A 125985-nucleotide genomic window follows, 5' to 3' on the forward strand; every position below is an offset into this window, starting at 1 on the left:
TCCAACTCCCACCATAGAAGCTGAAAAGACAAGATGCTCCTCTCCTAGCCCCCCTTGCAGCTAGGGCATAAGACCTGAGCTTGATTAATCGGATGCCTCTACCCTGGACTTTGAGTAAGAACCTGGTGATACAAATAAGCAGGGACAGGGGAGAATCTATTCTGGAAGTGGGAGCAACAATGGCAGCAGAAGCTTCCAGTTTCTAAAGACATCAGAGTCAGGGACAGCATCCTCTGTACATTGCCAGTGGCAGTGCAAGTTACAGCATCCAACATTCCACAGTGGGGACAGCAGTGTCCTCACAGACTGGTTCTTAGCATGATTTTGGCCTTGGTTGTGGCTGCTGCCCATTATCTTTTGCTTCTATCTTTATATTCTGAGGCTGGATCTCCAACCTTCCCAGGGATTCTGTGAGCAAATCAATATTACTTTCCTCAATTTCTTTCCTTTTTAATAAGTCAACCAGAGGCAGTTTCTTTTGCTTGCAACCAAGAACCCTGATACATCAAGGAACAAAATAAAAATGTAATAAAAATACTGGGGATTGGGCGGGGGTAGAATTTCTTAAAGAAATTATATTCAAATGCACTTGAAAAATTTCATTCAACTGACTCAAGTAAAAAGGAGTCAATATATCTGCCTTTTATCATGTTTTCACAATTTGTAAAACAGGATCAAGATTTAGACTGATTTCCTACTCATACCCAGGTCTCCCTCTAGATCATCTCTATTTCTGTCAAGGATATCATCAATTTCCTCAGCACTCAAGCTTAAACCCCCACAATTATCTTTAACTCTTTCTTCTTCTCCCTTATATCCGTTAACCAAATACTTTCTATTTCCCTTAATAATGACCTCTCAGATCTCTTCCTGCCTTCATACTCCCAGCGGCCAAACTTAACACAGGAAATCGTCACCTCCTACATGAATTACTGCTGTAATCTTTTAACTGGCCCATCTGTCTCCAATGTGTCCTTTGCCAAATTAATTTTCCCAAGACACTGTGCCTCATTGCTTTCCAGATCAAAATCCTTGACGGCTGACCATTGCCTGCAGGACAAAATTAAAACTGTTCAGCGTGACATAGGAGACACGTCATGATCTGATGCCTTCTTACCTTTTCAACTTGATCTCCACATGTTTCTACATATTCACTATAAGAGGATTGGACCAAGGAACATATTTTTAAACATAATATAGTGATTTTTTCAATGAAATCAAGAGATATAATGCATGCTTGCATTATATGTATAAATAATACAATTAAAAATCACCAAAATGTTGCAAGAAGATGTTTACAGCTACATTGTTATAATAAAATAACTGTGTTACATAGAAATAACTGTCGTGTATAAAGTGCTTATTACGTGCCAGACAATGTTCTCAATGTCCTATTAGTATTGTCTATATAAATATTACAGCAACTTTATAAGGTCAGTGTTATAGTTCCATTTACATGTGGGAAAACCGAAGTGATGAGGGGCTGAGAAATGTATTCAAAATCATTCAGCCACCAAATACAGAGTGAAAATTCAAATGTCAAGAAGTCAATTCTTAAGTGAGAAGCATATTTTCTTAAAGGCAGATTATCACAGGAGTAGAGCAACTACATAAATGTATAAGTTATTTTGCGATATATGCCTTAAATCAAGTGTAAAAAGAGCCGTAGTCGCTAGTATCAATTTCCCAATGGAAACTTACTAACAGCTTAGAGACTATCAGTGTTCTATGCACAGTAACTCAGAAAGTTTATTAAAAACCCAGATTCTCAGACCCCACTCTCCAGGAATTCTATCCCAGTGGGCCTGGCATGGAACTCAGTACTGTTCATTTTTATTAAGCACCTGGTATTGCTGATGTCACTGATGCAACTGGTCCATGACTCTAGCTTTGAGAAATCCTGACACAGGTAATCACTGTGGGATACTGGTCATGAGACCTAGGTTCTGTTTCTTCTGACTCTGCCACTCACTTGTTGCGTGTCTCTAAATAATTATCTTACTGACCCTCAGTCACATCACCTTTAAGTGAAGGAGTATGGAGTAGATGATCTAATTTTTCACTACGTATCCCACTCACCAATGTGCTAGTCCAGGAAGACCAGAAAAGCGTATCTGACATGCTCAAATTGTTCAATTGGTAGTACCTGTCTGAAGCTCTGTGTTGGGAAGGATTCTGAGGTGCTATTTCAGATCAGTAGGAAAAATAAGATGATCATTCAAAGATGTGTGTCATGCACATGTGAACGTGACTGGAAACATGTTCCCTGGGTATTTGATAGCCTCAACATAGCCACACAGGTCTATTTTCCCTTGCTCCAACAGACCATTCCTTTACTCATACTGCCCCCCTAACTTTACTGAAATTATCTGTCTAGTTCCACTTCAGAGGCTTCACAAGTACTTTCTTGTTACCCTATTCCACATCCCAATTTTTATACCTTAACAAGTAATTGCTTCATTCTGCCTTGTAATACGGTTAGTAGTTTATCTGCTTCTCTCTTCCTCCAAAAGAAAATAAGGTCACTGAATTGTTATGAGGCTGTAGTGAAACAACAAATCTAAAACATCTAGAACACGGTAGAAATACAATTATTGTTTATTTTAATCTATTCAGCTTAAAATTCTAGACTTCTAGGGTAAAAGTGCATCCATTAGTGATGGATGCAATAGACAAATGCTCGAGAGGAGGTTGGAACTCAGCACCACGGACAGCTCAGAAGGCTTTACAGCATTCCTGCTGTAGTTCTGACACAACTCAAAATATTTTCCAGCCCCACCTCTTTGTAAGGATAATCTAAGGGCTCGTTGTCTTACAAGTATGGGATCCGCAGTCTCCAGAAGAGGGACATCCTTGTTTATTAGGGGCCTTTAATGTATATGATTATCTAACTAGCTCTCTCACTGCAGAATAACAACGAAGTAAGACTCCAGGTTCTGGGTCAGACTCCTTGATTTTGAATCCTGGCTCCCCCACTTACTAGCTGTGTGACATTAGACAAGTTGTGTGTTATCTTAGTGTCTCAGTAACATCCTCTGTTATATGGAAATAATTATAGTGTCTACTTCATAGAATTTTAGTAAAGACAAAAAGATATAATCTACATACAGTGCTTGAGACAGCCTAGCACATAGCAAGTCCTCAGTAAATGTTAGCTGTTAGCTGCCACCATGAGGCCACAGAACTAGTTATCTCATGGCCCTGCTAGGCTCATGTGACCTCAAGAAAGGCCTTTTACTTCCTCAACTGTGAATCAAGAGAGTTGGACCAGAGCAGATATTTCTAAAGTGGACTCCATGAAACCTGAAATCTTCTTTCTTACGTCCCAATAAAATTTGTTCTATTTAACATCTGCTTCTTTGTTCATTCATCCTTGGATGTGGACAAGAATCAGACTTGGAAGAGTCTGGGGATCCTGGATACCACAACACCAGCCCTTCAGTTCAGGCCCCCTAACTTTAGTGTCCTAAATTTTGGATAACTCATTAAAAAAAAAAAAAAAGGCATGAGTTTCTCAGCATCCCTCTGGCCCAGGCTTTCTGAGCCTTCCTCAGGCCTACCTGCAACCCCAACACAAAGTGTTGAAGAAAACGCCCTCAGAAAAGGAGAGGATGTATGAGGCACCAGTGTTTCCAGGCCATTGCCTTGTCCTCTTCAATCCATCAAGATCTTCCTTGGTCCCTATAGCCATTCGTTTCAATAACCACAGATTGTTGCTTAAAGAGGTTGGATGGCTTGCATATTTCAGTTTTCTACTGCAGCTTGCTTACTGAGAGTTCTTGAAACAAAGCCATGCAGCTCTGAGTCCCTGTGTACAGACCTGCTTATGAGTTTTCCCTTTAAACCCCAGCATCTTTGCCCAAGTGCCTTTAGAAGCATTATAAGCCCAAACAGCTTCCTGGCCCACTGCAGCTTCTAACATGAAATCATAGCTTTAAATCTCAAAATCACAGTATACCTGGTTATTAATAGCAGGGGATTTCAGTTCAACATAATGCTCTGGTAGATCACCAGCAATCCAAGTTTAACATCCTCCAGGGTATGAAATTAAAAGGAAAAAAAATTCTAAAAGCCTGAGAGTTTCTGTTCATTAGAACTAGAGTTTTAACTCTTTCTCTATACCTTCTATTAGCTGTAAGATGATTACACTTACAATTCAGGATCAAATTTTTGAGTGCTCCTAGGGCAAATGACAACGCCTTATTCATCTTTGTAGGCTTAGTGACTAGTATATAACAAGTACTTGTAGGGGACTGGATTATTGTTCAATAATATTCACTTCCTCCTCTTCGCTCCCATAGGAGAAACATGTTTCACTGATGTTAGGCTTGCCCATGTGTCTTGCTTTTGGCCAATAGGATGCGAATAAATGTAATGCAGCTAAGGCTAAAAATGTGCTCATGCAATTAGACCTGCTCTCTTGGACCTATGCCATAACCACGAGAAGAAAATTTCTGGGCTAGCTCACTGGTCCCAGAAAGAATATGAAAAATATCGTAAGGTGAACTCAGTGTCTCCTGCTGAGTCCAGCCCATATCAGCTAACCCCAGCCAGACCAAGTCATGAGCTAAATAAATGCATATTTTTGTATGCCATTGAGATTTTAAAGTCACTTGTTACATAACACATCATACAATAGAAAAATCAATAAAGGTCTCAGTCAATGAGTAAACAAATGAACAAGCGTTAGGACTGCAGGACTGTCATACACCAATTGTTTATCACCTAGAGAGTAACAAGAAAGAAACCAGGTCATTCATCACTAGAAAATTATTCCAATACTTGTTTCTCCTCCAACTAGGGATGGTGGCATAACAGTTCCATGGCCACATTTGAAAAGTTAGTAAACATGACCCATAACTTGTCTTTACTTAACACCAGGTTAAATAAAGGGACAAAGTGTTCCAATTTTGTTATATACTCTCTTTCCTTCACTGACCTTGTCTCCATCCCACAAATAAGAAAACTACCCCTTTTGAGGAGGGTGGAACTGTCCTGAAGTCACGCTGTGCTGGGGAAAAAATCTAATCTCTGCTGTAATAAAACTCTTCAGAATTTATAAGAATCAAGAATTCCCAATAAGCATATAATTGAACTTGTTTTTACTACTCTGGTAAAACTGGACTTAAAATTAAAAATTCATTACCCAGTGCAGTTTACAAAAGCTATGCTTCAGCTCCTTGGAAAAGGTTCCCAATCCACTCAGTGTAGCAAACATAAGAACACAAAAATTACCAAACCAGGTCAGATCCCTAGTACACCTCAGCAAAGAGTTCTCTGATGGATGAAAAAACAAAGTCGTCCTTGATGAAAAGTTAGGTTGCAAACAAAAGACCACTGGTTGTTCTTAATAAATCATCCGGGATCTGTCGTTCAAGTAAGCTTCTGATAGAAGTTTCTGGTACCAGACTTTCCGTATGCCACAAAAAATCATAAAAATAGACAAATCGTGGAAGCCACTGTTTTCAGGCATTGGACAGTAAGGCAGTGCAAGAACTGTGACCCCTAAGAGACAGGAAACTCATGGCCTGAGCCACAAAATTGACTAGGGATGATCTCCAAACTAAGGTGCAGTGAGCTGAATTCCAAGCAGAACGTGGTGGTCCTGCTGAGCTGAAGTGGCAATGATCAAAGTTTGGGACAGGGCACTTGGGGCAGAGAACTATAACAGAGGGGCATCCCAGAAGTTCATGCTGGATTTCCCCCAAAGTCCTAGTTCAATGGCTAAGCTCACAGGCACAGGGTAAGAGAGTGCTTACCAGAGACTGGCTGCTATGAGTTTGAGAATAAAAAAGATATACAACTACAACAGAGCTGTAGTTGCCAAAGTTTAGGGATGGGGGAGGATTTGACTACAAAGGGGCAGCACAAGGGAATTTTCCGCGTGATGGAATCTTTCTACACCCTGATTGTGAGGGTGGTTACACTAATCTATATATGTGTTAAAACTCATAGAACTGTAGTCCAAAAAAGAAAATTTTACTATATAATTTTTAAAATAAAGCTTAAAGTCTGAAAGGACAAGGGATATAAAGGGAATATTATAAACATCTTTAATAAATTCAATAATAAAAAATTATCTATACGAACTGATCAAAAAAATGGACAAAGGATATAAATAGACAATTCACAGAAAAGGAAACACAAATCGCTCTTTTTTTTTTTATATAAATTTTTTGTTTATTGCAGTAACATTGGTTTATAACATTGTAAAAATTTCAGGTGTACATCATTGTACTTCAATTTCTGCATGGACTACATCATGTTCACCACCAAAATACCAATTACAACCCATCACCACACATGTACTGAATTATCCCTTTCACCCTCCTCCCTCCCCCCTTCCCCTCTGGTAACCACCAATCCAATCTCTGTCCCTATGTGTTTCTTTATTGTTGTTATTATCTACTACTTAATGAAGGAAATCATACGGTATTTGACCTTCTCCCTCCGACTTATTTCACTTTGCATTATACCCTCAATGTCCATCCATGTTGTCACAAATGGCTGGATTTCATCGTTTCTTATGGCTGAGTAGTATTCCATTGTGTATCTATACCACAGCTTCTTTATCCATTCGTCCCTTGATGGGCACTTAGGTTGCTTCCAAGTCTTGGCTATTGTGAATAACGCTGCAATGAACACAGGGGTGCATGTACCTTTGCAAATTGGTGTTTTCAAGTTCTTTGGATAAATACCCAACAGTGGAATAGCTGGATCATATGGTAGTTCTATCCTTGATTTTTTGAGGAATCTCCATACTGTTTTCCATAGTGGCTGCACCAGTTTGCACTCCCACCAGCAGTGTATGAGAGTTCCCTTCTCTCCACATCCTCTCCAACACATGTTGTTTCCTGTCTTGTTAATGATAGCCATTCTGACAGGCGTGAAGTGATATCTCATTGTAGTTTTGATTTGCATTTCCCTGATAGTTAGTGATTTTGAACATCTTTTCATGTGTCTGTTGGCCATCTGTATATCTTCTTTGGAGAAATGTCTGTTCAGGTCTTTTGCCCATTTTTTAATTGGGTTGGTAGTTTTTTTGTTGTTGAGATGCATGAGTTCTTTATATATTTTGGAGATTAACCCCTTATCAGATGTATGGTTTGCAAATATCTTCTCCCAATTGTTAGGTTGTCTTTTCATTTTGTTGATGGTTTCCTTTGCTGTGCAGAAGCTTTTTAGTTTGATGTAGTCCCATTTGTTTATTTTTTCTATTGTTTCTCTTGCCTGGTCACACGTGGTATTTGAAAAGATGTTGCTAAGACCGATGTCGAAGAGCGTACTGCCTATGTTTTCTTCTAGAAGTTTCATAGTTTCAGGTCTTACATTCAAGTCTTTAATCCATTTGGAGTTAATTTTTGTGCATGGTGTAAGGTAAGGGTCTACTTTCATTTTTTTGCATGTGGCTGTCCAGTTTTCCCAACACCATTTGTTGAAGAGACTTTCTTTTCCCCATTGTATGTTCTTGGCTCCTTTGTCAAAGATTAGCTGTCCATAGATGTGTGGCTTTATTTCTGGGCTTTCGATTCTATTCCATTGATCTGTGTGTCTGTTTTTGTGCCAGTACCATGCTGTTTTGGTTACTATAGCTCTGTAGTATATTTTGAAATCAGGGAGTGTGATACCTCCAGCTTTGTTCTTTTTTCTCAGGATTCCTTTAGCTATTCGGGGTCTTTTGTTGTTCCATATAAATTTTAGGATTCTTTGTTCTATTTCTGTGAAAAATGTTGTTGGAACTTTGATAGGGATTGCATCGAATCTATAGATGGCTTTAGGAAGTATGGACATCTTAACTATGTTAATTCTTCCAATCCAAGAGCACGGAATATCTTTCCATTTCTTTGTGTCTTCTTCAATTTCTTTCAGCAATGTTTTATAGTTTTCGGTGTACAGATCTTTCACCTCTTTGGTTAAGTTTATTCCTAGGTATTTTATTCTTTTTGTTGCAATTGTAAATGGGATGGTATTCTTAATTTCTCTTTCTGCTACTTCGTTGTTAGTGTACAGAAATGCAACTGCTTTTTGTATGTTGATTTTGTATCCTGCAACTTTACCATATTCGTTTATTACTTCTAAAAGTTTTCTGGTGGATTCTTTAGGGTTTTCTATATATAAAATCATGTCATCTGCAAATAGTGACAGTTTCACTTCTTCCTTTCCAATTTGGATCCCTTTTATTTCTTTCTCTTGCCTGATTGCTCTGGCTAGGACTTCCAATACTATGTTAAATAGGAGTGGTGAGAGTGGGCATCCTTGTCTGGTTCCTGTTCTTAGAGGGATAGCTTTCAGTTTTTCACCATTGAGGATGATATTAGCTGTGGGTTTCTCATATATGGTCTTTATTATGTTGAGGTACTTTCCTTCTATACCCATTTTATTCAGAGTTTTTATCATAAATGGATGCTGTATCTTGTCAAATGCTTTCTCTGCATCTATTGAGATGATCATGTGATTTTTGTTCTTCATTTTATTAATGTGGTGTATTACGTTGATTGATTTGCGAATGTTAAACCATCCCTGCATACCTGGAATGAATCCCACTTGATCATGGTGTATAATCTTTTTAACGTATTGTTGTATGCGATTTGCTAGTATTTTGTTGAGGATTTTCGCATCGATGTTCATCAGTGATATTGGCCTGTAATTTTCTTTCTTTGTGTTGTCCTTGTCTGGTTTTGGTATCAGGGTAATGTCGGCTTCGTAGAATGAGTTAGGGAGCTTCCCCCCCTCCTCAATTTTTTGGAAGAGTTTGAGAAGGATAGGTATTAAGTCTTCTTTGAATGTTTGGTAGAATTCCCCAGGGAAGCCGTCTGGTCCTGGACTTTTATTTTTGGGGAGGTTTTTGATTACTGTTTCGATCTCCTTATCTCCTTATCTATACGAACTGATCAAAAAAATGGACAAAGGATATAAATAGACAATTCACAGAAAAGGAAACACAAATCGCTCTTGAACATATAAAGATGCGTTTACATCTCAGCTTCACTTTTTCACTCATCGGATTGACAAAGATCAAAGAGGCTGAGAATGTACTGTGTTGGTGAGGATTTGAGGTCAACAGGGACTCTAACATATTGCTGATGGAAGGTAAATTGGTATAACCTTGATAGAAGGAAAATTGGCAAGATCTATCAAAATGTTTTAAAAATGCATATGCCATTTCACCCAGCAATTCCACTTCTAGAAATTTATCCTACAGATATACATGCACATGTGTCAAATGACCTATGAACCAAATTATTTATTGAAGCCTTGTTTTTATTAGCAAAAGTGAGAAAAGACCTAAATATTCATCAACACCAGATTGGTTAAAGACAGTATACTGTATACATACAATGGAATACAATGCAGCCATTAAAATGAAAGAGAAAGCTCTCAAGTTCTAAAGTGAAATATTGTTAAGTGAATTTTGTTCAGTGGAAAATGCAAGATGAAAAACACTCTGAGGTAAGCCACTATATAAAAAAAATAGAAAAGGGATCCATAAATGGCATAAAATGTCTTTTGAAAGAAACTGGTTAAATGTGTCGCCTCTGGAGAGGGGACCTTAATGGCTAGAGAACGGGGGGGCAAGAGTAAAATGTTTTACTATACATTCTTCTGTTTCTTTTAAATTTTGGTCCATGTGTTTGAATGACCTATTCCTAAATAAATGAAATTTTTAATCCATCAGAACCTTTTGGGAAGCTATGTGTTTTGGCCTAGATTATTTGAAATCAATCCTTTACTGACTAGAAGTGTTAATTGTGCTACAGTGATCTCCCCCACAGGACAGGGACCACGATCAGCCTAATCCTACCAAGCACACCTCTGCTTGTAGGGTTGGCTAGACTGCAGTGCCTCAAAGCCAAGTAAGAACATAACCAAGTACAAAAGAATCTCTTCATATCAAGGACACACATGCATTGCCCCATTTTTTTTTTTTTTTTAAGGAAGAATAGCCCTGAGCTGACATCTGTTGCCAATCTTCCTCTTTTTTGCTGAGGAAGAATGGCCCTGGGCCAACATCCATGCCCATCTTTCTCTACTTGATATGGGATGCCACCACAGTGTGGCTTGATAAGCAGTGCGTAGGTCCACGCCCGGAATCCAAACCTGTGAACCCTGGGCCGCAAGAGCAGAACACACTTACTTAACCGCTACACCACTGCATTGCACATTATTTTATTCACAAAGTTTGGCATTTCGCAAGGCTCATTTTCCCATTTTTTTAATTAACCTGTGGAATGTTAATCACACTTTTTGGCAGAGGTAAGGGCCCCTTTCAGGGTCTAATCTGATAGATTTTGTATGAAATTTTAAGTTTTGCCCCAAAACATCTACCTCTGGCATATGCTGATACCTGAAATTCTTAGAATCATAATAATAGCAATAATAATGATAATAATGGCTAAAATTTATTGAGCACTTATTGTGTGCTTAGTACATGTGCCAGGCACTTTGCTATGCCCTTTACATGAATCATTTCAATTTCAGCCTCAGGTATAATTCTTTGAGGTTGTGCAGCATTGAGAGTGGGTTACAGATTAGAAGGAAGGAATAAAAACACACATAAACACACAAACACATACACACACACAACCCTTTTTAATAGGAGGAAACTGAGACTTAAGCAAGTCGATTTGCATGAGATAATCTCATTAGTGGTAGGTCCAAGATCTCCAGACTCAGACATGGGCAGCCTGACTCCAAAGCTCACACTCTACCTTTTACCCAATACCACCTGTAACTGCAGAGTCTTTGCACAGGAGAAAATCTACTAGTTAAATCTAGTTAAGTGGAATGTTAAATCTCACAATCACTACAGGACCCACTCTACAACACGCTTGACAAGAAGCTACCCAGCCTCTGCTGAGTGAGAGGGAGCTCATGATCTCCTGAGACATCCCATTCTATCACGAGACATCTCTAATGCTTAAAAAAGCTCTTCTCTCCACAGAGCTCAAACCATTTGCTTCCCTGACATTCCATTTTTATCTCCTCTGGAGTGACACACATTGGGTGTCTAATTCCTCTATCATAGGACAGACCTTCCAGTCTGAGGAGTCGGCTCTCCTGCCTTCTCTCATATCTCTCCTCTTCTGGCTGGGTCTTTAGACTCCTCCTATGCGAAGGTTCCAAGATTCCTCAACATCCAAACGGCCCTCATTTCAATACCTCTTTGGCTTTTTATTTTATACATCAACCCCATGAGGTATCAGTTACAATAGAAAGCACAGAATTATTACAATTTGATGGGTTTTGACAAAGTGTACATACTTATAAAACTCACACCCCTATTAAAGTATAGACTATCTCCATCACCTCAGACAGTTCTCTTGTGTCGTCTCCTAGGAAATCCTCCTCCCACTCTCACCCTAGGGAACCACTGATCTGAATCCTATCACCATAGATTAGCTTTACCTACAATCACACAGTGAGTACTCTTTTACATCTGGCTTCTTTAACTCAGCCTATTCATCATGTTGTAAATTATAGTAATGCATTCCACTTTTATTGTTGGGTAGTATTCCATAGTGGGAACATACCATAATTTGTTTATCCATTCTCCTATTGATGGACATTTGATTATTTCTGGTTTGGGACCATTTTGAATGAATAAAGTTGCTATGAACATTCCTATACAAGTTTTTGTTTGGATGTATGTTTTCATTTCTCTTGGGTAAATACCCAGGAGTAGAATAACTGGGTTCAAGGGGTAGATGTATATTTAATTTTGGGAGAAATGCAATTAAAACCACAGAGAGATACCATTTCACACCCAGTAAAATAGGTATAATTAAAAAGACTGATGACCCTGAGTATTGGCAAGGATGTGAAACAACACACCTTTTAAAGGGAGACTCTACAAATTTCATATACAATTCACAGCATTGGTTGACCAGTTCCAGGTACAATTATCTTCTCTGTTCTGGGTGCTTAGCATCCATTCATTAACCCAGCTGGAATTTGTCCTGGCTCGTACAGACCTGACCATCAGCTGACATTCCAAAGACCTTTCCGCATTTACTATTGTTAAACTTATTCCCTTAAAACTCTTTTGTGTAAATGATTTTTATAATCCGGATGCTGAATGTAATTTTCCAACTTTAATGAACTTTATAACAAATTACACTTGGTCCTTATTATTAAGAGGAAATCTCTGTTTCCATCAAAGCAATGAAAGAAAGCACATAAGAAAAACTTAAATTATGTTTATAAAATATCTGTAAAACAATGTCTATAAAACAATGTTGATAAAACAAAACCAAAAAACTACAAAATAAGAAAAAGAGGAATGCAAATGATAGAGAATAAAGACTAAATTAACTATATTTCAGTCTAGAAAACATTTCCTAGACATGACCTCATTTAATATCATAACTACTCTGTCAGGTAGGTGTTTGTACCGCTCTTATTTTGTAAATGAGAAGGCAAGTTCAAAGAGGATGAGTGCTCAAGATCACACAACTCATAAGATATCAAATCATGACCTACAACCAAGTTCATGACCACAAATTGTGTGATCTTTCTGCTACATTGTGACATCTCACTCTGATTACTTTAAATATCCCATGAGTAACCCAAATCCATTGACCAATTTGCAGTAGACTTACTGAGGATGGCCTTTGGCCCCATTTTAAGACCCTTGATAGTTAGAGTTAAAATACATGTTGGTGGCTCAATGGTTAAGCTCTGCACGCTCCACTTCAGTGGCCCAGCATTCACAGGTTCGGATCCTGGGCATGGACCTACACAGTGCTCATCAAGCCATGCTGTGGCAGCGTCCCACATACAAAATAGAGGAAGATGGGCACAGGTGTTAGCTCAGGGCCAATCTTCCTCACCAAAACAAATATGTGTATATATGAGATATTTCTTTTGAAGAACTTTGATTAGCATCTCCTTTATTCTTTTGTCTGAGTTCTGGTAGCAGCCTGCCACAGAGCAAAGAACACTCACTGAAGAGTCAAGCAACTCACCTTCTGATCCTGACCTTATGTAAAGATAACATGGTAAGGGAAAAGAATGTGGGCTTTGGAGCAAAAAAAACACCTGGGTTCAAGCCAGCTACTAACTATGTGACCTTGATGGAATTATTTCACTTCTCTGAGCTTTAGTTCCCCATCTGTAAACTGAGATAATAATACCTATCTTGTAAAGTTATTGTGAAGATTAAATGAGGTGACATGTGTGAAGGGTCCACAATAGCAGACATTCAAAGAGTGGCATATACATCATAATTATCATCATCATGACTCATGACTGTCTCAATCTAGGACTAGATGAGCCTTAAGCTCATGACCAGCTTGTCTGATATTTTTTGAGCCTATTTATGACCACATCTTCATATGTATAACAGAAAACTAGTTGTTGGGAACTTCCTTTGACCCAGGTTCCAAATAATTGAATGGCTACTATCTCGCTCTCCGGAATGTTCATGTAAAAGCATTTTCTTGACTCAGCCATGCACTCATCCATTATTGCCAACCTATTATGTGCCGAGCACCACGTTAGGCAGGAAACGCGCATCCAATGAACCTGACAGTTACCCTGTTTACAGAAGTACGCGTATTTTCCCTGCAGGGGGCACTAAGGAAGCAGTGCAGATCCTTTATAAAAGTAGTATTGCTCTTTTAATGTCTGTGAATGTTTATCCACTCCTGACAATCATCATTCAGCTACAAGGATTCATCAGAGAAGCTCCTTATTGTCCCACAGATTGCATGTTTTGTGAAAAGGAATTTTTAAAAATAGGAATTAATTTGACAGAGCTGCATATTTGTTCAAATTAGAAGCAGCTCATAATAGGACCCATAAATGCAGAACTAGTGAAATGGAAGTCAGATGCTGAGGTCAATACCAGTTCTAAATACAAAACAACACAGAATTCAGAAGCACTTTACTTCTTTTCCAGGGGACTGCAGGTGTACCTTGCTCTGCTCAAAGAGAGCATCCTGAAAAATTGTATGCCAATGGATTACTTCTTAAATGCAAGTCGACTTCAAATATACCTAAAGAAGCTATTCTTTAAAAGAAAAGTATAGCATATACTTTTGCAAAGCTAAAAATCATCTTGAAAAGTAAATAATTATTCTTGAAATATATTTTATAAATCTAGACTTCTACTAATGTATCTAGGTTCTAGGTTCATGTATCAAGGTTGCTCAACAAAACAAGGTATATGATGTGCATTTTCTGTGAAAATTCCATTTAAACCTTCGATACACATTATTTATCATTGCAGTCTGCAGCCATGATAACGAAGTCTAACAATAATTCATTTCTTTATTTCATTTCATTGAACAGGCACATTATGACTATGAGGCAATAAATGGCAATTTTCATAACATTTAGCTCTTTCACACAATGAATTAGCAGGAACTGAGAGTATCTAAAGGTTTAAGTCAATGAACAACTCTTTTCCTAATTATGAAGGATTTGCAAGAAGGGAGCAGCATGAGTAGGACATGGTGACAGGACTGAGGAGAAAGGCTTGACTTCCAGAACAGGAAATCTATTTGACTATCAATCTGCAAACTGTATTTTATTAAAAATGTAATTACCCACAGGACTCTTATTTGCAGAAGCCATTGAAGGTGTATTGACATTTGGAGCTGTGTTAAGGTCTCTGAAGTCATCACAGAGCATGGAACCTTCCTTACCTGGTTTAGTGTTTGTGGAGAATAAGTTTTCTTCTTTTCAAAGGGCACGAAAAACTAGGAGGAAACTGCTTTACAAAAACAGCTCCTCAGGGGCCGGCCCGTGGCTTAGCCGTTAAGTCCGCGTGCTCTGCTGCTGGCGGCCCGGGGTTCCAATCCCGGGCGTGCGCACCGACGCACCGCTTCTCCGGCCGTGCTGAGGCCACGTCCCACGTACAGCAACTGGAAGGATGTGCAACTATGACATGCAGCTATCTGCTGGGGCTTTGGGGAAGAAAAAAAGGAGGAGGATTGGAAATAGATGTTAGCTCAGAGTCGGTCTTCCTCAGCAAAAAGAGGAGGATTGGCACGGATGTTAGCTCAGGACTGATCTTCCTCACCAAAAAAAAAAAAAAAAAAAGACCAGCTCCTCAGGTCAGTTACCAGGAAAGAAACAAGAAAAAAAGGGTGCAGGGTCTTGGGATCCCTCCTTTGCCTTTTTCTCAGCCCGTCTGCATTTTACCCTAAGTCCTAGCTCCGGCTTCGTGGGTGGGTATGCTGTGCACAGAGCCCGGTGCTCAGAAGGGCCCTGTGTTGGCTTTAATGTTTTTCTGCTGTCTTTAAATTCTTAATAATTTTTGGACAAGGAGCCCTGCATTTTCATTTTTCACTGGACCCCACATATTGTGTAGCTAGTCCCGCCAAGCCTCCCCACCGACACATGCGCACACCACAGACATCTTCTCCAGGACTTCCTGGTAACCACTTGCTCTAATCCCTATTAGGTCAAGATGGTGGAACACTGGTTTGGAGCTTGAGTTCAGAGTGGGCTGCCTGGGTTCAAATCCTCCTTCTTCTTACAAGCTTTGTGATCTTGATTTCCTTGTCTGCATAATGGGGATAACATTCATCCCACCTCACAGAGTTGTTAGGAGAATTAAAGGAGATAATGTGAGTAAAGCCCTGAGATGAGAGAACCCTCCTTACAGATGAGCCTTCTCTCCGTGGTAGATATTATATTATGAATGGGGAGAGAAGAGGGAGAAGGACTACTGCCCGCCCTACCCAGGTGGAGTTCACCAGCCTCCCCTCTATTTAATGAACCACATTCCGTGTAGCATTACTATCCTTCTACCCAAAATGCAGCATTTCCTAAACTTCAGACATTCATGTATCACTTTTAGGATTTCCACTCTATCTTCTGTACTTACTTAATAGATTTGTTTAGATCAACATACTTTTTAAGCAAAATAGTCTCACCTTACAAATAAACTTTATATCACTACTATAAGTGGAAAACCAGCATCCCGTATCAAAAAGCAAAGGTAATGCACAACAGTCAACATTTTTAAATGTTTGTTCACATACCACCTGAAATCCTCTTAAATACCACCAGTAGCGCCCTTCTTAACCTTCTTTCCTCTTCCACTGGGCTCTGAGCTCCCTAAATGTAGCGATCATTTCTTATTTCTGTATCACCAGCTAGAGTGCAGCGCACTGTGAACAGCAGGTTCCAGAACTGTTTGCTGAATGAATACTTGTTAACAAACCAATTAGAGTGATAGCTCCTTGCAAAGATGCTTATACTTTGGCTGGAGGCTATCCTAAGGCCCTAAACCTTCACATCCTAAAAGCAACGGTTTTCTCCAGTGCAGCATTTCTCAAAATGTGGTCTGAGAACCACCTGCATCCGAATCACCCAGCGAGCTTGCTAAAAAGGCAAATTCCCTAGCCTCAACCTGAACCTGCTGAATCAAAACATGTGCACATAAAGTATAGCCAAACGGCAGAATTGTAGGCATTCACAGAAGTAGTAGCAGTTGTGATAGCAGTTCTGAAAACAAGTAACACTATTGTGCTCTCCAGATGTACCAGGAATTATATAAGCATCTTACATACATTATCTCACTTAATCCACTTAACAAGTCTATGAAGGAGGAACTTGCCAAAGTCATGGAACTATTAAGCGGCAAGGACAGGGTTTAACCCAGTCAGCCTGACTCCAGACCAAACTCTTAACCACCATACTGTACTCTTGGGTAGAGCAGAAGCTTCTGGAGAGGATGTTACCCATGGATCCGTCCATGGATCCTTTGGGTCTCATCATGTGTTTTTCAGTTTATAAGCTAAGACCTGTCTGCAGTACAGTCATTATCCAAGAAGAAAGCAACACCAAAAAAATTCTGTTTTAGCTCATCGTGTGCATTCATACTGCATACTTATCAAAGTTGTGTGAATACAGTTGGAACAAGAAAGGGTCCTTTATTATCAAGGGCTTGGAGACCTTCATTACTTGGGAGGACAGAGCTGCCCCTTTCAGATTCAGAAGATCACTGACCTCCAAGGACCGGTAGAAGGTTCTCATAAGTGAGCTGTCCCAATCTGGGGTAGCAAGTTCCCTGGCAGTGGAGATGAACAAGAAAAGGCTATAATAATCACTGTCCAGATATTCTAGAGGAGACTTCTGACCCAGCTGGGGAATTAAAGCTGATCAACTCCTGAGATCTCTTCCAAATCCAACTGCCTAGAATTCTATGATTTTGCAACTAGCAAAAAGAGAATCAATTGAAAGCATTGTTTGAAATAGAAGCATTTGTTTTCTTCTTAAAAAAAAAAAAAAGAAGAAAAAGAAAAAAGAAAAGAAAAACCACTGGCTGATGTTAGGAATCATTCAAGTCTCATAAACACAAGAGAAGTGCAGACCAGGTGCACGCATTGCTGAGCAGGCACATTATTAATCACGAGTCAAAAGGAAAACAAAAAACCCACTGAGTCGGGCAAAATATTCAGTGCAGCATGGCTCCCGCTGAAGCCCCTATGTGGGAATTGACAGTTCAGTGCCCACTGGAAACATTGACCTTAGCAAATGCTGAACACAAGGCACGTCTCTTGTTCCACACAATTATCACTCTTTATGGTGGCAAGAAAGATTTTTAAATAAATAAATAAAAATGTATCACTGCATTTTCTTGAGTCTTCAGATTTAATTCTGCCAAAGGGGTGGGAGCCATCGTCATCTAAACTAGATTAGTAAATCAGCGATGAGCAGTTGTTGCAGGTGCTGAGCAGAAGAGAAAAGAGTCAATTCTGAAATAATCACGGAGGGGAGAAAGTCCTAGAATGAGTCCCTTTAGTGTTTTCTGTCACTGTGAACTTTGCATGCTTTGTTTGGAATCTCAGATGAAAAGCCACATATAAGCCTTGTTCCCAGGGCTGCTGCTAGGCTGGATGTTTCAATAGTATTAAAAGTCACTTTATGAACAAATTGTCATGAATACACAATACTTCCCTCCGTGCTATGAGGCTTTTATGTGGCTCAAATAGCTTCCTGTCTATAGGTGACAATAATGGACTTGGCCATTTTTTTCTCCTTGTTAGTATTTTGGTTCACTTAGCTCATTCTTTAGCTAGTTGCTGTGCTGCTATCATTTTTTTTCCCCCTTTTGCAATTTTCTCATTGGTTAGTTTGTTTCTGATTTAACTATTTGTGGTATGAAACATACAAAGTTACTTTGCATAAATGGAGTTATTGGGGAGGTATATTTTCTGAGAGTTTTGCATTTCCTCTGGGTCCCTTGGTCAAAGAATATTGTCTTCTATGGATATAAAATTCTTGGGTCACAGCTGAATTCTCTCAGAACTGTGCAGGTCTTATCCATTCTTAGTATGTTAGTTGTTTAAAGTAAAAAAACAAAAAAAAAACCTGGAACCAACTTGATTTATGTCCTTTAAAATAACCTCTTTTCTTTTGTTTGCTCTGATTTTCCTTTTGGAAGCTTATAGAACTCTCTATTCGTCCCTGAAATTTAAATTCCTTACCAGGACTTGTCTTAGCATATATTCTATTTAAGGTTTGCCTGAAAAACCTGGGAAACACTCACTTTCCATCCAAGGGTTTTTTAGTTTTGGGAAACTTTCTTCTATTGGTCCTTCAGTCCCTGCAGGTAATCTGTTTGCTCTACATCTGTCTCTAGAACTTCCGATTATTGTAGGTTACGCCTGTCGTCTCTCCCCTCTTTCCATCCTCCTCACCCTTCTCTGCATTCTGGAGAATGTTCTAAAATTCATCCCCTGATCCTGATGAAATTTTCTACGGTGTAGACTCTACTTTCTATGCTTCCAACCAACAACCCCGGCTGTGATTTTCATGCCTTTGTCCTTTCTTCTCATCCCAGACATTTTAAGAAATGACATCCTCCCTGTTTATCTTATTCAGGATAAATTATCTCCTAAATTTTGCTCTGCTCATGGGGAGGTTTATTTCAAGAGGAGAACTTTCCTCTGAGTCTCTCCACCTCCCTCTCCTTCCCTCGTGCTGCACGTTTCTCCCCGTGAGTTCTTCACTTGGGGGGTGGTTTCATGGGTGTTTATGCAACCTCCATGACTTGATCTTTCTCAGGTTCTGGTTAGGGCCTGTAGGGATATATATATAATATCATATATATTTAATTTAAGAGATTTAAGAGAGCAGGAGTGTGTGCTCACAGAGCACATGAAAATCTTAGTGTGATGAAGCAGTTAAGCTCCTTGAAAAATGGCAGAAAAATTACCACTGTGGCATCAGGATTATTTTGAACTAAAGGCACTTTAAAAAGCAAGCAAGAGGGCATTCTAATCTTCTCTTTTCTTCCTGAAAACAGGAGATAAAAACTCCCATGTGAAAGATACCCTCTCTGTACCAGGAGAAAAGAAACATTCTTCCACGGGGAATCATAGCCAAGAGAATTCTGCACCGACAAACCTTGTTAAAATAATTCTTATCTTCCTTTAGCCTCCCCACATAGTTTACTTTTCCTCAATTGCCTCTCTTCGTTCAACGTAGTATAAAACCATCTAGGTTTTGCCACTTCTTCAGGTCTTCATTTCCTTACGAGGGTTCCCTTGTCACACAAAACTTCTATTACACACATTCGTATGCTTTTCTCCCGTTAATCTGTCTTATGTCAATTTAATTCTCAGGTTCAGCCAAAAAATGTAAGAGAGTGGAAGTAAAATTTGCCCCCCCTACAAGCTAGAGATTCCAAATTCAAACGCTCCCAAGGCCAGGCAGGGAGTTGAGAGCCAAGGAAGCAGAGGGAGATGTGTTCTGACCAAAGGGGCCAGCCACCACTCAGTTCTAGTCAGAAATCTGCATGTTTCAGCAATAAATTCAGATGTTTACACATTAATAACTTACGTGGAAATGTTTAAAAACATAGTGCAAGCCACACATACATATATGCAGGCTATATTCAGCCTGAGGACTGCTCGCTAACATCCTCTGTGTTAACAAACCCTGCTAACCCGGATTTTTCTTAAGCAGATCCATACAGGCTCTCCCTTCACACCTCAGGAGCAAACATCCTCACTTAGTAGGAATTCTGAGAAGGGGCTTTGAGCAGCAAATGTGGGAGATGGGGGTTGGACTGCAAAATATTTGTGGTCCCTTCCAACCTTAGATCTAAGTTTCCTTGACGCTCTCACTTGACTTGACAATCTCCCACTCACATCTCGAGCACTTACTCAAGTCCACCCCAGTTAGCCTCAGGGGCAATATTAGTTAATCCTATTTTGTGTCTTTCCTTCTACAAAGCACTTCTCTACCACTTTTCTTTGGACTCTCTTATTGTTTTCCACCCTGGATGTTATCATATCAACACGTAATCAATATAAAATTTATTAATGAGATATTTTACATTCTTTTCTTTATATCAAGCCTTCAAAATTATCTCCTTGTGGATTTTCTCTGTTTTTCCTGGCCAGGTCTGGAATTGGCTTTTGATAAATATTTATTAAAGTGAAAAGTATTTTTCCGCTATTTTAGACAATAAGAATGAACTTTCCAATTATCCATTTTCCATACTTAAAGGATGAAGTACATTTCCACATGCAGTTTCCCATCAAATCAGCATCTGAGCCCCAAATGCTGATCTGCAGCCAGTGGCCTCAGCTGCAGCAGCCTTGGACACTTAGCACTTTCCCCGGTTACCAACTGTCTCTGGCGCCACCTGCTGGCCGCTCCCTGCATCCATCAGACAATGAAAACAAAGACGAATGTCCCTAAGGTGAGCCAGAATCCATTTGCCTTGAAGAACAGAAGTATCCTTAAGACTAACATTCAGAAGCTCAGATGGACATGACAGGAAGTTCTTCCCAAGAAAAATCTCTCTTTTTTTTAAAAAAAAAAATAAATGTAGCCACTGTGTTGTGTATGGTAAAACAACCGCAACCATGACACCGCCTTCACCGTCTAGCGAGAGCTTACTGCTTGCCCTGCACTTCGCGACCTCACGATATTCCCGAAATGGAAGGAGCTGTACTGGGAGGACAGACACCTGTGTCCAGTTCCTCACCAGACCACCCCCGACCACCTGGGCTTGATAAAGGAACTTCTTCCCTCAGCTCTTTCAGTGGGTGCTGGCTTACTCAACGCTAAACGCCTCTCCGCCTCTGAAATCTCAGGAAGCTGCGAATCTTAGTGTCGAGCCTTCCAGTTACCATCCAATACGGAAAACACCAGCCATGTATGACTACTCAGAACTTGAAATATAGCCAGCCCAATCTGAGACGTGCTGTAAAGACAACATGCACACTGAATTTTGAAGACTTAGTATGAAAAAGGAATATAAAATACCACATTAATAATTTTTATAATAATTTTTATATTGACTACATATTGATTGATATAATATTTTGAATACATTGGGTTAAATAAAATGTCATTATAATTCATTTCACCAGTTTTGTTTTATTTTTTTATCGTGGCACTAGAAAATCTTAAATTGCATATGTGCCCAATGTCATATTTCCATTGGACAGCGCCGATCTAAACAGTCGAACGTTTAAAGTGCAGTTATCTTATATATCAGCAGAAGGAAGGGTATCTCTGTCTCTAGAATCTTTTTAGTTTATTTATTTTGTCCTTTTTTTGTGTGAGTCTCTGTGATAAATAAAAAATGCCTAGATCCTGCTGGTAGGATGGTCACTTTTGTCTGTCAGCACCTTCGAATCTTGAAGATGGCTTCCCTGGAACTAGAGTCAGCCTGCCCAGGAAATCTCATGAAATCTCTAGAAGACATCCTAAAGACATGTGAGGTATACTGGAAGGAGCTCTGGCCCAGAGACATAAATACAGGAAATCAGGAGCAATTCAAAAAGAACTATAAATGACACTTACATTTATGAAAAATGTTCTCTCATGCCAGTAATCAAAGAAATGGAAATTAAAACATGAGATCTCATTTTTCACCTATCAGGACACAGATTACTTTTTTAATTATAGTCAGAATTGGCAAGGGTGTGTGGAAATCAGTACATTTATTCCCTGCTTGGGGGAGTTGAAGTTTACACAGCCTTTCTAAGAGGGTAACTTAGCGAGATGGAAAAATGGCCTTAAAACTGTGCCTGCCCTCTGAGCCAGCAATTACACCTCTAGGGATTTCATCAAAGGCAATCATCATTGCAGTGCACAATAACTTTTCTGTTATTTGAGATTTATACAAAAATAACACCAAACCAAGGAATTTTTTAAATTAAGGCACATTGAGAAAATAGAATACTATGTTGCTATTAAAAATTGTGTTACAGAATATTTAATGATGAACTCCTCCTCCTCTCTCCCCGATCCATACTCCTCAATTCAGCCTATGTGATATTTTTATAGTAAAGATCATGTCACTGCCCTGTTTAAAACCCTTCACTGTCTTCACTTGGTATTTCAATGAAGCCTCCACTCCATCTATGGCCCTGGGGATCTGGGCCTGCCTCCTCTCCAGCTCCACCCTCTGCCAGGCTCCTCCCACTTGCTCGCTTCCCAGTGGCCACAGGGGCCTTATCTCAGCGCCACAGCCCTGGAAAGCTCTTGCTACCTCTGAGCCTTCACTCATATCACTCTGATTGGATTCTGCCATGCTCCCTGCCACCACTCTTTTTCTGACAAAGGCCACCTCATCCTGGAGAACTAGGTGTTAAATACAACTTCCCTGGAAAACCATTCGCTAAACCCTCAGTCTAAATTAGGTCTCCTTGTTTCCTGCCTCCCAGCGTCTTCTCTTTTCCTCCCGGTGACATCACAGTCTCTGACTCTGCATTTATTCCTGTGATTATTTGTTGAATGTCAGACTCCCCACCTGACTACAGGACTTAGCTTACACCTGGCATGTAGGAGATGCTCCATAAATGCATGCTGAATAAATGAATAATATTGTAACCGGTAAAAGTAAGGGTATAGTGAAATAAGTCAGACAAAGAAAGGCAAATACCATATGATCTCACTTATATGTGGAATCTGGAAAAAAAAGAAACCAAACTCATAGATACGGAGAACAAAATAGTGTTTGTCAGAGGTAGGGGTTGGGGGATGGGCAAAATGAGTGAAGGTGGTCAAAATAAAATAAATAAGTTCTGGGGATGTAATGTACAGCATGGTGACTATAGTTATGAACACTGTCTCATGTATTTGAAAGTTGCTAAAAGACTAGATCTTTTTTTTTTTTAACATCTATTGCCAATCCTCCTCCTTTTTTTCCCTTTTTCTCCCCAAAGCCCCAGTAGATAGTTGTATGTCATAGTTGCATATCCTTCTAGTTGCTGTATGTGGGACGCTGCCTCAGCATGGCCGGACAAGCGTTGCGTCAGTGTGCGCCCGGGATGCAAACCCTGGCCGCCGGGCCACCAGTAGCAGAGCGCGCACACTTAACCGCTAAGCCACGGGGCCGGCCCCCTAAAAGACTAGATCTTAAAAGATCTCATCACAAGGAAAAAAAAATTGTAACTATGTATGGTGATGAGTGTTAACTAGACTTATTGTGGTGATCATTTCACATTGTATTCATATATTGAATCATTACATTGTACACCTGAAACTAATATAATGTCATAGGTCAATTATATCTCAATTTTTAAAAAGGCAGGTTATAAAATGGTGTGTGTGATAGAATTCCAATATCCATAAAAATGTGGATATGTATATAATTGTAACATATCTGAGGATAAAAATAAAAAAGACCAGAAAATCCAAGCTGTTAACAGCAACTATCTCTGTGTCCTGATTTTACTTTTCTTCTTTCATCCAGATTTTCTCTACAAAACACATCTAACTTTCAAGATCAGAAGAAAATTTATTTTAAAAATAGTAATAAAAACTAAAGCCCTGGGTTTGATTCTTTGCTCTGAATAATAGTTTGACCTCAGGAAACCTCAGCTCTTCACGGCCTCTTCATTATAAATGGGGGTGAGGATACCTCCCCTGATTATCTCATAGAAGAATTAATGGAATAATGTACTTGTAAAGTTTTGCACATATTTCAGTCATCATTCTGGGTGTTTTGGGGCATGAGATGCAAACACTGTGTAGGGTGATGGGTATTTGTCCAGTGGTTGTGCAATTGGCAAGTACCACAAGGAGCTGAAAATTTTGACTGGAATATTAACTGTCGTCACCACCCAGTGAGTTGGGGGCTTTTGAAGGGCAAGAAGAAAGTTCATCATGGGGAGAGAAGTGGGAAGAATTTCACAGGAACAGGGACATCTCCTCTCCTCTCCTCAAGACCAAATGTTGGGAAACAGGTGGCTTCCAGAACCGCAGTGCAAGTTCCCAGCAAGAGTGAGAAAGGCGCAAGATGAAATATGCAGTGATTGGGAGAGATTTTTCGCGCTGAATAACTCAACTTGGTGGACTCTTTCTGCATTCTCCTGGCAAAAATCCAGTGACTATGGGCATCCTCTTTGGGTTCTTTCTCTTTAAACTTTCACTTGTTGAATGGAGCTTCCAGAGGAGAGCTGCTCTGACTCCAATGGCAGTCGACAGCTTATTCAGCTTATTCCAAAAACAGTTGTTGAGCATTTATAATGTGTTAGGCACTGTGCTACGAACACAGGCTAAAACGGATGAACAAGGCACCGTCCCTGCTCTCCAGTAGCACATGATCTAGTCATTGTGATGTTCTGGTCATAAGTTCCCTCAACCCCACTCCCTCCCCCAGAACTCCCAACTTCACGACTCCTTGCTTTGTGTCCCTACTATGCCCATTTTAGCACTTATCCCACTGAACTGCATCCACTCACCTTGGAGCCCATCTCGATTAGCCTGTAGCCTCCATGAGGACACAGACTCTACTGTGAATCTGAGTCTGTAGCACAAGTCTGTTATATATGGTGCTCAATGAATGAGCAAGGGAACAAATGATTTAACTGCCTGAATAATTTCATAAGCAAATGCCAGTAAAACAGCAAGGATTCTCTAGAAAGTCAATGTTCAGTGAGGCTTCATGCTTTGCAAACTGAAGAGAGATGTGTGCTATCTTTGCATGTCTGTCCTTTCTGTAGTAAATAGACTGGAGCTGAAAGAGGACAGGCACAGGAAAGAGAGCAGTGTTTCTTCAAGGCTCTCTCTGATACAGATGCTTCAGTGCCCCCAGAGAAATTCACAGCTCACAGAGTTCCAACAGACTAAGAGTCCTCTTGAGAGAAGTAATTGCATTTATCAAAGGCTACCATCAAAGACATAGGTCATCCTTACCCCCAATTATCTTACCACAAGGTGTAAAACTGGACAAAACTGATATACACAGTAGTCAACAAGAGGTACCCAGAATGATGAGGGCCATATTCTGAGGAACAGGGGAGCAATCGGAAATGGTTAACTCAGAAGAGACCAAATTCAGGGGAGGTGTAATAGCTGACTTCATATATCAGAATGACCAAGGGACAGAAAAGAGGTGATACTTCTTCCCTATGACTCTGAAGGCCAAAGCGAGGCCCCACGGGTGGGTGTTAGAGGGAGGAAGGTTCTTGGCTCAAAAGAAGAGGCACAAGTCAGGAAATTACCATAAACGATGCGAGTTTGTAACTCAAGGTCAAAAGCAGTAACACAGAACAGAACTGCCTTTGAAATGCTGCCTTCAAAGTTTACAAAAAGAGTACTGGATACGCATGCTGAGGATACACCACTGAATCACTTAGTTTCCTGTCTACCAGGAAAGAATGCTAAATCTAACATCCTATGAAAGTGCTCTTCTCAAATTGATGAACTCGTGTCCCTCCAAATGGACCTCAGCTTTTCAGCAACTTGCTGTGCTCATAACGGCTCTACTTACCTTGAATGTGCTTTTGACCTATTCGACTCCACAGGGCCCAGCTAACATCTCTATAATGAAGCATCCATGGATCCTTCAGGATCAATGGACCTGATCCATTGATTAGGCAGGCCACAATTATCCCTCCATTCTTCATAGCTCTCATCATAGGGTCCCTCTACTTTGACCTCTTTGGACTTGTCATTTCAGCTGTTCAACTACTTATGTTTTGCCCTCCAGTTAGATTCTAGTCTCCTTAAAGGAAGGCGCCCTATGCTTTTAATCCACAGGGACTAGCACAGTCTCTTGCATTTAACAGGCCCTCGGTAAACATCCACAGATCTGGTGCTGCTGGATTCAAGCCAGAGAACGGAGGGAACCCATCCTGTCAAGGTCTTGGAAAACATCTGTGTTTTTTCAACACAGCATTTGCCATCCATCACAGAGGAGATTGAAACAGAAAGAAGTCAAGTCAAGTACAAGGTCATTTGCAGGAGCCCCAGCAACTCCATTCTCCAAGGTTGGAATGTTCTCTCCCTCTCTCCAAACAGCAGACCAGATGGTCTCCTAAATCTTGGCTTTCGTGGTTTAACTCTAATTACAATGTTAGTTAGCAATGAGTTCGGTGATTCAAAATCACTAGTAGATTCTTTCCAGGCAGTCAAGCTTTTTTCCTGCTCTCACTACAAACAGGATGGCTTTGTCATCAGCCTTGCTCTCGCTTCCTGTATTATAATTGCTTAGCTGTTTAGAAAATGAAATGAGCCCAAGACAACCAAACCTAGCTGAGAGCAACGAGCGCTCCAGGAGACAGGAGGTAGCAGCAGCCAGATGGCTAAGTAGCCTCCGATGGTATTGCAGTCAAACTGGGAGACACAAATCAGAAAATGCTCCTCAATTGTACAAATACCACACGCCAGGTGTTGAACTCATAGGTGCACATGTGTTTGCCTAGGTGTTCTGTGAAAGTGGTTGAGAAGAAACCCTTAAAAGTAAGTCCTTGGAATAGTAAATGTTGGAAAGAACTTTTCAAGGTCATGTGATCCAGACCCTTCCAAACGCGCAGATGCCCCATCAAAAGAGCTCACTCGAGTTCTGTTCAAACACTTCCCATAAAGGAAAGTCATGACCTCAAGATGCAGTCCATTTGGGGACAGTTATTATTAGAGTTTGTTTTTCCTAATATGCTCAGCACCTCACTTCAACTCCCACTTAGTGGTTCTTGTTATATTCTCTGGAACTAAGCAGAAAAACAGGGCCTCCTCATCCATGGGATAACTCTTTTCAAACAATTAAAGAAGCTCTCAAGACCCCCCTAAATCTTTATTTCTTTAAATATCCCCCAAGTATTTAACTGATCATTACTTGATTTAATCTAAAACTTCTGCACTTAACCTACCATGTCTTTCCCTCGGGGGAATCTGTTTCCTGCCAGAGCCCTGCTGAGTCACCTTGATCAGGTTCCATATCACTTGACCCCACCCCCTGGTCACATTTGATTGGTCCAGGGGTGGACACCTAGCACAAGCACGGCCATTCAGAGGCATCCTGTAACATCAATCTGGTGAGAAAAGATGAGCTGGGCCAATCAGGTTGCTCTCTTGAAAAGTGGGAACTGGGTAGCTGGGAGACTGTTGTTCTTTACCTGTGGGCTGTGAGCTGGAGGATTATGCAGACTGAGGGCACGAGTGGCCATTTTGGGCAGGGGTGAGATGAGTAAGCAAAGGAAGGAAGCATTTTAGGCAAGATAGGATAATGGAACAGAGAGAGAGAGAGAGAGAGAAGCAGAGGCCCCGTGAGGAAGAGAGATTGAGATGAGGGGCCATTCTTGCCTTTCCCAAGACTCGAGTTGTAGCTTTTCTGGGATCCCAGGGATCTTCAACCTTTCAAGAAAGGATGAGGAAAAACTGAGAGAATCTCTATTCCTTGCAACCCTAAGATGCTGGGCGAGAAGCTCTCCCTTTTCCAGTGCCTCTCCTCTTGGAGGGCTGTCATACATTTTCATGCTACTCTAAATGTAGACTTTTTCAATTGTGTTTAATATATATATACATATATATATAGTGTATATCTCATGTATATTATAAAGACTAAGTGAAACAACTTAAAAATGATAATGAGTGACAACAATAATGCAAGCATTTATCCTCTGCTCACTGGATACAAAGCTATGGTAGCAACCTTCAAGGAGTTTGGAGTCTAGCAGGGTAGGTAACCACAGTCACTTAAACACAGCCAACTGTTATATGCTCAAGTTAAATATATTGGGGGTGAAGAGGCTTCTACTTTTTCTTTGCTCCTTTCTGTACTATGAGACTTTTTCAACAAAATATATGCATGACATTTTTATGTCAAGAAATATTATCTGGGCAAGGAAACTATGGGCCATTTTTTTGTTTTATTCCTTATACTTTTGAATATTTTAAAAAGGTCTGGATTTTTTTTTTAATAAACAAAGAAGAACTTAATGAGAAATTGAAGATAAAATACAGACATAAACCAAATCGGGAAGCACGGGGAGAGATTACCCCTGACCGAGGAGATCTAGGAAGATGATGTTGAGATGGAGCCATTTCAGTAGAGCTGTAAAGGATGAAAAAATAAAATAGTTGGATGTGTGAGAAGGGGATCCACCAGGGAAATGCAAAAGAAGTAGCTGAGGCAGAAAGGCATGAAACTAGGTAGTGTGTTCAGAGTGAGCAATCCAGCATGGCTGAACATGACTGCAGGGCAGGGAACACCAGCATGGCTGTGTGGCCCAATTTGTGGAAGGTCTTGAATGCCCAGCAAAGGAGAGACACACCCAGAGTTTTGCCTAAGGTGGCAGCAAAGAGAGTGGAAATAAAGAGAAACAGCTTAGGGCCAGGGTCAGTGGTTGAGAAGTCATTGCAATACTAGGTCTTTTAAAAGTCGCTTCCCAAAAAGTGACAGTTTCATTCGTGCTATGCTGGCAACGTGAAAGTTGAACTGTATAATAAGCTTGTTTGGTATCACCTCAAAATGTGTTCCAAGGTACCTGTGACTACATATCTTTTCTATCCATTTCATTTATTTTAAGCTAACTGTGGCATCCAGAATGCTTGATGGCGAAATTGGATTTAAGTACTTCTGGTTTCTTCTTGGGTAGAGGGTGGGGGGAAATGGTGGGGGGGAGAAGTGGGGGGGGTTGCACGCAGGGCAGGCTTGTATGACAAGCTAGTAATGAAATAAGTCAGTGAAGCTGAAGGTGGAGGTGGGGTCAAAATTCAAACAGCATCACAAACTTCAGCTGTGGCTTGACCAGGCAGAAGGTGATGGTGGCCATGTGTTGGAACTTAAGGAGGTTCTGCAGCTTAAACTTGTTCCATATGGTTGGGCTCTGAATACTACACCTTCCCCGAACCAGGAGTTTTGCAATATCACTACTTAGCTTTGGTCAACTGAAAAGATGTACTCCCCCAATGTGACAGAGCCCACAGGAACTTGCAGGAAAATCCAGGGATCAGAGTTCAGCCACATCCAGCCTAGAATCCAGACCTTGCACCAACAGACCCCAGTTTATTCTAATCCTTGGCCAACTTTCTATCTACCTGGATGGCAGTTTGAGGAATTCGGTGAGGTTGAAACAGACTGTCAGAGATTCTTCACTTTCAGATTCAAAGATTGCTTACCGAAAGGTGAGCCACAGTCGTGGAAAATGATTAACCTTATTTCACAAAAATCACATTGTTTTATCAGCCAATAAACTGCCCATTTGTAGGAACAAATATTTGAGAACCTTACTGTCCACAGAAGAGATCACGAGACAGAGCTAATGTGGAGGCAGGAAAATGGTGTGTATAGGGCTGGGGAGCGAAGGCATTTCAGGCGTAGGAACTGCAATGTTGAATGACTTTGTATAGAGATGAGAAAGAGAGAGAGAACACAGATAGTACATTCACTCAATCAAAATTATATACCGTGTGTCCACTCTGTGCTCAACATTGTACTGAGTGTGGAGATGACAACTGTGAAGAAGGCCTCCTGTCACTCACTCTCTAGTAGACATTACAGATAAGTGAGTAGGAAATCACAACAAAATGGGGGAAACAGACGACGCTGTGGAAACAGCTAGATGGATAATTCTAACGTAGTCAGAAGACATCAGAAAAGATTTCCAAGAGGAATCAATGGTAAAGTTGAGACCTAGTAGAGGTACTGTATAAAAGTTAGCCATGCGAATGGGAGAAGACAAGGGGAGGTGATTCAAGGCATGTGCCCTGAGTCAGACTTTGCAGATTCAAATCCTAGCTCAGCCATTTGCGAGTTGTGTGACCTTGTGCAAGTCACTCATTCACTTTGTGTCTCATTGTCCTTATACATTACGTGAGGATAATAATTCCTTCCTCATAGGGCTACAGTAAGGACCAAATTAAATAAACAAAGAGCTCTTGGCGCAGTGACCAGCACTTGGTAAATGCTAAGTGAATGGTAGCACTTTATTATTCAGAAGGAAGAGCATGTGCAAAGGGGAAAAGGTAAGAAAGAACATGGCAAGTTCAAGGGAGGTAGTTCAGTGTTGCTGCAGTGAACCATGTGTGGGGGAATGGCAATGGTGAGCCTGGAGAGGGAAGCAAAGGTAAGATCAGGGATGTCTTTGAATACGCCTTAGATGGTAACAGGGTGCACAGAGATGTTGTTAGACAAGACATGGACCTGGAGAGAAATCTAGAGCATTCTTCTAGAGACTAAAGTGACAGCAATTACTTGGCAACCATCTTATGACCACTCTCCTGAGGAGCTTGCATTTCCCAGAAGGAAAAACAATGGAGATGAGATTCATCTAAGAGCTACAAATGCTAGGTCAATGAATGAGAAGCAGCCAGGGGCTCAGGAGTGGTAGGAGACAAGAAGATAGCCAAGAGCTTGGACCAAAGCTCTTAGAGCGGGAGTGGGGCCCATGTGAATAATGTGGTGGAGGAAAGGGTACCTTATCAAGACTCCATTTCTGATGCTACCACTTACTCACATGTGACAAAATCACTCCCTTTCTCCGTGTCTTAGTAAAAAGGCCTAGATTGGTCCTTCTCAACCTAGGAACCACAGACACCGAGGAATCTATTAAGATGCTAACAGAGGTTCACAATCTGTTCTCAATATGCTTTTTTAAAACTTCAAGGCAATACTAGTTCTTTCAAGCTGATCCAAAGTTCAGTGGGCATTGCACATCTTTAATTGATTCATAATAACTAAGAGAATAAATTCATGATAACTTATTAAACATAGTTTGTTCTTTTAAAAAAATAAAAATATATAATAAAAGAGGCGCTGACAATGATGAAGTTTGATAACACTGAACCAAATGGTTTCAAAAGGCCATTCCAAGGGTCAGCCCAGTGGCGTAGTGGTTAAGTTCTGCGCACTCTGCTTTGGTGGCCCAGATTCACGGGTTCAAATCCCAAGCACAGACCTATACCACTCATCAAACCATGCTGTGGTGGCAACCCACATACAAAATAGGGGAATATTGGCGCAGATGTTAGCTCAGGGACAATCATCCTCAAGTGAGAAGAGGAAGATTGGCAATAGGTGCTAGCTCACGGCCGATCTTTCTCACCAAAAAAAGCCATTCCAGCTCTAACATTCCAGAATCCTGCTTTAACCTACTGTCAAATATCTGATCAATAAAGGTCTATGTCCTCAAACTTAAAAACATGGGATTCAGAGTCAGACAGGCCTGGGTTCATATCCCAGCTCTGGCACTTGCTAGTTGAATGACCATGACCAAATTACTTAACCTCCATAAATCTCAATTTTGTAATAATGAAATTGAGATTAAAATAGCATTTTCCTGACAGAGTTGTTGCAAGGAGTGAGATAATGCAAACTTTAGTCATTGCTATATTCCTTCCTGATCTTTGCCATAGCTGCATAAAACCTGAAGTATTAGTTAGGTAATATTTTTATTTAATCAATCTATATTTTCACTTAAATTAATGTACTTTAACAAGAAACTTTATATTACTACCATAAATAGAAAACCAATATCCCTGTAAATTAATAGTAACCATAAGAATAATGCCAACAAAAGTCATATTGAAAATTTTGTCTCGGTAAATAATAATTAAAATTTTGTTAAATTCTAGCTAAACACTATTTCCAGCTGAAGGCTCTGTGCCTGAGGCTGCCCTCTCTTGTTAAAATGGAGATTAGGATTATAAGAATGGAGTGAAACACAAAGCGACTTCAAACTGAGGCTTTCTCCTTGAAGTAATCAGAAAGCTCGAGAAAGAGAATTAAAAAGGAAGCTCTCGTGTGATTCAGCGTTACTCAATGCCTCGCCTGGGTATCACCTAAAATGATCTCTCATAACACATATGCCACATTTGGGGTATACCGAGATGATGCATTCAAAGCACTTGTCACTAGGCTTGTCATGAAGTAACTGGTAAGTGTTCATTTTTATTACTATCATTAACAGAGGCGAGTCACTTGGCCCTGGCACAGGCCCCTGTCCATGCCACCCCACACTGGGTACTGACAGCCTGGTCATATCAACTGCAGAAGCCTCCATAAGCGGCACTGTCATTCACTCCTTCCTGTCTTTCAAGACTGCTTAGTCAATTTCTCCTTCATAGTACATCTTTAATTCACCCCTGTCGGTCCACTTCCATAATGACCACCCATCACATGGCCTCAGTTCTTGCACCAACGTACCCTGTCTCCTTACTCTTCTAGGTTCAGCTGGAAACACTGCTCTGAGAAGCCTTTCCTGACCCCCCAACCCCCATACCAGACAGAGGCAACAGCCCTCTTGACTGTGCTCCCTGGGCTGCTGCACACACTTCTGTTGTAATAAGTACCTTGCTGGGTTGCAGGGTCCTGTTTGTGTCTGTCTTCCTTACTCAGTCATAAATTTCTAGAAGCCAGGGACTGTGTTTAGTTCACTTTTGTATCACTTAGCTCATAATAGATGCTCAATTCAGTTTTTATACATAGATGGAAGAAAGAATGGATGTAAGGATGGATGGAGGACAGGTGGGTGGATGGATGGATGAGTGGATGGATGGACAGAAGGAAGGAAGGAAAAAAGGAAGGGAGGATAGGAAGAAGAGAGAGAGGAAGGGGGACAGAGAGAGAAAGGAGGAAGGAAGGAAGGAAGGAATGGTGGGTCTGACAGTGGTAGATCACACTGCTTCTGACTTTCTGATTTCCTAAGACAGAAGAAAAACAAGGTAACAAGCAGAGTCGGCTCAATTCCCTCTTGTCGAATTTCTGTACGTCCCCTTCACACACCATCCATAGTGTTTTCCTCATCTTAAAAATACCTAAGAACTCCAGCCTTCACAGAAACTACCTTGGCTCCTTGCCAGAACACAAACAAGCCTAAGAATAAAGGAAAATAAATAAATAACAACAGCGACGTCTCATACTTTGAGGTCTGGGAGATGGATTCCAAATGGGAGCTGAACTCAAAACCAAACGTTTGGCTTTCAGTGACAACCAGCTACTTGGCTGAAAGCCTCAGCCCCCTCCCGAGATTACTCAGAAAATGTCAGCCCAGAGCTCTTCCCAAGAGCTGCTATCTCCCCTACACCTTTCTCAGGACGGAAGAAATTACTGCCAGGAGAAAACAATCCAGGTTTCTACCTGCCACCTCAAGGCTATTGTTCGTGGTTGATCTTTTTCTACCTTGGGAACTTGCCAAATAGTTCCTCAGCAATTAGACTGTGTTTGGAAAGAGTTTACTCAAACAGCAGATTGACACCTGTCTCTGTGTGTGTGTGTGTGTGTGTGAGAGAGAGACACACACACACACACACACACACACACACGAAATTGGACTTTTAACCTGGGGCTCCTTGCCACTCCAACTCCACAGGAATTTATATCTGACGGTGTGTAGCTACTTATGTGCTGAGCCTGGGGACAAGATGAACTTCCACGGAGTAGGTGAAATTGAGGAAAGGAGCTGAGGAGGCTCTGAGGCCTGCTGGGACGGCACATTGGGGACAATGCACAAAGCAAACGAAAACAATTTCCCAGCACCTGACTCAGCTAGACTAAGCTCCTGGAAAAAGGTTAAGAATGCTGCTCCTGGACAACAATGCAGAGTTACTTATCTGCTCCTATCTCCTCCTTAAGAACGGCTCCTCAGGCCACACACGGAACAGCCAGGTTCAAGGCCTTAGTTCTCACTTCCAGGGCTATATCGTTTGGCCTTTGCCCTTTTCCTTCAGCTGATGTCCCCAGTGGCAAGGTATCCGTGGCAACACGGGCGAGCCCACCTTCCTGACGACTGTGTTCCTGTCTTCTCACAGTCTGAGGGAAGCATCCAGCTCTAAGTATACCCAACTATAGGCAAATGCAGACCTGGGGAGTTACAGAGCTGAGACAAGGGGCAGCGTCACCAGCCAGAGGTACACAGATTTGAGACCAATACAGATCCAAGCTCCACTGTGCAAATTACTTCACATTCCTGAGCTTGAATTCCTCATCTGCAGGGATGTCACCTGTTTTAATGGATTAAATATGACAATTAAATTAAATGATGTGACATATATAATGCATGGGGCCTATTACCAAGTAGGTGCTCAGCAAATACTAGTTGAATGTCAAAAGACTCACTAATTCCCCTGTTCTGACCCCTAGTTAAAGACATCCAGGCAGATCTTGGACTCGCCAAGAGCAGCTTGCTCAGTCCCTGACTTCCGTAAACAACCCCTCCTTGCTCTACCTCCCCCAAGCCCCAGGACACAGATCCTGGGCCTGTGTTCAGAGGCGTACAAGGGCAGGCAGTAGGAGCAGTCAGCCCTGGGTGCTGGCAATAAAGGAGTGCACTGTCTTTAGAGAATTTAAAAACGATAAAAGTCAGTCTGATTTTATTACCACCATGCACCGGCAATCCTAAACAATGTCTGTGATAAAATATTCCTCCCCTCTCCCGCCATCCACCTGCGTCACTAAAGGATTCTGCACAGAGTCCTGGCCGAGTCCCTGCCTTGCCTTACACTCCCATCTGGATGGGTCAGAAGCCAAACCCCTGGACTCATCCAACGACCAGAGATACTCCTAGATCTTTGTTTGTATCTATTTATCCAGAGAATTCCTTAAGCCTTTTCACCTCAAACCATCTTGAGAAGAACAGTGTGAGAATAAGAGGTAAAGTTACTTTAGCCCAGTAAGTGTGTAACTAGGCCCAGATCAGAATGAGTCCAATTCATGAGACAGAACCTTCCATCCTCCTCTTTCACTGGCTCTTGTTTGATGTTATTCACTGAGACTTTTTTCTTGAAAATTGAAGCTTGACCCCTGGGGTGGTCTTAAGCCCCTATTTGGTTTTTATATTTAGTAAGAAAAGAGGGTGGGGGAATCACATGACAGAGCTGGAGGAGCCATCTGGTTCACCTCTTACAAATGAGGAGACTGATGCTCAGAGAGGTAAAGGAACCAGCCCAAGGTCACACAGCAAGTAAGCGGCAAAGAGGGGAAAGGAGCCCCTAACTGTGACACTATGAAGAGTGAGGCAATACACATAAAATACTGAGCTCTGCATTGGCACATAGTAAGCAAGTGATAAGCACTAACTGCCACTTTTGTGGTGGCGTTGTTGTTAAACTAAGGCTAGAACCCACATCTCCAGGCTTTGGGGCAGGCTCTTCCCAGCACCTAGCCCAGCGACTATCCAACTTCTGCGTGAACATCTCCAGTCTGAGACAACGCCCCCCCGCCATCTCCAGAGACGTCCCATCCCACCTCTGGGCCCCTCTGTTAAACAGCTCTACTTTATAATGAGTCAACTGTTAAAACCTATCTCCTCGTCCCTGTGCCCATTGGTTAGTCCTAGATTTAATCTCACTGGCATTGAGCTTTTTACAAAGAGATTTCGATGTTAAATCAGAACATGTTGGTCTCTGGACAGAAACCATCCAATTAACCTGACTGGGCGGTAAAAAAAATTATCTTTCATTAGTCATTCACCTCGAGAAAGAAAAGGTTGGTCTTTATCTTAATAACAAAGAGGATACCTTAATCATGGCAAACCTGCCGAAAAAAATCAAAACAATAAGTCTGCAGGAGGCAAATGCCCTCTCAGATAAATGAAGACGAGCGCCTCAATTGGTGCCCATTACCACGACAGGAGCAGAGAGGAAGGCTTGTCTCGGTCTCTCTCCCTCTGAAGAGGCAGCATTGATTAGACGCTGACACATTTTTGCGTCTGAAGAGCAAGAAACAAAAGGGAGGCCTCAGACATCATCTTACCACTCAAAACACCACGCATAACATTCAGCACCACCTTACAGCTTGACACAAGCTTTGTACTCTTAAAAAAAATGTTCATCCCTTTATCTGGCCCTCAAGGAAATTCTGTGATGTAAGTAAAGCAGGTGCTTGATTTTACAGAGGAGGAAGCGAAACAGAGTGACCAGCCATGGGACGGACAGGTCATGGATTCACTCATTTGGAAATGAAAGAATGCCCAGCACTGTGCTAGGTTCTGCAGAGGTGATGGTGAGCAAGAAAGACACATTCTCTGCTTTCACGACCCTTCAAGAGGAGAAAACGAGACGAAACAAACATGTGGAAAAAACTAGAGGACAGGGGAGCAATGGGAGAAACATCAAACCTGGTCGAGGGTCCTGAAGGATGAAGAGCAGGCAGCCACGCTGAGACGTTGAGCCTAGGAGGGCAGGCTTAAAAGGAAGATCCAAGGATGTAAGGCAGGTGATGTGATGAGAAATACCAGCAAAGCGTGCATGCACACCCAAACCCAGCAGGACACAGGAGATCTCTAAACAAGGAGATGGAAATACAATGGTAAATCCAAACGTTTTCCTATTCCGCAAGCTCCTGGGGCTTCAGGACACTCCCGAGTTCCACAGTATTAGCGTTGAGATGTCATGAGATTTGACCACAACATTTGAAAGTCAAGGGGTGAAGCCAGAGGAGCTGCTCCTTTTTCCTCCTGTCAGGCGCCTCCCGCTCACCTTCTGGTTTGCCTCTCCTGCCAGCCTGGACAAGGCTGAACACACAAGTCACAAGACCTCCTCGCCTGCCTCCCTGCCTATACAATAGCCAGGATGTGCCGGAGTTGAGGGGGCTTCACATCTCACTGGATTGACACGAAGAGGAAAAGGGCATTTATCTCCCGTCCTCCTCTCTCTCTCTCTCTCTCTCTCTCTCTCTCTCTTTTTTTTTTGTGAGGAAGATTAGCCCTGAGCTAACATCTGTTGCCAATCCTCCTTTTTTTGCTGAGGAGGACTGGCCCTGGGCTAACATCCGTGCCCATCTTCCTCTACTTTATATGTGGGACACCTGCCGCAGCATGGCTTGACAAGCAGTGTGTAGGTCCGCGCCCCGGATCCAAACTTGTGAACCCCAGTCTGCCAAAGCAGAATGCGTGAACCCAACCACTACTCCACCGGGCCAGCCCCTCCGGTCCTCTCTTAACTTAAGCCCTGGACCTAAAGTGACACACCTAGGCCAGAAAGACAAAGATGGCAGATTTTAGGAAAGAAGAGAGACTTCACAGCTCTGTAACATCATTTCTGTTGACTCCAAATTGATTTTTCAAAGAGCACAAATGAGAAATGCCTTAAATTTAAAGCATCTCTTTTTTTGGGTCTGATTGATGGTTCTTTTTGTGAGCTCTATTTTTCAAACAGATTTCACGTGGGGTATTTTATTCCCACTTTGATTCCCAGTATGCAGCAGGGGGAGGTCACAGTACAAATGAACCCAGCTTTTGGTCCTCTGGCTCCCTGAGCATCTCTGATTGCTTCTCAGTCCTCTTCTATGTTCAACTTGGAGTTCTCTTCTGTAGCCACTTTCTCCCAGCTCTGAGCCCTCCTCTTTCCAGTTTGTTTTCATTGTAGATCCATAAAATGCTTTGCCTTTCCTCAGTCAACAGAATTTATTAAAGTTATTTTGTTATAAGTTGGCTACCCCAGCGCCCCCTCTCCAGCGGCCATAAATTCCTGACGCAACTCCTCCGTGCTCCGTTACCATGCAGACTGAGGAGTTTCTGCAACATTGCTACAGGTGCAGAAGCATTGCCAGGGAGCTCAGAAACATAAAGAAATAAAAAGCTCTGGCCACAATTCTCTGAGCCAAACTCCCACTCAATCAGGCAGATGAAGTTTCTCTTGCACCCCAAGGGAACTCTAAGATTACAATGGATATGGTTCTACTCTTTATTATTCTTGAAAGTATCTACTGTCAACCTGCAGTCTGGAGCCACTGGTGGCCAATAAAAAGCCTTTACTGATTCATTTAACAAGTATGGTTATAAGCTATTGCTATTTATAAGCTCCACCTTCAGTTCTGTTGTATGAAAACACTATTTTCATAGCACATCACCATCTAAAACTATATTTCTATCTTTGTTTATTCTGTCTCGCCCAACAAAATATACATTCCATGAAAACAAGGACTTCATGGGTTTTGCCCAGCATTTATCCCCAGTGTCCAGTGCCTGATACACAGTAGATACTCAATAAATACGTGTTGAATGGATGGAAGGATGGATATTGATAAGGCAAAGGTGCTGTAAGGACTACTCATTCCACTCAAGGATTTTACAAATGGAACAGCTGATCTTCATGCCTTCGTGTTTATAACACAATTATGACTGGGGTTTTTCTCTTGCACATAAATCTTTTTTTCCCCATACCAGGCATCCTATCATTCAGATCTCAAACAAGTAGCTCTCTTCTCTGTCTCTCTGAGGGGAATTTGGTCACTCACATTGGAGGTCAAGGTCCAAGACATCATTGGCACGGCTGGGGAATTGAACGTGCTGCAAAAGTTAAAATACCGCTTTTTGAAGATGTCTGGGGCACCTAATTAAATTCAAACATATTTAATGGTACTTACTCTACATCAAGAATCTAGGAAGCCTAGTAAGAAATAAGCAGCTTCAAAAGAATAGTATAACTTATTGGTTTATTGTAATGGGTGCCATAAAGGATTTTGTCTGAGAGGAAAAGGGAGTTTCTCAGATTTAGAAAAATTTGAAAACCGCCCTTCTAGATAATACCTCAGGCCCTTCCATTTCTAACCTACAATTATCCCATTTCCACTCAAGGACTCTAAGCTCTCCTTTCCCTATACCTTCCATGCTTGTAAAATAAATAGATAAATATACCTACAATGGAGCTCTGAGTCTTATTTACATAGATCTGTATATCCTTCAAAATGGAAATATAATAATAAATTATACAGATTTCTATACTTTCATATCTTTCTTGATCTTTGTGACAGACTTGTGAATTGTGTATGATAGACTATTTATCTTCCTTACCTCAAATTGGCGTTTGAGAAAACTGTAATGCTGAGGTTTGTCCAAAATCTCATAGTACATTACAGTTAAGCCAAGGTCAGACCCAATTCCTAATCTTGTAATCTTTGCACTGGTTGAGGATGGCAAATGAATGACACTCCTCCCTCTCTAACCCATGGTAGGCATTACTAATCAACCACTGCCCTCCTTCCCACTGTGCCTAGAAGCAACTTTATTTAGAAGCCACCACCAATCAATGTCAGGTTGAAACCTATTCGCCTTCACTTCACTAACTAAGTTCCCTCTGTAAATTAGGAAGCCTCTGGTGAAAAGCAATACAGAGTGAAACTGCTGCATACAACAGGAGAATGAGTATTAGAGGAATACAAGGAAGGTGAGCTAGGAGGACAGGAGACGGGATGAATTTTGAATTTTACATTCTATAGTTGCCTGAAAGTCATAAGACTTGGGTTTAATTTTCCTCTAGTTGCCGTAGGAAGCAGGGATGAATCATTGGTGCCACCGTGAAATATTCAACTGTTACATGCAAATGGTTGTTAATTACATTCCCTGCTTTCATTAAAGAGGTAAGCGACTATTTCAACCTCTGTCTGGGTGACCAGTGTGTACATGTTCTGCCCCTAATCCCTCCATGAAAACATTTAACTGGTGCTTTTTACAATCAACCCAGCTTTAAATGCAGCAGCTTTAGCGGTGATGTGCTAACTCGGAAACATCTTACATAAACTCAAATGATCCTCAGTTACGGGAAAGTAAATGTAGGTACATCTCTTAGAATCTTTCTTCTTTCTTGGGTGATTCATTCTCATTCTTCATTTAGCAAAACTGCTAAATAATAATAAAACTGATAACATACTTGAGGAGGTGAGTCATTCAACACCAACAGATCATTTCCTCTTAGAATGCACTGACTGCATCTTTCGTATTTTTTCCCAATAAATAGCTTTAAAAGGAGGTGCTTAAATTAGCACTTAGCAGAAATAAAAACCTATTTATTATTTGCTGAATAACTGGAACAAAAATAGAAATATGAGTGTATCCAAGGATTGATGACTTTCCCAGAATTCCAACCTAAACAAAGGTTGTTGAGATCATCTGTATCTGAGAATATCCTCCTTTTGAGTTCTGCAAAGAAGTTCTCCCAAAAAAATTCTGTCAACTGGAAATAAACATTTTCACTGGCACTGCCTAATCCCTGTGCCTAAACTGAGCAGATGGGCCATCGAGGTGGGTCTACAACTCGAGATCGCTGAGTCTTTTCCTATTTAATTGAACTTTGAAAGCAGATTGTATTCTCAGGCACCTGTGGCCAGTTGGCATTTGAGAATTTGCCCATCTTGTTTGATGGATGTCATCCAAGCTGGAGGTCACCTACTGCAGCTTTTATTACGACCTCCTTCCCCCAGACTATCCTTGAAAGCACGTGTCTGGTACATCCTGGACATCAGCAAGCCTTGCGTTTTGACTCTTCTGGCCAATCCTCAAACTCAAGTTTCTCTAACTCGGCCATAACAGCTACCATTTATTAACCACTATTATATGCTTAGCACTGCCCAAGAGCTTTATGGATGTCATCTCATAAGAACCCTCAGTATGAGGTAGGTGCTAAGGTCATCTCCGGTTTCCAGTTGAGGAAACCGGGCCTGGGAGAGATCAAATGATGGCTCCCAGATCACCTGGCTACTAAGTGGTAGAGCCTGGATTAAAAGCCAGGATCCAGAGCCTTTGCACTAATACCCATGTAATACTCTGTGTAACCTTGTCTCGTAGCCAATGACATTTCATTCAGACACTCAAGGAAATGATAGAGATAGTGGATTGTCATGGTCCTCCATACCCCCACGTGTTGTGTTGAGCCAGGATCTAAAACAGCAAGGCAATGACTTTCTTACTATTACCAACAAAGGCTTAAAATGAAAATGTCACAGGCATTTATTTTGGAGACCCAGCAGATAAAATTCTTTTCTGTGTTTGGGGAATTATCTCCACCTTAAACATCTTGTTAGGAGACAGAGCCCAAAAATGTGATGCTTGCCTTCTCAGCCTGCCTTGAAGTTAGGGCATGAGACATGGCCTAGGCCGTTTGCTCAGATGGTCCCACCCAGGACTTTGAAACAGCAGCTAGAGATGCAGAGAAGTGGGGACTGAAGAATCCATTCCGAGGGCAGCTGATGAAAAAAAATACCCCATTCCCAAGGGAAGCAGGGTCAGTGGTGTCCAGTGTACTAGCCACAGCCATACAGCTGTGGTGTCCAGGGTCAATGCAGCAGCCATGGGGACCTTGCCAGTCTAGTTCTGTGGCTAGGGTCTGTCTGCAATTCTAGCCTTGGCCCTGGCTGCCCAGTTCCCCAACCTTTCAGGCCGTCCTAGAGGTTGCCCTGTGCTCTTTCAGCACATTCTTCTCTACTTGTAACAGTCAGTTTCTGTTGCTTGCTCTGCCTAGACCAGAGAGGCAGAAGTCTAGGATCACAAATGTCTCCGTTCTCCACAATTTCTTGCCAATCACTTCACTAAAGGGGGCAGGGGAGGGATGAGAGAATCTAATTTTATAATAAAGCCCAGAATCTGGAATTTCTGCACCCACAGATGAGATTATCTATCTAGGAGTAAAGGTCAACTCTGAAATAATTCGTTTGTACGTGGCCACTGCCACTAAATTTACCAGACCTGCAGATGCCCCAAACAGTTCAAGTGTCTTCTTGGAAGCATGGAGCTTGGTCCCAGCAAAGACCATGGGGTTTGCAGAAATACGAAGTATCTGGGGGAGCAAGATAACGTGTCTCCAGATTAAAGGGAAAATATTTGACTAATACTAAACAAGGCGAGGAAATTTCATAGATGAAGAGGCTTTTGTGAAAGAAAACATTCTTCAAACATCAAGTGAATAAAAGCTGAAGTAAGCAAGGGGCCTACGTCCCTGTGCTTTACTCTCGATGGATCTTTGCACTTTCAAAGCTGCATGCCTTCATGGAGAGGGTTTTAAATGTGCACATGCTAGAACATGATGTTTAAATGTTTTCTACCCAAAAAACTTACCCCTTAAAATTCCCAGCTGCTTATAATTGTGTTTCTGGTAAGATACACATACTTGTTTCATCGAACTATAATTCATCAAAGGTTTTCTATGTGTTAAGCACTTTGCTAGGTCTAAGAATACAGACATGAATCAGGTCGGTCCTTGTCCCTGAGAACACTCAGGCTATTTCAGAAATGGCCTCATGAATAGATACTCACAATACAGTGTGACAAGAGCTAACAAAGAGAAATACAAAGTGTGACCAGAACACTGATGATGGAAGAGATGCCCAGGGAAACCTAGAGAGGCAAGGTATATTTAAACAAAGCACAAGGGAAAAAATATTATAAAGTTGACTCTTAACTAATAAGTCATCAACCTTGCTGTTTTACATGCTACAGGTGCCTACATCCATCTCCTCCATCCTAATAACACTCCGATTTCTTTTTAGGGATTTACCACCACACCGTCATGTATAATGGAGGGAGGGTAATTCCAGGTGCCCACATCCCAATACCAGAGTTTTCGTCTCCCTACTCTCAAAACAGCCAAGAAGCAGACCTGTGGCCTACGCTCAACTGGTTGGACCTGCTTGTGAGACTTTGAGTCTGGAATAAATACTGCAGAGAGAGAAGGAAGAGTTGACGGTAGACCAACCAGTAGACAAGCCAGCCTCTTACAGCCACGAAGCCATTGCTGTGGTTCCTACTGCCCAGTCTTCCTGAGTCCTGTTTGGTTCCTGCCCTTTCCCAAACCTGGTCCTCCAGCCTGTCTTGTACTCTGAGAACCTCCCATAGTTTCTCCCTATGGGATCCAACTCCCTTATTAAATTCCCATTTGCTTAAGTAAGTAGCTAGAGTCTTTACAACCAAGGATCCTTTGTAGTGGGACTTCTCATGGCAGGCTGAGAACCAAAGCTCTCCTCAGTCCAGGTCACATCCTCCTTGCCAAAGATCACCAACCATTTTTCCTACCACTGCTACCTTCACACTCCTCTTATCTTTTGTCTTCCCTGTCGAGTGTTCAGCAGCTCAATTTCTCATTTGAAAATCCACAGCCTCAAAACCTAAGGAGTTATTTTACACGGGGATTTGGGGCCATATCTAGGCACTGGTAAAGATGAGCCACCCAAACACCCTCCTAAGACTTAGAAAACCATTAAATGTAATGTTGCAGGGTTGGCCACATATAGACTACTGAGCTGGAAAATGATGTTAGACCTCAAGTATCCTTGCTTCAGTTTTACAGGTAATTAAGCTGAAAGTGCTGCCAGGGCTTGAGGAATCAATTAAATTGAATGTATGGAATAGAGTGTCCATCTCCACAACTTGTTCAGCAGGGTGTTGGAGGATCACTGTCCAGACAGAGTGGCCGCTGGAGCTTTATGCTCCGTTTCCATGGACTAAGAGCAGAGACTTATTGCTGAGAATAATAAGCAGCTACTACTACTATTTATCAAGTGTCCAAGAGGGCAGGGACCAAATCTACTTTGTTCATTGATGAATCCCTACAGCCTAACACATTGGAGCAAGTGCTCAGTACGTATTTTTGAATCAATGAACATCAGGCATAGGGCTAAGCACTTCATCTACATTACATCATTTAACTCTCTCAACACTGTAGCAGGCATTATTCTCCATCTAGAGCAGATATGACAATGGAGACTCTGAGAGATTAAGCAACTAGGAAGTAATGGAGTTAGGACTTGAATCCAGGCTCAAGCGACACCAAGGCTTACGTTCTTAAGTGCCATGCTGTGCTGACATGCCCTACACTGCCTAAGCACCAACACCAAGGAGCCGACTGTCCAGTGGAGGAGGCAGATAAGGACAGAACTATTATTGCAGGCAGTTGAGCAAGGATAGGATTGAGGAATGAGCCACAGGCGATGCCCACGTGCCCACTGCCACTGCCTTAGTTGACAAGTCTCACATGATTGCTCACATGACTGTCTACTGCCACCACCTCCTCACCTATTTCCATTTTTCAGGTTTGTTCACCTAATAGCCATTTGTCATACTGCTGGAAGTGGGACCTTCCTACCACAAAATTAGGTCATTTCATTCTTCTACCTGAAACCTTTCAGTGGTTTTGACATTGCCCCTAGCAGAGAGTCAAAAGCCTTGTTACTCAAAGTGTGGTCCATGGATCAGCAGCATTGTTATCACCTGGGAGCTTGTTAGAAATGCAGAATCTCAGGTTCCAGACAGACCTTCTGAATTCAAATCTGTATTTTAACATGATCTCCAAGTGACTCACAAAGTTTGAGAAGCATGGATCTAAAGTCTTTAATGAATCCTTCAATGTCATATGACCTGGCTACCTCTACAGCCAAATTTCCAACCTCTTTATACCTCACACTCAAGCCACTCTGAACATCTCCTTGTTCCTTGCATGTGCCAACTCGCTCCATGCTCCAGTCCTTCACATGTGCTGTTTCTTCCCTTCTATCCTACCCTCCTTTCACCTTGGCAACACCTTCCTCATTCCTTCAGCCTTAGCTTAAATATTACTCTTCTGCAGAAGCCATCTTTGCCCATCATCCCCTCACCCAGCCCTAGCTATGTTTGATGCCCCTGTTATGCATGCTCATAGCCCCATGCCAAACCCATTTGCAGTTGTGTGTTAAATTGTAACTCTCTCTACCAAAACAAGGAAAGAGATCCAGTCTGTCTTTGTTTTCATAATATCCCTGGTGCCTAGAGCAGTGCCTGGCATAAAGTAATTAATTAAATCAACCACTCTATTAAAAAACAATGTTCAATTTCCTAATTGTACTGTCATCCAGCCCACATTTCTACCTCTAATCCCCCAAGATTGAAAAAAAAATGCGTGAAACCTATTTAAACAGCATTTCTTTCCCTATTGACTTTTGTGAGGAATCAATAGTAGGTGACTGATAGCTGACGCCAACACACACACTCATGCATGCTCACCTACACAAAATAACAGCAATTATTCATTCAGATAAAAGGAGAAGGAATTTATACACTCGAATCAAAAGAGCTAGGTGAAGGAGAACTAGAGAAGAAAATTAAGTCCCTGCAACATGTGCTGAGTCATGAAGCTATTGTGGGAAGACCTATGAAGGTTCAAGAAGTAAGAGATGGGAAGGTAAGAAAATATTTAACAGACAGAGTATAAAAAAAAGAAGTGATATGGGTTTATCCAGTGCCATCTGTCTCTGATTTTCTTAAGAGCTCAGTTGGACTCTGAGGAATAAGTGAAAAATTAGAGAATCTTTTTTAAACTTGTGACAAAACCCAGCCAGAGAAATGTTACCTTAAAATGGCAGAGTATGGAAGATTCTTCATACCCATGGTGACAATCTAAATCATCTCTTTTTCCCAATTCCAATAAGGCCCTGTCTTTATACCATTTTGCATAAATCTATGCATGAATTAACATAAAGTTACTGGCACATTTCTATAACAGAAAATAAAATTAAATTGGATTGTCATCAAATCTCCTAGGAAGGGTCACCAAGGTGGGGTGAGAGAAGAGAAGCTAACTAACTTCAAAACTTAACAAAGATTTTACTTTCAGCAACTTCCAAGACACCAGCCCATGCCTTCAGGCTCAAGTCTGATATTGTCTCCCCCCAGCTCTGGGAGGAATGATAAGCACGTGGCCAGCATGCCGCAAGTCCCTCTTCCTCATGCCCATGGCAGGTACCACTAGTGATCTTGTCATTCTTACCAGGATGTGACTCCCAAAAGCTCGTCCACAGCATGTGCCAGGAAGCCACCATTAACTGATTGGGACCAGCATCAAAAATGAACCTTCTTTGTCTTTATTCATTGAGAGCATCATGCCCTTCTTAAATGTGGAGCTGATTTTCTCCCTTCTTCCCATGTAACTGCACATTTGGCTCAACTCCCATGATCTATCAACCAAAGATTTTGATTTGAATCAAAGTAACCTTTCCATGCACATCTTTCCATGCACATAGAGGTCTTCTCTGAATCAAGTCAAATGTTAATCCATTTAATGCCTTTCTTTTTATCGTGCTTTTAACTTTTTCAAAAGCTTTCTAAATTACATTACTATTTCATTCTCAGAAAATCCCTGTGAGCTAGGTTAAGCAAGTGGTATTATCTCCAACAGAACTAAGGCCCAGAGGGTTGAAATGAATCACAGATAATCATGCAGTGAGTTAAAGAAGAAACTGGGTTGAACATCCAGGTCAGCTAGCTGCCACTCCACACCCTTCATACAACACCATACAGCCTTATAGTCATTTACATCTCCCTAGGGGGATGCTTCCTCCTCTTAGCTCCACTTGAGCTCTACACACACACACATGCATGAGCACATATACACACATACTCAATGCAGACTGGGATACACATATGCACACAGAGAAAACTGCACACAGAAAGAGATACCCTCAGAGAAACTAATGTACCCACACATTCACACACACAGAGACACACATACCTAGAGAAAGAGAGAGAGAGAGAGACATACACAGAGATACAGAGGCATACACTCAGAAAGACACAGAGAAAAACATAGACATACAGAGAGACACAAAGAGACGCACACACATAGACACATACGCACAGATACACAAAGAAACACACATGGGGACATATATACACACAGCAACCCCCACACAGAAACATACAAACACAGATACAGAGGCACACACATACAGAGACACACACACACAGAGGTAAACGTACACACACACATTCTAACAACTTTCATTTCATCAGCCCGGGATGGAAAATCCCATTTTCCTGTGGGACTTTACCAATGTGAGTCATGGAGAACATTGCAACTCCTGACTTTGTTCCATAAAGAACAGGCCTCCCTCTGTGAGCTCAGTGATAAGAGCATGTTAGATGGGAGATTATGGCTCTTAGCATAACTAGCATGTGGCGATCTGTACAGCACTCATCCACTTATTAATCAATCATTCATAACCTAGTTTGTGTTGAGATATGCTCAGAGGCTGTTATGCTTATTATGAGGAATCAGGGATGCATTGTAGCTGTCACATTGCATTCTGATGACCCCATCTGGGAGCCGAAACCCTACTGTAACTATTACATTTGCCTTAAGAACACGCTATTTGTGCCATCACCTGATTTCCCAAGAACAGAAGCATTTGCTCTTCGTACTAAAAATTGTAATAGATCTCAGTAGAGAGGTAAAGGGAGATAAGGACCAAATATAAGAGGGAGAAAATGTAAGAGTAATAAGAATTCAAACTGTGGTCTTAGGCTATGGAAATAACAAAAGCCATTTTATCTTCTTTCTTCAACACTTCCTAATTAGGCCAGACTCTCCTTATGGAAAGTTTATGCAGACACTGTTGGTCACCTACCCAAATCCATTCTCTGTTGAGGCCGTTCCATGGTGGCAGAGCTCCAGGTTAACGAGCATTTGCCTACCTCCTCCTTATGCTCAAGGCGTGTCATCCAATCTTCACCCAAGGAAGGTGTTTGATTGGGCTAAGCTGAGTACAGTTAATTACATTCTTTTTGCCAATGATTGACTTGGGAAAGGGCATATGACCCAATTCTGGCCATGAGATTTGAGGGGAACCCTGTTGGTGGAGCTTCTGGGAAATGTTTTCTTTTTCTAGCTCTGGACATTGACGTGTGAGATCACGATGCATAGAGCTGCTGCCACCTTCTTAACAGTCGTGAGAGGAACTAGCGCACATGCTGAGCAGGGAATGGCAATGCTCATTCAGAATTTTTAAATGGCTGAAAATTCTTTGATACTCCTCCCACAGAGATGGTATCTATGTCCCCTCCCCTGGAATCTGGGAGGGCTTTTGAATACTTCAGTCAACAGAATATGTCAGAAGTGACACTAGGTCATAAAAGGCCATGCAATTTCGGCCTGGTTCTCTTGGAACACTCACTCTTGGCATTCTCATTCTGAGGAAAGCCCTCCACCATGTAAGACATCTGACTACCCTGAGACCAACATGCTGGAGAAGCAAGTAGATATTCTGGCTGACAGTCTCAGCAAAGGCCAGTCCTCTAGCATCCCAAGGTTCCAGATACGTAAAGTGAAGAAACCATCTCAGAAGTGGAACTTCCAACCCCTGCTGTCCCAGTTCCATGCCATTTGAGTGACCTTCAGTTGTTCAAATCACCCCAGCCTTTCAAGGCATCCCAGCTGAGGGCCCAGAGTCATGAAGCAGAAACAAATCACCCCTGCTCTGCCCTGTCAAAAGTCCTGACCCTCAAAATCCATGAGTATGATGAAATAGATTTACACACCACTTATGTTTTTGTTTTTGTTTTGCAGGGAAATATTCACCCTGAGATAACATCTGTTGCCAGTCTTCCTCTTATTTTATTTTTTTCCTCCCCAAAACCCCAGTGCGTTGTTGTATATCGTAGTTGTAAGTCCTTCTAGTTCTTCTGTGTGAGCTGCCACCACAGCATGGCAACTGACAGACAGGTGGTGCAGTTCCGTGACCAGGAAGCGAACCCAGGCCACCAAAGTGGTGAGAGCACCGAACTTTAACCACTAGGCCATCAGGGCTGGCTCTACACACCACTATGTTTTGAAGTGATTTGTTTAGGCCGCAAAAGTAACTGGAACACATGACAAAGTAAAAAGATGGAAAAACCTGGCTCCTTGATGGCAACACTGAGTGGCTAAATTAACCAGCCTTGGAGCTGCCTCATCTCTGGGCTTCTGGTTATGTGAGTTATGTGAGCTACTTAGTTCCTCTAGTGTTTAAGCCCTTTTGAAGTGGTGTATTAGTTTGCTAGAGCTGCCATAACAAAATACCACAGATTGGGTGTCTTAAACAATAGAAATTTATTTTCTCACAGTTCTACAGGCCGGAAGTCCAAGATCAAGGTGTCAGCAGGGTTAGTTTCTTCTAAGCCCTCTCTCCGCCTTCCTGCTTTGTCCTCATGTGGCCTTTCCCCTATACACACACTTCTCTGGTGTCTCTCTGTGTGTTCAAATTTTTCTTCTTATAAGGACACCAATCTCACTGGAGTAGGGCCCACCCCAATAGCCTCAATTTGACTTAATTGCCTCTGTAAAGACTCAATCTTGAAACATAGTCACATGAGGAGGTACTGAGGGTTAGGCCTTCAACTTATGAATTTGGGGGGACACAATTCAGACCATAATAGATGGGTTCCTTGCTGCTGAAATCATGCTTAAAGATAAAATGAGAGAAGAAGAAATCAAACTAACTTAAGCAAATGCTAGAATAGCTCAAGAATTAAAGAAAGAGCAACAGGACAGAGCAACTCCAAGAATGTCAGTGGCTAGAACTGAGGGTTCAACACCCAAACACACATTTACTTCTCTCACTGTGACATCTCTGATTCTCTCTAGGGTTTGCCTTCATTCACTCAAGAGGCACCACATTGGGCATTATCTTTTCACTCTCACACTGAAATACATCAATCTCCCAGTGAATTACGGGAAGTTTGAGAGCAATAAAGCTAGAACTTGCCAACTTCCACACATCTGCTTAGGGAGAGCAGTAGACACTTAGTGCTACATGAAAGAACTAAGCAAGGCTTCTTGGCTTCCTGGAGCTGCCTACCATATGCCTGCCCACCTTTTGCTTCAGCCTAAGACATGCTCACTTTATGATACAAAGAGAAAAATGAACCATGAACTAATCTGGTGAGAACAAAGATATATGGTAGCTTCCCTGTAACTCATGGGAGAAAATGAGTTGAAAACTACTGAAACTGAGGCTTCTGCTATTAATGAGCCTAAAAGCTCACCTCGCATATGGACTTTAAAATAATTCTCTCTCTTAAAAAAAAACAAAGGGAGCAAACTAAAACCTGAAATGTAAATAAATTATGATGTGTCCACAAAATAAATATTATGCAGTCCTTTAAAAAGAATGCAGCATCTCTATGTGGAAACATCTCTAAGTGCCCTCTAAAGAGAAATGAAAGTGCACAACAATATATATAGCGTGGTACTATGAGAGGAAGGGAGAGGATTATATGTGTCTATATCCTTTTAAATGTATGCATCATCACTGAAAAACTGCCCAATAAACTAGTAATCGTACTTGCTTCCATATAGGGGAATTGGAAGACTGGTGCACAGAGTTAGAAGAGAGATCACTATACACCATTTTGAAAGTAGGTTAGACTCTGCAGAAGAAAATATTCACGAACTTGAAGACATAGCAATAGAAACTATTCAAAATGAAACACAGACATACTATTGGGAAAACAAATGAACAGAGTATCAATGAACCGTGAGACAACTTTAAGCAGCCTAATATACATGTATTTGGAGTCCCAGAAGGAGGGGGAGAAGAAAAGTTACTTAAAGAAAAAACAACCAAAAGTTTCCCAAATATGAGGAAAACAATAAACCCACAGATCCAACAAGTTCAATGAACCCCAAACAAGAACACCAAGGCACATCATAACCAAATTGTCTAAAACTAGTGATAAGGAGAAAAACCTTAAGAGCAGCCAGAGAAAAAAAGACATATTAAGTACAATGGAAGGAAGATAAGAATGACAGCAGAGAGAAAGCCAGAAGACAGTGGAACAATATCATTCAAGCAATGAAAGAAGAAAAGTCACCCTAGAATTCTATACCCAGTAAGACATTTTTTGAAAATAGAGGTGAAATAAAGACTTCTTTAGATGTAAAAAAAGCTGAAAGAATTCATCACCAGCGGTCACACACTATAAGAAATGTACAAGGAAGTCCATCAGGCAGAAGGAAGATGGTGCCTGATGGATATCATGATCTACACAAAGGAATGAAAAGTGCTGGGAATGGTAAATATGTGGGTAAATATATAATAATTTGTTATCTTTAAATCACTTTAAAATATTTAAATAATAAAAATAAAGTATGAGGATGCATTTTACTGTAAAAGTATTATGTGAATTCTTATACGACAGCAATACAGAAGTACTTTACTGATCAATCAACTGAAAACACATGCTAAAAAGCAACTGAATTCAGTAAAGTTTTCAATGGATGTTTTTTAATCTTTTTCTTTTTTTTTTTTCTGCTGAGGAAGATTTGCCCTGAGCTAACATCTGTGCCAACCTTCCTCTATTTTGTATGTGGGTTGCCACCACAGCATGGCTGAAGAGTGATGTAGGTCCACACCCAGGATCCGAACCTGCAAACCGGGGCCACTGAAGTGCAGTGCATGGAACTTGAACCATTTGGCCATGGGGCCAACCCCAGATGTTTTTTAATTTTAATCATAATATTATCTACATATGTTTAAAAATATTCATGCATTTATGTTTAAACACATATGTGTAAATACATTTACGTATTTCACTTATTCTTGGCGAACATATGGATTTGTGGACTTCTTGCAACAACCTGCTAACTGGAGTGTTCTACAAGCCACAGATAGGGAATCATAGGACTAAAATTCTTTTGTAAAGCAAACAAGAATCCTATGACAGTATAAACATTGATACTTCCCCTCTCATTAGCACCTTGATAATAGTCCATTTTACACACTTGGATTTCTAAAATCTACTCTAGTCATCATATCTACTGTACCATAAAGTAAAGACAAAGCTCTGACATACTGCAAGTTTGGTTCCAGACTGCCGCAATAAAGTGAATGTTGCAATAAAATGAGTCACACGAATTTCTTGGTTTCCCAGTGCACATAATAGTTATGTTTACACTATACTGTAGTCTATTAAGTATGTAATAACATTGTGTCTAAAAAAAACAATGTACATACCTTAATTAAAAAATATTTTATTGCTAAAAGTGCTAACCATCATCTGAGCCTTCAGCAAGTTATAATCTTTTACCTGGGCAGGGTGGCAGGGTCTTGTAAAAAACGTAATTTGTGTGAAGCACAATAAAACAATGTATGCTTGTAGAGCCTTGCACATAGCAGGCACTCAATAAATAATTGTCCAACAAAGGCATGGCATCTCCAGTATCACCAATTCATGGCAACTATTTTCTGATGGCTACCAAAGAAACCTAAGTCCTGAGTCACAAATATCTGGACTAATATCTAAACTTGAATTTCTCTTCTCACTTATCTCTGCCTTTTCCACTGCATATCTTCAAGCTTTTCATGCCATGTCTCCAATGACTCCCGCCACATTCCCTGAGGCTACACAGCATTGGCAGGACCCACCACAGTAAATAAATCTTCAGAGGGAGACTCAAAAGGATACATTTAAATCACAGAAGAACGCAGGTCGGAGTTGCAATTATGATCAGTGAAGCAGGCCTCGGTGTGTTTTGCATAATTAAAATGACTGTGGGACTGCTCCATATATATCAGCTGGAAAACTACCTCTTTCTGTATGGGCATAAAAATGAGACATGAGCAGCCTGTTGTACCTAGGTGAAAACTTCAAGTTGAAATAACTTGACCATCTCTATACCCTGGTTATGAAGACTATACCCGCCTACCTGTTGACTTTGGCCTTGACAAGTTCAAGGTATTAGAACTGCTATGGTCATAAACCATTCACAGGGTCAAAGATTACAGCCTCGTCAGAATTCTCGTTGTCAGACTTCCATAAAACCCAAAGGAGGTTGAAAAAGATCTTGCTTTTCCTCTGGGAAGTTCCCAATGCTTATAACAATTTAGAACATGCCTGCAATAAACAATGGATTCCCATCCAAGCTTTATCTCATTCACACCTATTTTACTTCCTGCCTATCAGTTTTCCTCAGCAGTGCCCCGCTCAGCCCCACCACCTGGCCGGAACGGAAGAAATTCTCACACCATTTGCTCAGTCAGCTTTTGGAGAACAAGGAAATATTATCCCTACACTGCCGAAAATGTTGGATTAGGCAGAGTGGGAGCAGTCAGCAAGCCTCGTTTTCTTAATTTCATATTTGATTGAACATTATTAAAAGAACTCTTAGAGTTATGAAATTCTGTGCTCATATTAGGTTTGGAATGTGGCTAAGAACACATATAAAAGAGTTATTCTGCTCTTCTTTTCTTAGTAATAACATTTAGCACTCAGATATTGCTTCTCATCTCCATTGCTCTTTACAAACATTAACTATACAATTTCACTACGTTAACTGCAAGGGGAGAGCCAGAAATGGCCCTGTAATTTTGTAGTCACTTGGCAGCATTCATTGTCTCTCAAAATGGTATACTACATCCCAGAGTCTATGTTTTAACCTGGTCTAAGGTAGGAAGATATGAAAGGAAGGAAGGAGGGAAAAAGGCCATACTCTAAAATAACAGAGATCTCAGAAACCTACCCAGGATTCCAAGGATATATCCTGTGGGTTTAGACCGTGGACTTGGAACAGTTAGTGAGCTGAATGACATAACTAAATTTTGAATAGTAGTGTTATGTTAGGCATATGACAGTTAGTATTAAAAAACAAAACAAACAGCAAAAGTTTCCAAATTCCTCCTAGCAGAGAAAAGTTCCTCCAAATTAAAAAAATAAAATTGAGTATAGTGAGTATATGGATTTAACATAAACAAAAGGCATACTATCATTGTTGGTAATACTTTTGTAGCTCACCTCTCCCTTGAATCATTTTTTAAGGAAAGACCTTCCAAATAATAAAAGCAGCTACCATTTGTTGAATAAATACTACGTGTGAGGCACCATGTTATAAGTACTTCAAATACACTTATTTGACTCAGTTTCCCCACCTGTAAAATGAAGCAATTTATCCAGAGCAGGGATCAGCAAACTACAGCCCATGGGCTAAATCCAAACACTATTTTTATACCTGAGGCTTTATTAGAACATGGCCATGCCCACCCATTTACAAGGAGTCAATGACTGCTTTCCTGCTAACAGGGCAGAGTTGAGTAGCTGCAAAAAAAAAAAAAAACCATGTGGCCTGCGAAGCTTAAAATATTTACTATATGTTCCTTTACAGAAAAAGTTTGCCATCTCTGATCTAGAAGATGGCCTCAAAGGACACTCGTGCGAATACTAGCATCCTATGCCTCTGACCGGGTGCGAGAACTCATTCTCTACTATGTCATTAGTAGTATCAAACAGCAAAAATGGTATATTGGCCTGAATTTGTCTATGTGTTGTTATGTAGGCTTCTATATCAGTGTCAGTTCTTTAGTTGTTTAGGAACATACTCTTTATGTTTCAAATTCTATAATAATTCACTTATCAGCCTGTTGGTGAGAGCTAACAACTTCGGTTAATCCAATTGTAAACTGTGTGCTGTTGATAACACCCATACCAACTGTTAAAAATTATAGGACTCTAATAAACTACACCAATAAAAAAGAACATCAAATTCTGTCACTTCATCTCTTGCTCTCTGAATTCATTGCTTCTTTTCCATTTTCTCTGCCATCACCACTGCCTGTTGCCACTTCAACTCATACTTGAAATATATCCTGAGCAGCATTCAGCACAATCCTAGGCACAAAGTGGGAGTTTACACACCTGAAATCCAAGACTCACCTTTTGAAAGAATCAAAGCTAGGGATGGCAGATTTTTTCTTAAATGTTTTCATTTATTTCCACAACCAGAAACAAAGAAGAGCAACCCTATTTTTTCATATCTTCTCATATTCCTAATTGTCACATGGGGTGTAGGAGGTGACAATGTGATTGAATGCATGATTGGAATGGGAATTTACAAGGCTTTAAGCACCCTTTATCACCATAGTTGTTGTTTTAGAAAGACCTGGGAATGCCACAAGTTCACAAATAATTTGGTTCCCTATACTAGCTTAGGTTCTGCAAAGAAAGATCATCCTAAAACAGCCAAAGCTGCAGTGTAGAAAGGATGTGAGCACAATGCATTACAGAAGGCTGCCAAGTGAGGGTCAGTATGCACGGGGCACTGTTTCAAAGACATATTTTTTAGCCTCAGTAAAAATCAAGTGCTGGATTTTAGTATTGTTCATGGGAACTTTTTTTCCTATTCCCTCTAAAATATTAATCATTCCTTCAATTGATTGAATCACTAACTTTTCCAGCCAATTTGTTAATAGCCTTCACTGGGTTCACTCTAAAACACTTTAGTACTGGCCCAGTAATCATCTAGATTCAGTTATTAATCACAGCGTAAGTATTATAAGAAAAAGAAATAAATGCATCCTCTTTATCTCTTTGAATGTCGATTTTTGATAGTATCATCAAAACATCAGTTAAATACCACTCCTACCCTTCTAAGTACAAGATTGGACATTAAAGAGAAATACTGTAAAAAATCCAAATTTAACCCATCTTGAAATCTTTTCATGGAATTAAAGTGATTTTATTCTATACTATTTCTATGCTAATTCTTCCTGAGAGTCTCCAGAAGTCAGCAACTGAACTGAAACAGCTTCTTTAATGAAGTAGTTACAGCCTCTGTCATAGTGCTCATGCTTCTTTTTTTTTTTTTTGCCATCTGGTCCTGGATTTTTCTTTCTTGGGAGGTTTTGATTACTCATTCAATTTCCTTACTTGTTATTGCTCTGTTCAGATTTTCTATTTCTTCATGATTCAGTCTTAGTAGGTTGTATGTTTCTAGGAACTTAACCATTTCTTCTAAGTTATCCAATTTGTTGGTATATAATTGTTCACAGTAGTCTCTTATGATCCTCTGTATTTCTGTGGTATCAATTGTAATGTCTCCTCTTTCATTTATAATTTGATTTACTTGAGTCCTCTCTCTGTTTCTCTTGGTGAGTCTGCTAAAGATTTGTCAATTTTGTTTATCTTTTCAAAAAACCAACTCTTAGTTTCATTCATCTTTTCTTTCATTTTGCTATTCTCTATTTCATTTATTTCTGGTCTCATCTTTATAATTTCCTTCCTTCTGTTAACTTTGAGCTTAGTTTATTCTTCTTTTTCCAGTTCCTTAAGGTGTAAAGTTAAGCTGTTTAATTGAGATCTTTATTTTTTCTTAATGTAAGCATTTAACACTATAAACGTGCCTCTTAGAACTGCTTCTGCTGCATCCCATAAGTTTTGGTATGTTGTGTTTTCATTTTCATTTATCTTTTGATGTCTTCTTTGTCCCATGTGTTGTTCAGGAGTGTGTTGTTTAATTTCCACATATTTGTGAATTTTTCAATTTTCTTCCTGCTATTGATTTCCAGTTTCAGACTATTGTTGTTGGAAAAGATACTTGATATGATTTCAGTCTTCTTGAATTTGTTAAGACTTGCTTTGTGGCCTAAAACATGATCTATGCTAAAGAATATTCCATTTGCACTTAAAAATAATGTGTGTTCTGGGCCGGCCCTGTGGCTTGGTGGTTAAGTGCGCGCGCTGCAATGCTGGCGGCCCGGGTTCGGATCCCGGGTGCGCATCGAGGCACCACTTCTCCGTCCATCCTGGGGCCGAGTCCCACATGCCGCAACTGGAGGGATGTGCAGCTATGACATGCAACTATCTGCTGGGGCTTTGGGGGGAAGAAATAAAATAAATAAAAAATCTTTAAAAAAAAAATAATGTGTGTTCTGCTGCCGTGAATGGAATGTTGTGTATATGTCTGTTAGGTCCATTTGATCTACTGTGTTGTTCAAGACCCGTTTCCTCATTGATTTTCTGTCTGGATCATCTATCCATTATTGAGAGTGAAGTATTAAAGTCCCCTATTGTTATTATATTGCTGTTTATTTCTCCTTTCAGTTTTATTAATATTTGCTTTATATATAAAGGTGCTCTGATGTTGAATATATAAATATTTACAATTATTATATCCTCTTGATGAATTGACCTTGTTGTCATTATATAATGACCTTCTTTGTCTCTTATGACAGTTTTTGATTTAAAATTATTTTGTCTGATAGAAGTATAGCCACCCCTTCTCTCTTTTGGTTACCACTTGCATGGAATATCTTTTTCTATTCCTTCACTTTCAGCCTATGTATGTCCTTAAAACTAAAGTGAGTCTCCTGTTGGCATCATAGAGTTACAGTGTATTTTTTTCATCCATTCAGCCACTCTATGGCTTTTGATTGGAAAACTTAATTCATTTATGTTCAAAGTAGTTATTGATAGGTAAGGACTTACCATTGTCATTTTGTTGATTGTTTTCTGACTGTTTATAGTTTCTTTGTTCCTCTCTTGCTGTTGTCCTTTGTGATTTGATGACTTTTTGTAGTGGTATGCTTTGATTCCTTTATTTTTTGTGTATCTACTGCAGGATTTCCTTTGTGATGACCATGAGGCTTACATAAAACATCTTAGAGTTATAATAGTCTATTTTAAGCTGATAACAATTTAACTTGATTGCATACAAAAACTCTACCCTTTACCCTCTCATATTTTATGTTTTTGATGTCATAATTCATCTCTTTTTATATTGTGTATCCATTAACAAATTATTGAGTTATAGTTATTTTTAATACATTTATCTTTTAAATTTTATACTAGAGTTAAAAGTGATTTACCACCACCATTACAATATTAGAGAATTCTTTATTTGACTATATATTTACCTTCACCAGTAAGTTTCATACATTCATATGTTTTTACATTGTTATTAGCATCTTTTCATTTCAATTTTGAAGAACTCCTTTTAGCATTTCTTGTAGGGCAGGTCTAGTGGTGATAAATCTCCTTAGCTTTATTTGTTTGGGAAAGTCTTTACCTCCTTTTCATTTCTGAAGGACAGATTTACCACATATAGTATTCTTGGTTGGCAATTTTTTTCTTTCAGTGCTTTGAATATATCATCCCACTCTCTCCTGGCTGCAAGGGTTTTGCTAAGAAATCCATTGATAACTTTATACGAGTTCCCTTTTATGTGACAAATCTCTTCTCTTACTGTTTTTAAAATTCTCTCTTTGTCTTTGATTTTTGACAGTTTGATTATAATGTGTCTCAGTGAAGTCCTTATTGGGTTGAATCTATTCAGGGACATTTGAGTTACACGTACCCAGATGTCCATAGCTCTCCCCAAATTTGGGGAGTTTCAGCCCTTATTTCCTTAAGTAAACTTTCTTTCCCTTTCTCTCTCTCTTCTCCTTCTGTGTTTCACTGGATGGTTTCCCATAAGTCCTGTAGACTTTCTTCACTCTTTTTCATTTTTTTTTTTTTTTTTTTTTGCTCCTCTGACTGGATAATTTTAAATGACTTATCTTCAATTTCGTTGATTGTTTCTTCGGCTTGATCAAGTCTGCTGTTGAAGCTCTCTATTGAATTTTTCAGTTCAGTCATATTCTTCAGCTCTAGAATTTTTGTTTGGGTTTTTTTATGATTTCTGTTTCTTTGTTGAATTCTTATTTGTTCCTGTATTGTTTCTCTAATTTAGTTTAATTTTCTTCTAGTTCACTGAACTTCTTTAAGAGGATTTTTCTGAATTCTTAGTCAGTTCATAGATCTCCATTTCTTTAGGGCCAGTTATTGGAGCATTATTAGTTTCCTTTGGTGGTGTCATGTTTCTCTGATTATTCATGTTCCCTGTATCCTTGCTTTGGTGTCTGCACTTTTGAATAAGTGGTCACCTCTTCTAGTCTTTACGGGTTTACTTAGACAAGGAAAGACCTTCACCAGTCAGCCTGGGGTTCTATATGAGCCATTGGGAGCATCCACAGGCTGGCAGTGTTTGTTGCCAGGGTCTCCGGTTGGGCAGGCTGCTGCCCATGCTCCAAGGCCAGGTGGGGCCACTGGGATTCTATGGTTGGGAAGTTCTGCTGGCTGGGCTCCACAGTCAGGCAGATGTGCTGGTTGGGCTCCACAGTCAGGCAGGGCCACTGGCTGGACCCCCCAGTTAGGCAGGGCTATAGGCTGGGCTCCCTTGCTGGGCAGTGCCACTGGCTGAACTCTCCAGTCAGATGGAGCCACAGGCTGGGATCTCCAACCAGCTGGGGCTGCTATCTGGGCTCTGCAATTGCATATGGTCAGATGGGGCCACACTGGCTGATCGGTGGCACTGACTGGACTCCATGACTGGGTGGCACCACAGGCTAGGCTCTGCAATCACCCCTGGTTGGGTGAGGCTACCAGCTGTACTCCATTGCTGGGGGGTACTACTGGCTGAATTCTGCATTCATGTTGGGCCACAGGCTAAGCTCAACAATTCAGTAGGGCTGCTGGCTTGGCTTTCTGCTCAGTTGGGGCCACATGCTTACTGGGAACCACAGACAGACAGAACTACTGGCCATGTTCCCTGAACAGATGGGGCCATCGGCTTGGCTCCACAGGTGGGCAGAGCGACTGTCTGCACTGTCTGGTCAAGTGAAGTCACCAGCAGAGAGGTGGTGCCACCACCAGGATCTGAGCACTGGTTGATGTGAGTCCTGCCCTTCTTTGTTGCTAGCTGACCTCAGGTGGTCTAGCCCTGCCAATTCCCCCAGTGTTTCCTATGAGGCAAGACAGAAGTGGGCCTCCCAGGAAGTGTTCCAGAACACTGGGGAAGCTGGATGTCTGTCTCTGGATTCTTTTTTTCCCCCACTGGAGAAACTATAGGCCCAGGGAAACCCTCTCACTATAGTCCTGTGCCAGCCTGGTGTAGGGGTGACTGGACAAAATGAAACTGCTCTTCTTACCCTTTTAATGCAGCTTCTCTTGGTTTTTGTCCTCCAAGGGGGTGTGTCAACTTCACCCCTAGGTTCTAGGATTTTTCACAAAGGCGTTCTTGTCTGTGAACACTTGCTAATTTATATTTTTCTGAGGGGAACTAGAACCAGAGACCTCCTACTCTTCCATCTTGCTGATGTCCCCCCGTGCTTATCTATTTTAAAATGTTACTCAAGAGACTTGCACGCTTCTTGTCTCAGACTATTTCTTGTCTTTCCCCTGGAACATATGTAGAATCTACACAACTGTAAGTGTCTTATCCTCTAATAGGTAGAGTCCTTTCAGAAGAGGTAGGTTCAAAGCAATACCTCTTCTATCAAAGTCAACCTGAAGGCCAAGAGCTCATACAAAAGACAGTGGAGAAGATGAATACCTCCGCATTAGAGGCAAGGGTCCCAGTGGCAGTCCAGCTCCTCCTAGCTAAAACCCCTTGTTATCTGGTGACGGAGGAGGTTGAAAGCAGGAGGGCATTGAGAAAGGGCACAGCGGGAAGAGGCATTCTTGTCCTTTTTTACATAAGCCTTGTTTAGAATGTAATCATAAGAACTAGTTTGTTGAAATATCAATTGCTCTGCTATGTGCTTTACATACATTATCTCATTTAATCCTCTTAAGAGCCTTAGGCAGGTGGGAACTATCATCTCCATATTTACACATGAGGGAAATTAGATGAAGCACAGCAAGAAGTGGGGAACCAGACTTAAACTGTGGTCTGGCTGATTCTCTAAAATGGGCTTGAGACTCTCTTAGTTTTTACTTCCATGACATGTCCCAGATATCAAAGGTCAATAAAGCCTAAGATGCAAAAAAATCAGATCAGTGTATGTCCTTTTTACGTTACTGCAGAACTCTAAAGCTCTCTGGCTATTTAAAATAGGGGTCCTTGACCTGGTGAAAACACATATTTTGCAAAAAGTGAGTAATCTACTGACATTTGACTTTTAAAAGTTACCAGAGATCAGAGACAAGCATATAACGCATTTCCCTTATCCCTTCTCCATGTGTGTTAGATTTCCTAGGTCCCAGCCACACCAACAACCTTTAAGAGCATTTATGTGTTGGCCAAACTCACATAGACTACACTGACCCATCTTCCTGACATTGGCCTTGAGGGATGTGGTGAAAGGAAAAAGAGCACAGTTTCCAGGCCTTTGGTTATGCAAAGGAAACTCTGAACCAAGCTTGGAAGCAGGAGCTAGAGAGGACCAAACTGCTCTGCATAATAAAGTGAAAGGAATTCTTTTCATTGTTGGAGGAGTAGTGGAGAGGAAGACAAAGCGGGGGCTGGAACTCCTGTGGACATACATGGCTTAGGGAATATTCTTAAGGAACAGGAATGTCCAATATTCACATAAAAATTATATGTAGTACTGCAATATTAAATTTTCCCATCTCCTCAATTCTTCAGGAAAGTTAGCTTAACCTCACTATACCACTAAATCACTTTCCTTCCTTAGAGAAAAGTAAGTGAAGAGATTGGAAGAAAGGACAGAAACAGCATTCTTAACTCTTTCAAAATGGCGGAACTTCCTGTTTATAGTTTAGAATAAATGCAGGAAGAAGATAAGGATAGTGTCACCTCAGAAGCAAGGAAAGAAAAACAATGTCAGAGCACCCTGGGCATCAATTAAGAAATCTTACAAACCTACGCCACTATTTTTTCATTCCTGTGTAGGAAGTTACTGCCTATAGAAAAGGTAAAGAAGTGTGTTCCTGGAACTTTCCAGAACCTGACTAGCCAGTCCCCAGCTCTGACTACTTTACCATCTATCCGAGAGGGCTCAGAGAGCAAGGAGCTCAGCCAGTAGATACCAGAGTTAAACTCTAGTGAACTTTCAGCACACATTTTCCACATGCCCACTCTCCTAATCTGATTCAGCATCAGGAGTCATGCAAAGCTCAATTCTTTAGAACTTATTTACAAGTTTTATCATTATACTTGCCCACATTATGCAAGCAGTTTGCAATCTCCCCTAATTCTCTGACTTTAATTATATAATTGAACAAGCCAAAAACTCATTTTTCCCAGGAAACATTAAACATTACCATCTTAATGAAATTCTTAATGAAATGGTCCACTATGCATGCAAATGACCAGTAGTGGCTGGGCCACTAGCTTATCACTGGGCAAGGCAATAGGACAAATGCTCTTTCTTTTGTCAGTCACTGGGAATGGCAGCTCTCACCCACACTTTTGGCTGGAATAATAATTCCACAAGACTAGAAGCTGGGCCTCTGTGAGACACATGGATATAATTAAGATTGGATGAAAAGAGTTTAAATTAAGTAGGAACTGATCTTAACCTACACAAATCAAAACTTATTTTCAAAGGGGAAAGAGCTCACTTAAACTTTTCTTGCCAATTAAAAAAGAAGTTATCAATTGTCCTTCCTTTCCCCAGAGACTAGAAGTCTGAGAGATTAACATTTCTCTTCTCAACTTACTTTTCAGGACTGAAAGCAGGGAATGGCCAAAATATAAGAAACTTGGGGGACTTCTGAAATTTTCAGCATAATTAATGGATGACTCTTCAAATATCTGTTCCTTCCCAACTGCATTTTTCAACTGCCCTTGTCACATAAAACTCAAACTTTATATACACCACATGCTGTCCTCATGCCAAAGTCACTGCTTGCCAAAGGCTAAAATAGCGGGAAGGTAGACTTGTTCACACTTTTGTTCAAATAGCGTGGACAACAATGTCCTGTGCCAAGCAGACACCAAATTGAAGTACTTAATAATAGCTGCTATTTATATAACAAATTCCCAGTTCCCAAACCTTGTCACATCTTTACACTGCCAGAAACATGCCAAGATGCCCAAACTGTCCAACACAGAATCTTACCCTAAACATTTATGGTACTTTAGAGAAGAGAATGCAATTGCTGCACCTATCACAGTACCTAGATGAGTAAATATTATTTCTCTTCCTCTTAAGTTCTTTCATTTTCCCACAGAAGGAATTAAAGGCAAAGGAAAATTATGTTTGTAAATTTTCTAACAGCTTTATTGGATTATAATTCGCATATTATATAATTCATCCATTTAAAGTACACAATTCAAAGGTTTATGGTATATTACATTATTAATTTAATCGTGGAAAAATATATGTATCATAAAATTTGCCATTTTTAAGTGTACAATTCAGTGGCATTAATTACATTTAAAATGTTGTGCAACCTTTTATCTATTTCCAAAACTATTTCATCACTCCAAACAGAAGCTCTGTAACCATTAATAACTCTCCATTCCTCTTCCCTGCAGCCCCAAGGCCCTCTAATCTAATTTCCATCTCTACGAATTTGCCCATTTTAGATATTTCACATAAGTGGAATCATATAATATTTGTCCTTTTGTGTCTGGTTTGTTTCACTTAGCATATTGTCTTCAAGTTTCATCCATGTTGTAGCATGTGTCAGAATTTCATTCCTTTTTACGGCTGAATAATATTCCATTATATGTCCATACCACATTTTGTTTATCTACTCATTTATTGATTATAGATTTTTCTTTTTTTTTTTTTTTTTTGGTGAGGAAATTGGCCCCTAAGCTAACATCCATTGCCAATCTTCCTCTTTTTGCTGAGGAAGATTAGCCCTGAGCTAACATCTGTGCCCATCTTCCTCCATTTTGTATGTGGGATGCCACCACAGCACAGCTTGATGCGCGGTGTGTATGTCTGCATCTGGGATTTGAACCCACGAACCCCGGGCTGCCGAAGCAGAGCAGGTGAACTTAACCACTACGCCAACGGGCTGGCCCCTATAGATTTATTTTTTAAAATACTTTGAGTGCAGAGAATTGAGAAATCTCATACCTCAATTCATAGCACACTCTTGTCATCAGTCAAGATGTGCCTCTCTCGGGTTTTGTTAATTTCTTCATCCCCAGGAGCCTCTCCCATTCCCTCTCCTCCAACAAGCACACATGCTAATGTGTTTTATGTAGATCCTTAAATATGTAAGTTTATAAAACATAGCTTTGTGTTGTTTTAATTTATATAAATGCATTTAATTTAAGTAAATCTCATTCTGTTTCTTACTTTTTCACCCAACTCTATGTTTTTCAGATCTATACATATTACTATATCTAGTTAACTGTTCATTGTTTAATGTTTAGTCTGAAATATGGCATAAAGAGATTAAATGGTCTCATGTTATTATAATTTTTCCACTGAGGAAGACGACTCCCAGGGCAGTTGCTATACTTCTCGGTGAGCCATTGGTCAAATCTCTTAATCTCTCCATGTCTTTGTTTCCTCATCTGTATAATAAGGGGATTACACCAGATCAGAGATCCTTGGTAGGCAGTACGCATCAAATGACCTGGGAAACTTTTCCAAAATAATGTGCCCAACCCAACAGCAAAATCTAAGGCAGTAAAACCCCGACATATATAAGTGTTGGGGAAAAAACTCACCAAAAGATTCTGATGTGCACTCTTGGTTAAAACCCTGCACAAGATGGACCTCTGAAGTCTCTTCCCTTTAACATACTAGGATGCTGTGATGATAGGGAAAATCTCTTGGCAAAGGTCCTACAGCAAATTGAAGGCTAGAACCTGGCAATAAAAATGATGCCTTTGTCCCGGCTTTCTGTTTTCTGAATATAAAATCTATTTTAAAGCATTTATGCTATTTTATTGCTAACTTCTATAAGCATATTCCAAGGATTAACTACTCCCTGGTTAACACACTCATCCACAACTCCTCGGGGCTCAATCCTTTCTTAGCTTCGATCATGCCCTCTGGTTCTTGTATTTGATAAAAGCTGAATGAGGCTGGGAACATCTTTCATTTCTATTTCCATCAGAAATTTGTGTGGCTCAATAGGGTCACCTCTGAGTCTCTGCTTTTGCAAGGAATACAGATCTGGTTTCTATAGTCTGGTTTAAAAAGAAAATTCCTGTAACATTCTATACATACAGTGCCACTCCTGCCTCATCCTCCATGTCTTGTTCTGAATTCAATAATCAGAACCAAGTTTCACGGTCTTCTCTTTCTTGCCCCTAAATATTATTGTTAAAAACTTGGAAATACACAAAATATGAAGAAGAAAATAAAAATTACTGTAATCCCACTGAGTGAAATCATTTTTCCACACAAATATGCCCCTTCCCAATGGTCTTAGTTCAAGCTGTTGAAGTACTGTAGACCAGGGAGCTTATAAACAGACGTTTATTTTCTCACAGTTCTGGAGGCTGGAAGTCCAAGATCAGAGTGCCAGCATGGTCAGGTTCTGGTGAGGACCCTCTTCCGGGTTGCAGACTGCCAACTGCTTGTTGTAGCCTCACCTGGTGGAGAGCAGAGAGAAGAAGTAAGCTCTCTGATGACACAAGGGCACTCATCTCACCATGAGGGCTGCACCTTCAGGGCCTCATCTAACCTAATCACCTCCCAAAGGCCCCACCTCCTAATACCATCACATTGGGATTTAGGGCTTCAACACATGAATTTGGGGGGGACGTAAACATTCAGTCCATAACATTCTTACCTATTTCAGTTTGTTGTACCATATTGGCCCCATTGCTCAGGCCCCAAACCTGGAATTATGTTGGTTCCTCTCTCTTCCTTACTACCTCCAAACCATCAGCCCAACCTCTAAATATGTCCTGAATCCATCCTTGTCTTTCTGTTTCCATTCCTACCACCTTAGGCCAAACTGCCATCATCTCTCACGCAGGCTCCTCGCTTAGTCTCCCTGGTAAATTGCTGAAGGAATGAAAAATATTGACTGACAGAACCAGAAAACAACAATATCCAGACTGGCTTGAAGAATTAGGCCAAAACTAACAAGAGTAAATTTAATACAAATAAATGTAAGCTTCTGTCTGCATTTACTTTCCAAAATTCCATGGCACAAGTTACAAGATCTATAAAGGACTTGCGTGATTTGACTGCAAGCTCAATTAAGAAGACAATGTGATGTACCCGATCAAAAAAAACCTTCCCACTTCTTTGGCTGAATGAATGAATAAGAGTGTGGGATCCAGTACAAAGGGCATAATATAGTCCTTTTGTGCTGATCATACTCAATGTTCCATTCTGGCTGTCAGATTAAATGTGTATATATATATATATATATATCTCCAGAACTGATTGAGAAGGATTCTGAGCAGAGCTAAATTGGGTCCTATGAGCAACAGCTGAAAGACCTGTGGATGTTTGTCTGGAGAAGAGAAGATGGAGGGTCTAAAGGGCACACCCACACCTGCAAAAAACTTTAAGGTTTTGCTCCTGCCAGGAGGAGAAGTCTCCAACAATGTAGCTCCAGAAGGAGGGACAGACTTTGGTTCAAAAGAAATCCTCACATCCTTCACAGGTCTGCTGAAATGCCCTTCCTCAGAGAAGCCTGCCCGGATTACCCCATCTAAATAGCACCAGTCATTCTCCACATTACCATGTTTCATTCTCTTCCTTGCACTTATTGCCAGCTTGAGTTATCCTGGTTTTGTCTTAAGCATATACTGCCTCCTCAACTTTAATGCACCATGTGTGAGAGCTGGGAGCTTGTTTATCCTGTTCACCTGGAAAGTTCTGGGACCCAGGAAAGTATCTGGCACATAGTAGGAGCTCAATAAATACTTGCTGACTAAAGGAATGAATGGATAAATGAATGCCTCCCCATTTCCCCCACCCCACCGACAGCAGCTTCCAGCATTAGAGGGTCATGAAGAGCCATTCTCAAGGAGACCTGGTAAGGCATTTGGGGTTCCTGCTGGGGAAAGAGATTGCAGAGAGTTGAATTCATCATCTCCTCTCTCCTGGGGCTTTTCCTTCACTCAATATTTCTCATTCCAGGACTCAATCTGCAGACCCATGACTGCAGAGTCCACAGATGTCCTCTGGTCTCAGACTGTCCTGGGATCAGAACCTTATTTTGGGCTCTCCCCACAGTGAGCTCCTGCTCTCCCTCTGGATTCAGCTGTGGCTTCTTGAAGTCCAGGACTTCGTGACCGTTGGCCTTCTTCATGCCAGACCACGTGGAGGCGTCTGGGGACCAGGATCCCACAGAAACCAAGAGGAAGGCTCCAAAACATTGCTCCCCATAGCCTGGCACATTCCTTCCTGAAAGGTGAACTGAATCCAGCAGGCAGATTTTGTCTCCAGTCACGTCTTTAGAAGGCTGCCTTAAACGTACAGCCATTCAAATAACAGTGAGTGATCTCTGCCTCTAGACATGAAAACCTACCAATGGTATATTCGTAAAACAATAGGTTGAATATAATCCCATTTTTGTTGTAAAATAAAATACATATAAGAAGTCTGGCAGAAAATATACCAAAATGTTACCTAACTGGGTAGGTGGGATGGGTATCTTTATTTACTTTTTTATAATTTTTTTTTTTTGTGTGGTGAGGAAGATCAGCACAGAGCTAACATTTGTTGCCAATCCTCCTCTTCTTTCTGAGGAAAATGTGCCCTGGGCTAACATCCATGCCCATCTTCCTTTACTTTATATGGGACGCCGCCACAGCATGGCCTGATAAGAGGTACGTCAGTGCGAGCCTGGGATCAGAACCTGTGAACCCCGGGCTGCTAAAGCGGAGCATGTGCACTTAAGCGCTACGCCACCTGGCCGGCCCTCCCTTTTTATAATTTTAAAAATTATTTTGGGGCCCGCCCGGTGGCATAGCGATTAAGTGCACATGCTCCACTGCAGCAGCCCCAGGTTCGGATCCCGGGTGCACGGAGGAGGATGGGCATGGATGTTAGCCCAGCACCAGTCTTCCTCAGCAAAAAGAGGAGCATTGGCGACAGATGTTAGTTCAGGGCTGATCTTCCTCACATACACCCAAAAATTAAAAATTAAAAAAAATTATTTTGCAATTATGCAAAAGCAATTTTTTAATTTTCATAACTTAAAAAATGGTAGATTGGGGTAAAAAGGTGGTTTGTTTACTAGAGAAGGTTGTTTGACCTTAGGCTTGAGACCGATGGGGAAGCAGGGAGAGGAGAGGAGCTCGTGTCTGTGGAGCGTCCACTGCATACCTAGACTGCAGTAAGCACTCCTGCCTTCTCTCCTTTCATCCTCACAACCCTCCCGTGAAGTGATGGCACCATTTCATAGCTTGGGAAACTGAGGCTCAGGGAAAGTTAGCAATTTGCTGAAGTCATACTATTTGGTAGAAATGAGATTTGAATCCAGCTCTGCTTAATCCTGTGCTGGTGGGTACAGTTAAGACATCTTTTCTCCCCCTAAGCTGGTAGGTCTGAGGCTGGGGCAAGAGATGCACCAGTCCTTGGGCTCTGGTAGATTTAACGTTTGATGAGTCTCATCAACGTTTGAGATCCCTCTGTCCACGATCACCTGTGTTACTCACGGAATGGTGCAGAGCAGCACTGGCATCACCGCGGAGCTCATTAGAAATGAAGGATCTCAGGCACCATCCCAAACCAGACACCGAGTCAGAATCTGCATGTTAACAAGATGCCCAGGTGATCCACCTGCACATTACAATTTAAGAAGTGCTCCTTTAAAAATGCCTCTCCAGCCCCACTCCCTGCCCAGGTTGCTATGGAAACCGCCATCCCTGGCCTCTGCTCCCAAAGTCCTGTCTCTTCCCCTAAAGCAAAGTGCTCTGTCAGACACTCACAGGAGCCTTGGGGCCCAAAAGGAAGAAAGCTATTTCCAAAGACACTTCGTTAATCAAAATAATGCCTGGAACTTCATGGTTTATACATATAAGCCTCAAGGATAGCTGGACCTGGCTCCTCTACAACAACCAGAGCAGTGGTGTGTTGGTAAATGTTTACCAACCAGCTTGGGGTGGAGCCCTGATTTGTAGCACTTGCCAATTTCTATGGAGTAAATACTCCCACCAGGACCAGTTCCAAGCCACCGAGGTGATGTCACTGAACGTGGAGTGGGAAGGGATGTATGCAACTGGCCCACATGAGCAGGCACCAGATCCAGCACGCCACTCGGCCAGAGCCTCATTTTTCTGAGTCAAGGTCCTTCATACAAGAGGGGAAGCCACAGCACTATTTCAGCTAATGAGGACATAATGTTTTATTGTTGGCTTCCACAACCATTTAAATTTATCCATCTCTAATTAGTTTTGCAAAACAGAAAATGACTTGCCAAATATACTCCTCGACAGCCTGTTAGACCGTAAAATTGTCTGTACTGGCTGTTCTCTCTCAGAAACCAGAGGGAGTCTTGGGTTTGCGTTAGAGAAGGGTTGGGAAGCCCTGGCTCAACCTCATGAATAAAACATTTCCAGCATCTTCTAGGTGGGAGGAGAAAGGGGTTCAGGCAAAGCCTGTGCCATGTACTTTCCCCTAACTTTTCAGCATCTTACATCTCCTGTCATTCATTTCTCAACAGGGAAGTTTTCAGTTAGGAAGATAGAAAGTCCAGTTGGGAGTTCGAGGAGGAGCTGGATGGACAGAGAGCAGAGGGAAGATAGCATGAGTGATGGAAAACTGGAACAAAGGAAGGAAACAGGAACTATTTGAAAAACATTGAGTAGGTTTGTGGCTGGAGGAGAAAGTGGTTCATTATTAGCCACCACTTAACTAAGCACTTACCATGTGCCAGCCTCTATGCTAAGCATTTTAAGTCAGTGATCTCATTGACTCTTCACAGAATTCCTATATCATCATCATCATCATCATCATCATCATCATCATCATCATCTCCATTTTACAGGGGAGGAAACCGCTTTAAAAAGTTTAAGACATTTGCTCAAAGTCACACAGCTAGTAAGAAAAGAGGGCAGAACTCCAACCCAGGTCTATCAGATTCTGAAGCCCACGCTGTAAGCAGTGCAATATGTCACCTCTAAATTTGTGCGAGTGGCGGAGGCATGGCTGGAAAGGGAGATGTCCCTCCCTGAGACAGGTTTCAAGAACATCTGGGCAGGCAGAAAGGCAGAAGGAATGGAGAAGATATGGACCACCAACACTCCCCCTGGGTCCTCAGTGCTCAGAGTGGAGGGCCTACGTTCCAACAGCCTCACCTACCAGTTCCGTCCTGCTCAGACCACTCCTGTGTGCCAGGCTCAGTTCCGGAAATGACATTTTCAGAGGAACATTGACAAATCAATGCATAAGCAGAAGAGAGTGACTAAACGGTGAGAAAATTCAAAAGCCGCCCTTGTTGGAAAGGAATCAGGGCAGGAAGGATGAGTCTGAACCAACAAACACATTTGTCAGAGATTGCTGGCTGATCACAAAACCTGTTCCTCCTCTTCTTGGACACACAGCTAGATCACAGTTTCCAGTTGTCCACGCAGTTCAGTGTGGCCATAGACTACGTTCTAGCCAATAAAATACGAGTAGAAGTCATGTAACACACCTCCAGGCTTGGCCCTAAAAATCTCCCATGTGCAAGCATTCGTGCTCTTTCTCCTTCCACAGTGACCCTGGAAGCCATTTGTTGAAGAAGGCGGAGCCACAGGATGCAGGGAGCCTGGTCTCTCAATTACTGCTTGGAGACAAGCCTCTCAACAATCAAAAACACCAAATTTAACTTTATGTGAGCAAGAAATAAACTCATATTTATTAAGGGTCTTCTTTTAAAAGACACCCTTGCCTGGAGAAAAGTCAGAGGTGGAGAGTGATCATGATGTCCAATGTCAGACGTCTGATGGGCCACCGTTAGTTAAAAGATGCTTGATGTTACTCCAAGGTAGAGAACTAAGACCAGGGGTGATATCTGTAAGGACTCTGATCATGACCCAGTGTAAGGAAAAAAAATTCCTAAGAATCAGAGATGTCCAAATATCTGGCTTCTGCCCACTCTCCAACCTCATCTCCCATCAGTCTCCCATGGGCTACCTACCTGTCCTTCTGTTCCATGAGCATCCTGAGCTCTTTCTTGCCTCTGGCCTGTATGCATGCAGCTCCCTCTGCCGCAAACACTCTTCCTGACTCTTCACAGTCCTTATTCATATGTTCACTCAACAACTGTGCATCGCCTCATGCCCGCTCCATGCCAGGCACTGTTCTTGGTGCTTGGGATACAGCAGTGAACACAGCAGGCAAAAATCCCTGCCCTCGCAGAACTTAAGTTCTAGCCAGAAATAAATGCTATAAACAATGAGCATATAAATGAGTAAGAGCTAAGGAATAAAAAGAAAGGTATAACAAAGAAAGGAGGACTGGGGGTTCCAGGGCAAGGGAGGGGGTGGTAATAGACGAGTTGTCGTTTTAAGTAGGGTGGGCGTGGTGATGGTAGGACTCATTGAGAAGTTGATATTTGAGCCAATACTTGAGGGAGATGAGGAAATTAGTCAGAGAATACCCAGGGGGAGAGCATTCCAGGCCGAGAGAACAGCTAGAGCAAAGGCCCTGAGGTAGGAGTATCGCTGGTATGTTCAAAGAACAGCAAGGAAGTCAGTGTAGCTGGAGTGGAGTGAGCGAGAGGTGGTGTAGTAAGAGAGGGGCTGAGAGGGGCAACAGGAGGACCTCAGGCTCCAGATTAAACGCCACCTCCTCAGGTAGGCCTTTGTGAACCCCTAAATTGGAACTACATTTCCCTCCCTCAATCCCATTATTTTCTCACAGCACACTTCTCTTCTATGACATTGTATTAGTTTGCTAGGGCTGCCACAACAAAGTACCACCAACCGAGTGGCTTAAACAACAGAAACTTATTGTCTCACAGTTCTGGAGACCAGAAGTCTGAGACCAAGGTGCCAGCAGGGTTGGTTCCTTCTGAGAACTGTGAGGACAGGATCTATTCCAGGCCTCTCTCCTTGGCTGGTGGGTGGCCGTTGTGGGAGATCAAGATTTGGCCACCCTGAAACCTATCTCTTTACCTTGGTTGTTTTCTCTAGGGACATTTGACCTCCCCCACTAACTGCCTAAAGAATTTGACATGGTGGCTCCTTCCTGGAACAGATCCATCATGATGGCTGTAAAGATAACGTAGGGTAAATGTTACAATAGGAAAGGCACCAACAAGCCCCTCTTATCAGAAGTTCTGTCTCTCTGGCCACATTCTCTGGATGACCCTGCGAAGAGTTGCCAGACAATCATTTACATTTATAAGGGAAATCTCCATTTGTAAAGGTATCTCCCTCTCTGTTTGGAGAAGAGAGGGGGATGAGCTCATTTCTAGTGACTTATCAATGTGGAAGGTGAGGCCTTGAGCTACATAATAAACCTTACTCTTGTTTACTGTGCTTTAGTGGTAATCTCCTGTAACTGACTCCCCCCACCCCCAAAATCCTCCTTTGTCATTGGCTGAAAATGATATTTAAGACGAGAATTTCTGCTATTGTGTTGAGAAACGCAGTGTCCCTGCTTTCTCCCATGTATACATGTTATTAAACTTGGTATTATTTTCTCCTGCTAACCTGTCTTGTTGATTATTTGGCCAGCCAGAAGAACCTTAAGGGAAAGGGCAGAGGGAGATTCTCCCTCTTCCCCCGACACCGTCTTCTCTCTGCATCTCTTCACATCATCTTCCTTCTATGCATGTCTCTGTGTCCAGCTTTCTCCTTTGTATAAGGACACCATTCCTATTGGATTAGGGTCACCCTAATGACCTCACACTAACTTGATTACCTCTGTAAAGACCCTATCTGCAAATAAGGTCACATTCTGAAGTACTGGGGGTTAGGACATCAGCATATGAATTTTGGGGAAAACAATTCAACCCATAACAGACATTGTAAGTTATACTTATTTCACCCATGCATGTAATCGTTTAGTGCTTATAACCCTTACTAAACTATTGGTGCCACCAGGGCAGGGACACGTGGATTTCAGTCATCTCACTGCTCCCAGCACCTAGTCCCATGCCTGACAGGTGCTCAACTGCTATTTGGAGCTTGATTAACATTTGTTGACCAGGTGAATGGCTGTCGTTAGAAGCTGCTTCCAGAGGCAGTGGCTGACCCTGCAGCCACTGGGACAAAGGTTTGGTAGTCATTTGGTGGCGATTCAGCCATCACAGGGCGTGTGTAGACAGAGCAAACTCTAAAACCCTTTCCCACCCTGAGAGCTGGTAATTCCCTGGCATTCCTGAAATGAAGCCCTAAGTTCATTTTGTTCTGCTGCAAATAAGTAGAGCAACCTCCTCTCGTCCTTCAATTCTGCTGCGTTCTTTCTCTCCCTTTAAAACCCTCTTCCCTCAGGGCTGCCCCTCAGGGCTGCGCTGGGTTCTGCTGGCAAATTAGAAATCCTGCTGGGTTTCCAGCTTGACACTGCCCCTTTGGCCATCTGAAAGAACAATCAGGTAATCATTCCTGTAGTTTCAATGAAGCCGGGTTTACTCGACCCTCTTCTCTCCTTCACCCCCCTTCAATCTCCTTAACACAGCCAGTGGCTACGGAAGGACACTGCACCGTGTGTAAGTATAAACCTTCTGGACAGCTACCAGCAAAGCAGCCAAAGATTCATTTGGAGGAAAGAGCAGCAAAACAGCCAAGAGAGCAAAGGCGGAGTATAGACTTTGGTCTCCATGCCTTGTCCAGATGCTGATTTGTGGTGGAACTTCAGAGATGTCATTTAACCTGTCTGGGCCTCAGTTTCTTCATCTATGAATTAGAGATAATAACTAATGGGGCTCACATCACTACCACACAAGGATATCAACATACCATGAAGGCTTAAAAGTGTTATTCTAATGTAACCACGGGCCCATTTAGAGCCATTTCGAACAGACCCCATCTCTTATCAACAGAGTGATTAAGAAATTGTCTTTCAGGCCTAGCGGTTAAGGTCCAACATGCTTCGCTTCAGTGGCCTGGGTGGTGTTCCCAGGTGTGCAACCATACCACTTGTCTGTCAGTAGCCATGTTGTGGTGGCGGCTCACACAGAAGAACTTACAAATATACACAACTATGTACTGGGGCTTTGAGGGAGAAAAAAGAAGAAAAAAGGAGGAAGATTGGCAACAGATATTAGCTTAGGGCCAATCGTCCCCTGGAAAAAAAAAAAAGAAAGAAAGAAATTGTCTTTCAGAAAATTTGCAAAGTCATGTAGCCAGGGCATGCTCAGAAGAAGAAATCTTGGCCTGAAATGACCACAGAATCAGATTCTCCTCCCCACAGAACCAAAGGACCGGGACACGTCCAGAACTTAAAAGTCAGGCTATTATCAGAAGCAAGGGGTCTGTCATTCAGGAAGATTCGGTGTTAAAATTCCTTCCCCATGTTACCTTAAAAGTTTAGAACCTCATCATAAACATTTAGAACCTTACCAGAAATGCTTGAAGCCCGTCAATCAAAACCTGTCCCACCAGTGTTTCCACGTGCCAGCCTGTTATCCCTAACATTTTAAATTTTGCCCCAAATCCTGAACTGGGGAGACAGATCTGAGGGCACACACCCCCATCTTCCTTCAGATTGATCTCACAGAATAAAGCTTATTTCTTTTCCCTAAAGCCATAATTAATTGGCTTTTTTATGTGCATCGGGTAAGAGAACACCATTTTTGTGTGGTAACAATGTGAACTGTTTCATTATTATCTGATGATACAGATTTCTTATCATCACCCCAAAAGCCCTGCAGAACCTTGCCCCAGACTCTCCACACTCACCCGGAGCCCCTCTCCAGCTAGTTATGCATCAGTCCCCTAAACACACAAGTTCTTTCCTGCCCTAGGACTTCTTCCTTCTGCCAGGAGTAGTTTTATCTCCTAACATCCACCATGTTGAGATTCTTCTTGTTCTTTAGTTTTCAGTTCAAACATTGCTTTCGAAGAGAAGCTTTTCTTTTCTTGTCCCTCCTACCTAAAGTGGATGCCCGCCCCCCATTATGCTCCCTCTCAGCCTTATGTGATTTCTTTACAGCACTTAGTATGTCATTCCATTCATTCTAGTCACTTGCCTGTCTGCCTCACCAGATCAAAGGACCATGTTGCCCTCACTCACAACCCCCTCTGCCTCACCAGATCAAAGGACCATGTTGCCCTCACTCACAACCCCTACTGCCCAGCACAGTGTGTGTGTGGCCGTGAGAGTGGCTCAATAAAGATTTGTTTCTGACACTTGTTTCTGACAGTGGACAATTGAAAACAATACAAAGACCCAACCAAAGCAGGTTAGGAACTCCAGGCACATGTGTGAGTTAGCAAAAACCCAGTCTTCCCTTCTGAGTTTCTCTCTACTCTCACACTATCACCACACTCACAAGACTTCTGACACCAGATCGGGGGGGCTTTCCCCCTCTAAGAAATTCTCTGTGACACCAGCTGGGTGTCCTACAATTTAACTCAATTCTGACACTATCTAGCTGGAGATACCATCAGATCCCACAGGTTAAGGGCTCAGTCCTACAAGACTGCCCCTCACTGCAGATGCCAATCGCAAGTAGTAGGTTCCCAGGTTACCCACAACTTCTGTCCGACTTGTAGCTTCTTGTAACTCCCCCTTGGATTTAACTATTTGCTAAAGCAGCTCACAGAACTCATGGAAACACTTCCTTCCATTTACCTTTATTAAAAGAAATGATACAGGATACATTTGAACAGCCAGATGAGGAGAGACGTAGGACAAGGTCTGGGAGGGTCCCAAGAGCAAGAGTTTCTGTCCCCGTGGAGTTGGGTATGTCACCCTCACAGTATGTGGATGTGTTCACCAACCCGGAAGCTCTCCGAACTCCATACTATTGGGATTTTTATGGAGGCTTCCTCACATAGGCATGATCAACTATTAACTCCATTTCCAGCCCCTCTCCCCTCTCTGGAGAATGGGGAGTGGGGCTAAAAATTCCAAGCTTCTAATCATGGGTTGGTCTTTCTGGTGACTAGTCCCCATCTGGGAGCCCAACCAGAGTTGCCTCATTAGAATAAAAGATGCTCCTAGCGCTCTTATCACTTAGGAAATTAAAGCATTTCAGCAGCTCTGCATCAGGAACTGGGGCAGAGACCAAGATACATATTATCTCACAATGCACTTAATAAAATGCTCCAGAGCCATTCAAACTTATCACTGAGAACACTATGTAGCAGCATAGGAAAATATTTAGAATATATTATTAGGTTAGCAAGTGCTATTTACACTTTGATTGCAACTATGTAAAAATACAATGCCATATGGCCAGAAACTAGAAGTAAACAAATTTAGAAACAGTCAAATGACTCGCTAGGATGGTGAGACTATGGGTGCTTTTGGGTTCTTTCTCTTTTATTTCTGTTTCTGTTGCCATAATGCTGTTTGTTCAACGATCATTTTGTTTAGTTTTCAGCACTAAACTAGGCACACTGTTGAGTGGTCCCAAGAGGGGGTCAAACATTTTCTCACAGCTATATGTGGAATGAACTTCTTTTTCACACATTTCTAGAGCCAGCTGGGGCATGGTGAATGGGGAGCAGGACACAACATGGCCTTTGAGCTTCTATCAACTTGGCCTTGTAGTTATGCATCAGGAGTGGGGCCATACCCAGATGGAATGAGGTGGTTCCTCAGAGGGAAAGTCAGGATGTGGCTACCAATTCAGAAGGTAATGCCTGCTGCCCCGAAAAAATGACACCAAAAGCCACCACATCAGTCAAGATTTCGCTATAATGACAACTTACATGTGCACAGCGTTTTGCTGTTTTTAAGGCCGTGTCACATATGTAATCTCACTCAACCCTCAAAACCCCTCTTGTGAGGTCACTGGTTACCATGCACACAATCCAGAATACAAACTGATGCTTGCAGAGGTCGTCATCCTCATTCTTACCTTGCAGGCTAGTGATGCATCAATGAAGGTGGTGATATCTGTGGCACAGAATTATGCTCCCTGGGAAGAAAACTGCACAGTAAATTTACTTAGCCAAGTAATCAGAAACAGATTCCATAACTACACAGCAATGTGAAGGCTAAACTGCCAGGTACGTGCACTGCCTTCTATGAAGCCCAGCAAGATGGTTCAAGAGTTCTCAAGCTTTTCCCCATTGTGACACAGATGATGGATGACACTCACACGTGTGATACATCTCCTTGGAAATCCTCAGGGTCACACACAGTTCCCAGTCACTACCTGACACGACCTTCTGACCTGGCCAGGAAAGCACCAAAGCACAAATAAGCCAGAAGATCAGCAAATAAATCATTGGAATACTGCAACATTTTCACAATTATTAGCACGGGAAGCAGTTTTGCACTGTGGCTAAGAGCATGGCCTTTAGCGACAGACAGAACATAGCTTCTAACTCTTTGTAGCTATGTGAATCTGAGCCAGTTTATTTACCTCTCTGAGCCTCAGTTTCCTCATCTTTAAATTGGGGATAATAACGCCCATCTCCTAGGGCCCGGGTAAGGACATATAAGATAATTCGTACATAGCTCTTTGCAACAGTCTTGGTACATAGCATGCATAGGTACAAGTGTTAGCTAACAATAGCAGCAGCAGTGCTGTTAAAATTACTTGAGAAATCCTTCAAGAATGACCACAACACACTAGACAAGCTCTGGCTCTGAGTGACCTTGTTCCAAGAGCGTTGCCCACAAAGGGTTGAGAGATGGACAGTTGATATGATGAAGTTCAGGATGAAGCTGGACCATTCCAAAGGAAATCCTGCCAATTTCTGTGGGGTTCACTCATTGAGAATTAGACCCCATGGAGAGTGAAGAAGGAGAAAAGGTCAGAGAGCCCATAAAGAGATATGTTGATAAATCAGGGGAGAGGACTTGGCAGGCCCAGCAAACATTTACAAGTAAAATATACATTCAGATCTCTTTGGAAGTCTCCTGAAAGGAGGGAGGGGTTGGCCTAAAGTACAGGTGAGATTTGGGTGGGAGAGGAGGAGCAGGGCAGAGCCTGGTGTGCAAGAAAAGGAAGGACATGTAACCAAAGCAGAGTTTGTGCCAGAAAGCAGAGATCGAAAGTCTCCTTGCCTTCTTCTCTTTGCCTCTTCCATCATCCTCTGCCCCTCCTGAAATAACTCAGCCCTTTGGCTAAGCTATCAGGATGTTCCAAGCTGGTTCTGCTCGCAGTATTTCCCCAGCTAGCTAATTAAACATAGCACATGTAATTGAATCATAGTGAAGCCCAGAGCTGATGCCTCTATACCCAGAGGGGAAAAGGTGGAGTGTGACGAGAACCAACTGCGTCTTACTAGTGCCAGCTAGAATTCTGTAGATACTTTCAAACCTCAGCACAAAAAGCATGATATTTGAGGCCATATCATGTAGAGATTAGAGTAATCTCCTCAACAAGAGAAGAGAAGATATCCCTTTTATGCAACAACAGTTCAGTAAATTTTGTTTAGCTTGTGTAGGATACAGTTAATTACAGTAATTTATCAAAGTGGCACAAGGTGGTATTCACACACACAAAGAGTATTATCCCACAGTTGAAAATCCTTAGTTTTATATAAGCTGAAGCTAGTACTAATTGAATTTTCACTTGGGTAGACAAAATCTTTAACAACTCTGGGATAACTAAATGCTCTTTGCTCAATGATGTGGATCGGATGATTTACAACCCCTTTCACACAATCATGCTAATTTTGCTTTCATATGATTAATTAAAACAATATGTTCATTCTTCCTAAAGTGGAATTAGGGCACCCAAGGAGTTGGCTTTTATTACTAACTTCCCTATCCAGCAATAAAAGTAATTTTCACACATTGTCTTCAAGAAAGTGGTAAGTACTTGAGGCCCTGATGGAAAGACTTTGGCAAGCTCAACTTTGCTCTTTGGAAGGCAACGGAGGTGAGTCTGATGGGCAGATAGACGTTTCTAGGACTTCAGAGCTGAAAAGGACTTTAGAGGCAATCTCATGTAAACCCCCAATTTTGCAGTTGAGAAAACTGAGGCTTGGCGAGACCAATAAGTTATCCCCAACTTATAAGACCCCACTTTTGGCAGAACTGATATCAGTATCCAGCTACCCTGATTCTTAACTCAGTCTTCTGGAGAAAGAGCACTGGACTGGGAGTCAGCAAATCTGGAATTAGGAGCTGACTCTGCTGCTGACTCACTGCAGGACCTGACAAGCACTGAGTCTCTCTCACTTTCCTCTTCTGTAGAACTGGGATGATAGCACTTGCACCATCAATCTTCCAAAATAACAGGGCTAGGAGATAGATGAAGCCAGTTTGGGGCACTCCTCCATCCCTATCCCCCATTTTCTCCTGAATCTCCCAAACCCCTCTGCCTCAGTGCCTTATCACCCCCCACTCCTTAGAATCCTCAAAGGGGCCCTCTTGTTTTTTCCAGATGGGGAAGCTGAAGACTGGGAGACACCATGGCCCCAGAGCTAATCAGTAGCAAAGTTGGTTTGGAGCCCATTGTCACTGCTGCCTCTCTGTGCTGCTCCTCCCTGCGCCCATTCCCTCAGAACCCTGCCCTCTGCCGTGGTGACAGCAGATGGCAACTCTCTTGGGTGACAATCCTTAACCCTGAGGGAGCCCTACTCACCCTGACGCTTTGGCTCACCTAGTCGCCCCAAAAAGGAGACCATTTTTAATCAGCACCTCTGACATCAGACTCAAATTCTTAAGCAGTTAAAGGCAGAAAAGTCCTCAACCACCTTCACTTTACAGATGGGAAAACTGAGGTCCAGAGGGAAAAAAAGTACCATTTACGAAGCACCACTTACGGTGCTCTCTCAGGTGATCACATTTCATTCAAGGGCAGAAAGAACACTTGACTTGTCCAAGGTCATCCGGCTGCTAAGTGCTTGATCAGGGCTCCCCCAGGACTGCTCTGTTTCACATGCAAACATCAGCCCTCCCCAAAGCTTTCTCCCTAACATTCATGGAGCATAAATGTCAAGTGTGATCTAAGTGTTTCACATGTACTAATTCATTTTATACCTCACACAACCCTCTGCGGGGGGTGCTACTATCACCCACTTTACAAATGAGGAATGGAAGTAAAGGGGTGAAGCCACCTGCCTGAACTTACACGACAATTGAAGCCAAAGGCTGACATTCGAATCTAGGCAGTGTGTCTCCGGAGTCCACACTCTGATCCTCTGCACTCGACTGCTACCTGCAAGGCACTGCCTCTCCTCAAACATCGGTGAGGTCTGCAAGGTCTTTGGACCTTAATGGAGCTGTGCTCTCCGTGCGAGCGTAAAATGAAATCAATTAGGAGGTGCCAAGGACAGGTGTCACGAGCCTTCAAACGGATACGCAAAGACTTCAAATGGACCTTCAAGAGTTCTCGCTTCCCTCACAGGGTCACTGGCTCCGGATCCACGGAAGCTATTAGCATAATGACAACCCTGCTTGAAACCTTAGCCCCATGCTGCCAGCCTGAGCGAGTGGTTGCCTCCTTCGGCTTCCCCTCTGCTTCACGCTCCACTGGAGAGAGCAGACAGCTGCGTTCATCTACTGCAAAAGTCTTAACACCCACTCAGCCACTGCGTGCCCTTGCCCTTATGGCCAGTGCACCAGAAAGACCTGTGGATTTCTCCAGGCTGGCCTGACACACAAAAGGAGGGAAAGCAATAAAATTAAAACCATGGGCGACATGGGATAGTACAGAAGATAAAATGGGGGTTTTAACGAGACGAACACATTAATTCATTCATCCATAAATTACTCATTCTTATTATCACAATTTCTCACCTTTCCAAACTGAGTACTTCTTTTCTTTTTTTTTTTTAGAAAGGATAAAGTTATACGCTTCTTTTTTTTTTTCAGGCATACATCATTATACTTCTCTTTCTGCATTGATTACATCATGTTCACCACCCAAAGACTAACTACAATCCATCACCCCACACATGTGCCTAATCATCCCTTTCGCCCTCCTCCCTCTCCTCCTCCCCTCTGGTAACCATCAATCCAATCTCTGTCTCTATGTGTTTGTTTGTTGTTCTTTTTATCTTCTACTTATGAGTGAGGTCATACAGTATTTGACCTTCTCCCTCTGACTTATTTCACTTAGTATAATACCCTCAACGTCCATCCATGTTGTCACAAATGGCTGGATTTTATCGTTTCTTACGGCTGAGTAGTATTCCATTGTGTATATATACCACATCTTCTTCATCCATTCGCCCCTTGATGGGCACATAGGTTGCTTCCAAGTCTTGGCTGTCGTGAACAATGCTGCAATGAACACAGGGGTGCATGTATCTTTATGCATTGGTGTTTTCATGTTCTTTGGATAAATACCCAGCAGTGGAATGACTGGATCGTATGGTAGCCCAAACTGAGTACTTCTAAGCATAGATTCTAGAACTACACCAAATAATCAAATGTTTCTTCTAGATTCTTTAAAAACGAAAAAAAAATTACAAGGATTTGTACTTTACTTCTGCAAAACAGAAGGAATTATATGTACTCTGCAAAACAGCCACAAATTATTTTGTCCTCCTTTGAAGATAATTTCAGACAGAGAAACAAAAAATGAAAACACTTTCTATAAACCTTGATATTAAGACTCGTGCTCACGTGGAGCTATGCTAAGACTGTGGGCTTGGAAGTCGGACTGCCTGGGTCTTATTCCTGTCCTACCACTTAGAAACTGTGTGACCTTGGCAAGTTACCTGTCTTGGCCTGGCCTTACTCACTCTCTCTGTAAAGTGGGGATGATGCTAATAAGTATACCAGTTTAGGGACTGTTAAAAGGATTAGATGAGATTATGTACGTAAAGCTTTCAATAAATGTCAGTGGTTATCAGCACGTGATTATTGTTCTCAAAAAATATAATATTTGTTATATTAATGGGAATTCTTTCTATTGGAAGAAACAGAAACCAAATGAAACTAGTGTAAAACAAAAAAGAAAGGGAATTTATTGGCTGAGGCATCTGTAGGCACACAGGTGTACTGGCTCCAGGCTAGTCGGAATCCAGGAGCTCAAACAGCGTGAGAATCAGTCTCTGTTGAACACTCTAGATTTCACCTCAGCTTTGGTCTAAGAGTTGTCTGAGTTATCTCAGGCTCCTCCGGGACATTATTTCTGGGATCAATTCCTATAGCTCATGACATGGGGGCAAGACAGAGCTACCACCTCGATCTTCAATTCAAAAAATTCCAGGGAAGTTATATGCTTCGTCCCATGGCCAGGGAAGTGGGGAGTATAATTGGCTACCCCATCCAAATCACACAGGGCAGGAGAGTTTCCCAAAGGAAGAAGGGAGGGACAGAGCAAGCAACGCTGGGCGAACGAGAACTATAGATGTTCATTATACCTGTTATTATGTGAACCAGTTTCTCACAACAAAGTCCTTTTAAAGAGTATACACTACCTATGCAGATCTATAATATTCAACATATACATGTTCTTCAACAAATAGAGATGAACCATAAGTTATGTAATACTTTGCAGGCAGAGATTAAGTTTATTCTTTCTTCTATCCTCCACAGTGCCCAGCACAGAACAGGCACTCTGAGCAGTATTCATAAAGTGACTAATAGCTTAGCTCTGGAATCAAATTACGTCATTGTATTAGTTGGGATAAATTAGATTATGCTTCAATTTAAAAAAAAAATCTAAATCTTAGTGACTTAGCACAACATGTTTGTTTCTTACTCACATGAAGTCCACGCCGGTGCAGGTGACTCTCCAGGGCAACTGTCCTCAGGAGACGCGCAGAGACCCAGCTGACGGAGGCCCCACCACAGTGTACCATCTGTAACACCGGGCCTCCTCAGTTAACATGCCGAACAGAGCTCTAGGGGGTCCTCATCTTGGCAATTAAGTCCTTCGCTCCAGAAGCGACCCATATCCTTCTGCTCACAGCCCATTGGCCAGACCCAGTCACTGGCCCCACCTATGCAAAGAACTGAGGAATGTCATCTTCCCACATGCCTAGAAGGAGAGGGGAATCAGATACGTGTGAGCTCTAGCCGTCTCTACCAAAATCAGTTAAAATAAACATTCTGTAAAAATTACACCCCAATTTTAAATATTAAGAAGATCTGAAGAAAAGAAAATAGCCTAATACCTATTAATATGGCTTTCCTACTACTCCATCACTGAGCACCATTCCCCACATTTCTGACTAAACTCGTATTACAGCCCAGCAGAGACTAATTCCATTTGAAAGTTCAAAGTTTATTTATTTTTCACGCTCCACTATTAGACAGAAATGACCTTCAAAATCCAATTGAGCATACAATCTTACTACAGGCAATTGACAGTTCTTTGCAAAAGCCTTTTAAAAAATATGCCTACTCTTTGACCCTGTAATTCCACTTCTGTGATTTAACCTGAGGCAATCAGCACGGATGTGCACACAGATTTAGCTACAAGGATATTCCTTGCAGCCCATTTGTAACAGGGAAAAGTAAGAATTAACCTAAATGCCAGCAAGAGTGTGTTGGTTAAATAAATTAAAGCGTGTCCTCACACCGAATAATATGCATCCATTAATAATTACACTGGGAAGGTGTATTTATTAAAGTGAAAAGAGGTTTGTGATACATTAAGTGGGGAAAAATATTCTAGAAGAAAATATATCAAGGAATTAGTAAGGTTTGCTCCTATGTGGGCGGAATTATGGGTGTTTTTATTTTCTCTTTTTTGCTAGACTATTATTTTCTGCTATTATGAGTATTGCCATTGAAATAAGAAAAACAGAGTAGTTCAAATTCTAAATAAATAATATCCTTGGGCCCATCACATACCCACTGCTCGTAATGGAGCTTTTATTTTAGAAATTCACTGCTGCGATTAGGTTCTCTTCAGTCTTTAATGCTCACGGTCACTACTGGTGACAATAATAGCAGAAATTCTAGGAGACAGCACTTCCCAGTTTATAAGACCTTTCACCTTCACGAGCCTCCCCACAACTGTAAGGGAAGGTAGTTCAGGCCTTGCTATCCTCGTTTTACCACTAAGGCTCAAAGCCACTAGGTGACTTGCCCAAGGGTGGAGACTACATGAGAATCCAGGACTCTTCCAGGCCACTGCACTGTCCAACTCCAGGAACAACACTGGGTTCTAAGAGGTCCATTCACATAGAAAATAATGTGACAAGTGCCCCCTGGAGTTGTGCAGTCTCCAGTCCTGCTCAAACCCTTACTGGGTAGCCACAAGTCCTCTGACACTAATTAGCCAGCTGGTATCAATAGTGGGTTACAAATAAGTAAGCAAATTAGTATTCAACAGATATTTATGGAACACCCCTATAAGTTAATGCTGTTGGGGTCCCTGAAGCTAAAAAGTCTGACCTTTATCGTTTAGGCAATGAGAAGATATTTGAGGGTCCTAAGAGGTAGAATGGTGTGATCAGAGCTGTGTTTTAGAAAGAAAAGAAATAAGAGTCAGTGGAGGTGAACAAGACCAGAGGAGGCAGGGAGACCAATGAGTCAGGAGGCTGTTGCAATCATCTAGGCAGGAGAAAATAAATGCCTAAACTAAGGCAGAGGTGCCTGAGTGAGGAGAGCATCAACATCATCACCATCATGATAATATTAGTAGTAGCTACCCTTTATTGAGCACTTCTTATGTGCCATATGCTATGCTGGTGATTTACATAGTGACTCCACTCAATCTTCAAACTAACCCAGTGAGGTAGGTACTATTGTAATCCCCATTCTGAGGTTAGGGTTCAGAAGGGTTAGGTCACCTGTCCAAAGTCACACAGCTAGTATGTGGCAATGATTCCAACTTAGGCCCACAGAACTTCAAAGCTTGTCCTCTGAGCCATCATGCTGAGAATTAGTGAAAGAAGGTAGATGGCTAATGGGTGACGATGATGACAGGAAGAGATGACAAGCTCAGTTTCAGAAATGCGGAATGCCATAGAATATCCAGATGGACAGATCCAGTGGCCGTGGAGAAGGGCTAGGGCTGAAGATGAATCTTTGGAAGCCTCAGTGAGCGGATGGAAGCTGACGCCATGAGAACAAACAAGCTCACGGAGAGAATGCGTGCAGCAGCCAGCCTCGAATGGAAGCCTGGGAAACCTCAATCTTTAAAGGCTAGGGAAGCTTCTTTAAAAAAATACAATACAATCAAGGCAGGAGGAAAATCGGGAAAGAATAGGGCCAAGGAAACAATGAGTGAAAAAAGTTCCAAAAAGCAAAGAGTAGCTTTAGTGGTGTCAAATGCTACATATCCAATAATAGGGGCTAATATTTTTGAGGACTTATTAAATACCAGATATTGTTCTAAGGGCTTTCTGTATATTAGTTCATTTAATCCTGACAACAATCCCATGGGTAGACACTATCCCACTTTACAAATAAGAAAACTACCCTGTCCCAGGGCCCGTGGCGTATAAGTGGTAGAACAGAGATTCAAAGCCAGGCAGTCTAACTCCAGGGCTGGCACTCATGGCCTCTACACTGTATTGCCTTTCTCAGGAATGTCTAACATTTTCTGAGCACTCAGATTATGCCAGGCACTGTTCCACGTACTGACTCCTTCAATTCTCACAATAACCTTATTAAGTAGGTACCATTATTATCCCCACTGTACAGATGGGAAAACTAAATCACAGAGCAGTTGCCCAGGATCACACAGCTAGTAGAACCATAAAGGTATAGTAGATCTATTCATGAGGAAATTAAAGAATTATCAACCAGCACTTGGTGGATAAAGGTGCGTGGACAGGAATCTTAAAGTGAAATGTAGAAATGAAAATTCCGAGTTCAATGGAAAGTAAAAAGAATTATGAAACTTTGGTGTTGGACGAGGCCTGGAGCATTCATTAATGCTGTTCACCAAATGTCAGGCACATAGGAGGACTGCACTTTCTGGCCCTTGTGCTCATGTGGGGCCACAAGACTAGGTCCATCCAATGACTTGTGAGAGGACATGACACATCACTTCTAGGCCAGTTGATTGCCAGTGAGAGACCTTCCAGAGCACTCTTTCCCTCTGCCCCAGCAATCTGCAGTAATGGAGACGGTGGCTTCATCAACCTGAGTCTCGGCACAAGGGGACATGGAAACAAGCCCTCAGCCTCCTCACAGGGACATGTGCATGAATGAGAAGGAAACATGGCTGATACAAAGCCTTGAAAGTGAGTTGGATGGGGAAACTGAGGACCCGAAAGGAAAGAGATCTGCCCAACATCACAAAGCTGGCTACTGAGGGGCAAGAATCTAAGCCTCTGGCATCCCATCCGGTTATATTTCCTTCATACCTCATCGGGCATTTCGCACATCTTGCAAGTCACTGCCCCTTCTAACCTGAAGCATATTCTGATTCTGTAAATGGGTGCAAAAGCTGAATTAAACTAATCATTGCCTGATGTTCACAAACTGTCCCCTAGTGCAACACACTCAGAACTCACTTTTTTTGAGAGGTAGACGGAGAAGGCTCAGGGGTCTGGGGGGGTGAGGGAGGGAAACCCCGCTCTATTATTTATAGAATAGGGGCTAATTTAATTAAGTTTTGACAGAAAGTGCTCAATTTTGCAGACAGTTGCCACCCGTTCCTCCTGCAGTCTGGATCTCCTCGTAGTAACTGACTCGGCTCCATTTTCCTCTTTGATGTATGAGGCTATAAAACAGGGAGTGAGCGAGTCACCTTCAAAGAGGCCTTTCGTCATTGCAATAACTAGAAGTAATTTATGGGCACCTGGAATTTGGGTTCTCTGTCTCTGACTCGGCAACAGATTGAAATCACAATCTGGATGCTGGCAGCCAATTGGAAGGTCAAAGGGACTCTGAAATGTATCAGTCTTCTGGAATCTAGGATAAGGAAACATCACCGTCCACACTCAGCCATGAGACCCTCAGCAGAGGTTTTGGACAGAGGCTGCCTCTTGGGTATCTGGGATTTACTTCACCTTTGGAGGTTTCCTGGGACATCCTCCCCATCCCAACCACCATCCAAGTCCCTCCCATCCTTCAAGGCCCAGTTTAATTCCTGCCTCTTCTAGGAAGCCCTCCCTGACTACCCTAGCCCGTGATATGTATTGTATACCCTGACTTTACAATTCTTTTGACACTTGTCACATTCTCTTTGGTGCATGCTATTAACGTTTGCGTGTCTAGACTCTGTAGATCACGTTTCTGTCGAAATAGGTTTCAAATCATGTGCCAGTTCTGATCAATTAGTAGTGGCTGCCTGGAGTTCATAGGGAGAACTCTGAGGCTGCATCTGGGCCCAATGGTTAAGAGTGTGGTTATGGATTGGCAAAGCCTAAAATGGGCATGGCAGGTAAAAAAGGAAAATGTATGGCATCTGTTTGCCCTCTATGCTGTACACAGTAAATTCTTTAAAAATAGAGTCCATAACGTACACTTACTTATATTCCCAGGAACATTTGCATAGGCACGCCATGGATGCTCAAAAATTATTTGATGAATAAATATTTCCCATTTTAACAATGACCTAACTTTAATGCATTAATCAGATGTGTTCTAATTATGATTCTTTCAAATGGCCCTTAACACAAGTATGTGTAGACCTGACTCCCATCAGAAATTTATCCAAAGCTAGATTTTATATGAGGGATGGCTTTGACACATCAGCCCCCTAACGTTTCTGAATCTGAAAATATTAATACATTAATAACTCTTAGCATCTGTGCAGTTATTAATGATTTTCCAAGTTTTTTTATCTAGTACCTCATTTGATTATTACATGACTTTAATGAGGTAAAAGTTTATTCCCATTTTACAGATTTGAAACAACTTGTTTAGTAGCATAATGATTAGTTAGGACCAGAAGAGGTAACCAAATATTTACCAATCCCCAGCAACGTAAAATAAACACTTAAGGTCTAGGCCAGTGTTTCCCATAGTTTTTTTCTCACAGAACATCAGGATTTTTGTAGGGCCACTACATAGGACCCTCGACATGAGCTATTTTCCAGCTATTTGACTCCAGAACCCCTTTCGACAAGAAGCATCTGAGTTCTACAAAACCTTCTGGGAAATGCTTGCCTGGGCTCATCAGACTCCTGTCCCAACACTGATCTAAAGTTGCCAGCAGGGGCACCAGAAGGGCTGCAGAGCAGTTAAGAGCCTGGGCTCTAGAATCCAACCGGTTAAGTTCTGGCTCCAGCACTGACTGGCCGTGACCTTGGATGAGTCGCTGAATCCCCAGCCCCACTTCCCGCCCGTAACAGTCGGATTCTAACAGGGCCTAGCTCCCAGGGTTGTCATGAGGATTGGGTGAGACAGAGCAGGTAGGTAGCCTCACCCATGTAAGCACTCTATAAATGGTGACTGGTATTAGTGCCAATGAGGAAGAAGGGCAGAGTGGAATCTATTTAAAAACAGAACAAAATGTCACAGGCTGGGCTCCATAGGAAGCAGACTCCAAGATGGAGTTTAGCGTGCAGGAGGTTTATTGAGGAGTGCTCTTGAGTTCAACAGCTGTGGAAGGGAAGTGGGGGAAGGAAGAGAGAGAAGAGAAAGTCCAGCTGCAATGCAGCCCAACGACAGCCAACCCCACAGGGAAAGATCTAGAGCAAAACCTATCCTTCAGAAGTGTCCCCAGGTGGGCTGAGGACAGCCCTTTAAACCCCACATGGATCAGTCATTCGATGTGGTTCACCCAGGAAGGGCTGACCTTGGGTCAGGCAGCTCTCTGCAACTCAGGCAGTCCCTCAATGGGCCACCAGCACTCCGAGGAGCTGGGACAACAAGTCCTTCACCAGAGGAGCACCTGAGCAGTGCACACAATGCCCTGTACACTGTCTCCACCACCCAAAAACAAAAATCAGAAGACAAAACAAAGCAAAAGCTTCCTCTGACCCTCCAGGACGGAAAAAGGGCAGTCTGCAGACATCAACCAAATCTAGTCATTTATTCATTCATCAGTTATTAATGCCTACCATATGCCAGGCTCCAGGGATGAGGGCTTATGAATCAGGGACTGATTCTATAGCAATAATCATAATAATGTTTTCTCTTGACTTTTTCAGGCATGAAAATAAAGATGGAGAAACAGAGAAGGAAGAGATATCAAATCACTTGAAGCCAGGATATATTCTCAGGTGATCAGTCACCTGTCAGACCAGTATGAAAAGGTGTTAATTTGAATGAAGAAAGGGACACGGCAATTTTTTTCCCCACAGCAATACATCAAGTTGTTCTCCCAGTGACTTAGCGTGCTTGGCAAACTGTGCGCGTTACACAAAATTGAATTCCCAGGTTTGGGGAAGCCTGGGCAGGCTCGAGGTACATGAGGATTTATTGCTTTAGGTACTTAAAATGCCTCCCACTGAAGTTGTGGTGACCTTCTCCCCCTGCCCGTGGCCCCAAGTTAACCACAGACTGGGTCTGAGCAAAAGTCAACAGCACACTGAATCAAACAAAAGCAGCCCCAAAGAGACGGGTCCCTGGTTGGTAGGGAGAGAGAGCAACGTCCTCCATGTCCCTGGAAGGCCGGGCTGCATTCCCCTCTCCCCTGGAGCAGCTTCGGTCCTCAGTGTCCCCCCCACCCTCCAGACTCCTCTCATCCTCTCCATCTTCTCCTCACATCTTCTCCCCAGTGGTCCCTCAAGCATCCTCTACTCTAGCACAAGACAGCTCTCACTTTTCCCACTGACCTTCTCACCTGTTTACGTCTTATCTTCTCAAGAAACCAGCAAGCACTCTGCAACTAACATTTCACATTTGCATAGCACAGTACAATTTACAACCTGCTCCTGGGCCTCACAACCAGCAGAGAGGCAGGTGCTGCAGAAATGATTACTCCCACTCTGGAGATGAGGGCACTGAGGCACAGAGAGGCAAAGGACTTGCCCAAGGTCACAGAGCAAAAAGGCAGGATGTAAGCCAGGCCCTCTGTGCCACAAACTAGCCCCACTCACTGCCTCTCAGCCACAGGGACCAGGCCATGCATTGGCAGTGTGCCTTACACTTAATAGAACAATTGATCCAGGTCATGGACTGCGGGAATTACATGGGAATCCAGTGAAGATGGTCAGTCTCCCAGAAGAAGCCCATGTCTACACTTAACGTGCAAATATAGTAACCAACTCAGCACACCTGGAGAAGCTGAGGGTTTTTTGGCTTTGTATTACTGTCAAGCCAAAGCAGCAGATTAAAATTTTGGAATAAAACAATATAGATTTTTTTTTTACCTTCACTGTCCCATGAGAATTTAGGAAATTATGGTCCTCCAAGCCTGAATATTTTTCTCGTCTGTTCTTGTTTTAAAATTTTCCCAGGCCTCTTCTAAGAATGAGCCCTTGGCAGATGTTCATACTACACCTTTTCTTTCATTCAACAAATACTGAGCACCTACAGTGGGCCAGGCACTTGCTAAATGCTGAGGATTCAGCCAGGGACCAGGCAGGCAGATTCCTGCCTTCAGGAGGTCATACAGTCTGGCAGGATAATACGATTATTAAACAAGTAAGTACAACACAGAATTTAGAAACATCACTCTTTGTAACTCGGTTGGTTGGCGTTTAAAATAGTACAAACTTTATGAAGAGCAATTTGGCAGTAGCTATGAAAATTTCAAATATGTATAACTTAAGACCCAGCAGATGCAAAAATAAAACAAGACCAACTAAACTAAAACAGCAGATACTAAAGCAAGGCATAAAGTTACAGGGATGAAGATATTCGTTTCAACGTTGTTAGTAATAGCAAGAAAAAGGAAGGAATGAGAGAGAGGAAGAAAGGGAAAACCTAAATGCCCATCCAGAGGAGTATGGCTAAAAAATTCTGACACATTCAGACCATAGGGTACTATGTAGTCAATAAATACATGAGATAGAGGTATCTGTACGACTTGGGAAAACGTTTATAAAATATGCTATGTGAAAATAAGCCAGTTGGAAAACGACGTGTGTATTACACATATGAATATATATGGGTATACCTACACAGGTACACACGGACATGGAAATGTACCTATTTAAAGTGACAGGAAAAAAATTAGGAAGGAATTAGACCAAACTGTTAGCAGGGAATATCTCTGAGCAGTGGAATGGGGATGGTTTAAACTGCTAAACTTCTGAACTGTTTGCAAAGTAACATTCCTTTCGTAATTGTGAAAACCCAGTTTGGCAAAATAAAGAGTATTAAGTGCTCTGACAGGAGAAGAAGAGAGTGCTCTTTCTGAGCACCAAGCAGGAGTTAGTCACCCTTCACTTCCTGTCATTTTAATCTGCTTATCCTACAATCTCCCGCATGTCCCAACAAGCCAAGCATCCTGCAATTTATAACCCCACCTCATGGCAAACACAGGTGAATTTAAGACACCAAAACTATTAGTAGGGAAATATATTTTTTTGCAAAACAGAGGGTGAATATGATGGACTTCATAGCTAAATGCTGCAAAGTGATGTGGGGATCAGAATTTGCCACCCCAAAATGTGTCTCTTTGGCTTATTTTTAAGGACAAAAGACTTAAAGAAACTTTGACTTCTCCCAACTGCCTAAAAGAATTTAAGACAGAAGGTCTGTCCCAGGAAGGAGATATTACTATAGATAACTGGGTATGATAGACTGGGAGGATCCTTGCTAAGCCCATTTTTATCAATGTTCTCTCTCTTGGGTCACGTTGTCTATAGATGGCCCAGCAAACATTAGTTTATCAAACACTTGCTTTTCCCTCTCCATGTAAATTGCTTTCCTCTCCTCCGAAGTCCCCAACCACTACCCCCAACACTCTCCTTTGTCTTTAGCTGAAGATAGTATTTAACGTGGTGGCTTCGGCCATTTTGGTGAGTTACTCAGTTTTCCTGGGTTTCTCCCATGTATACATGTTATTAAACTGTTTTTCTCCTGTTATTCTGTCTCATGTCAATTTCATTCTTAAATGAGCCAGAAGGACCTAGAGGGCAGAGGAATAGTTCTTCCTCCCCTACAGTGACTAGTGACACAAATGGCTCCTCAGGAGCCCCGCCCACCTCACAGGTAGTTGTGAGGAGGAGAAAATGAGCTAAGTGTGTGAAGAGGCTGATTCCCAGTTCACACACTCACTTGTGCAAGAAACACAGTTTCTCTTATTTTTTATGATTCAGCTAAACTTCATTTTGAGCTCTTACTCTGCCAAGATGATAGAAACTTATTTTCAGTCAATACAGTACCACCAGCTCTACCCCCACCACCACTCCAAATATACACATTGTGGGAGATCAAGATTTGGCCACCCTGAAATATGTCTCTTTACCTTGATTATTTTCTCTGATGGCCATTTGACCTCCCCCAAACTGCCTAAAGAATTTAACATAGAAGACCTGTTCCAGGAAGGAGTTACTGTCATATGATGGCTGTAATATAATGTAAAATAGATGTTACAACAGGAAAGGCACTAACAAGCCCCTCTTATCAAAAATTCTGTCTCTTCCTGGCCACATTCTCTAGGTGGCCCTGCAAGGAGTTGCCAGACAAACTCTTACATTTATAAGGGAAATCTCCATTTGTAAAAGTATCTCCCTCTCTGGGGGGAAGTGGGGATGGACTCTCTAGAAACTTATCACTGTGGAAGATAAGGCCTCAAATCTACATACCCTTGATTACTGTGATTTCTGTCTCCCTCCCCACCCCCAACATCCTCCTTTGTCTTTAGCTGAAGATGGTATTTAAGACGAGAATTGCCGCCATTGTGTTGAGAAACTCAGTTTCCCTGGTTTCTCCCATGTACACATGTTATTAAACTTGGTATTATTTCCTCCTGCTAACCTGTCTTTTTAATTATTTTAATTAAATAAAATAATTAAAGGGGGATTCTCCATCTTCCCCAACAGCATTTACACACATGTAACACCAGGATGGGTTTAGAGTTCAGAGAGGTGGGGTCTCTGGGGGCCAATGTGTTGGGAATGGGGGTTTAGGTCTTCATGAGCTGCTGTAAGGGCCCCCTGTGCCTTTGGACTTGGCTCTTTCAGGTCCAGCAACCCTTGCTTCTGAGTGGGGAACTCTCTGCATGGCCATCCCTGCCTTTCTCCGCAACACATTTTTCTCCTGCTGCTCCCTCCCTGGTGCTGAGCCCAGGGGGCAGGACACAGGATGTCTCTCTCCTGGATCCACAGAGTTCACTGCTCTCATCACCTCCACCTTAGCCCTCCTCCCCACACCAGGGGGGATCTTCGTTGAGTCTGGATAGGGCTTCGGGGAGTAGTAAATCCCTCTGTCTTCCAACACTCCAGAAGTCAGTTGATGGGAGCACAAAAAGCCTGGAAGCTCTGCCCCAACCTCCCCCTAGGTGAGGAAGCACGGTGCAGGGCAGAATAGGACAGGAAGAAGGAAAAACATATAGGGAAGAAAGAAAAGGCTAATGTGCCCTATGCAAACACTGTAGCATTGTAGTTAAAAGCTAGGTTACTGGCATATAACTGTCTGGGTTTGAATCCCCACTCTACCACTTACCAGTAGTGATCAAACTATTTGACTTTTCTTCAAGGATAATAGTATCTACCTTAGGGGGCCATTGCGGAAATTCAGTGAGATAAAGGGATGCAGACACTGAATCAGTCTTTTCCTTCCCTTCCACTTACAAATAAAGGTGGAAATTTGACACTGGTCCATTGTAATTCAATTCAGAGTGCTTTACACACCACCCTCTGCCTGAAGGTGGGAAATGTCAATTGTCTGAGCATGAACCTCATGCTGACATCACTTAATTCTTCTGTGAGATGAAAGGCAGAGAGAAGTGTCACCTTCTATAGCTGAGCCTCTATAAGGAGTTTCCAGGCCAGCATCTCTTTAGGAATTATAACTTTTCCCAAGGCTGAGAGAAGCAGTGGTTGGAGCTAATGGCAATATCTACTCAGTCAGAAAAGCCTTCACATAGATGTATCCTATGAAGCCTTGAACCAAGGGACACACCTCTCCCTAAACAGATGAAGGCCGTGGTTTTCCCAACTTTAACAAGCATCAGAATCAGCAGGAGAGCTCCTGAAGAGCCGGGGGAGGGGCCATTAATTTGCATTTCCAACAAGTTCCCAGGTAATGCTGATGGGGTTGGTGGGAAAACTTTCTCTGAGAACCACTGGATTAGGGAAAAACACAGCTCAATAGGAAGGGCCATGAGGAACTGCATATGTAACTCCTTCTCCCTCAGGGTAAGGTTACAGATATCTTATAGGAAAGAGTGCAATGATCTTTGGCATATCTTGCTCAAGAACTAGGGTCCTACATTTATTAACACTCATTATTCCCATCAGAATGGAAAATGTTACATGGCTGGTGCCCAGGAAATTTCAGGCCTCAATGAGAAGAGCTGCCCTGTAAATCCCTCCAAATACCATTCTAATATAAGCCACTTGGACAGGACCAGGGAATCCATTAGTCCTGTAAATTCTACAAACGCATTTCCTCCCTCTCATACTCTGAAGATAAGAATTATGTCTCCAACTCATTCTCATCCCTTCTGTGGATTGGGCCCTTTCTTCCACAGACTCAGCAGGGCAAGGCGGCCACTGAACTAGATATCTGCCAGCTCACAAGTCCCTTCTATAGAAACTTTCCCCAATCCATGGGAGGAGATGAGAGCCATGCGACCCTACTTCCTACCATTTCTGATTAGACCAGGAATTAATAGACCTGACCCAACATCAGCCAATCAGATTCACTCCCGGGAATTTGCAATTGGGATTCAGAGACATCCAGTCAGTATCTGAAATTGGCTGGACTGATAATCACGAAGTGGTCAGAATTCACCACATAGACTGAGGAGCAGAAGAAACTAATCTAGAAAACAAAAAGGACAAAGTAACCGTGCATAGATGGAGAAATGGCGAGTGTGTCCCCATGGCATTCCAGTCCCCAGCTTATATCTCTTCCCGAGGCCTGGTCCTTCCTCATCCCCGCTCTTGGGTTCCATGTAACATTTTATATCCTATTCCTTTTTTTTTTTTTTTTTTTGTGAGGAAGATCAGCCCCTGAGCTAACATCCATGCCAATCCTCCTCTTTTTTTGCTGAGGAAGACTGGCCTTGGGCTAACATCCATGCCAATCTTCCTCCACTTTATATGGGACACCGCCACAGCATGGCCTGACAAGCGGTACATCGGTGCTCACCTGGGATCCAAACCCGGGCCCCCAGCAGCAGAGCACGTGCACTTAACCACTACGCCATGGAGCCGGCCCCTATCCTATTCCTTATTTGTCCTTTTCTACTCAAGCTAGCTCCAGTCAGAATCACTCATTTATTCAGTCATCAGGTATTTATTTAGCACCCACTCTGAGCCTGGTGCTGTCCCTGGTTCTGGAGAATCATAGTGAACACAACACACCCATTTCTGATCCCACGGAGCTTACCTGCAACCACCTCTGTTATCTGCAACTCAGGACAACTAGTATAGTCCCTACCCCTGCCACAATATAGAGAAGTGCACACACAGAAAGAGAAGTTATACAAAAACATACAGTTTATTGAGCATCTGCTATGTGCCGGGCACCCTGCTAAGTGTTTCACATTGTAGGGGAGGAAGACAAATCCTCTACCCTCTGGGTCCTTCTGGCTGGGCTATGAATTAAATTGACATGAGACAGAATAACAGTGTTACTGCACAAAGGGCACAATCTGCTCTCCACAAGACAAAATCCAATCGTCAAGAGGCAAGATGGTGGAAAAGAAAGGGCAATTTATTACAGCTTGCTAGCGAGGGGGAAGATGGCTGACTAATGTCTCAAAGAGCCATCTTACAGAACAAAGACTACAGGCCAGTTATATTGAGGGGTGGTCTCAAGTGGAGGAGGCATCTGGTCTCACGGTGGGGTCATCCATCTGGTCTCAGTTCCTGGCAGTCTTTTGTTTTACTTGATATGCATCAGAGACTGGAGCAAAGCCCTCTACCCTGATCTTTCAGCTGTCATTGATGATGGCTATCAGCATAGACTCTCTGCCCAGGGGTCATCACATTCCTAAGGAACTCAAAAGAACAAAGTTATCAACTTATAGCAGCCAGGAGGGGCCATAAAGTCCAGAGTTAGTCAGAGGTCATTCCAAGTCACAATATGGTTTCCCCTCTACAATATGGCTTCCCTTATGTCAACCCTGTATTGAGCCGGTATCAACAGGAGAAAATCAAACAAAGCTTTATAACATGTATACATGGGAGAGACCCTGGAAAACTGAGTAACTCACCAAACTGGTGGAGGTTCTCGTCTTAAATACCAACTTCAGCTAAAGACAAAGGAGGATGTTGGGGGTGAGGGGAGTCAGTTATGGGAGAATGCCAGAAAAGCACAGTAAACAAGAGTAAGGTTATTATGCAGATTTAAGTCCTTGCCTTCTGCATTGATAAGAGTTTCTAGAGATAAGGTCATCCCCTCTTCTTCCTGGTACAGAGATGGAGATACCTTTACAAATGGAGATTTCCCTTACAAATGTAAATGTCTCTTATAAAGGATAACTTCTACTTTTACTTTGTTTTCAGAGCTTTCCCTATGTTTGCAGTTTTTAAAAGTAACCAGCCCAAAATAATCCTCACACCAGAGACACATTTTGGGGTGGCCAATTCTGATCTCCTACAACATGCACCTTCTCTCACAACAATGCCATAAGGCAGGTACTATTATCATCCCCATTTGCTCAACAACACACAGAATTCACACGTAGGTGGTCTGAATGTTCAGAATCACTAAGAGAACAGAGAGAGTGAAAGGTCCAGAACAAAGGCAGACACTGAGAGAAGACACACACACATTTATACTCACACATATACACTCACACAGACACAGAATTCAGGCCCAGCTATATCAGCACAGCCTCAGGCATCCTCTTGTTCTTTGTCAGGTGCTGGGCTCTCTCTTCTTCTCCATCCTAAGGAGACAAAAATCAACCCCTCCCTCTATAGAAATAACCTTGAGGAGCAATTGGGCTTGGTAATACTTTAATTGGACAGGAGCCTTCCTAATGTGGCCTCCTGAGAACAGCAGGGATGCATTTCCTCCTACCTTTTAGAAAATGTACCCTCCCTAGATTGCATTTGAATGCTCTTAGGGAAATGCCAAAGAATCACTTTAAATGCTTTCCACCAGCAGGTCAGCACTTACCCACTGGACAGCTCCCCAGGAGCCCCATTCAGGTTCCCTTTCAGTTCCGTCTGGGTCTGCTCCCTGCCAGGCCCGGGAGAGCAGGGAGCAGTGCTGATCTAGGTGGACAGAGGTGTGGACAGTCCCTGCCAGCAGCCCCTCCCCACTCAAGGTGGGCAAGCAAAGCACTCAAGGCTGGCTGAGGCTTCGAGCCTGCAGAGTCTGGGAGGAACGCAGGATTCTAAGGGGCGGGGGACATTCCAGCAAGAGAGAACGGGGGAAGCAGGGTGCAGAGACCCACTGTGAATCTCAGCTTCCTCATCTGTAAAGGTGGGAGTCTCAGCTCTGCCTCTCCAAGAAACAGATAACATGTACTGAGCACAGGCACTGGGCTGAACACATTTACACATTATTTTAAAGAACACTAGTAGGTAGGGATGACTGTCCCCACTTTATAAGTGACACAACTGAAGTTTCAAAAGATAAAGCTGGTTCATATAGCTAGTCCTGTTCACATAATGACTGTCCCCACTTTATAAGTGACACAACTGAGGTTTCAAAAGATAAAGCTGGTTCATATAGCTAGTCCTGTTCACATAACTAGCAGAACTATCACTTTCCAAATTCCGTGCTCTTAGCCACTAACTGGCTTCCCTTGACTTGTGACTTGTGCTTGCGAGGATAGAATCGGCAGTGGGGAGAGAAGGGCAGAGCCAGCAGCGTGTCTTCATAATTCGGAAGCAGTCAACCCAATCTAGCTGGAATTCTGCGGCCTGACCGCCCCCAGCCCACCCCTGAATTGTCTCCTAACCCAGCTGCAGACTTCTCAGAACCATTTGCAGGATCCTAAGACAGGAGGCTTAACCCCCGAAGGCCTCGGGTACCATCAGCCCAGCAAGTTCACAGAGCTCTGGAACAAATGTGCTGACAAATCCATAACCCATGATCATGGCTAGAGATTCTTAAAAACAGAAATCTGATGCTGAGGGAATTGGTAAGTAGAAAGTGGTATCAGAGTTTAGGCTTCAAATGCCTCTCTAAAGAACAATAGGAAACACCTGCCTTAAAGCCCCATCGAGTGGAGCTTTACGATAAATTTGGGAAAACCTCTTTGAAACCCTTTCTGTCTCCCCATCCTCTCTGCTGGTAAGAATCACTCACACTCTCCATTTAGTATTTTCTGCTTTGCCCTCATACAAGCATCAAGGTGAGCTCTCTCTCTCTCCATTTGTCCTTCGTGAATTCTCAAGGTTCTCAGCAGAAGAACACAAAAACAGCCATATATCCAGTCCTCTGTGGGAAAAGAAATCCTCATGCACACGTCTCAGAAACAGAAAGCTATGCTTTTATCTTACATTAGATCAGGTATGTTTCCAGTTACAGAAGAGAACAACCAATATCTTAGAGCTAATTGTAAGTCCAATGTCAGCTGGGTTCTCTCTGTCCTTGTCATCCACAGAAGATAGAATGTAAGCTCCATTAGGGAAGACAGTTTTGCCTTTTCTTTCCCCACTGCTGTATTGCCGGTGCCTAGGATAGTGCATAACACATTGTAGGTATTCAATAAATTTTTTTAAGTCTTTCAGGCTCCATCCAGACCTGTGAATCAGCAACTCTGGGAGTGGGGCCTAGCACTGCGTGTTATAACAAGCCTTCCACACAATCCTGATACACTGTCATGTTTAAAAACCACTGAACTATGATATAGGTCTGCACTGTTCAGTATGGCAGCCACTAGACACACGTAGCTATTTTGTTTTTATTGAGATATACTTGATATATAACATATTAGTTTTGGGTGTACAATATAATGATTTGATGTATGAATATACTGCAAAATAATCACAATTTAGTTTAGTTAATATCTACCACCACACATAGTAACAAAAAATTTTTTTCTTGTTATGATAACTTTTAAGATCTAGTCTCTTAGCAACTTTCAAATACATAATGCAGTGTTAACTATAGTCACCATAAAATACTTTTTAATAAATAAACAAAATTGCCTCAGCACGCACACACAGACGCACACACACACACATATACACACACACCCTCTGAGGTAGGCAGACTTATAAGACGGCCCCCAGTGATTCCCACTTCCTAGTATTCCTGCCCTTATACAAATACCCCTCTCCTTGAGTATGGGCTATGCCTAGGGACTTGCTTCTAACCAAAAGAATATGGCAAAGATGATGGGATGTTGCTTTCATGATTCGATGTCACTTTCATGATTAGGTTACAAAAGATGGTGCTTTCTGTCTTACTAGTAAACTCTCTCTCTCTGGTTAGCTTTTAAAGATTTTTATTTATTTATTTTTCCCCCAAAGCCCCAGTACATAGTTGTCTGTCATAGCTGCACATCCTTCTAGTTGCTGTATGTGGGACGTCTGGTTAGCTTTGATGAAGCAAGCTACCATGTTAGAAAAGTCCACACGGGGGGCCAGCCCCGTGGCTTAGTGGTTAAGTGTGCATGCTCTGTGACTGGCAGCCTGGGTTCGGATCCCAGGCGTGCACCGAGTCACCACTTGTCCGGCCATGCTGAGGCGGCGTCCCACATACAGTAACTAGAAGGATGTGCAACTATGACATACAACTATCTACTGGGGCTTTGGGGAGAAAAAGGGAAAAAAAAAGGAGGAGGATTGGCAATAGATGTTAGCTCAGGGCCGGTCTCCCTCCGCAAAAAGAGGAGGATTGGCATGGATGTTAGCTCAGGGCTGATCTTCCTCACAAAAAAAAAAAAAAAAGAAAGAAAAGTCCACATGGCAAGAAAACAAGGGAAACCTTCAGCTACTAGCCAGTGAGGAAACGCAATCCTTAGTTCAACAGCCCTCAGGGAACTAAATTTTGCCAACAATCACACAAGTGAGCTTGGAAGCCTAACCTTCCTCAGTTGAGCCTTCATATGCGACCTCCACAATGGCTGACACTGTGGCTGGAACCCTGTGAGAGATCCTGAAGCAGTACACCCAGATAAGCAATGCCTGGATTCCTGACCCACAGAAATGGGAGATGATAAACACGTGTTGCCTTAAGTTTTAGAACTATTTGTTACATAACAACAGATAACTCACAGTGTGAAAATCCAAAACCTTCCCTGAGATTTTTGAGCGAATCACAGACTGCTTACATTCTCCTGTTCCTTCTGGATTTCAACTCCGGGTTTAGGTCTGATTTATGGACCATCTCACTCTTCCACATCCACAATCCCTAACCCATACTCCCTCGATCGAGCCATGAATCTCAGTCTCTTCCTTATTTCCCAGTTCTCAGAGAGCAGCTACAGTTCAGCAGGGCAAACCACTTCAAACTGAATATTAGATGTCTATAGCCGACAGTTGGTGCCGCACCCAAATCTCATCAGGCCCTACATTGTAGTGCAAGACGGTCCAACTTCCTCCAACCAGAGGGCTTCCTCTGGCGGCAGAGCCAGCTCTGCCTACTCCCACAGGCCAGAAATGCTAGACAATTAACAGTTCCTGGAAGCAGTCTTCAACCAATAATTGATAGATTTGGTGTATAAATGCCCAGATCCTTCCCTTCTCAGGTGGAATAATTCTGAGGCACCTCTTCTACAATGATTTCCAGAGTTAACCAGTGGAATTAAGTTCCAATTACTCACAGTGGTAAAAGAAACTTTAAAATGCACCTTATGTCTGAGAATCTAGTGTAAAACATAGTGACTATAGTTGATAACACTATCGTACCATTGAAATTTGCTAAGAGAGTAGAAGTTATAATGTTCTCACCAAAAAAAAAAGATAATATGTAAGGTGAAAGATGTATGGGGGGAATCCTTTCACAATGTATATGTATATCAAATCACCACAGCCTACACTTGAAATATCTTACAATTTTATATGTCAATTATACCTCAATAAAGCTAAAATACACAAATTTTTAAATTTTACATTTTAAAATTTAAAAAAACACAGCTTATATTGGCTGTCCTCCCTCCCTTGCCTTACTTCCCCACTCCTCTACTGGTGCTTCATAGAATCACCTCCCAAATAAACTACCTGCCCTCAAATCCTTGTCTCAAGGCCTATTTTGGGGGGAATCCAACTTAAGACATCTTTGTTCTTAAAAGTCCCTGTGCACTCCACTTCTAGGAAATTCATGCCAGCTCCTCTACTCCAGCTTCGTGCCATCTCATAGCCTCCTTTCCCTCTTCCACCTGTGCCAGAGACTGCTAGTTGGCCTGAATATTTGTTCTCCCCTGCTCCCTCACTTATAGAACCCCTGGTTTTTACAGGCACACGATCTGAATAAAGACTACATTTTTCAGTCTCCCTCGCAATAAGGTGTGACCATTTACATTCTGGCCAATGGGATATAAGAGGAAATAGTTTGTGTTCATGGTTCCTGGGAAATGTCCTTAATGGGCAGGATGTGTTCTCCTCTGCCCTTCCTACCTCCTGCTGGCAAGAATGTGGATCTAATGGCTGGAACTCCAGCAGTCCCTTGGAACAAGAGGTGATCCTGGAACAGGATGGAAGTAGCATAGATCCCTGCCAACACCAGCTAACTATAGCCCTTTACACACGAAAGAAATACCTTTCTAGCTTATTTAAGCTGCTGTTGCTTTTCTTTTCTGTTACATGCTGCAAATTCTAACCCAAGCTGCTATAGCCTCTGATCTCTCACCACACAATCCTATTTAATTTAAATGTAAAGCACTTTATCCATCTTTTTTTGGTGACCCATAACCTTAGAATCTCATCTCCTCTGCCAAGTGGCTTTTCAGGTTATTTCCGTAAGGTAAGATGAGAAACTATGATGCCAACTAATAAGATAATATTTCCCTACCCTACATAATCATAATGATTTTACCTCTCCGCATGACATTTATGCCAGACACTACACCCAATGCTTACATGATTAACTCATCTTTATGAATTCATATTTTTATTTTGTAAAAATAGCAATTTATTATGCCTTTTCTTTGTAGACTGTATCTCAATATACTGAACTAGTCAATGAAAAAACATTTTCATTATATAAGAATTTCAGTTATTAAACTATAAAGAAATGGTAGAATTGGAATATTACCATTTTGCACCCCCTAGTGAATTATGAATCTATGTAATGACCTTCAGAGGCTACTGAAATCATTAAAAAAAGAGAGAGAGAGAGACCATATTTAAGTGCCTCCCAATGGACGAACACAACACCTATAAAGTAGTCTTGCAAAAACAAATCAAATATGCATGTAATCATGCCTCTCACTCCCAATTCACAGGAAACACAGGGACAGAGAAACATGTTACATGACACCACAGGGATGCACTCAGCAAAATACAGACTGTATACAGGAAATAATGTGGTTTCATCAACAAAAATATTTCAAATTAGGAGGAAGATAGGCACAGATGTTAGCCCAGGGCCAGCCTTTCTCAGCAAAAAGAGGAGGACTGGCATAGATGTTAGCTCAAGGCTGATCTTCCTCCCAAAAAAAGAAAAAAAATATTTCAAATTAAAAGCATGATGATGGAGGAACCTATAGATAAAAAGAAACTTAAGAAGGAGCCAATGTCAGTGAAGTGCAGAGTACAGACCGCCAAAAATCTTCTCCATAAAAGCAATGAGAACAGTGGCAGAAATTGTCCAAGTCAACTGCAAATTAGCCAAAAGCTTACAACAGTCTGGTGAGCATTTATTCAGGATAAATTATTAAATCTCAGTAAGAACAGTGAGCTTCACGGTATTTTAATTTCCCCTAGTCTCATCCTCTCTCCCCAGCTCAGTGGTGTCTGGAAACTGATAGCTTATAATCGTGGTGAAAAGCAGCAACCTAGCAGCAATAGAAGAGGGCAAATGAGGTTGGAGCTCCTTCAAAGCCCCATTCCCAGAGAATGGGTCCCTGGATGACCCCATTTGAAAGTCTGTTTTTTGACCTGAATTGGTGCTTGACCAGTTTGAACAAACTTAGCCCCAAGGGCATCTGTTGAACACAATTGTTTTTTAATGTCACAGCTGTTGTAGGGGGCGGATTGTGGAGATAACACTTGGAGCAAACAATAGGCTAACCAAAAAGCTTAAAAGGAAAAATATGGAAAGAGGTGTCCATAGTTGACTTTGAAAAGCTCTGAAATATTGCTGCAAATCTGGAAGGCCACATGCATGCATATACAGAATTGTGTGCATGCTGAGAAAAGATTTGAGAAGGTCCTAAGTTCTCATCTCTGGATAACATTGAGGCTCTATTAAAGCAGGAAGTTAGGCTAAGGAAAGCTGTAAACTGCCTGGCTGAGCATTGAACATATGCCCCAAAACAAACACAGAGTTCCTCAGCAAAGATTGGGAGACTTATTGGTTCCAGACACTTAAGAAAATCTCTATCCAATCATAAGCTAACCAAACAGAGACTTCAGTGGCCACATATCACAAATAATACAAACTGTACAGAATTTGTTCCCCCCAAAATTACTAAACAAACAACAACAACAAATGGCAGTAACAACAAATCTTCCTCTGGGAAGGAGAGATAATCTGATTTCCAGAGTTGCCACATTATATTATTTTAAATGTCCAGCTTTCAACAAAAACAAAATTAAGAAACATGCAAATAAACAAGAAAATATGGCCCATACACAGGAAAAAAGCAACCAATAAAAACTGTCCCCGAGGTATCCCAGATATTGGATTTACTAGACAAAAATGTTAAATTCAAAGGAAATTACATTTAAAAAACTAAAGAAGAGTAAGAGGACGTCTCACCAAATAGAGAGTATCAATAAAGAGATAGATACTATTTTTTTTTATAATTTTATTTATCTTTTCCCCCAAAGCCCCAGTAGATAGTTGTATGTCATAGCTGCACATCCTTCCAGTTGCTGTATGTGGGATGCCGCCCCAGCATGGCCTGACAAGCGGTGCGTCGGTGCATGCCCGGGATCCAAACCCGGGCCGCCAGCAGCAGAGCGTGCGCACTTAACCGCTAAGCCATGGGGCCAGCCCAGAAACTATTTTTTAAAAGAAGCAAATATAAATTCTGGAGTTGAAAATACAATAACTTAAAAGAAAAATTCACTAGAGGACTCAATAGCAAATGTGAGCAGACAAAAGAAATCATCAGTGAACTTGAAGATAGGTAATTGAGACTATCCAGTTTGAAGAATAGAGAGAAAAAAGAAAGAGGAAAAATGAAGACTCAGAGAACTGTGGGACACCATCAAACGTACCAACATATGCATAATGGGAGTCTCAGGAGAAGAGGAGAGAGAAAAAGGAGCAAAAAGATTATTTGAAAAATTAATGCCCAAAAACTTCCCAAATTTTATGAAAAACATTAGTCTACCCTTCCAAAAAGCTCAACAAACTCCAAATAGGATAAATCAAAGAGATTCATAACTAGATACATTATAATCAAAATGTCAAAACACAAAGACAAAGAAAGAATCTTTGAAAGCAGCAAGAAGGAAGCAACTTGAATGTATAAAGGATCCTCAATCAGATGAACAGCTGGTCTCTCACCAGAAACCATGGAGGCCAGAAAGCAGTAGGGTGACATATGCAAAGTGCTGAAAGAAAGACAATTAACCAAGAATTCTATATTTAGCAAATCTATCCTTCAAAAATGAAGGAGAAATGAAGACATACCCAGATAAACAGAAACAGAAAATTTGTTACTAGCAGACCCACCTTATAGGAAATACTAAAGGGAATCTTTCAGGCTGAAATGACACTAGACAGTAACTCAAATTCACATGAAGAAATAAAGAGCATCAGTAAAAGTAACTACATAGGTAAGTATAAAAGACAGCATAAAAGTACTTTTTGCCTGTAATTGTTCCTTTCTCCTATTTGACTCAAAATGCAACTGCAAAAAGTAATAATTATAAAACTTTGTTGATGAGCATACAATGTATAAAGATTTAAATTGTATGACATTAATAGCACAAAGGAGGACAGAGGAAATGGAACTACATCGGAGCAAAGTTTTTGTATATCATCCAAATTAAGTTAGTATTAATTCAAACTAGATTGTTATAAATTAAGATGTTAATTGTAATCTCTAGAGAAACCACTAAGAAAATAACTCAAAAATATAACAGAAGAAACAACAAAGGAATTACAATGGTACTTCAGAAAATATCTATATTTAACAAAAGAAAGCAGTAATGGAGGAACACAGGAACAAAAAATATATGTAGGAAACAAAGAGTAAAGTTGCAGACTTAAATCACACCTTCTCAGTTATTATATTAAATGCAAATGGATTAAACATTCCAATTAAAAGGCAGAGATTGGTAGAATGGATTTTTTAAAAATGATCTGACTACATGCTATCTACATAAGAGCTACACTTCAGATTCAAAAACACAAATAGGATGAAAGTAAAGGATTGAAAAAGATATACCATGCAAATAGTAACAAAAGAGAGCTGGAGTGTCTATACTAATATCAGACAAAATAGACCTTAAGACAAAAATTGTTACTAGAGACAAAGAAGGATATTTTAAAATTTCTAGTTTAATCAATCAAGAATACATAACAATTATAAAAATGTAGGGGCCGGCCCCGTGGCTTAGCAGTTAAGTGCGCGCGCTCCGCTACTGGCAGCCCGGGTTCGGATCCCGGGCGCGCACCAACACACCGCTTCTCCGGCCATGCTGAGGTCGCGTCCCACATACAGCAACTGGAAGGATGTGCAACTATGACATACAACTATCTACTGGGGCTTTGGGGAAAAAAAAAAAAAAGAAAAAAGGAGGAGGATTGGCAATAGATGTTAGCTCAGAGCCAGTCTTCCTCAGCAAAAAGAGGAGGATTAGCATGGATGTTAGCTCAGGGCTGATCTTCCTCACAAAAAAAAAAAAACAAAAAAACAAAAAAAGAATCAACACGCTCTGGGTGGATTCAGACAGTTAAAAAAAAAAATAAATGTATACACCTAACAACAGAATCCCAAAATACAAGAAAGAATGGCTGACAGAATTGAAGAAAGAAATAGACAGTTCAAAAGAGAGTTAAGAGACACATCAGTCAAATGTACTGCATGTACCTCATTTGGGTCCTGATTCAGACAAATTGTGACTATATCTATTTACACATACACACGCATGAAAATCAGGGAAATGTGAACACTGATTGATATATGATGATATCAAGAAATTATTGTCAATTTTTTAGGTATGATAAGAGTATTGTAGTTATGCCTAAAAAAGAAAGACTCCTTTTCTATTAGAGGTGCTCTCTGAAATCTTTTTAGATAACTTTATATGAATGTCTGCAATTTGCTTCAAAATATCTAGAGGGAGGGAGTGGAATGTGAGGAATAGATAAAGCAAGATTACTCACGAGTTGATAATAAATGTTGCTGGGTGATGTGTCCATGGCAGTTCATTTTATTATTCTCTTTTCTTATTATTATTATTTATTTTCTCTTGTCTTATGCATATATTCAAAATTTTCCATAATAAAAGGTTTTTAAAAAGGCACAACATAGTTACCTGACCATCCACTCTGAGAGATGCACTAGGACCAGGAAGACTAATATTTGTCCATCCACTCAACAAACACTTGTTAAGCATTTACTAGGAGCAAGTCACTGGAATAAACATGCTCTCCAGTAGGCACAGATAAAAATAATTATAAACAAAGAGTGGAAGACATGTCTTAAGAGAGGCCCAAATGCAAGACTATAAGGAGTTAGGTAGGGAGAAATAATTACTGACAGGAGACAAGGGCAAGCCTGAAATCATAGAGTATTCAAGTAGGAAGAGTCTTTACCACAACCATCTTATTTACAACTGAAAAATCTGAGCTCCAGAGAGAGCAAGTAGCTTTCCCCAGTTACCACAGAAACATTCTGACAGAACTGGGATTTATTTTGTTCTGTAACTAACATTCATTGAGAGCTTATCATGTCCTGACAACTTGCCAAGAACTTCACACATATTATTTCATTTAATCCTCACAAAGTATTCCATTATTATCTCATTTTACAAGGGAGGAAACAGAGGCTCAGAGAGGTTAAGTGACTCACCCAAGTTGACACAGCCAGGAAGTGGCAGAGCTGGGTCTCAAACCTAGACGGTTTGTCTCCAGAACCTTCTCTCTTCCCACTATACTGGGATTTAATCCAGGGTTCCTTCTACCACTCTGTGCTAGGTCATGCTATAACAGGATGTACAGAGAGAGAGAACAATGGATATTTCAGGCAGAGGAAATGGAGGAGATTAAACGAACACTAATACTTTGTCCTACAGGGCTTTCTAGGACTGACAAATGAGCACTTCGAGAGAAGAAGCCTATCATATTAATAATTTTATGTCGCTGAACAAAGGTTGCATTCATATAAATGCACAAAATTTGCCCACTGTCACCATTTTCTAGACAGTGCTGACTCCTCGCTCTGGTTTTCTGCACTTGACAATACAAAGCCCAGTTCTCTTGACCCTGCTGAGGGTCACTGAGCCTCCTCAGGCAGTTCTTCCTGGCTCCCAGCCAGACTGCAGTGCAGAAGGCTGCTGGGGCCAAGGCCCTCACATGCGACCCAGCCCTTTCCTCCTCCCAGAGGGGCTCTGTGGCATCACGGAAAACTGGGTCTCATCCCCAGCTCCAGCCCTACTCACCAAGTGACCTTGAGCAAGTCATCAACCTGGGCCTCAGTTTCCCCATATGTCACAGAAAAGGGGTTAAACCACATGAGCTTTATAAAGGCACATTCTTCTCTGATAAGGCATAATTCCATGAAATCAAAAAAGATCTTTCTGTGTTATATCAGTGAGGTCAGGGAGGGAGAAAGACACTTTAAAAAAAATTCTCTATTAACAGAAACAAGAAACTTTATAAACCAAATATAGAACTGAAAATTAAATATATATATAACATACATAACAAAATAAATATACATACGTTTATTTCACTATAGAGTGTTGGAGTACAGCATTATTTTATGCCATTTTTGGACTTAGAATATCAGACAGACTAGGGTTCATAGCCCAGCTTTGCCAATCACTAGGTATGTGACCTCACTGATTATAATAATAACAATAATAATAGTTAATAGTCATTGAATACTGCCTACATGTCACAAACACAGCACTCCTCCTCCCTCTGGGGCAAACCACTTAAGCCTCATTACCACATCTATAAGGACGAATGGGAGCACACATCACACAGTAGCTGTAACATTACAAATTCTCAGCAAACACTTTTTAAAGTCATATCATGTTATTTTGAACACTGTGTAAGCTTGTTCAGAACAATTACTCCATTAACTTACAGGCTAATGCAAAGTTTGTAGCCACCTACTGTGGAAAAAATCTATTCAAATATGTTTGTCTTTACTTTTATTGAAAACTACTATTTTTAAATGTCATCTTATATCTTCCGGGTTGTTCATTCCAGCAGCAATAACAACAATAAATGCATTTCCCACTATAATTCCAAAATAATTTCTAACAAATTCAGGTAGCTTATCATGAGATGTCACAAAAAGCAGATGAGAAAAATTAAAACATTTGTGAAAGGGGTATGCTCCATTGAAAGCTAGAGCCAAAAACTGAGGAATTTATAACCATGTGTATCATGACTGATGCTCAGTTGCTCTTACCATGCACCCAAGCGTCAATGAGACTATTTCCATCACTATGTGGCTATGCTTTTTCAATTGGATTATATATTTTAGTGATTCAATTACAGAATCAGAAGAGCGCTTAGAGAGCGACCAGTTCAATCCCCCTCCTGTTCCAATCTCTATGTTCAGAAGAGAAAAATGAGAGCCCAAAGAACCAGGCAATCAGTCAACTATTACCTCTTGTGCACTTAGCATTATTTGCTAGGCTCAGTCTAGGTTCTTGGGATACCTCACAAACAAAAGAACACCAAAGAGAATCCCTGCCCTCATGGCACTCACATTCTGGTGGGGAGAGGCGACCTGTCCTGGCAACGCTTCAGGCCAGTGGCAAAGCTAGGTCACCCAACTCCCAGGCCTAAGCTAGAACCTCTACACCCAACGACCAGATACCTTCGTTTATCTCAAAGTTTGAATCATACCTGTGGTTAAGATTATTCTTCCCACATTTTGCCAACAAGACTTTCAAAGCTTTCCTTCAATTCCAACTCTTTGGCAGAGATGTAAATTTCTGATTGCCAGATCCATCTGGGTTGACTACAGTAGGCTTTAGCCTATCTAAGGAAACTAGATAATATAATGTCATGGACCATAATAATTGTGCCTTACAGCATGTGTAATGCTGTAAAGTTCACAAAGTTTTTTGGAATCATTTGGGAGTTGGGTATCCATGCTAGCTACTCTCATAGTACCCTGTGCTTCCAGTATAGTATTTCTCATATTGTATTTTGTAAATGCTTATTTTGTATCTCCCAATCTAAACTCCAAGTTCCATGATGGGCCAGGGGCATACGTGTTCCCCATTAGATCAATATATAGCCCTAAGCCTGACACATGATTGGTACTTGATACATATTTATAGGTTGCATGAATGAATGATCTATTTTCTCTCTGAATCCTCTCAATGAGCCTTTGAAGTTGGTAGAGATTACTATTCCATTTTACTGGCCTGAGAACTGAGACAAAGAAAGTCCAGGTCACATCTCCAAGGTGACACAGATGGTCATGATAAAATCTGATCTCCTGACAATCACCCAGTGCTTTGTGTTCCTCAAAGACTAGAACCACATTTATTCCATCTCTGGGCCCTTTGCAGAGTTGATCACAGTGTCTGGCCCCTAAGCAGGCAGTAGTAAATGTAATTATTAAAAATTATTATTGACAAAACAGACTTTAGTAAAAAACTGTCATAAGAGACAAAGAAAGACCTTATAAAATAATAAAAGGAAGATATAACACCAGGAAGATATAACAATTATATGAACTCAACATCAGAGCACTTAAAATGTATAAAGCAAACATTGACAAAACTGAAGGGTGAAATAGACAGCAATACAATAATAGTAGAGGACTTCAACACCCTACTTTCAATAATGGATAGGACATCCAGACAGAAGATCAATAAAGAAACAGAGAGCTTTAACTATACCATAGACCAAATGGACCTAAAAGACATACACAGAACATTCTACCAAATAACAGAATACACATTCTTCTCAAGTGTACACAGAACTTTCTCTGGGAAAGACCACACTCTAGGTCACAGAAGAAGTCTTAACAAATTTAAGAAGATTAAAATCATACCAAGTATCTTTTCTGACCACAATGGAATGAAACTAGAAGAAATGGATAAATTCCTAGAAACATACAACCTACCAAGACTGAACCATGAAGAAATAGCAAGTCTGAATGGATCGATAACTAGGATGGAGATTGACTCAGTAATCAAAAACCTCCCAAAGTCCAGGACCAGATGGCTTCACTGGCAAATTCTAGAAAACATTTAAAGAAGGATTAATGCCAATCCTCAAACTCTTTCAAAAAATTGAAGAGGAAGGAACACTTCCAAACTCATTTTATGAGGCCAGCGTTAATTCTGATACCAAAGCCAGACAAAGACACCACAAAAATAAATAAATAAATAAAAACACAGGCCAGTATCCCTGATGAATATAGATATAAAAATCCTCAACAAAATACTAGCAATCCAAATCCAACAGCACATTAAAAAGATCATACACCATGACCATGTGGGATTCATCCCTGGGAGGCAAGGATGGTTCAACATACAAAAATCAATATGATACACCACATTAACTGAATAAAGGATAAAAATCACTTTATCATCTCAATAGATACAGAAAAGGCATTTGACAAAATTCAACACTCTTTCATGATAAAAACTCCCAACAAACTAGTAATAAAAGGTACCTCAACATAATAAAGGCCATATACGAAAAGCCCACAGCTAACATCATCCTCAATGGTAAAAAACTGAAAGCTTTTCCTCAAAGATCAGGAACAAGACAAGAATGCCCACTCTCACCACTTCTATTCAACATAGGACTAGAAGTCCTAGCCAAAGCAATTAGGAAAGAATAAGAAATAAATGGCATCCAAATGGGAAAGGAAGTTAAATTGTCCCTGTTTGCAGATGACAAAGTCCCTGAAAGGCTTCTTCCAAGTCTCTGCTCAGTTCAAAGTCTGCTTGTCAACTTTCACAGGTTCCTGCAGCTTCATTCCATTTTGGACACTCTTTTCTTGTGGCTTGTGTATGAAAAACTCAAGCTGCTGCTAATCCTCTGTTTGCAGACGAACAAAGGAAATGCTTTTTGTTCAGACTAAAACTTCTGAAGAAACAAGCCAGGGCTGACATGGGAGAGCAGCCTGACAGTCAACACAGGCCAAGTAAACAGCCTAACTATTAACAGAACTATGAGAACTATGGGAGGCACCAGAACTCTCCCACATGCCAGAAAACAAAGCCCCAAACCAAGAGCACCACAGCCTGGTGACAGAGTGTTGGAAAATGCTGCTTACAAATCAATCCCCAGTCTTTGTTCTGTTTTCCAAATCATTTAGCATGGGAACTTCTGCTACATTGGACCTTCCATTATGAAAGCCAATTCCAAATAGTTCTGACAATTTGTGAGTGCTATTTATTGCAGTTTATGACCTCTACAAGGGAAAAGTTTGGAGCTGCTCTTTAAAATCCAACACTTTGTGTGTGTGTGTCTGTGTGTGTGAGGAAGAGCAGCCTTGAGCTATCATCTGCTGCCAATCTTCCTCTTTTTGCTGAGGAAGATTAGCCCTGAGCTAACATCTGTGCCCATATTCCTCTATTTTGTATATGGGACACTGCCACAGCGTGGCTTGATGAGTGGTGTGTAGGTCCGTGCCCAAGATCCAAACCTGCGAACCCCAGGCCACCAAAGCAGAGTACACGAACTTAACCAGTATGCCACCAGGCTAGCCTCGCCAATACTTTTTTTTGAATCTTCATTCATTTAGCAAATATTTACTGGACACTGACTCCACGTCAGTCACTGAGCTAGATTCTGGAGATAAAGCAACAAACAAAACAGAAATGGTTCCTGCGCTCAGGAAATTATAATGTAGTGGCACAGACAGACAAAAGCAAGTAGACAAAGAAATAAAATAATTACTAATTGCAGTAAGCTCTACAAAGGAAACAAATGAGGAGATGACATGGAGAATAATAGTTAAGTTTGAGGAGAGAAGAGGCAACATTTTAGCTGAGACTCAAAGAACAAGGAAGGAAAGCCATTAAAAGAGATGCGGCGTTGTATAATTCCATTTATATAAAATGCCCAGAAGGGCTAATCTATAGATACGGAAAGTAGAGTAGTGGTTGCCTAGGGCTGGGAGTAGGAATGGGGAGTGAATGTAAGTGAGCATGAGGTTTCTTTTTCGGGTGATGGGAATGTTCTAAAATTAGATGTGGTTGGTCGTTGCATAACTCTGTAAATATGTTAACGTCATTGAATAGTATATTTAAAACAGGTGAACATTATGCTATAAAATCATCTCAATAAAGTGATAGATGGATGGATAGATGATGGATAAATGGATGGATGAATGATGGATGGACAGATAGATAGATAGATAGAAATAGACAGACAGATGAATGGATGGATGAATAGGTAGATGATACAAATAGAGAGAAAAAAAATAAAGAGACAGAGAGACCAAGACAAAGAGAAGAAAGCCCAGGGAACAGTCTTTTCCGAGGCCCTCTAACCAGCACTCACCAAGCTCTCACATGCTTCTCTTGGGTTGGTCAAGATTCTGATCCCTGAATTAAAGGGACTCCATAGGAGAGGACAGAGGGTTTTTTAATTTTCCTCCTCATCTTTTAGGTTGCTTTGATTCAAAACAGAGAACATACATTAATTACTAAGAGTGCTACTTAATCTGATCCTATCTGCATTACAACAAACTGTTCCTGAATTCTGGGTCAAATAACAAGAAAGAGAGAAACGGGGCGGGGAGGGGGGCGGCGAGGAGGGGGATGGTAGGGGGCGGGGCGCAGGTATCATCCCAAGTGGAGGGAGCAGCATGTACAAGGGTTCTCATTTGGGAAGGCGCTTGGTGTGTGTGAGAAACTGAGGGAAACCACCGTTCTGGATGCAGCAAGAGGTAGGAGAGGAGAGGGAAGAGAATGAGAGGCCAATCACGCAGGGCCTCCTTGGCCATGGTAAGGAGCAAGGTTCTTCCAACTCTGTAAAATGGACTCACTCTATCCGTCCCTCAGGTTATTCATGTTTTGGTGAAAAAACAAAAGGCAGAGTATAGAGACATGACTCATATTTGAAGTTTTATAATGAGCTGCCCCACACTTTCTCCCATTTGCTCTGCCCAACTCAGAGAAACGGGTTTTACTAACTTCACTTATCAGATGAGCAAACTGACACACAGTAAGTTAAACTGACTTGCCCAGGTTGACCAGCTATTAACATGGGACCTAGGAATTACCTTTATCTTATGACCAAATTCTCCCCACTTTTCAAACATCTGGCTTACCAAAATCCAGATTACCAATCTCCCTGTATCAGTGATCTATTGCAGCATAACAAACCTCCTCAAAATGTAGTATCTTAAAACAACCCTTAATATTGCTCAGGAATCTATGGGACAGCTAGGTGATTCTGTTGATCTAGACCAGACCCAATTGACCTTCATGGGGCTTGCCCATGCGCCTGCAGTCACCTGGCTGGTGAGCTGGGATCCAGTTGGTCTCACAAACATGTCAGGAATTGGCTGACTGGTGGCTGGGGCAAAGGAAGTGATCGGGCCCCATATCTTTTATCATGCGACAGGCTAGCTGAAGTTTTTTTTCGTGGCAACAGTAAGGTTCCGAGAGAGCAAGCGGAAGCATGCACTGCTTCTTGAGGCCTGGGTTTAGAATTTGCATCCATCTCTTCTGCGGCATTCTATTGGCAAAAGCAAGGGACAAGGCCAGAACAGAATCAAGAGAAAGGGAAAAAGATCACACCTCCTGACGGAAAGAGGTGCAAAGACACATTGCCAGCCCATGAACACAGGGAGGAGGGAAGGATTTTTTCAATCTGCTAAAATCCCATTCCCACAAATAGGAAGAGGTAAATTGCCCCTAAAAGACTAATGATCAGGAATTATTCCTGGAGTCCCACTGTCCCCTCTGGTCACTGCCAGGTACTCATAGACACCTCTGGTTGTGAGGAAGCAAGAAGAGGATGATTGTATCTGTTCATCAGTTTTCCTGCCCCTCCCAACACCTCTTTCTTAGAGAGTCTTCTTCAGCGCCCCGGCCATAGCTGATCAGATGGATGGAAGGGTAAACATTTGACTCAGCTGGCCAAAGATATTGTATTAGTTTCCTAGGGCTGCCATAACAAAGTACCACAGCTGGGTGGCTTAACACAACGGAAATTCATTTTCTCACAGTTCTGGAGGCTAGAAGTATGAAATCAAGGTGTCAGTAGGGTTGGTTCCTATTGGAAGCTCTAGAGAAAATTTGCTCCATGCTTCTCTCCTAGCTTCTGGTGGTTCCTGGCAATCCTTGGCATCCCTCGGCTTTTGGCAGCATAACTCCAGTCTTGACCTCTGTCCTCACGTAGTGTTCTCCCCGGTGCCTGAGTCTCCTCTGTTTCATCTTCTTATAAGGACTGCAGTCATTGGATTAGGGCCCACCCTAATCCAGTATGACCTCATTTTAATGAATTACATCCGCAAAGACTCTATTTCCAAATAAGGCTACATTCTGAGGTTCCAGGTAGACATGCATTTTAGGGGGATACTATTCATCCCAGTACAGGGATTCTCTGTCTCAGGTCTTTGGAATCGAAACTTGGAAATATCTACTTGTCTTTGTTGGATCTTGAACAGAAAGGACATGTAAGGAGCTAGAATGGTCATTTTCTGCCATGTATGTAAAAGCAGAGAAAGTCAGTCTGCAGAGAGGAAAATAACGAAGCAGATCTTTAGAAAGAAGCAGAGATGACAAATCGTGAAAATCATGCTGAGATAGAGAGATGGACAAAGAGAGAGACAGAGACACTCTGCCTTGGTTTCTGAGGGTTTTCAGAGCCCTGGCTCAGTCCCACATGGGACCAGGTTTCCCCTCCTTCCCTTGAATTCCAAGAGATACCTCTGTATCCTTGCAATAACTTTTCCTCTTTCGTATAAGTTAGTTTGAATGGATTCTGTTTATTTCAACCTAAAGATTTCCATAAAGCCAGAGGTGACTTCATTATTCTGCCAAGATGCTTCTTGTGGCCAGCCAGGCACAGCTGCAACAGGAAGGTGTCAATCATGAAGTGGGAGTCTTGTCCTGGATGTTGCTGCTGTCTCCATTCAGTGTACAATGTTACACATAGTAGTTAGGTTCCCAGGCCAGCCCACAAAAGCCTCTCTAATCTTACAATGCTATTAGCATGCTAACTCAGTTACAGAATAAGTAGATAAGTAGGTAAGTGTATAAAATTGTATAGAAATAAGTCAAACTCATACAATCTCTTTTAGAACCTGCCAAAATTAAGGATGTCTCCTCTTCCTATTCAAACCATTATTTGTTTTGTTTTTAATTTTCCAAGAGACAAAGAGACAGACTCGTCAAAATGTTTTCATTCTCCTAGTCAAAGTGTTTTCATTCTCCTTCTAATCTCAACTAACTGCAGTGCTTAGTAATGCCATAGACATTTTGGCCACTGAGTATCTTGGAAACATGTTATAAGACCATCTTCTCCAAGGAAGAAGCCAGAGCTCACTTTCCCAGCCTCCCTTGCAGCTCAAGGTGAAGCATGTGACCTAGCTCTGCCAATCAGGCATGAGCAAGCCTTCACTTTGGAAATGAACCGCATGAGGAAGCAGGAACTATGTCAAATCCATTCTTTAATGAGTGATGTAATGAGAGTATGTAGATTTGGGGGGCAGTAGTGGCAGAGCTTCTGTGGTCCAGTCCTTAATATCAGCGAGAGTGCCAGCATTTATGCGGAACGATAATGTTGTCCTCATTGTAGCACCCCCATAGTACGATCGGGGCTTTGTTTCTGAATGAATAGCCGGCCTCAAGCTTCATCTCTGGCCTTCCCTGAGGTTCAGTGAGCCTCCTATATCCTTTAATGAATTCCTTCCTTATATAAACCAGCAAAAGTGGATTCTGTTGCTTACAACTAAGAACTCTGACTGGTACAAGATATTTCTGTCATTCTCCTACCTTCTGCCTGAAGATGGGATTCTTCAGCCATCTAGACTGTCCAGGGCCCTGAGCTGGCTTGTCTCACATAGCCACAGATGCAGGTGACGGGACTTTTCTCACCCTTTTCAGTGTTTGTATCTTGAAAGCAACTAGAACTCACCATGGCATACCCCACCAAAACTGAAAGACATGTTTTTCACAATATGTTATTAAGACATAAATGCAATTAAGCATCATTCCTAAATAATGGGGCTTTAAACAATGATTTTTCAGAAAATATGTAATCTACTCCCTATTGTAAAAAAACGCAGTCTATCATTTACAAGAGGCACCAAAACCTTAGCATATCTTGCTTGACAACAGTAGTCATCTTTTAAACTCATCTGTTCTCACTAGAAGGAAAATTTACCACATTTCAGTGACAGGTATCTCAGGTTCCATAAAGGGTATCTTTCCAGGGGTCTTCCACAAGTCAATCCATCTGTATACTTAAAGTAGGTACATTTTTGTGTGTGAATTTTAACACATATCTAATCATGCCACTCCACTGAGTAAAACTCAAGTCATTTTGTACTGACTTTGGAGAAAGTCCAAATTCCTTAGCATGATATGTAAGGCCAACAATGCCTATCTCTCCAGCCCCATGTCTCGCTGTGCTTTAAACTCTATCTACCCTGTGCCTCCAATATCCCCTTCTCAGCCGTACTCCACTCCTTATGGTTCATTCATTGAATGGAATATACTGCTCCTTACTTATGTAGCTTTGTTCACACTGCTCCATCTGCTTGGAGTCATGTTTTATACTTTGTCGAAATGATAAACACTTATCCTTTTATCAATACCTACCACCAATGTCAATTACTCTAGAGTATCTGTATATTCACAGATGGATTTTGTTTTGGCCAGAACTCTTTCATTTGCAAGTAACAAATCATTCAAACTGGCTTTAAAGGGGCAAATGATTTGAACAGACACTTTACAAAAGAAGATTTACAAATAGCCAGTAAGTACATAAAAATGTGCTCAATATCATTAGTCATCAGAGAAATGCAAATTAAAACCACAGTGAGATACTATTTTACATCCATTAGAATGGGTACAATTACCAAAGCTGACAACAGCAATGTTGGCTAGGATATGGAACAACTGGAACTCACGTACTTCGCTGGTGGGAGTGTAAAATAGTGCAGGTACTTTGAAGAACTGTTTGCCAGTTTCTTTTAAAATTAAACATACATCTATCAAACACCCAGAAATTCTATCCCTGGATATTTACCCATGAGAAACAAAAACATATGTGCACAAAAAGACTCATAGAAGTATATTCATGGCAGCCTCATTCATTATAGTGTAAAATGGAAATAATCCAAATACCCACAATAGGAGAGTGATAAACAAATTGTTACATATTCATACAATTGAATACTTGTTAGTGCCGTTGAGTCGATTCCAGCTCCTAGTGACTGCAGAGCAGAGTAGAACCCTTCCCGGTCTCTTTTGCACCATCCTCTCTTCTTCCAGTGCTATCTCAGACAATGCTCCACTGCTATTCGTAGTGTTTTTCATGGCCAATTTTTTCAAAGTGGGTGGCCAGGTCCTTCTTCCTAGTCTGTCTTAGTCTGGAAGCTCTGCTGAAACCTGTCCACTATGAGTGACCCTGCTGGTATTTGAAATACTGGTGGCATAGCTTTCAACATCACAGCAACACGCAGATACCATAGTATGACTACCGACAGACAGGTGGTGTGGTTCTCTGACAGGGAAACAAACCCAGGCCATGACAGTGATAGTGCCAAGTCTTAAGCGCTAGACCACCAGGGCTGGCTTAACTAATTGAATACTACCAAGTCATATAAAGGAACCAAGCACTAATATACACAACAGCAAGAATGAATTTCAAAAACACTGTGCAGAGCAAAAAACGCTATACCAAAAAGTAAAGACTGTATGATTCCATTCATACGAAATTCTAAAACAGAAAAAAATAATCTACGGTGATAGAAGTTGGAAAGTGGTTGCTGAGTAAGGAAGCAGGGGGAAGATGAACTGAAAAAGGACACAAGGGAGCCCTTCTAGAGTAATAGAAATGTTTTATATCCTGTTTGGATGGTGGTTGCTCAAGTTAGATATTTGCGGAAACTCATCAAATTGAATACTCAATCTGCACATTTTTAAATGTAAACTACCCCTCAATGAAAAATAAACTGACTTTTAAAATGGATCCTCTCTATAGAGCCATACATGCGCATACACACAATATTCTTCTATAATTTCAACATGTTCCCAGACCCCAGAAGCCCACACAATTCAGATTAAGAACTCCTGGACTAAGGGACTCCTAAGGGCTTTTGAATACCTCACAATCTCTGAATTCTCTAAAGAAAAAACAGTTCTGGGATCACAATGCAATCACGAAGTTGATGGGGAAAAATGAGTCCCCCACATTCTGTCGATTCACGTTTCACCTACAGCATAAATCAAGAAACACTTACACACGTCTTTCTTGGAAGTTCACTGCAAAGGTCACTGTCTTCATTCTGCCCCCGTGGAGCAGAGGTGGAAGTCAAGGAACTGATCATGAAGACCTACGTGGATTGGAGATGGCTGCCAGCCAGAGGAGATGTGTCATAAGACAAAAAGCCTTGGTTAGGAGTCTTTACCACTAAGAAGCAAAAGAACCCTAGAAGGAATCTTGGAATCAATCAGGCCAACTGCCTCATTTCAAAGATAAGCACACTGAGTCCCAGAGAAGGGGATTGACTAGCTCAAGCTCAAACAGCAAGTAAGTGGCAGAGCCTGGATTAGAACCCTGTCTTAACAAACCCAACTGTTGCGGACCTCATTGTTTTGTTTGCCTAGTGTCTATTTTCTAGGAATTTCTTCTTCATCCCATTATGCACAGGGCTGTAGTAGAAGCTGCTATATTCCTTCAAAGTGACCCACACTACCTGATCTACAGTTTATGGATCTAGACGTGAGCATCTGACTCAGGTTATGCCAATGCGTCATTTCCAGAGAAAGAGAAAGAGAGGGGAGGAAGGAAGAAGAAGAAGAGAAGGAGGAGAGAAGAAAAGATCCCATCTTCTATTAGATGCTTAGGAGCTGTTGGCAATGGCCATTATCTGCCCCCATGGTATGGGAAATCCAAAAGTCAAAGGCTCCCGGGGACTAGGGCTGCTAATGAGTCTCCAGTTTCTTTCTATAGAGTCTCTGAGAGTTCAGAGATAATTCAAGAAGGTGTTCCGTCCAGAAACTATGAAAAACCTGTGGGGAAAATTAAACCTAGGAGCGGCAACTAAGTGGTGGCATGTGAACTAAAAAGGAATAATATCTCTGAAGCTGAGATTCCTTATTCTAAGGAAAGAATGTGTGAAAAGATATGATTGGTCATCATGCAGTTATTTATATTAGCAAAAATGAGAAATCGCCTAAATGTCCAAAATAGAAGTGTTAAATAAATTTTGATGGTAGCCCTGTGATAAAATACTGTATAGACATTAAATATGCTATCCTAGAAGAATATTTAATGATTTGGTCATGGCTTTCAATACAGCTTTCAATATAATGTTAAGTTTAAACAACACAATACAAAACAATATAAAACATAATAATCCCAATTTTGTAAAAATATGGATACCTATTTATATACAAAGAAGAAAGACTAGAGAAGGAGAAAATATGCTAACAGATGTCATCTCCCGTTAGCCAGATTATGGTTTTATTCCAATTGGTCCCTGGTTACCTAACAGAATTAAGGTCAAGAAAAAACAACTTTCTCTACTTCCACCCAATCTGCCCAATTAAATTCAACACAGTAAATGCTAGGTTTCTATAAAAAAAATAAAACAGGACTTATTTATAGGAGTTGTAGACAAATAAGGAAGAATGGCTTCAAGTCTATGCTTTTGTAAATGCTCCATTCTTGGTCCTATGAAAGATGTGTTCAAAACCTAAGCATCACCCTCAAGCTAATGTGGCTAGCGGCGGTGGTAAGGTTAGTCACCCCTCGTGACTCCAGTTTGCCTCGCTGTTGTGTTCCTGCCAAAGATGCTTGTTCTGGGGAAACCAAAGTAGTCCAGGTGGCTCTCAATGTGCCATCTGATCAAACGGATGTGACCTATAGCATCCCAGCCCATTTCCTGGGCTTTGTCTTCTCGTAGTACCCACCTTGCTCCCATCATCACTAGTCTCCCTCTCACCAAATTGTCTCTACAGAAGCAAGGGCAGTTTTCATTGGTTTTTTTACTCATAAGCAGGGGTAATAGTCAAAATATCTAACAACCTAGCTGGCATATCCACCATCCAATCAGAACAGGTGCAGGCAACAGCTCTAGGGGAGTGTTCTGGAGGTCCTTGCTGTGCTGGGCATTAACCTTTCGGTTGTTGGATCATGGGGAGGGCTGGGGCAGCAGGAGTCCTTGGGAGGGATCACTTGGGTCTCAGAACAGCATCTATTACCAACCATATGGATGTAACTCAATATTTTAACAACCAGTATGATCATACCAGTCTACAGTACCACCCATACACTGGGGCAGGAGGGGTCCCTGCTCTGGCCCCCACATTTTAGAAGGCTTCCTATGTCACAAAAATATATTTATTAAAGAACATATGGGCACCTTTGTCCATCATTGTTCCACACTGGCAAGCACGGCCCATTCCCTAAACACCTGCTCTGGAGACCAACACGGTTCAGGCCCCAGGGAACAGTTCTGCTCACCTCTTGCCCTGTGTCCTTAATCAGAAGATAATTGAGTCTGAATGCCATGAAAGTTTGTGGGTTGTGCCTCTGCTGACATTAAAGACAGACAGTAACTCTGAATGCAAGGAGGATTTGTGTGGTGCAAGTGATTTGGTTAGAGAAAAGACAAATTAATTAATTTGTCAAGTCCTTCCACAGAGATAGCATAAACGTGATAGATTCTTGAATAATGAAGCATCGTTTCCCAGTAATGCTGAGTGTCCATTATTTTTGCTTCTGTTTGTGTTCCAATATGTTATTCCAGAGGTATTCACAATTTTGCATGGTATTCATAACTACATGTGTGACTAAGGAATATTTACCATATTAAACAATTCATCTATATGTACTATCATGGAAAGATGGCCAAAATTTATTAGGTAAAAAAATAAGGTGCAGGGGCCGGCCCGGTGGCGTAGCAGTGAGTGCACGCGCTCTGCTTCGGTGGCCCGGGGTTCACAGGTTCGGATGCTGGGCACGCACCAATGCACCTCTTGTCAAGCCATGCTGTGGCGGCGTCCCATATAAAGTAGAAGATGGGCACGGATGTTAGCGCAGGGCCAATCTTCCTCAGCAAAAATAAAATAAAATAAAGTGCAGAACAGTATATACGTTATATTCCCATTTGTTTTTTTTAAGTTCACATACATAGAGATATACATTTGAACAGTCATAGTAAATTCTGAGGGATCTTACTCCATTTCATGCCCTTCTGAACTGTTATAACATTTTTTACTGTTACAGATTACTTTTTCAATTTAAAAAACTAGTATTTAATAAAAATGAAATTCCTTATACAGAGTGAATTTCATTTATCTATATTTTCTAATTTTTCTATGTTGAACATGTATTATTTAGTAACTTCTAAAAAATTCACTTCTAGTGAATTCATAAAAGTTATAGAAGTTATAGTCACCAGTTACTTTCCCTTATTAATTAACCCAATGTGCTTCCACAGGATTTTCTGTCTCTATAGCTGAGACTGTGTGGGCTTCTAGTTTTGCTGGGAAATGAAGCTACTGTGCAAGGTGTGTGTGTATGAGAGAGAGAGACAGAGGCAGACAGAGGCAGACAGATACAGAGACAGGGAGAGAGACAGACAGAGATAGAGAGAAAGAGTAATCACAATGGCTGCCACAATCTCCCTGGATGAGTAAATCCAGAAAAGCAGCAAAGATAACACTGTGAGAAGAATACTTCCTCCTGGAGTGTGCCTGGAGAATCTTCCCGCCATCACTCTCCTCTGGAAATCCCAAGTCGGGGCCACTTAGATAACTGCTAACAGGAGACAGAGAAAGAATGCAGTCCCGGCACGGATGTTAGGTTCCTAGCAGCCCCTTAGACTGCAAGGCCCACTCACATAGCCACCGGCCTGCTAACCTTCCCAACGCCTAAGCTTCCTGGTCATTCCAGCACATGCTGCCGGCCCTCTGGCTTTGTGCACAAGCTGTCCAAAACTCTGAAACCAAAGCAAGAAGTCTCCACGGTTTTGAGCTTCATACCTCCAGCTCCAAATCCCTCAGCCTTCTCTTCAAAAAATGCCTATTAGCTCCATTTCATTTCATCCCATTCTAAAATCCACTAATTCATTTGGGGAAACAGGCCTCTTTTGATCTCTGATTGCCTGGCCATTCACACTTGATAACCTGCCTGGAAAAAAAAGTCACCATTTGCTGTTCCATTTGATATGCCCCAGAGCTTCAATTATGGAAGCCCCACTAGTTGAACAGAACCTTATTCCAATGAGACTAATCAATAAGGGATGAGGAGGGGCAGAGAAGAGCAAGAGAAAGAGAGAGAGAGAGAAATGGAGACAGAGACCAAGAGTCAATTGACACAGAGAGGGAGGAGGTAGAGACACAGAGAGGAGGAATTCTTCAAACCTTCAACAGACAAAGCATCGCCCGAGAAGGTATTCAGCAACAGTCCTGGTTGTTTTCCAACCTCAGACTTGGTAAAATTCCCCTGACACTTCCTACTTCCTTCACCACTAGATAAAACCAGGAAGCAGTGCTCCCTTTACTGACAATTCCGCAACCGTCTCGGCGTCAGTGACCTTTCCAGCATGCATATCCATTATCTGAAAGGCCTCGGCATCCAGCAACCTTCAGAGTGAGCAATAACCCGGGAACAAGTTCAAAGAAAATGCACTTTACTACCAAGAACTTTGAAGTAATCAGCTCTTCTTAAAAGAATGCTCTGTTACTATGTCGTTTATATGTATCTTGGGTGCAATTTCACTACTCAAGAAATATGTGTACAGTGTTCAATCATGTCAGTTCCGGTGTCAGTGGAATGTTTAAGAAATCTGAGCAGAAGGCTCTTTTCTGGAATATTCTATTGCAATGAAAAACACTACACACACACACACACACACACACACACACACACACACACACACACAGACATCAAGTGACCTGACCGCAAGATAGTTTTAAAAGCACCCAAAAGCCCCAACAAGGGGATTGGCCATACCCAATCTTGTGCATAGAAGCTCAGTAGGAAAGAACATTGGAATTCAAACCCCACAAAAGACAGCTTGCAGATCACTGTTGCAGCGTCTACTGAATTCCTATCAATTTGCTTTGAAAAGCCTGACAGGCATTTTTGAGCCCTAAATGGGGGTGACTGCAGCTCTCCTCAGAAAATTTGATCAGCAAGCTAGTTGCTGAATTCAAAGTCCAAATCCCTTAATCGTGGGGAACATGTTTTCAAATAACGACACCTCCTGGAAATTGGACAGCACTCGATATTTTCCAAGAGCCTTCACCGCGTGGTCTCATCTGATCCCCTCCCGGTGCCGGCACTGGAGGCCGTGATGTGCCCAAGTCTGCACACGTGGGAAGTGATGTCCCAACCCTACACTGTAGTTGAGTCAGGGACAAAACTTAGCCTCCAGGGGTCTTTCTGCGATGCCCGGGAAACCCTGCACGTTGACTGAGCCTCACCTTTTCAATGTCATCACTCTGCCAGCTCAGTGAGCAGGTACACTCACTCTCTTCCCCTCAGGGTCTTTGCTCCTCCCTCTGCCTGGAATGTTCTGCCCCAGGAATAGCCACTTCTTTCTCATTATTCACATCTCGGCTCCAATGTCACCTCCTCAGAGAGGGCTTCCCTCACTACTCATCACTATGACATCTCTTGCTTTATTGTCTACATAGACAAAATATGGACCACATAGCACTTTCTGAAATTACTTTCTGTACTGGGATCTTGTTATTCGCCTCTTCCCCCACCAGAACCATGAGGACAGGAATCCTGCTTAGCTTGTTCACCATTGTGTTCCACAGGCCTGGTAACCGGCACGTGCCCCAAATATTTTCTGAATGACTAAACTATTTCATTAATACTCATAAACAACTTTGTAAAACAAACAGGAAAGCATTACTATTCCCATTTTACAGATGAGGAAACTGAGACCCAAGTGATTAAGTGACTTGCTCAAGATTACACAGCTAGAAAGTGACAGTTGGGAAAAGAACCTGGGTCTTTGGCATCAAGTCCAATGCTACCTGCACTACACAGCTTTTTTTACACCAAAAATTTGGGGGATGAGAAATCCCCATTAATCAAGAATTACTTTATATATCATTCATTTATTCATTCAACAAAAAATTTTGAGCATTCACTAAGTCCAAGAAGTATATTAAACACTACGGGAGACAAAAGGATCATAGACCAGATAAACTTTCTACCTACAAGGAACTTCCCGTCTTATAAGGAAGTTAAAATAAGCACACAAATATCAATAAAATAAAATAGAAAGTTTTAAGTGTTGTTATGGAGTGAATCATCTCCTCTCCTAAAATTCCTATGTTGAAGTCTGAACCCCCAGCACCTGAGAATGTAACCCTATTTGGAGATAGGGCCTTTAAAGAGGTCATATGGGTGGGCCCTAATCCATGTCGCTGAATTTGGAGATTGGGCCTTCAAAGAGGTGATTAAGTTAAAACAAGGCCCTTAGGGTGGGGTCCTAGTCAACAGGACTAGTGTCCCTCTAAGAAGAAGAGACACCAGGGATGCGAGGACACAGCAAGAAGGAGGCCGTCTCCAAGCCAAGGAGACAGGCCTTGGGAGAAACCAAATCTGTCAACACCTTGGACTGCTAGCCTCCAGAACTGTGAGAAAATAAATTTCGGTGTTTAAGCCACTCAGTCGACGGCACACTGTTATGGCAGCCTGAGCAAACTAACACAAATGCCTTAATGGAAATGGAGAAAAAAGTTCAGAGGCCGGCGAAAACTTCCAGCTAAGAAGACATCTGGGAGGTTCTTGAAGGAGACTGAATTGATCTAGGTTTTAAATGGCAAGTCAAACTTTGACGTGTGGAGATGGAGGGGAGGTGGAAGCCAGCTTGATGCGCCTGTCAAGGCCAGATTAAAGCCTGCTCTGTTGGTTTGAGCAGCCCTTGAAGGATTTTGCACAGGAGAGCAGCAAGATCAAAACCAAAGATGAGGAGCAGCGATCCGGCATCTTCTATAAAATGGGATGGCAAGAGAAGAGGAGGAAAACTTGAAGGACAGTTGGGAAATGATATCAGCAGTTTGGGGACGAAGTGCTGGGGGCCTGAAACTGGGCGTTTAAGGCTAGAGGGGCCCCCTGTAGTTCTCACCTTTGCAGCTTCCATCCCCCTCTTCTGGTAAATGCTCCTGAACTTTCCTTGGGGGAACCAGCATTCTCTCTCTCATAGCCCGAGGTGTTAGAGTGAAAATGACATGTGTGATGGACGCACACCCCAGGCCTGGCCAGTCACCTTTTTCCATTCTCCTGGCAACGACAGTGTACCGGTTTCCTAGGGCTGCTGTAACAAAGAACCACAAATTGGGTGTCTTCAAATGACAGAAATTTATTTCCTCACAATTCCGGAGGCTTGAAGTCTACAACGAAGGTGTCGACAGGGCCACACTCCCTCTGAAGCCTCTAGGGGAAGATGTGTCCCTGACTCTTCCACCTTCTGGTGCCCCAGGCATTCCTTGGCTCATGGCAGCGTAACTCCAGTCTCTGCCTCATGGCCATCTTCTGTCTGTGTCTCAGTGTCTTCACTTGGTGTTCTGCTCTCTGTGTCTCATCTCTTCCTCTTCTTGTAAGGACACCAGGCACATTGGATTAATGGCCCAGCCTATTCCAGTATGACCTCATCATAACCTAAGTAATTACATCTACAACAACACTACTTCCAAATAACGTCACATTCTGAGGTACTAGGGGTTCAACATATCTTCTGGGGAGACACAAACAGCTGGCTTAATATTACCCAAAAAGACTCTTTCTAGAACTTTTTCTGGAAATAATGGGAAAGATAAAATTTATCCCCACAAACCTTGATGTAAAGATTATGAAACCTACAGCTGTCAGAGCCCACCAATCCACCATTAGAAAGGGACTGGCAGAAAGTAGAGCCTAAAGAAGGAGAAATGGAACAAGTACTGATGGCATTCTCTGAGCCCCTGGATCCAACCATGCCCGATGCTGGACTTCCCAGTTATGCAGACTATTACATTCTCTCTGTTCATTAATCCAGTATAATTGGATCACTTAAAACCAATAGTCCTAACTAACAAAAAAAAATAGAATCAATAAGATTTGACAAGTATATGACAGTGGTAAGAAGAAAGCCAAAGCTACCTGCAAACCTGTGTTATTTGGAGGAAGTAGAGACAAAAATGGACAAAAGAAAGTCTATAGGAAGAGTGAGTTTTGGAGGGAAAATAATGAGGTTAGTTTTGGATTTCTTGAGCTTAAGATTCTAGGATGAATGAGTGGGGCTGTACTCCGTAGGACGTAGGAAACATAAAATCAGGATCCTGAGGAGAAAGATTATTACCTATCATAAGCGTGATTTCTGTTAACACAGAGGGATGTGTGAGAGTCCAGTGAAGGAAACAGAAGTCACCCTAGGTATGTCAAGTGGAAAGAGGTTTAATGCAGGGAATTAACTACTCCAAAAAAAAAAAAAAAAGCACTGGAAGGCTAGGAGGGGCGGCATCAGGGGTCTCCAAGGGATTGCGGAGCTCAAGGACATGCTACCATAGATTCCGTCCCAAGGTCAGGAAACTGCTGCCACC

General features: G+C 41.8%; 1 long non-coding RNA gene across 1 annotated transcript; it reads right to left on the reverse strand.

The window, feature by feature from the left end:
- Positions 1-64455: 64455 nt before the first annotated feature.
- LOC147917212 (uncharacterized) lies at positions 64456-106338 on the reverse strand. Its single transcript, XR_015551925.1, has 5 exons — positions 106107-106338; positions 81796-82070; positions 80259-80362; positions 76035-76094; positions 64456-64701 (listed from the first exon to the last, which is right to left on the reverse strand). It is a non-coding gene; the product is annotated as an uncharacterized LOC147917212 (long non-coding RNA).
- Positions 106339-125985: the final 19647 nt, after the last annotated feature.

This window comes from Ceratotherium simum, chromosome 4 (assembly GCF_057802395.1).
Source record: "Ceratotherium simum simum isolate JZ-2026a chromosome 4, ASM5780239v1, whole genome shotgun sequence".
NCBI classification, from domain to species: domain Eukaryota; kingdom Metazoa; phylum Chordata; class Mammalia; order Perissodactyla; family Rhinocerotidae; genus Ceratotherium; species Ceratotherium simum.